This window comes from Coregonus lavaretus (genome assembly GCF_964263955.1).
Source record: "Coregonus lavaretus genome assembly, chromosome: 12".
NCBI classification, from domain to species: domain Eukaryota; kingdom Metazoa; phylum Chordata; class Actinopteri; order Salmoniformes; family Salmonidae; genus Coregonus; species Coregonus lavaretus.
Window position 1 is genome coordinate 13,836,682 of NC_139999.1, and position 141,692 is coordinate 13,978,373.

The following is a 141,692-nucleotide window of genomic DNA, read 5'->3' on the forward strand; positions in this document are numbered from 1 at the left end:
AATGGGAGACCCAGAGTTTTTATTTTATTTTATTTTTTTATTTAACCTTTATTTAACCAGGTAAGCCAGTTGAGAACAAGTTCTCATTTACAACTGCGACCTGGCCAAGATAAAGCAAAGCAGTGCGATAAAAACAACACAGAGTTACATATGGGGTAAAAAAACATAAAGTCAAAAATACAACAGAAAATATATATACAGTGTGTGCAAATGTAGCAAGTTATGGAGGTAAGGCAATAAATAGGCTATAGTGCAAAATAATTACAATAGTATTAACACTGGAATGCTAGATGTGCAAGAGATGATGTGCAAATAGAGATACTGGGGTGCAAAAGAGCAAAATAAATAACAATATAGGGATGAGGTAGTTGGGTGGGCTAATTTCAGATGGGCTGTGTACAGGTGCAGTGATCGGTAAGGTGCTCTGACAACTGATGCTTAAAGTTAGTGAGGGAGATAAGAGTCTCCAGCTTCAGAGATTTTTGCAATTCGTTCCAGTCATTGGCAGCAGAGAACTGGAAGGAATGGCGGCCAAAGGAGGTGTTGGCTTTGGGAATGACCAGTGAGATATACCTGCTGGAGCGCAGACTACGGGTGGGTGCTGCTATGGTGACCAATGAGCTAAGATAAGGCGGGGATTTGCCTAGCAGTGATTTATAGATGGCCTGGAGCCAGTGGGTTTGACGACGAACATGTAGTGAGGACCAGCCAACAAGAGCGTACAGGTCACAGTGGTGGGTAGCGTATGGGGCTTTGGAGACAAAACGGATGGCACTGTGATAGACTACATCCAATTTGCTGAGTAGAGTGTTGGAGGCTATTTTGTAAATGATATCGCCGAAGTCAAGGATCGGTAGGATAGTCAGTTTTACGAGGGCATGTTTGGCAGCATGAGTGAAGGAGGCTTTGTTGCGAAATAAGAAGCCGATTCTAGATTTAACTTTGGATTGGAGATTCTTTATGTGAGTCTGGAAGGAGAGTTTACAGTCTAACCAGACACCTAGGTATTTGTAGTTGTCCACATACTCTAGGTCAGACCCGTCAAGAGTGGTGATTCTAGTCGGGTGGGCGGGTGCCAGCAGCGTTCGATTGAAAAGCATGCATTTAGTTTTACTAGTGTTTAAGAGCAGTTGGAGGCTACTGAAGGAGTGTTGTATGGCTGCAGAGTTACCTCTGCTGCAGAGGATAAGTTCAATAGAGTAACCAGCCTCAGAAATTGCAGCCCAAATAAATGCTTTACAGAGATCTAGTAACAGACACATCTCAACATCAACTGTTCAGAGGGGTCTGTGTGAATCAGGCCTTCATGGTCGAATTACTGCAAAGAAACCACTACTAAAGGACACCAATAAGAAGAAGAGACCTGTTTGGGCCAAGAAACACAAACAATGGACATTAGACCGGTGGTCGAAATTTGAGATTTTTGGTTCCAACTGCTGTGTCTTTGTGAGACGCGGTGTGGGTGAACGGATGATCTCTGCATGTGTAGTTCCCACCGTAAAGCATGGAGGAGGAGGTGTTATGGTGTGGGGGTGCTTTGCTGGTGACACTGTCTGTGATTTATTTAGAATTCAATGCACACTTAACCAGCATGGCTATCACAGCATTCTGCAGCAATACGCCATCCCATCTGGTTTGCGCTTAGTGGGACTATCATTTGTTTTTCAACAGGATAATGACCCAACACACCTCCAGGCTGTGTAAGGGCTATTTTACCAAGAAGGAGAGTGATGGAGTGCTGCATCAAATGACCTGGCCTCCACAATCTCCTGACCTCAACCCAATTGAGATGGTTTGGGATGAGTCGGACCGCAGAGTGAAGGAAAAGCAGCCAAACAAGTGCTCAGCATATGTGGGAACTCCTTCAAGACTGTTGGAAAAGCAATCCAGGTGAAGCTGGTTGAGAGAATGACAAGAGTGTGCAAAGCTGTCATCAAGGCAAAGGGTGGCTATTTGAAGAATCTCAAATATAAAATATGTTATATAATATACATATAAACAACAGCCTAGATGTAGGATCATTTTGCTGGGGGGCAATGGGGAGATTTGGGATGGAGATGCAGGTGGGCAAACAGTGCAGTCTTTTTACTTCATGCTATCTTGACTGACCTCCTATGTCAAGCACCGGGAAACGGACTCCAACATCTCAGAAGAGGTAAGGTCTTGTCTTTTCGTTTAGCCAGCTGCTTGTAATTAGCTGGATGGCTATCGAGATCAGCCCTGAATCACTACAAGTGGTGTGGTGCAGACCAATTTATTGGATGCGTATGACATCTCCCCGAAGTGCAACCAGTATGAATGCGCTGACTTCTGCAGACGCCGCATCACAGTAAATGCTGTATGGCCAATGCAGATGACGGATTGACCGTGCAGAGCCTTTAACTTGATCAACTTTCCCCCAAAAAAACGTGAATCTTTGACATCAAGCTCCATATAAGGGCATATCATGACGTTTCAACATAGCAGGGTCTCCCCACGAGGGCGCACATGTGCAGTTGTTACCCATCTCCGCTGCTGTGGCAGTCGGCCACATAAAATAATGATGTTTTAGCTGGAAAAGTACACATTTCCTGACTCAAATAATAATAATATGTTTGACAAAAATAGCTCATTTGGCCAGGGGCTTTCAATTAAACAACAAATTTGACAACATGTCGCAGATTGCTGAATCATGAATTCACTGGCAATGGAGCAGAGCGAGGCCTGCATCGAGCAATGTCAAAAGTATTTATCCACTTATTGTAGGCACTAAACTATCTCCATATATACTTCCATTCATTTTTTTAAACTTTTACCTGGGACCTTCAGACAAGTCTTGTGAAGCTTGTGGGTGTCCTAGAGTAAAACGATGTTTGTGTTCCTGAGAGTCTCAGCTTTCCATAGAGGGTCATATTAGTGTGCAGCCCAAACGGTTTGGACACTGCAGACAGAAGTTGGCAGAAGAGGCTGTACCAACTTCAGACGAGTTCGGACACTACAAACGTTTTCATGAGAAGAACGATTTTCGGGATGTCTCATGGTCTGACAAACACCGCTCTAGCTCTGCCACTTTTCACCACAAATGCGGAGGGCGATATCGGTGGATGCGGTGGATTGAGATGCAGTCCATGCAAAAAAACAGATATCTCTAGTTTAAACAGACGGATTTTGATGGGGATTATTTCATTATGTTAATTAGATTTCCACGGGGGCGTGGACATTATAGGCTAAGGGTTAATGGGTGTGTTCGAGTGGATCACTTTTGTCAAGTCGGGGACAATCGTTGGGCACCGCCTTCCAAAGTGTGTTACATTATGGGGATACAAATTGTTCAACTTGTGCCTACATAATGACTACATTAACTTTACAAAAATCATGTGATCAAAGGTCATGAAGTTTTGATTGCAGTCAAATTCAAATTTCTGCAGTTGCTCTTCACCAACTTCATCCTTCAGCCAGGGCCGGATTAAGAAATCATACACCCTGGGGCTTTGTTTTTTTATAGCTCCCCCCTTCAGTAAACAAATCTGTGCACCAAGATGCAATTTGATGCGTTTACTGTTGAAGAAAAAGGCCCTTTATAATAAAGCCATAATAACATTTGCGATGTGATATAGGCTAAAGTTGAGCAGAGGCGTTTTTAGGATTTTTGGCACGGTCAGGAAAAAAATCTGCCTTTTAAAAATGCATTTCATGCAATGCTACCTCACTTACATGATAGAAGACATTAGGTGAATATTTGTAATACCACACAAATGACTGAAATGAGTGGCTACTCTGACGCTGACAAACTGAGATCAATCTGGTCTTGAATTCAAACAAACAATAGCCCAAGCCAATGAAGCGACACAACGATTGTACAATATTAGGAGGAAATATATATACATATTATAGTCTACAGTAAGCTACTAAATAAAATGTCCAGTGACACACTGACACACCTAATGATGAAGATGAAGCCATAGGCTACTCACGGTGATGGCCGATGCGCTCGTCGTGGCAATAGCCTATCTCAAGATGAGCTACTTTGAAAAACAGTGCTGCTGTTCACTAAAAATTGGGAGTTGTTGAGAAGAAAAAAAAATCAAATGGTTCTACAGACAGGTTAGTCTTCTTTTTTTCAGCAATAGGCATTTGCTTTCCAAACTGTATGTTTTTCCCATGATTGTACAGCATTTTGAAATCTGCAAAAGGCAAACCTACAGCCGCAACCAACCATAGAAATATGATCCATATATGGCAGTTCCCATTCAAGTCAGGACTGGCAGCCATTGAGTTTAACAGTCAAATTGCCAGAGTAAGAGGTTCCAAAACCTTACACAGTGCCGTGAAAAAGTATTTGCCCCTTTTCTGATTTTCTCTATTTTTGCATATTTTTTATACAGAATGTTATCAGATTTTCAACCAAAACGTAATATTAGATAAAGGGAACCTGAGTTTACAAATAACAAAAAGCATTTACACTTATTTCATTTATTTAATTAACAAAGTTAGAACTGCTGTAACTCAGCGACTTGTGGGTTTTCAAGCATGAACTGCTCGTTTCAAGTCCTGCCACAACATCTCAATTGGGATTAGGTCTGGACTTTGACTAGGCCATTTCTGTCACGATTGTTTACAGATGGGACGGACCAAGGCGCAGCGTGATATGCATACATGTTTATTAACGAATAAACACAACGACAAAACAATAAACAAACGATACGTGAAGTCCAAGGCAACACAACATACCTTAACACGGAACAAGATCCCACAACTAACTCGTGCCAATAGGCTGCCTAAGTATGGTCCCCAATCAGAGACAACGAGCTACAGCTGCCTCTGATTGGGAACCACCCCGGCCAACATAGAACTACACATACACAGAAAATACACACCCTGACTCAACAAATACGAGTCCCTTGAGTCAGGGCGTGACAGTACCCCCCCCAAAGGTGCGGACTCCGACCGCGCCACATAAACATAACAGGGTAGGGGCCGGGTGGGCATTCCACCTCGGAGGCGGATCCGGCTCCGGGCGGGACCACCACTTACTCTCCCATCCCTGTTGTGCCCCTGGTCTGGTCTGGACCTCGGCGCGCTGCTTCCCCTCTCCTTCCTCCCACGACGTACCAAGCCCTGTCTGGACCCTGGTGTGGGAGACCCCGAACCTGGAGAGGGGCTGACGTCTGGGTCTGGACTGGAACCGGAGCTGTACTAGACCCCGGTGGAGCGGATTGCTCTGGCTCCGGAGTGGATCCGCTGACCGGAGTTGGATCAGGCACCGGTGGAGAGGACTGCTCTGGCTCCGGAGTGGAGCCACTGACCGGAGCTGGACTAGACCCCGGTGGAGCGGATTGCTCTGGCTCCAGAGTGGATCCGCTGACCGGAGTTGGACCGGACCCCGGTGGAGCGGATTGCTCTGGCTCCGGAGTGGAGCCGCTGACCGGAGCTGGACTGGACCCCGGTGGAGCGGATTGCTCTGGCTCCGGAGTGGAGCAGCTGACCGGTGCCGGACCAGGCACCGGTGGAACAGGCACGGGCCGTGCCGGACTGGACACACGCACCACAGGCTTGGTGCGAGGAGTAGGAACAGGCCGGACCGGGCTGGCGACGCGCACCACTGGCTTGGTGCGAGGGACAGGAACAGGCCGGACCGGGCTGGCGATGCGCACCACTGGCTTGGTGCGAGGGTCAGGAACAGGCCGGACCGGGCTGGCGACGCGCACCACTGGCTTGGTGCGAGGGGCAGGAACAGGCCGGGCCGGGCTGGCGACGCGCACCACTGGCTTGGTGCGAGGGGCAGGAACAGGCCGGACCGGGCTGGCGACGCGCACCACTGGCTTGGTGCGAGGGGCAGGAACAGGCCGGGCCGGACCGGGCTGGCGACGCGCACCACTGGCTTGGTGTGAGGGGCAGGAACAGGCCGGGCCGGGCTAGCGACGCGCACCACTGGCTTGGTGCGAGGGGCAGGAACAGGCCGGGCCGGGCTGGCGACGTGCACCACTGGCTTGGTGCGAGGGGCAGGAACAGGCCGGACCGGGCTGGCGACGCGCACCACTGGCTTGATGCGAGGAGCAGGAACGGACCGAACCGTACTGGGAACACACACCAATGGCTTAGTGCGGGAAGCAGGAACGGGTCGGGCCGTACTGGGAACACGCACCACTGGCTTAGAGCGGGGAGCAGGAACGGGCCGGACTGGACTGGCGACACACACCACTTGCTTGGTGCGAGGAGCGGGACTGGGTTCCTTTATAAACCCCCGCTCCTTCTGCTGCCTAACCAGCTCCTGTCACGCCCTGGCTCTGGGGACTCTAGTATGTTGAGCCAGGGTGTGAGTTTTCATTTGTTTTTCGTTCTAGTTTTGTAGTTCTATGTTGGCCAGTGTGGTTCTCAATCAGAGGCAACGTGTATCAGCTGTTGCTTGTTGTCTCTGATTGGGAACCATACTTAAGCAGCCAGTTTTCCCACAGTGTTTGTGGGATCTTGTTCCGTGTTGGTTTGTGTTTTGCACCTGTGGACGTCACGTATCGATTTGTTGTTTTGTTCATGTATCATTTAATAAATAAGTATGTTCACCTTCCACGCTGCGCCTTGGTCCTCTATATCCGACGATCGTGACAGAAGATCCCACCAATACTGGACCAAGCAGCGTGTCCAGGAGCCAGCGCCGGAGGTATCGCTAAAGGACATCAACCTCGACTGGGCCTGGCCCACGGGGAGGAGAGACCCCCAGAAAAATTGTAGGGGGGGGCTCACGCCGTGGATGACGGGGCAGCAGGAGGCCGCGATAGAGCGGTCCAGCGGGTTTGCAGAGGAGGCCGCCAGGTTAAGGGGGCCACTGGTCACAGAGGAGAGGGAAAGTGTAGAGGCACGGCGAGAGGTACTGGGGTGTGTTACCAGTCCGGTCCGGCCCGTTCCTGATCCCTGCGTAGGGCCAGTGGTGTGTGTCCCTAGTACGGTCCGGCCTGTTCCTGTTCCTCGCATCGAGCCTGTGGTGCGCGTCGTCAGCCCAGCCCGGCCCGGCCTGTTCCTGCTCCACGCACCAAGCCTATGGTGCGCATCGTCAGCCCGGCCCGGCCTGTTCCTGCTCCACGCACCAAGCCTATGGTGCGCATCGTCAGCCCGGTTCGGCCTGTTCCTGCTCCCCACACCAAGCCAGTGGTGTGCGTCGTCAGTCCGGCACAGCCCGTGCCTGTTCCACCAGTGCCTGGTCCGGCACCGGTCAGCTGCTCCACGCCGGAGCTAGAGCAATCCGCTCCACCGGTGTTCAGTCCAGCTCCGGCCAGCAGGGTCAGACCAGACCAGGGGTACTTTGGGGGGTTGGAGAGGGAGTGGGAATCATGCCCGGAGCCGGATCCGCCGCCAAGGCGGAGTGCCCACCCGGTCCCTCCCCTGTGGTGTTTGGACTCCGGCCGCGCCTTTGGGGGGGGGTACTGTCACGCCCTGGCTCTGGGGACTCTAGTATGTTGAGCCAGGGTGTGAGTTTTCATTTGTTTTTCGTTCTAGTTTTGTAGTTCTATGTTGGCCAGTGTGGTTCTCAATCAGAGGCAACGTGTATCAGCTGTTGCTTGTTGTCTCTGATTGGGAACCATACTTAAGCAGCCAGTTTTCCCACAGTGTTTGTGGGATCTTGTTCTGTGTTGGTTTGTGTTTTGCACCTGTGGACGTCACGTATCGATTTGTTGTTTTGTTCATGTATCATTTAATAAATAAGTATGTTCACCTTCCACGCTGCGCCTTGGTCCTCTATATCCGACGATCGTGACAGCTCCTCTCGCCGTGCCTCTACACTCTCCTTCTCCCTTATAACCTCCTGTAGCGCCTCCCTCTGACCTAATAACTCCTGCTCCCTCTGAACCAACAGCCCCCGTAACCTGGTGGCCTCCTCTCCTAACCTGCAGATCCGCCCTTTAACGGCCTCCTGCTGCCTCGTCGTCCACACCGTGTGCCCCCCCAAAAATTTTTATTGGGGTTGCCTCTCGGGTCTCCGTCGTCGGCACGGTTGGCGCCGTTTCTCCTCTCCTACCTGGGCATCCTCCTTCATCGCCTTCCGGTAACGGACGGCCTCCTCCTCCGTAATTCTCCCCCAACCGAGGAGGACATCTACTAATGTAACCTCCTGTTTAATTCCCGGCGTCTGACTCAAGTTTGCCAAAAAAACACCTGGAAGCACCTGGATGATCATCAAGAATCTTGGAAGAATATTCTATGGACAGAGGATTCAAAAGTATACGTTTTTGGATGACATCCCAATTGAGATGTTGTGGCAGGACATGAAACGAGCAGTTCATGGTTGAAAACCCACAAATGTTGTTGAGTTACAGCAGTTCTGCATGGAAGAGTGGGCCAAAATTCCTCCACAGCGACATGAGAGACTGATCATCAACTACAGGAAGTGTTTGGTTGGAGTCATTGCAGCTAAAGGTGCCACAACCAGTTATTGAGTGTAAGGGGGCAATTACCAGTTGTCTTGAACTCACTGAAGTCAAGTTTTCGCAGTTCCTAAATGACAGAGTGAAAACAAATATACATCCTGTATGCAACATGGCACTAAAGTAATACTGTAAAACACGGCAAAGGAATATACTTTTTGCCCTAAATGCAAAGCCTTGTGTTTAGGGCAAATCCAACACAACACATCACTGAGTAACGACTCCTTATTTTCAAGCATGGTGGTGGCTGCATCATGGTATGGGTATGTTTGACATTGTCAGAGACTGGGGTGTTTTTCAGGATAAAAAGAAACAGGATAGAGCTAAGCACAGGCAAAGTCCTAGAGGAAAACCTGCTTCATTCTGCTTTCCACCAGACACTGGGAGAGGAATTCACCTTTCAGCAGGACACTAAGCTACAACACAAGGCTAAATCTACACTGGAGTTGCTTATCAAGAAGACAGTGAATGTTCCTGAGGGTCCAAGTTACAGTTCTGACATAAATCTAATAAAAAATCTCTGGCAAGACTTGAAAATTGCTTTCTAGCCATGATCCTTGACAGAGCTTGAAGAATTGTAAAAAGAATAATGGGCAAATATTGCACAATCCAGGTGTGCAAAGCTCTTAAAGACTTACCCAAGAAGACTCACAACTGTAATCGCTGCCAAAGGTGTTTCTAACATGTATTGACTCAGGGAGCTGAATACTTATGTAAAGTTTTATTTTTCATTAATACATGTTTTGGGGGGGAATGTTTCTTCCCCTGACATTACATAGTATTTTGTGTAGATCAATGACAAAAAAAACACTATTAAATTCATTTAAATCCCACTTTGTAACCCAAGAAAATGAGAAGAAATCAGAGGGGGGTGAATACTTATGATACCCACTGTACATAACCCGAAGCCTCGAGTGTTCCCTATAGGGTTGTCACATTCAAGGCCACTATAACACGATGACCTCTGTTTAGATGGCTGTTATCATTACCTTTGTGAGATCAACAAACATCTTGGGGTCAGAGACATATAGAGATATGTATATTATATGGCTCTACATGGGGTGTGTCAAGTTCAAAGCATGAAACGCTATGGATGTGGTTGGCCAGAGATTCCAGAATGTGGCCTGGTCTCTAATGGACCATTAAACAGCATGAAGGGAGAAGCTCCAGCCTCCAATTAATGTCTTTCTCCTGTTCCACTAACCAGTGATGCTCTGTCCTCCTCATCACGCCTCAAGTCCTGCCTGCCCATCGGCATTATGGATGATTTCCCCTATAGATGTCCTACGTTACTCTAACCCTAACCCTTATAGATGCCCCACATTACTCTTGTGGGCAAAGACCTAACTAATAGTGAATAAAGACATGTAGTATAGATAATAACCTCCTAGCGTATCACCAATAGACCATTAGATAATGCTAATATAACCTGCAACAACATGACAAATGTCAGCAGATAGACTTCAAAAGCTGCCGTTTGGGTCACAGCTAGGGACAAAAGGAATTGTATTTCAGTCAGTCAATACACTTCTAACTCGATGGTGTGTGTGTGACTGTGTGACTGTGTGTCAGTGTGTATTGTTTGTTATTGTGTTTGTGTGTGTGTGTGTGTGTGTGTGTGTGTGTGTGTGTGTGTGTGTGTGTGTGTGTGTGTGTGTGTGATGCAGCAAAATTGTCCATTTGCTGTATATCTGATGGACTCAGCAATGTCATTAGTCACAGCGTGCTCCCTCTCATTAAATGGCCCAGTCGCTATGGCAGCCTCACAAGGCCCAGCCCCTTCCCCAGCGCATGAAGAGTGACAGGCCAATTAGAGCAAGGCGCAGTGACATGCAGTCTGCTGTGATTACAGCTCTAAGGAGTGGAGAGCCACGCAGGGGAGAACCATACACCCTCTACAGATCCCTCCCTCCAAACAAGCACAGTGACTGTCGGTGAGCCGGCCAGACCCTGGAGGCTGGAAGTCATGTCTGCTGAGAGAGTAAGCAGGGGGCCCTCGTCGCTCCATTAACACTGCCAACCTGTCTGCTGCCATCAGGAGAGTTTAGATAGGTGGCCTGCAGAGAGCGGAGCAGTAATGAACTACATTACCCAAAAACCTCTGTGGCAGACACGAAACGCTGTGAAGCAGATTCTGTACAAATCTGATGAATTTTAGCAGATGTTGCCATTGGTTCTGTGTTTCACCTGTGAGGAGGCCATTTTGTGGTGCCCATGGAGACAGGCATGAGGAAGAAGAGAGCCCTCTAATCAAATCAACGAGGAGATGATTACAGAGAATATTTTACATTGTTTTTCATACACATGCTTTCACTGCAGATTCATCCTCTCACACACTGGACACTACAACACCCTAACACCGACCCACCTACACACTGACATGCCCAAGCATACTGGACACTACAACACTGACCCACCTACACACTGACACGCCCACGCCTACATACTGGACACTACAACACTGACCCACCTACACACTGACACGCCCACGCCTACATACTGGACACTACAACACCGACCCACCTACACAAATGATTTAAAAAAAAATGTATTTTATTTTATGTCACAGAAGAGAAAAGAGGAAAAAGAGAGAAGAAAATAACATTCTGTCTGGGTAGATGGAGCCACTGGTCTCTCTCTGCCTACATCTTTGTGTTTCTGAGTGAACGGTTCACTGCTTTTTTATAATAAAAACCACTGAAAAAAACACATCATTTTCCACCAGTCAATCTCTGCTCACGCTGACCGGCACATGAACAACAAGGCCGAACAAAAAGCTGGGAATTCTAAATCTATCTTACATTTGTACTGAGCGTTTCTTATGAATAAAGCAGCATAATTTTGCCAATTCTTCTCTGTTATTTATAAGTAACGAGGGGTATTATTTTCCCTTCATCCCGGAAGACATGGGGATGGAAGGAGGGAAGGAGGACATGGGGGACGGAGGACATGGGGGACGGAGGGAGGGAAGGAGGACATGGGGGACGGAGGACATGGGGGACGGAGGGAGGGAAGGAGGACATGGGGGACGGAGGACATGGGGGACGGAGGGAGGGAAGGAGGACATGGGGACGAAGGGAGGGAAGGAGGACATGGGGGACGGAGGACATGGGGGACGGAGGGAGGGAAGGAGGACATGGGGGACGGAGGGAGGGAAGGAGGACATGGGGGACGGAGGACATGGGGGACGAAGGGAGGGAAGGAGGACATGGGGGACGGAGGACATGGGGGACGGAGGGAGGGAAGGAGGACATGGGGGACAGAGGACATGGGGGACGGAGGGAGGGAAGGAGGTGGGATGGAGGGAGGGAGGGAAGGGTAGTAATAGAAGGCAGTAACAGAGGAAGGAGTTAATAGCTGGTAAATGATCGGAGTGGGGGAGAAAAGAAAGGTAAGGAAAGCTACAGGCTGTGTCTTTATATTCTGATAGTTATCTTTAGTCACACAACATTAAAGGTAATACACACACCCTTGCAAATACAAACACACAACCACACACACAAGTGAAAAAACATCACCATCAAATAATCTGATACCAGACACAATGGCACCTGTGTGCTGCTTGATGTAATTTCGGTCCCGACTTGAAAAAAACCACATCTCTCTTTAGTTAGGGGGCGAAGTTGGGAGTCTATGTGACAGTATTAAAGCCACAGGAGCAGCAGAGGAAAGCTGTTAGCGAGAGCGCACCGTCTCTTAATCGATTGTGAACAGTGCTACAGAGCACAACCAATCGCAAGGGCTCCCAGAGACTTTTCTGGGTTAGAGCACTTACACGCTGTCTGCTGCCCGATCAGAGAAAGTAGAGAAGGAGAAGAGAGTGAGAGAGAGACAGAAAAAACTAAGAGATGAAGAGAAAGTGAGAGGGGAGAGAAAGAGGGAGTTGGAGAAGATTCAGGTTCGTTCAGCTATTCTATTTGAGTGACCTTGACTTGAGAGAGCTGGTTTGGCTTCTTAGCTCAGACTGTGTGTGTGTGTGTGTGTGTGTGTGCATGCATTCGTTCAGTCTGTTTGTGTGTGGTTTTTGTCTAGTCAGCATAAGATTAGTCCAACTCAGAGATGCAGACACGACCTCTAGGAAACGTAATGTCACACTGTCTAAAACAGAAACGGTCTACGTCCTCAAGAAAGTTTTAAGCAAAACAATAATAAGATAACGGAATGATCTGAAACCTATTGAGGCTATAATTGGTTTGACAACCAATATACTACTAATGACAAGTGGCCTGGCTAGCAGCCAGACAGACAGCTATCCAACACACAGCTGTAGAGCAGCTCCATCAAAACAAAACCCCAATCTCATCCTGACACACGTCAATTACATTCCTCTCTTTCGTGCTCCTTTCTACACTGAATTAAAATAGAAACGCAACATGTAAAGTGTTGGTCCCATTTTCGTGAGCTGAAATAAAAGATCCCATAAATGTTCCATACACACAAAAAGCTTATTTCTCTCAAATGATGTGCACAAATTTGTTTACATCCCTGTTAGTGAGCATTTCCCAGTAACTCAGTAAAATCTTTGAAATTGTTGCATGTTGCGTTTATATTTTTGTTCAGTATAGTTGTTAAACTCAATATGGAGGTGGTTGTTCCTGACTGTGTAAAGTTGTGCTGCCTGTGACACTGGGGGGAAAATCCCATTAGTCTTGCTTGACTGGGTTCACCTGTTAGAACCATTGCAGAGTAATTAAGAGTGAGAATGAAATTATGGAGTACCAGATTAAGACATCAGGCTCTTGGTTGATATTAGGAGAGAAAGCAAAGAGAGAGAGAGAGAGAGAGAGAGAGAGAGAGAGAGAGAGAGAGAGAGAGAGAGAGAGAGAAAGAGCCGTTAAATTATATAACCACTTAAAAGGAAGCGATTCCCAAACCTTCCATAACAAAGCCATCACCTACAGAGAGATGAACTTAAGAGTCCCCTAAGGAAGCTTGTCCTGGGCCTATGTTCACAAACACAAACAGACCCCACACAGCCCCAGGACAACAACAACAACAACAACAACAACACAATTAGACCCAACCAAATCATGAGAAAACTAAAAGAGAATTACTTGACACATTGGAAAGAACAAACAAAAAAACAGAGCAAACTAGAATGCTATTTGGCCCTAAACAGAGAGTACACAGTGGCAGAATACCTGACCACTGTGACTGACCCAAACTTAAGGAAAGCTTTGACTATGTACAGACTCAGTGAGCATAGCCTTGCTATTGAGAAAGGCTGCCGTAGGCAGACCTGGCTCTCAAGAGAAGACAGGCTATGTGCACACTGCCCACAAAATGAGGTGGAAACTGAGCTGCACTTCCTAACCTCCTGCCAAATGTATGACCATATTAGAGACACATATTTCCCTCAGATTACAGCGATCCACAAAGAATTAGAAAACAAACCCAATTTTGATAAACTCCCCTATCTACTGGGTGAAAAACCACAGTGTGCCATCACAGCTGCAAGATTTGTGACCTGTTGCCACAAGAAAAGGGCAACCAGTGAAGAACAAACACCATTGTAAATACAACCCATATTTATGTTTATTTATTTTCCCATTTGTACTTTAACTATTTGCACATTGTTACAACACTGTATATATACATAATATGACATTTGATCTGAGTGTAATGTTTACTGTTAATATTTATTGTTTATTTCACTTTTGTTTACTATCTACTTCCCTTGCTTTGGCAATGTTAACACACGTTTCTCATGCCAATAAAGCCCTTAAATTGAAATTGAATTGAATTGAGAGAGAGAGAGAGAGAGAGAGAGAGCTCCATAGGGGGATAGAAGAGGGGCTGAATATCCCCCATTGGCAATGTGTATTGGTATGTGTATTGGTATGTGTATTGGTATGTGTATTGGTATAGTGTATTGGTATAGTGTCACACACACATAACTGAACATGATAGTGAATGTAGAACGCAATAGATCCACAATAAGTCTACCATTATGAAGCTCACTCTGACAACTTGAGATGACACAGGGTAAACCCTAACTCTTTGTTTTAGTGTGCAGGGTGTTTTGCATGGAATGCCATGCTACGCTGATCCTTCCACAAGTATCTGAAGTGCCATAAAAAAGGGTATAATCACAGCTTCAAGTGTGAGTGCGGTTCTGGTCAAGGGCATGCGGTCAATAAGCAGAACTGCCCCTTTAAACGGCAGTCGGTTGTCTAGGAAACAGGTGCAGAAATCAGGGATTTGAATTGTGCCTGAGTAGAGCAGCCTGGGAGGCAGCATTAATGCTGTCTGGGATCCTTGGGACGTCCCTACCCGAAACCCTAACCCTAACCTTAACCTTAGCCATTTTACATTTCAACTTCAATGGGTGATGTCAGAGTTCCCGGATAGTAAGGACCCATTTAACAGCAGCCCCTTAGAACAACAGCAAGGAGTCAGAATGTCACACAGTCACACACAGGAGCCACAACATAATGGTCTCTAGCAGAACCACTGCAGCAGTGATAGCAAAAACAGATAGTTATCGAGATGTTTATGGTCCACATGAGGAATAATATGAAAGGTTTCATACTTTAGTGAATCACCTGAGTACCTGAATTTCAAATGTGCAGTGGTATCTTTTGTTTTCAAGTTGTTGTGTAATATTGCATACTAGTGTGTTTAAAAATGTTTGATCTTTAAAAGTACATTGAAAATCAGATCTCCACTGGAATTATGAGGCTAACAGTTCTGGGCTAAAACATCTTTCTAGCACTTGATCAGGTATGTACTTCACAACATAATGGTAATGGTAACATCTGGGTGATGTTTGCGTCTTTTGGGCAAACTTTGTTTTTGCAGTGTGGGGGTGGGGTTCGATGCCAGCTGCCCAGCATAGGGCAACCTGTCATCAGCATTTATATTCTGTCTCTGTTTCCATTTAGTTAATGTAACATAGACGCAGGGAGTCAGGAAGCAGGTGCAGTTAGTGAGTTTAATAGCAACGAACATGGAACGATACAAAACAAGAGAAGCATCTGACATGGAAACAATAACAATACTATCTGATGACTGACAAAACAGAGGGCTAGATAAATGGTAAGTAATCAAGGTAGTAATGAAGTCCAGGTGTGAGTGATGATGGGGCGCAGGTGTGTGTAATGATGGTTGCCAGGTGTGCATAAAGATGGGTTGCCAGGACCGGTGGTTAGTAGACCGGTAACGTTGAGCGCCGGCGCGGGATTAGATGTAACAGTATCCCCAAAAACTGGAGACTTTTACAGGGCAGGCGGAGCGGAAGGTTCCTGGTGGACAGCCAATCGCGATCACCAGGATGGAACACGGGAGCCTCACTGCGGTGGCGATCCGCCTGCTCTTTCTGATGGAGGACGGCGTGCTGGAGTCGCACGTGGGCATCGTTCTATACCTCTTCTGCGCGCCTGAACCACTCGTCCACCGCAGGAGCTCCGTTCTGGCTCGGAGTCCACAGAGCCAGGGCTGGCTGATAACCCAGAACATACTGGAAGGGAGTCAGCCCGGTGGAGGAGTGTCGCAATTAATTCTGGGCGTATTCAGCCCAGGGAAGGAATCGGGCCCATTATCCCTGCCGGTTCTGGCAGTGGCTCCTCAGGAACCTCCCAAGCTCCTGGTTCATCCTCTTCACCTGCCCGTTAGACTGAGGCCGGTACCCGGAAGTGAGGCTGACTGTGACCACCCAGCTTCTCCATGAAGGCCTTCCATACACGTGATGTGAATTTGGGGCCACGGTCGGAGACGATGTCCTCCGGAATGCCATAGTGCCGGAAGACCTGCTGGAACAGTGCCTCAGCGACCTGGAGAGCGGTAAGGAGACCAGAGAGAGGGATGAAACGGCATGATTTAGAGAATCTGTCCACTGTCACAAAAAAATTTGTAAAACCATCAGAAGAGGGGAGACAATCAATGGACAGATGAGACCAGGGACGCTAAGGCACAGGAAGGGGAAGGAGTTTCCCTGCTGGAGCCTTCCGGGGGGGATTTGGATTAGGCACATACGGAACAGGAGTTGACATAACGAGTGACATCCTGCGCCAAGGTGGGCCACCAGTACATTCCAGAGATGGACTGAATGGTGTGGGTGATACCTGGATGTCTAGTGACGACAGCTGTGTGCACCCAGGTCAACAGCCGATCCCTTATCCCTGTGGGAATGTAGGTGCGCTCAGGAGGACAGGTAGCAGGTGCGGTTTCCCTCTCCAGGGCCTGGCGAATGCCCACATCTACGTCCCAGAGCACGGAGGCTACAACTCGAGAGGGCGGAATTATGGATCCACTCAAGACAGGAACCTCTCCTGAATCGTAGAGATGGGACAGGGTATCGGCTTTGATGTTTTCTTAACCTGGGCGATATGTCAGCGTGAAATCGAATCTGGTGAAGAAAAGGGCCCATCTGGCTTGGTGCGGGTTCAGTCGCCTCGCTGTCCGTATGCACTACAGGTTCTGATGGTCGGTGAGGATGAGAAATGGGTCTGGGCGCCCTCCAGCCAGTGTCTCCACTCCTCTAATGCCAACTTCACCGCCAGGAGCTCCCGATCGCAAACATCATAGTTCCTCTCTGCAGGAAACAGCTTTTTAGAATAATATGCACATGGATACAGTTTCTGTGGATTACCTTGATGTTGGGACAGGACAGCCCACACACCTACTTCTGAAGCATCCACCTCCACCACGAAGGGAAACATAGGATCTGGATGTTTGAGCAACGGGGCGGAGGTGAAACGTCCCTTCAGTAGGAGGAAGGCTTCGTCAGCAGCAGGATTCCACGCCAACTTCCAGGGACCACCCTTGAGGACAGAAGTGAGAGGAGAGGCAATCAAGCTAAAGTTCTTAATGAATTGGCGGTGGAAGTTGGCAAATCCGAAGAACCGTTGTAACCCCTTTATGGTGGTTGGGATTGGCCATGATCTGACAGCATCCACCTTCTTCTCATCCATCATGACTACTTGCGGGCCGATCTGGTAACCCAAAAAGGAGACATCCTCCTGATGGAATTAGCACTTCTCTTTGACATACAGGTGGTTGGCCAGGAGGTGTTCCAGGACTACTCAGACGTGAGCGATGTGATCCTCCAAAGTAGCCTGAGTAGACCAGGATGTCGTCGACCACCTGGTGTCCAAGCACATCCCGGAACACCTCGTTGACGAATGCCTGGAACACTGACGGAGCATTGGCTAATTCCAAAAGGCATCACCAAGTACTCGTAGTGACCTCTTGAATGCGGACCAAATTGGAGGCACTCCGCAGGTCCAACTTGGTAAAAAGCTGGGCCCCACGGAGTTGTTTGATCGCGGCCGGCACCAACAGGAGAGGGTAGTGGTACTTTGTGGTGATGGAATTCAGATTTCTGTAATCGATGCACAGGCGCAACCCTCCGCCCTTCTTGACCACGAAGAAGATGCCTGCCGACGGGGAGGTGGACGTGTGAATGAAACCCTGCTGGAGTGCCTCCTGGATGTATTCCTCCATAGCCTTAGTTACAGCCACCGACAGAGGGTAGATGTGGCCGTGCGGAGGCGCAGAGGCTGCAAGCAGGTCGATGGCACAGTCCCAGGGCCGATGAGGAGGGAGACATGTGGCGTGGGTCTTCGAAAAAACCTCCCGAAGATCCTGGTATACCTCCAGGATGTTGGGCTGTAGGGCAACCACAGGACTCTCAACCCGATGTGGAACCACAGGGAAAGGAAAAGCAGGTTTTCTGGCATTCGGGTGCCCAGTCGGGGATTTTCATCCTCGGCCATGAGATGGTGGGGTTATGACGTTGAAGCCATGGGAGGCCGAGGATGATCTTGTGTATGGGTGCACTGATGATGGGGAAGGGAAGGCTTTCTTGATGCATGGATTCCACGGTGAGGGTGAGTGGTGCTGTAATGTGTGTGATTGTCCCGGATCCTAGTGGTTGACTATCCAGCGCTTGAACCGGACAAGGAGAGGAGAGCGGGTATGAGGTGATGTTAAGAGGGCCTGGTCTTTCCCCGAAGCACCGGAGTCCACTAGAGCTGTAGAAGCAAAACATGAAGGACAGCCAGCCAGTGAAATTGATACTAGGAAAGGGTGGAAAGTGATGATGGTGAAATACTCACGCCAAACCCAGGAGACGGATGATCACGTGGCTGTCCCTCTGCTTTTGTGGACCCCCGGTTAGAATGTCCCAGACAATGTTGAAGCTGGTGCCCCTCCTGTCTGCAATAAGGACAGAGCCCCAGCTGTCTACAACAGCGTCGCTCAGCAGTGGAGAGACGTGTGGCCCCCATGGGTTCAGGCTCTGACTCAGAATTATCAACGGAGGAGGGAGAGAGGTGACTGGGGTACCGACGCTTCCAAAGCAGGTTATCCAGACGGATGGCCATCGCGATGAGGGTGTCCAACGATAGGTTGTCGTCTCAGCATGCCAACTTCGTCTGGACCTCTTCGCGCAATCCTCTTCTGAATAGGGTGAGAAGCGCCGGCTCATTCCATCCGCTGGATGCTGCCACTGTCCGAAAGGTGAGTGCGTACTCCGCCGTGGTCTGCCCATCCTGCCGTAGGAGTAGGCGCTCACTCCCCTCTCTACCCTCCGGTGGATGGTCGAAGACCCCCCTGAACAGAGCTATGAACTCCTCATAGGAACCCAGCTCCTCCTCTCCTCTCTCCCAGACGACCGTGGCCCACTCCAACACCCGTCCGGTCAGCAGAGAAATAACCGTGGCAACCTTGGACCTCTCGGTGGTGGGGGCTCCCATCTGATGAGCGAAATGGAGGGAGCACTGGAGTAGGAAGCCACGGCATTTCGATGGAGTTCTGTCATATTTGTCCGGGAGGGACAATCGGGTTTCGCTGACCAGGATGGACTGCTGGATGGGCTGGGTTACTGGCTCGCTGAGTCGACTTGTGGTAGAGAATCCTCCGCTGTTTGGAGATGACGCCCCTTGAGTTATGTCGACTCGTTGAAGAACGCGGAGGACCTCATCCATAGCCGTTCCCAAATGAGCCAGCTGGTTGTGGTGTTGACGAAGTAGGTGTCCCTGTTCACCGACCATAATTGCTGCTTCCATTTGTTGAGGTAGTATTCTGTAACGTAGATGCTGGGAGTCAGGAAGCAAGTGCAGTTAGTGAGATTAATAACAACAAACATGGAATGATACAAAACAAGAGAAGTGTCTGACATGGAAACAATAACAATACTACCTGATGACTGACAAAACAGAGGGCTAGATAAATGGTAAGTAATGAAGGTAGTAATGAAGTCCAGGTGTGACTGATGATAGGGCGCAGGTGTGCGTAATGATGGATAGCGGGAGTAGACGTAACAGTTAAGCATATACTCATTTAAACTAACACTTAGAAGAAGAGGAAGAATAGCCGGCCGTGACTGGGAGCCCCATAGGACAGTGCCATCCGGGGTAGGAGAGGGCTTGGCCAGGGGGCTTTCCTTGGCTCATCGCGCTCTAGCGACTTCGTGTGGCAAGGCCGGGTGCCTGCAAGCTGACCTATGTTGTCAGTCAAACGGTTGTTTCCTCTGAGACGTTGGTGTGGCTAACTTCCGGGTTAAGCGAGCAGTGCGATAAGAAGTAGCACGGCCAGGCGGGTCATGTTTCGGAGGAAGCATTACTCGATCTTCGCCTCTCCTGAGCCTATTGAGGAGTTGCCGCGATGAGCCACGGTCGTAGTTTGGTGAGAAAATTGGATAATTCGGTGAGAAGACGCCTGATCTCGTCTGATCTCGGTAGCTAAGCAGGGTCAGGCCTATTTAGTCCTTGGATGGGAGACCGCCTGGAATACCAGGTGCTGTAATCTATAAAAAAGAAGAGGAAGAATACTTCATTGTACATTTTCTTAGAAGTGCATAGAGGTTTTCAGAAGTGCTTTGATCGGTCTATGGTTGCAAATTTCCATTAACTTTCCTAAAATTCCCAGATTTTCCAGAAATCCTGGTTAAAAGATTCCCAGATTCAAGAGGTAAAAAGCAGGAAGTCCTGAATCCAACCAGGATTTCTGGAAAACCGGGGACTTTTGGGGAATTACCGACATTTTGCAACCATAGATCGGTCACATAGGAAACCTTTCCTGGAGGCCTTCTATTTTGGCTGGCATCCATTCTGACCCTTTCAACATGCTGACATAGCCAACATTTCAAAGTATTTGCTGCATTATCCACAATAAAAAAGAGACTCAAAAACATTGACTTACAGTAGTGAGTGCATACATTTTTCATTATTTTTTTGCATACTGGTCCCCCATGGAAATCGAACCCACAACGCTGGCATTGCAGTATGAAAAATGTATGCACTCACTAACTGTAAGTCGCTCTGGATAAGAGCGTCTGCTAAATGACTAAAATGTAAAATTGCAAGCGCCATGCTCTACGAACTGAGCCACACAGGCTCTTCATACATGGATGTGTAATGTCTCCATCTGATAACATATTGATGTATTGTGGGCTTTATTGGTATATGAAAGTTGAAGCGGTTAATATATCACACAGCCATGACTGTCAACCACAATGGCTGGGAAAATAAAAGTAGGGACCTCGCCCAGGCAGCACGACTGAGAGAGACTATACACATGCAGTAAAACATCAGCGCCAGTTTCACCTGTTGAGTTACATTAACTACTACTGCCCCCTAGTGTGCAAATGGGAGTGGACTGAGATGTATACCTGCTAGGATGGTGAACCTCAAGGAAGAATATGGACAGAGAATCCCCCATCCCTCCTCCATCCTCCCCAACCCCATCCCTCCTCTATCCTCCCCATCCTCCATCCTCCCCAACCTCCATCCTTCCCAACCCCATCCTCCTATATCCCCCCCATCCCCCCATCCTCCTCCATCCTCCCCCATCCCTCCAACCCCATCCCCCCCATCCTCCTCCATCCTCCCCAACCTCCATCCCTCCAACCCCATCCCTCCTCTGTCCTCCCCAATCCCTCCTCCCCCATCCTGATGCTGTGCGCGGAGAGACGCAGATACACTGGGACAGATTAGATCCTTGTAACCTTACACAGCGGTGTGTGGTGTGGACGGCCTGCCGTAGCGCTGGTGTTGCTGAACTGTGAAGGGGAGATAGCCCGCGGGCATGACTCCGACGGGGACCTTTCAAATCCAATCGCATCGCCGTGGTCCCCGTCCCAGCTCGGCCTCGCTAGCAGAGCAGATAACGTTCTCTAGTAAAGGTTACAAAATGTAACCGTGACATTTCTGTTGAGGCCGAACAACAGGCATTCCTGGGATTCCTGTACTAATACTGAATTTATATAAGGATGTGTATTCATGTGTATAGTGTGTGTGTGAGTGGGAGGAGAGAGGGTAGAGGTGGTGTGTGTGTGTGTGTGTGCGTTTAATTAAAGTGAATTTAATGGTACATTTTATATGATGCAAAATGTGTGTGTCAATGGTCAATGTACTCCATAACAGTCATAATTGCTATACAAAGTGTGTGGGGAATAGTTCATGAAACGTCTAAAGAGGCGTTCTTCTGCTATTACTGAGAAAAGTTGATTCTATGTTCTAAAAAGGAGTCATGTTTGGAGGGTCTTTAAGTTAATTAAACGTGCAAGGCAAGCTAACTCTCCAAGAATTAAATGAAAAACATTATAAGAAGACAGACATCATTTGATTGAATTGTGGATTTTTTAAAATACGGGTATAGAAATATGCAAATGAAATTATTCTAATCTCTCTCATCCTCTCGTTCCCTCTCCCTCACTGGTTAGAGCTGGATCAGCTTGAGGATTGAGATCAATGAGATCTTTAAAAGACATAGCATACGTATTATAGGAGGCAGTAGGGATGTTACAGAGCTGTCTGCTTTCTTAGACTAGGTTCTCAGGTCCCCAGGGCCTAGGCAAGGCCACTAAGTGTCAGGATTTAGTTCATTTGAAATCAGCTCCAAGCACGGTATGTGCTAAGGCCCTCCAACACACGGGATCGCTATTGCGCTAGCTGTTCTTAACCCAACATTTGTCAGGTTGATATTAATGTTCAGAGACTGTTTGAAAAAGGAACACAAAACACTTGGCAATGGCAGCAATCTTGGTTGGAAAGCGAGGAAGCTTCAGTGATCCCTTCCCTTTTGCAATGGCAGCGATCTTACAATCGTTTACATATGATTGTGTGCATACGATTGTATGAGATGAGTGGTATTTTAAGGTCTGTCCCTAGAGACTGATGATAAGATATCCACGTTATTTTGTAGCAAATTACAAGACATTATTCGTATTCTTCACTGGCTCCCATCTAGAATCCAATCAGCATTTCCCCATGGTGAGGTGACCAGCATGTCAGTCCTCTCCTCCATTGTACCACTACCGAGAGCCTCCTCTCATAACAAAAGCATTTCTCTTCTAAGATCCACTTCATTACCCAGACTAATATGGAGAAAGCATTTTATTCAAATGAGCTTAGATCAAAATTCAGTAAAATGAAAATGCTGAAATTGATTATCTGCTTACACAAATAAATCACATTTAAATGAATGTGATGACTTATCTGAAAAGTGCAGGTTTCCCTCATTGGCTGAAGGTCTATGGGGTTAACCTTGGTGTGTGTGTGTGTGTGTGTGTGTGTGTTTGTGTGTGGTGGTATTCACTGAGCTCTAATGGGGTCTGGCGGGGTGGAGGGGTTGAGAACAGAGCTGCACATCGGTGGATAAGTCACATGTGACAGTCTGTCAGGTCACCTCTCATCAGGACACATACTGCAGAGACAGCAAATCTTCAACTCACACACACACACACACACACACACACAGGTAGGCGCACAAACCCATGTGCACACACCTGCACACACAGAGATACACACTCCTCTCGTGTCATACCCCTGAGAAAGAGTTTATACAAGGTTATTCATTTATCTTCCATGAATAAAGAAAATGAATATCTTGAAACAGTCTGCATTCAGGCATTGCGTTGATATGACATGCACAACAGCCAGATAGGATCTGTCTGCCACTCAGAGGGAGAAATGGCCATTCAGTGAAGTGAGTGCAATCAGAGCCCCATCTCAGAGAAATAGGACATTGTGACCTCTATCATGACCCCCCCCCCCCCCCCCCCCCATGTCCTTTTCTTACATTTGATGGACATATTATTATTGAAGTGTGAGAGAACATTTTGTGTGACAGTCTCCACATTTTGTGAAAGAGTCACAAATAGTGCATTGACCTACTGTGCAAATATAATTTTGGATGACATTAGTAACAAATAATTGGAGCCAGTATGGTCACAATTGGTATACAACCACCTCATTGTACGGCGTACCATGTGTACCTCTGCATGTGACAAATAAACTTGACTTGATTCCCACTCCCATGGTGAAAATCAATGAACAAAAACATAGGCTTGCTCACGCATATAAGGGACAACACATCTTTGTAGAGATACAGAGGAACATCAAACCTCTATGGAGCCTGATCTGTCTTGACTCTTTTGAAGGAGACAGAGTGTGACGAACCACTTATTATACCAAGAGCCACCGAGACAATCTCTAGACCGAGCAGCAGGGGAGGGGAGGGGAGGGGGAGGGAAGATGGAGGCGTGACCACAGAGGGGTGACAGAGCGAGACACCAAAATCGTGGAGATGAGAGGATAGAGAGATGAAGAGCGAGGGTCCGGCTCACTGGAACTGACAGACAGGGGTTAGTCAGCGGGAGAGAGGGCCACTTGTTTGGAGAGTTGTGTTTCCAGCAGGAGCCAGATAACGCTCACAGTGGCCGCTCATTATAGCTTATCTACCTGAAGGCTACAGGTCAGCGCTATTCAGTCTTGGAGTCTTGGCAAGAGGAGAAAATATAACAGCTACACGTTGCATAAAAAGTATTATTATGACTGTTATAACATTAAGTTGTTCTCGTCTTTTTACTTATCATTGTGTAATTACACAATGTAATGTGTAATTAAAGTCAATGTTGTCCAAAACCACAGTTCTGATAATTCTAAAGGTTCCTAGTTCAGCACAGTATCCATACATGGGAATAAGATCGTGTGGAAACAGCAGCCTTTGGATATCTCTCTCCTACTTTGAAAAATATCTCCTATCTCTCCCTCATTTCCCCCCAATCCAGTCTGCTGTGATAAAGAGGGAAGTGGGAAACAGCAAGCCTTCTGGGAGTCTGTTCCTCCACTCCGCCCATCCTCCAGGGAGCAAGACAAATTACAGCCAACCACACCACATTGAAACAGCAGCTATCAGAAGAGACAGGGTCTTACATGCTGCGTAAAAATCAATCAAGGGCATCAGGGTCGCCACATGTTCCTAAGACGACACGGAGACTGGGGCTGTCAGTTCAATACAGTGGATAAGCACACGTATTTTGAGCACTTCAAAACTGAGGCATGAAATTATCCATACATTTTTGTGGGCCAATTATCTTTATTAAAGAGCCACGTAATCCACTCTGAGCTGTGGTGACCAGTAGTAGTTACATATACAGCCTTGGTTAAGCACTTGTTTCAGTTTGATTATTACATACCACCACCTGGTGGTCACAGACCTGAAGTAGAATACCCAGAGAATCCTGTCAGAGCTCAGCATGCTCGTCCTCTGTTAACAGCTCACATACATGAGTCTACAAATAACAATGTTTTTTCTAAATGAGAGTGTGGGTACAAGACATCCAAAATAGTTCCACTGTGGTGTGAGTTTGGGATATTACATGCAGCTGTGCTGAAATTGTTTTAGCCATTGTGATTTTAGTACAGATATGCCAGTGAAATGAAAACATACATCATTTATTTAATGTAAAATAAAAAATAAAAAAATCAGTTGAAGTATCTGGTAGACAATACATTCACCCATTCAGTATCAATCATGAGTGCATTGCATCACATTTCTAATGAGTCACGTATACACCTACAGGGTTCCGGTAAATTGCTGAGTACATTTGTGGTGCTCAAGAATCACTTTACAATTAGCTAACAGCTGAAATTGGCAAGCACCACTCCAGTTGGTGCGGATCTCCTTAGTTCTAATAGGTTTAAAAACGTAAAACCCCGAAATGAAGCATTATTTTAAAGCTAGAATCCTTAGTTGCTACATCCATTTTTGGACTTATGAATGATATACAGTACCAGTCAAAGGTTTGGACACACCTACTCATTTAAGGGTTTTTCTTTATTTTTTCTATTTCTACATTGTAGAATAATAGTGAAGACATCAAAACTATGGAATAACACACATGGAATCATGCTGGTGACACTGTCTGTGATTTATTTAGAATTCAAGGCACACTTAACCAGCATTGCTACCAGCAATACGCCATCCCATCTGGTTTGCGCTTAGTGGGACTATCATTTGTTTTTCAACAGGACAATGACTCAGAACACACCTCCAGACTGTGTAAGGGCTATTTGACCAAGAAGGAGAGTGATGGAGTGCTGCATCAGATGACCTGGCCTCCACAATCACCTGACCTCAACCCAATTGAGATGGTTTGGGATGAGTTGGACTGCAGAGTGAACGAAAAGCAGCCAACAAGTGCTCAGCATATGTGGGAACTCCTTCAAGACTGTTGGAAAAGCATTCCAGGTGAAGCTGGTTGAGAGAATGCCAAGAGTGTGCAAAGCTGTCATCAAGGCAAAGGGTGGCTACTTTGAAGAATCAAAAATATAACATATATTTTGATTAGTTTAACACTTTTTTGGTTACTACATGATTTCATATGTGTTATTTCATAGTTTCGATGTCTTCACTATTATTCTACAATGTAGAAAATAGTAAAAATAAAGAAAAACCCTTGAATGAGTAGGTGTGTCCAAACCTTTGACTGGTACTGTATACCCATTGATTCTTGAAGAATATAACTTATAAATGCCTCATGAGCTTAGTTCAACTCGCGTACCCCATCAGAACCCAAAACATAAGCTTGTTTTACTCCAATGTTTGTAAACAATGTAAATGTAAACACTGTATACCATCATAACATGGTTAAAACTATAATTTTGATATCATGGATGGTCAGTCCTTGCATCCATAGCTCTGTCTATGAATTTGAGAGTGGTTACATTTCTAAAAGGCCCATCCCTCAGCTTTTTACTGAAACAGAGGCGGAATGATCCCTTTTTTATTGTTTCAACTAAGGATTCAAGCTTTAAGCTTAACCACTGATTTTCTGTGACGTGTTTGAAACCAATAGGAATAATCCCAGGTCATAAACTGTAATTTAACGAGATGACATTTCTACTTTTGTAAAATGTCTGGAAACAATTTTCTAAACAGACATGCTGCTTAAATGTCAATGTCAACTATGGTTTATGCCTGGCTTTCTCAATGATGTACAAATAAACTGTTCACTAGTAAACTCATCCGACTGGTAACATGTAACCCGCCTATCTGGAGTGGTCAGAGGCAGATTGGTGTTGAGCAGGGGGAGTCTGAATGAGGGTCACGAATGCAACAACACTGGTTTAATTGTTTTACCGCTATACCTTATTGGCTCAGGACTGGGTATAATGAGTCCCATAAGAGGAAGTACAGTCATCAGAGTGGGCTAATGTAATGTAATGTAACCGATGCTCCTTTAAACACAAGGGGAATGTCTCGCTCAGAACTACAGGGGCTTGGAGCAGCGCTTACCTCCCCAGCCAGGATAGCATTGGCACTGGAAGTGGGTCTGTATGTACACAGCCTCACGTGGCTTCAGTTGGCCCTGCACCCTGTAGTGCTGCCCCCCCTCTGGCCTCTTCTCAGGCACCACAGTCCAGGCGCTGGGGTCCAGGTGGAGGTAGGCACGGGAGCCTTTGTCTCTCCTCTGGCATCGGCCCCGAGAGGAGCACACCGTCTTGCTACACTGAGTAGCTGCTGTGGTCACATTCACCAGGTAACGGCCCAGGGTTTTATCCAGGTAGTCTTTGACTGCCTCACAATTCGCCTGGAAAACAGGAAAACACAAATAATCATTATTTATGTATATTTGCATATGCAGGGAACGGACCAAATTCTAAGTTGTAATATACCTTAGATTTGGAGTAGGCATTGTCTCCCCACAGTACGATCCCTGCAGATCCTAAAGCAGCACTCTCTCCAATCGTGTGGACCAGGACCTCCTAACAAAGTAGCAATCAGGGATCAGTATGTATCACGTACTATAACAGTCTTAGACTCATACTATTGCACTGATAGACGATAGGGATTTGCAGTACAACACAGCACACTGAACCAGGGGGGCACCTGCCTGAGAGAGGAACTCCAGAGAGTAAGTGTAGACAATGCGGGCATATGGAAACACAAGGGGGGCCATGGGGGTCACCTGCGCGCCCACCCTCATGGCTTCCATGACACGGTGGTGTGTGTAGAGGAGGATGCTGTTGCCAAGACCACGCATCCCCAGATCCAGGTAGATATCTGGGTAGAGGGCAGAGGAGACATTCCACAGCCAGAACAGTGCATCATTCCTCTTCAACTCTATCTGAGGACACTCCCCTGTGTAGTTATATGTTGTGTTTTTGTAGTAGTTATAGCAGGAGGGGAAACCATAAAAGCCCCACATTCCCTTGGGCCTCTCCTGCTCCCCCAACCTTAGGGTGCCCTCCATGAACGCCCGCGCTGCCTCCTCAAACTCCTTGCGGGCCACCACCTCCACCTGAGCAGGGCTCCAGCCTGGGTGCTTGGCCCTCACTAGGGCCCTGGACCCCTCCCAGTAAACCCTCATGTCCTCCCAGTTGCGTTCCCACAGTGGCCTCCAGTTCTCCCAGTCCACCACAGCCAGCCCTGGGAAGTATCTATTGGGCATGTAGGTCCGGAGGTCCTCAGAGGTAACCCTCAGGTGCTCCAGCAGGCTGGCATTCTGTGGCACCCCGCCGTTAACTGCGTCTCCTTGGTTGTATCTTGGGTACAGACCCAGTTTTGTATTATAGAATATGGTGATGTTGTCACCCATGAAGCTCTGGTTCTGATTCCTCACTATGCTGAACACTCCCAGGTCCAGGTCCACCCCATAGCGGCTCTTACACTGGGCTGTAGGGGCATTCCACACAGTGAGGAAGGGCAGCTGGGCCAGTGTGGGGGATGCTCCTGCTTCATGCTCACTGCTAAGAACAATACTGGCCACATTCACACAAAGAATCAGTGCCCCAGGGAAAATGCACTTTACACCTGCAGAGAAAAAACACAACATTTTATATCATATTTTGCCACATTTAAATAAAAGCAATGTGCCTGATAGACACGGTCAGAACATACTTATTCAGGTTCTCCAGTCTACTTTTATTGTGAGGAAGTAGGTCACATGACTTTGAGTGTGCTAAGGGAATCTAATGCAAATATGCACTGCATAAACATTACTTAGCTAGGTCAAAATCACACAATAACAGCTTCTTATGAATCTACTTACCCATATCATCGGTTTCGTGGGCAAATAGTTGGTTTACAAGTCAATTGACCATGGAGAAAAGTGATTGCTGTCGCATTATCTGCTGATACCCAACTTCTCTTTTCAAAGGAAGAAAGAGGAAGGAAAACCGTCTGGAGAATGAAGTAGGTGCGCTAGATTTAGGTCGTCCGGGATGCCTGGGGTCGGACTTTGTTCTTTTGATTGCACAAAGTGCAAATTCGGATCACCATTTGCACCGCGCGAACTAAATCGAGTGCATCTTCAACAACCAGCGGAGGGGAGTTTCCAAACACCAATCAAAAGAGGACGAGGCAGAACGTTCTCTCATACAGTCAACATTTGTTAAAGATACAGGAACAAATGTATTTCGCTCTGAATCGCCTTTGTGAATCGAATTGCGATCTTGAAATGTCAAACCAAGGTATGCACAGTTTACTGTAGCCCAGTGGTTGTCAACCTGTGGTCCGCGGGGGTACTGCAGGTGGTTTGCGAAGTTCTTTAGATTTTTTTCTTTTTTTTCTTCCAGAAATAATAACAGCTGGGAGTATTAATGGCATTATAAGCAATTTTACATTACTTTTCACGATGCAGATTGTTTATAATAATAATATAGGCCTTTAACTTGTTACATTTACTGCTAAATTGGACTAAATCTGACCACCAAGATATTTTATGTTTAGAAAAACCACTGTAGCCTATTCATCTCGTGAATGGTTGGCGGTGTGGTGTATTATATACATTATTAGAAACTATTGCTCTCAGCATGGGCCTATAGAATGCACTGTCTTGAATGAATGAATTCATTAGATAATTAAAATAAAAAGGCTACGTGCATTTACGTTTTAACAGACCTGGCTATCTGCAATGTATCTAAACACATAGGCCTATAAAACTTTAGGAACTCTTGCTGAAGACTTCAAAGGACCAAAAATAATTTTGGCTAGAGGCAACCTGTAATTATGTTAGAGGAGGGCCGTTAAATCAAAGATGGTGTTGTGGCCTAGGCTACAGTAAGGCAATGATTAAGACAACGTTTTATTTGACCCCAACATCAGAGGGTAGCCTATAGCCCACCAATTTGGATGTAAAAACCCTAAACTGTTTTTCAAAAGATATATAGATCTGTGGAAACTTGCCCTCAGAATTCAGTCTTTCCATAATGTTCGGTAATGTGTCAGCTTCCTGGAAACGTGTATTGCTGAAAAGAGCTGGAAATAATTTTTGCCTGGCTCCACCAGACAATTATAGGGAGGAAGGGGTAGTGCTTTAAGTAACATGTTGTGCCAGACAAATCCACTCTCAAAAGTAGCCTGTATTATAGGTCTAGGCCTATAGCCCATATGTGTACATTGTGATTGTTGGATTCACCGGGGACAAAGGAGAGAGAGAGGCAGTTGTATAGGTAAGAGAAACACTAGTGATCAGCAAGAGTGATGCATCTGCAAGATTTGTATTGGATGTTGTTACAGCTTTGATTTATTTTGAGAGATTGAAACACAGTACACAATAAAAGAGACGCACAATTCTGGAGAGAAAATAGTAGTCTTGTTTTTTGTCGTAAAATAACAAAAGCTTCTTTTTTTTGTTGAAAATACATTCATATAAATATGAACTTTTACCTAAAGATAAAAATGTCAAAGGTCAGGCACTAAGTACTATTTTGTGCTATTCAAAAAATCAAGTGCATCTGTCCCATTTTGGCACACACACATAACACAAACCCATACATACATCATAAGCTGAAAACTACCACACAAAAGCATAAGCTTTGGGATCATGAGAAAATTACAACTTAAAAGGAAAGGGGGTTGTGGAAAGGAGAGGGAGGGGGGGGGGGGAGAGGGGGAGTGGTTGTGGGAAGGAGAGGCATGAGAGAGAGATATATTGTGGGGAGGAAACTGAGAAAGAGAGAGAGAGGGCAATGTAAACAAAGTTATTTCCAGCAAGCCCTCCAATGTATCAAGAAAATCAAAACACACAAACAACCATAACACTACGTATGTGTTCCACAGTGTTCCACCATCTAATCATAGATTCACCAACCTTTCAGCAACCTGGGCCGCAGTGAATACATTTGCATTTGCCCCAGTGTATGTTTATAATGTTTGTGCATTTGTGGAAGTGTGTAGATAATGTCATGTGTATACCAGTACACATTAAATCATTTTAATGTAGCTGTATGAACTGTGTATGTATGCAATCAGTCAGAGCAGGAGTGTGATGAGTAGCAGAAGCAGACAGTGCACCCATGTCCCCATGACTGAAGATGCGATACCTCTTTGCTGTAGGGGGTCTCTCTGGCCACAGCCCTCTCCCTGGTAGCCACTATAGCACTGGCACTGAAACTCTCTCTGAAAGCCCATTATCTCCTCTTCCCCAAGCTGACCTAGAGTTTGAACCTTGAATTTGCCTTTTTCCAGGCTGACTATGCTGTGGGTGAGGGGGCTGAGGTGCAGGTAGGCGTCAGTGTCAGGCTGCCTACGCAGGCAGCGTCCGTGGGAACCGCACAGCCTCTGGCTGCACAGCTCTGCTGCCGTGGAGACGTTGAGCAGGTACCGGCCCAGTGGACCCTGTAGGTACTCATTCAGACTGAAGCAACTGGTCTGGAGAGAGAAAGACACACACAGAGTTTATTTATTTATGTTTTGTGTATACTTTTAACCCTTTTTCGTGATATCCAATTGGTAGTTACAGTCTTGTCCCATCACTGCAACTCCCGTACGGACTCGGGAGAGGCGAAGGTCGAGAACCATGCGTCCTCCGAAACACGACCATGCCAAACCGCCCTGCTTCTTGACACACTGCTTGCTTAACCCGGAAGCCAGACGCACCAATGTGTCGGAGGAAACACCGTACAACTGGCGACCGAAGTCAGCTTGCAGGCGCCCGGCCCGCCACAAGGACTCGCAAGAGCGCGATGGGACAAGGAAATCCCGGCCGGCCAAACCCTCCCCTAACCTGGACGGCGCTGGGCCAATTGTGCGCCGCCTCATGGGTCTCCCGGTCACGGCCGTCTGTGCCACAGCCTCGGATCGAACCTGGAGCTGTAGTGACGCCTCAAGCACTGCGATGCAGTGCCTTAGACCGCTGCGCCACTCGGGAGGCCCTGACACACACAGAGTTTAAAGATAGATTTACATTGATGTTGTTCCTGTGTCTCCCCAATTTAAATGAAGCTTAAGATCCACTACAAACCCTTTCACATCATTATAACAAAAGGGATAGGAAGAGGGGCTGCTACAAAAACACAACTGATAATCAGCTGATAATCAAGTGTGTGACATGATTGACTATGATATTGTGACATGCAGTGAGGTCCTGTGAATTGGTCATTCAGTGATTCGTAGCGATTTCATTGTGTGGACACTTGCCTTACTGCCTGCATAAGCGTGGTCTCCCCAGAGGATGATGCCTGCGGCCCCAAGAGCCACACTCTCCCCGATGGTGGAGACCAGGTCCGTCTGCAGAAAGATGAAATAATTCAAAATCTTGCCTATAGGAGTACAGATTTATCCCAAAGCATACCGTGCACAGTCAGCACAAATCAGCCAGTGGAAATAGAACCAGAATTAACTACATGCACTCGGTATTGTTAAGGGTGAGAGGGGGCGAGAGGCCACTTAAGCAATAAGGCCCGAGGGGGTGTGGTATATGGCCAATATACCACGGCTAAGGGCTGTTCTTACGCATGCAACATTTTACATTTTAGTCATTTAGCAGACACTCTTATCCAGAGCGACTTACAAATTGGTGCATTCAACTTAGGATAGCCAGTGGGACAACCACCCTTTTTTTTATATATATATATATTTTTGTTTGAATAGGGGGTGGGGGAGGGGGGGGTAGAAGGATTACTGTTATACGCGGAGTTCCTGGACACAGCCCTCAGCCGTGGTATATTGGACATCCATCACAAACCCCCAAGGTGCCTTATTGCTATTATAAACTGGTTACCAACGTAATTAGAGCAGTAAAAATAAATGTTTTGTCATACCCATGGTATTCGGTCTGATATACCACGGCTTTCAGCCAATCAGCATTCAAGCCTCGAACCACCCAGTTTATAATGGACCATGTGACCACCTCTTATCTGCTCATGCCCCCTAAGGAAATGCACTATGGAGTGTTAGCAAGTAACGTGTCCAACACCCATCCTGCTCACACACATACACACATAAAAATGAGTGGTAGTATTGGAGTGTCTGCTGATAGTGCAGGAAAGGGCTGCGGCCACAGATAAGGACAGAGGGTCAGCGGTAGAGAGAAAGCTCTATCTGTGAATCAGGGTCAATCAAACCAGCACACACACGCACACAAACACAGACACACACAAAAGAGCAGTTCTAAATCACACCCATTGATAAAATAGATATTAAAATAGATATTAAAGAGGGAGTATTGCACTCCGATATGGAGCATAATTATACCGAAAAATTAAGATTAAATGGTTTGAAACTAAAACTCATAAACCTCAACATTAACTGAATCGCAATCATCATCATCATTTAAATCCTGGTGAAGATTCTATTAGTGTAGGTTTATAGCCTGTAGATATTGTTTAACATAAATTATTCTTCCAACTCCTTGATTTCTTTCTCACTGAATTGAGCTGGAATATGATATGCAGGATGGATTTCCTGTCTAATGGTAAACAGTCTTATCAAAAGTTCTAGGTAGGTGGCCTGGGGTGGTCTAGCCATCTAAGCCACAGCACATGTACGATGTTTTGCAGCCAGCATGAATTTGAATCCGTTCCACTGCTCTTTCATCAATCTCTCTCTCCTACCTTTCACCCCCACCTGTCTCTATCCAATAAACATACAAAGACTTGAAAAAATATATATTATTTAAAAGGTAGGATAAGTGCTTCTGGGTAGTACTATGTGACTGTCAGTGAAACGGCCCCTCACCTCTGTCAGCAGGTCCAATACGTTGGCGTAGGTGGGCCGGGCGTACACAAAGACAGGACGTGCCAGCCCGTCTCCCCCTGACGCCAGACGCATCCCCTCCTTCACCCGGTTCCGGACAAACTGGCGCCCAGAGGGTGAAGAGCGTAGCACTGTGCTCATGTAGACAGAAGGGAAGAGGGCTGTACTCTCAGTCCACAGCCATTTGAGCATTTCATTCCGTGCCACCTCCACGTCAGGACAGCGGCCTGTGTAGTTCTCCAGAGTGTTCCGGTAGTCATGGTTGTAGCAGTCTGGGAACAGGTAGAACCCCCACAGCTGGTTGGGCCGCAGGCTCTTGGCCAGCCTCAGTGTCTCCAGCATGAACTTCCGAGCCGACATCTCAAACTCCTGCTGGGCCACCTTAGCCACACGCTCTGCGGGCCAAGCTGGGTTCTTCTGGGCCACCAGCTGGCGTGACCGGCTGCGGTACACATCCTTGACGTCCCAGTTGCGGATCCACAGTGGTCTCCATTCCTCCCAGTCAATAACTGCAAGTCCCTTGGCCCCTGGTTCACGTATGTAATACTGAATGCCCTCCGGCATCTTCTCCAGGTGCTGAGTGAGACTGGCAACCTGCGGGAGCCCACCGTTCTTGGAAGTACCATCATGCTCATCATAGTAGGGGTACAACCCCAGGCGGTCCTTGTAAAAGATGGTGAGGTTCTGGCGAACAAAGCCCTCGTTGGGCGACGCCACAATCTGGAACTGCTCCAGCTGAAAGTGGATACCGTGCCGCGGGCCGCAGTCCTCCGTCGGGGCATTCCAGGCCAGGACCAGAGGCTTTTGGGGATACAGTGGCCATCTTGTGGGCTTCAGTTCCTCCGCACAGAAGCAGCAGTCCCATAGAAGAGTCACCAACAACAATACTTTCCAATCAGGCAGTACAGTCCAGTACAACATGACTTTTGTGGTGAATGAATATCTTTTCACTCTCTGCTCTCCTGTCCTGTAAAGATAATTGACATTAGCTTATCTAAAATGTAAATTGAAGTGAACATCACAAGTTATATTTGGATTTCTAATCAATAGATTCAGATTTGCCACCAACTGTAATTACTTGGGTGCCTCCATGCCCAGAAAAGTTTAAATAGAGGACTCACTTTCACCACAGGTTTAAGACATACACTAGGTTTATGGATAAAGTGAAAAATAAGGTGTGAACAGTTCAGCTGGTTTAATTCATTGCATACAGCGTGAAAGCCTCTATTAATAATGCATTAAGATCAAGCAGCCTACTGTATATGACAAGCCTGGAAACAATACCACTTCTCATGAAGATGATTAATTTAATATTTAGTGAAAGTTCTAGGTTACTGAAAGTAATCGTTTGGTGGACTTTAGCAGCAGTGGACTTGAAACAGCAGTAGACGCTTGTCTCAGCAAACACACCCTTACACTTTCGCTGTCTGTGTATAACACCCACCTTTTGCCCATGAGAAAGTTTTAATTAGTAGAAAACAAAATAGAAAAACATACCTTACCTTGTATAGCCGAACGAGGAAGCATTCCCAAAAGCTGGAGTCTTGCTATATTCCAAGCCACGTTTGTCTTTCCTCAAGATAAGTCGGAGAAAAGTGAATGAAACAAACTTTAAGTCATCCCTGCAACAATAGGTAAAAACACTGGTACTTCATTTATGTCACTGGCGTGTATTATTACTGTACTTTACAACTTGAACCGACAGTGAGTGTACCGTAATCCTTGTACTGTTGTCAGTTTTGTTGCACGCAACGCCGACCCTAGACTAGTGAGAGAGACTGTACCACTTCAGGATGTTCCATTCAGCATGAAAAGGGGGGAGTGGCGAACTAAACTGTACAATTATGATATTTGTACTGTAGGCGTTTCAAGTGGTTCTTAATATATTGTATTACACCAAAATCATTGAGCTAACCTAGGCTTCATATCTAAAACTGTTATTTCTTTCCAGTTTATAATTGAAAATAGTTCCTTTAATTTGTCAGTTGAACACTTCAGAATGAGTCAGTCCAACACGTTTCCTACTAGTCTTTGAAAACAGATGCAATACATGACCAAAAGTTTGTGGACACCTGCTCGTCGAACATCTAATTCCAAAATCATGGGCATTAATATAGAGTTGGTCCCCCCTTTGCTGCTATAACCGCCTCCACTCTTCTGGGAAGGTTGTCCACTAGATAGTGGAACATTGCTGCGGGGACTTGCTTCCATTCAGCCACAAGAGCATTAGTGAGGTCGGGCACTGATGTTGGCTAATTAGGCCTGGCTCGCAGTCGGTGTTCCAATTCATCCAAAAGGTGTTCGATTGGGTTGAGGTCAGGGCTCTGTGCAGGCCAGTCAAGTTCTTCCACACCGATCTCGATGGACCTCGTTTGTGTTGACCTCGTTTGTGTTTTGTGCATGGGCATCATCATGCTGAAACAGGAAAGGGCCTTCCCCAAACTGTTGCCACAAAGTTGCAAGCACAGAATCGTCTCAAATGTCATTGTATGCTGTAGTGTTAAGGTTTCCCTTCACTGGAACTAAGGGGCCTAGCCCGAACCATGAAAAACAGCCCCAGACCATTATTCCTCCTCCACCAAACTTTACAGTTGGCACTATGCATTGGGGCAGGTAGCGTTCTCCTGGCATCCGCCAAACCCAGATTCGTCCATCGGACTGCCAGATGGTGAAGCGTGATTTATCATTCCAGAGAATGCGTTTCCACTGCTCCAGAGTCCAATGGCGGCAAGCTTTACACCACTCCAGCCGACGCTTGGCATTGCGCATGGTTATCTTAGGCTTGTGTGCGGCTGCTCGGCCATGTAAACCCATTTATGAAGCTCCCGAAGAACAGTTATTGTGCTGACGTTGCTTCCAGAGGCAGTTTGGAATTTGGTAGTGAGTGTTGCAACTGAGGACAGACGATTTTTATGCGCTACGCACTTCAGCACTCGGCGGCCCCGTTCTGTGAGCTTGTGAGGCCTATGACTTTGCAGCTGAGCCGTTGTTGCTCCTAGATGTTTCCACTTCACAACAGCACTTACAGTTGACCCGGGCAGCTCTAGCAGGACAGAAATTTGATGAACTGACTTGTTGGAAAGCTGGCATCCTATGACGGTGCCACGTTGAAGTCACTGAGCTCTTCAGTACGTGCCATTCTACTGCCAATGTTTGTATATGGAGATTGCATGGCTGTGTGCTCGATTTTACACACCTGTCAGCAACGGGTGTGGCTGAAATAGCCAAATCCACTAATTTGAAGGGATGGCCACATAATTTTGTATATATAGTGTATATTGTTGCATTATCTTGATTAAGTAGCTGTTGACAGCATAGAACAGGGGTCCCCAATTACATTCAGCCATGAGCCGGTATTTCCTTGAGAGTTAATAATTTGTACTGCAAAGTGACCGCAAGAATCCCAAACAGATTATTTGACAAAAACAGAATCATTTCAAACCTTGATTACATTGGGATACGATCACATATGCCTCTCTATTTATGCGTGGTAATACTTGGTAACAGATGCCTAAATTAAAACCACTTTGAGCTGATTTCCCGGTTATTTTACAGTATTTTATGTCCAACAACAAAAATTATATTTAAAAAAATTAAACTATGGGGGAAAATATAATCACCCGCGGACCTATTGAGGCGAGCCTGGCATAGATCCTCCCAACATCAAATCAAATCAAATTGTATTGGCCACATGCGCCGAATACAACAGGTGCAGACATTACAGTGAAATGCTTACTTACAGCCCTTAACCAACAGTGCATTTATTTTTTATAAAAAAGTAAAATAAAACAACAACAAAAAAGTGTTGAGAAAAAAAGAGCAGAAGTAAAATAAAATAACAGTAGGGAGGCTATATATACAGGGGGTACCGGTGCAGAGTCAATGTGCGGGGGCACCGGCTAGTTGAGGTAGTTGAAGTACATGTGGGTAGAGTTAAAGTGACTGAGCATGCCATTCCCATCCTAAAGTTTAAGTTCTCAGTTTAATACATTTTAGTCATTTAACAGACTCTCTTATCCAGAGCGACTTACAGTAGTGAGTGCACACATATTTGTACTGGTCCCCCGTGGGAATCGAACCCACAACCCTGGCACTGCAAGAGCCATGCTCTACCAACTGAGCCACACAGGACCATTTGAGTTCATAAAGGCAGTTTTTGGCGAGCAGTTAAATGACAAGCACACAATTGCAACCAATGTGGTATACAAGTTCATTACATATTTATAAACTATCTATACACTTATAATTGACCGTTTAAACCCCTTAATAAATCATTGTAAGTAGGCTACACCATAACATAAAGTGTTACAGAGTAACCTATAGTTAATGTAAGTAAGTATGGTATATCTCTAGGACCAGTAGCATTAAAACTCTGTCCGGACACAGACATCTGGCATGCAGATGTCACCGCTTGAGGCAGATGTGATGACGGCCATTGGCAGTGGCTCAAATGAACCAACCAAGTACCACATGCTGTCATGTTGCCAAGGTCATGGATAGATTTAGAGCAGGCTGGGGTTGAAAGCTTTGAAATGAATAGTTAGAAGCAAAGCCCAACAAAACATATGCCTAAAGGGTGCATGTGACGTAGAGGATCTGAGGGCACATGATAGACAAAAAACCCTGGAAGTGAGGTGAGGCCTCATCCTTTGAGGGTCACTCAGTTGATGCTGTTTGTTCTCCAAGCTCTGCTGACTCACCTGTTTGTGTGCGTGTGTGTGTGAATGAGACAAAGAGGGAGCGAGGGAAGAGAAGGGATGGGCAGTTTCCCTCCATCCTGTGTGCTTCCCTTTGACCCTTGACTCCTGGACATTACATCATCAGCCTTCAGGCACCTCCAGGAAGTGATAACAATGTGGGGAACTGGAAACACACCCTGTCACCTTCATCATACACAAGCACTTAAAAAATCAGAGGGACCATAGGACTGTATAATAGCCTGGAACTCACACAGGCTACATTTTGAACTTTGTAGATCATGTGAGAAATTGCTTTATACAATTATTTTTAATCTCTGAGATGTATGAAAATCTATTTTTACACAAACAAACCCATTCATTCGCATATTTTACATAAACTGCCTATAGCACTCAAAAGTATGCCAGGTCGATGTCTCCCTTGGGAAAGCGGCCGACTGAACTCAATGGGACTTCCTGATTAAATAAAATGAAATGTCATGATGTAAAAGAAACGTAGAAATGTACACCCTCACACACCTTTTTCCATCACACCATGTACATTGTTTACAGTTTTCTATTTGGATGTATTACTTACCTTGCTTAATCCATCAGTATGGCTAAAACACTAAAATATGCTGTAGGCATTTATGGTCATAAACAAGCATTACCCATTCGAGAGTAACCCATCTTCAGAGGAAGTTGCTCAGCAGAACATCAAAGGAAGGAATGAAGGAGGAATTACGTCAATGTGTCTGACCCCTGGCCCTGAAACACACCCAACCACATTCCACACAATTACAGGGGCCAGAGATGGCCGTTATGCCCATAGCCTGCTGTATGCTAAACACTGAAACTGACCATATATCATGGTCATGGACCATTAGATACTGTACAAATTGATTAATATTAGAACATGTATCACTGAACCTTCAAAATGTCTATAAAGTACTTGACTTTATCATAAACAACTAGACATATAAGTCATGTCGTAATCATCCTAAATTATTCAAAGTCAATTGGCATAAAAGATGACTGGCCCAAAAACGTTACAGAATCAAACATATGATCAGACCCATCTGTACAAGAGCAATGCCCCCTGGTGCCTAAACTGAAGTACAGCAGAGAGAAAAAACATTCACCAACGACAGCTTCCCAGGATTATGAGAACTAGATAGAGAAGGACTAGTAAATTGAGCCAATCTGAGTCTTTAAATCACAGAACACAAAACCATCGATATTGTGACCACATTGTTATGGAACAAAACTCAGACTGTGAAACATATGTGCTTGATAAAAAAAAAGGGATTGCCTCAACACAGTCTTTTAGCCTGGTAAACCATTTATTCAAGTATTTCCAACTCACAGGTTTTTTTATTTGTATTTACATTAAAAGTTCACTAGTGCAGGTCTTGGCTCCAATCACAGAGGCAGACTTAGATATGATAATATTACAACATGAAAATGATCAACATATACTGTGGGAATTCATAAACCTTCCCTCATCTTGAGCTACCCTTCTCTTCTACACACACATATATGCGCATGCACACACACTTCTCTACATGTCACAGAAGGCAATACTTTTACTCTATCTCTATCTTTCACCAAAACATCTATTCCGCCTCCCCTTTCTCTCCGCAACATAGCTTTGGTGGTCTGTCCACAGCTGTAGTCAGACATCTCATCCATCTTCTCAGAGGAACACCAGCGTTCAAGATGGAGCAGTTGTAGTGTGGGGCAGCCGTTGACTGACAGGTGTCTTTTCCACATTAGACCAGCCCAGTGTTATTCACACCTCACAGAGGATGACAGGAAAATCTACATGGATCCGGGGGTGGTTTAGCTTCACAATTCCCTGCAAAAAGATAACAATACCCACACTAGTAATGATAACCAACAACCATGGGTAACTGGAAACCTTTCCAACACTCAGTCTGGGACTCTCAAGTGTTCATCCAATCAGCTCACCTGAGGGATGAGGTTCTTCTGAATCCTCTTCAGCTTGGACCTCTTCCGGCCATTTTTTGTCACCACAGTCTCTTCATAGAACTCATGAGCCAGGTCCCCATCCTCGTCATAGTAAAGCGAGCTATCAACACACACAAAAAATAGGGTATTGGAAAGCATTTCACTAAGGATCACATATGCTACATATTGCATTTAGCAGACATTATTACCTCCTTCTTGTGAAAATAAATGGGGTTGCTTTTCTGGTCCTTTTGAGTCGGGTCAAAGACTGGTCTTCTTGCCCCTCACTGACTGAATCACCTCCAGCTCCTGAACCAGCAAATGGCCAAGCACCTTTCATCTTGGACCCACTGCCTCCCATCTTCAGTGATGGGACATTATCCCTTGCGACAGAAAACTCCTAGGCAACGAGTATATGAGCTGTCCAGACAGTCAGTTGTCTAACGTCACTGGTTTGGATCTGAAAACAAGAACAGTCATGCCATATGTACTGTTGTTAAAACACAGACACACGCTGTTGCGTTAGCTAGCCTAATGGTACCGCACAGGCCAAACGTTGCAAACAATAGTTAGCTAGCAAGTTAAATAGCTAGGTTAGATTGCTAACTAGTTGACATTCAAACGGTAACTTAGCTAGTTAGCTAGCGAACGACGTTGGCCAGCTTGGCCAAGATGGCTAGCTAACGTAACACGGTTCAAATTGCAGCTGATAGCAAGCTAAGTATTGTATATATATATTGTATAGCTTAATATTGTAAATGAATTGAGCTTTTAAACTGCTAAACTGTATAAACCAAAGCTAACTAACTATCTCAACAGTTCCCTGGATGTTTGCTACGCTAGCCTAGTAACAGTTAGCTAGCTAAGGTTAGCTCTAGCTAAATGTGTATTATGGTGACAGCACTTACAGTAACATATTCATTATTTTCGCGTAGTGACTTCTATTCGTCCTTGGAGTAGGGTAGTGTTGATTAAATACACTGTTGTTGTTAAATAGCTAAGATGGCTGGCTAGATAGTACAGATCCCAAACAACAATCACACTGACGTGTGGTCTAAACGAACGGAAAAACCGCACGATTGGTCAGCTGAGCTTGCGCATGAGTGACAGAAACAATGTAACCACTAGCCAGTACAGAGGTAGATGTTTGCACAGCATCCTTTACACCATCACAAGGAAATAATAGTAACTTTCTCTGTGACATCTACTCCAACTAGCCATAACTGCCAAGTGGGGATAGCATTATTTAGCTAACGAATATCATCCCAATGGCATACCCCCACCACCAAGAATCACCACACTTTTGTGAAAGATAACTTGTTTAATGTGAACAGTGCAAATCTATTATTATTTTGTACAAAATATATTGACACTGGACATGTAACAGAATTTTTTTTTAATTGAATAAAGGACAGTCAAGGTATTATTTCAAGCGATATAGACGTGCTGATAATATGAATCAAATTCTCAACTCTATTATTCTGTTGTTTTAACAGAGGTTTAGAATCTCATGAAGAACACGAAAAAATATACACAATACAAACATAAAAAGTATCAGCTTCCAGTTCAAAGTGTTCCAAGTTTCAAGGACGAGATTCCCCTATCAATTAAATCGACCTGGGGATTGTCCTCTCAATTGACATTCAAGGTGCTCCCAACACATGGGGCACTCCCACTCAGCCTCATAAAGGGCCAGCAAAAAGAATAACATCCATCACAGTACAGATGTGCAGGAGGTATGTGGCAGACATTGGGGTCAAATGGAAACATGGGGCACCTACCTGGCCCATAATGTCCATCGCTTGTTATTCTGTCTAGCATTTGGGTCTGGGGATACTGAGGCAGACAGTACCTGAATATGTTCAACATTGTCTTTAAACAGGGCTTTTTGATATGGCTGACCCCACTCGGGTGTCTCAAAATTATATTTGATTGTTACCCAAAAGCTATAAATGATATAATCTATGGACCCTACTGCCAGCAAGAATAACAGGTGATGAACATTACGAGGCTGGTAGCTCACCCAGGATAGTGAAATGGCACCCCCATAATGAGAGGCAGTACTGGACAAAGCCAGTTTCTCATCAACCAGTTTCACATACTCTCTCTCAATTCTCATTCTCTCTCAGGCACAACAGACTCTCTCCAGGTGTACGGCACTTCTGATTTCTCTCACACTCACACGCGCTTGCCCTCTTGCGCCCTCTCGCTCTCATTCGGTCTTTCACTCTCCTCCTTTGAGGGAGGTGTCCACTTGTGTTCTCTGGGATCTTTGGATGCAGTGATGACTGGTCATCTTTTGATGGTTGTCAGTCAGAGGTGCAGGTTGTCCCGTAGGCGACGTGTTTCTCAGCCAGGGGTGGAACCACCAGGGGAGGAACCACTAGGGGTGGAAGCAGCAGATTGGGCCTCCTGCATCCTGGTGCGGGCCAGAGCGTAGCGCTGCACAATCTGCTTGACATGCTCCTCCTCCTCACGCTGTAGCATGCGGACAAAGTTCTTAAGCTCTGGCATAGAGAAGGCATCCCACTGGACAGAGAGAGGAGAGAGACAGAGGATTTTTGTATGCTGCACAATGTGAAATGGCCATGTTGGTTTGAGAATGAATGCCCAATGCATGCTCAATACTCACGTTGACCTCTCCAGTCTCATTCTCTTTCAACACCAAACTGAGGGCTTTCTCATTGGGTCCAGCACACAGACGCAGGTGGAGTGGACGCTCGTCATCAGACAGCTTACGCAGGTACACTGAGATAAATACAGGAGGAGGACAATGGAATTAATCAACTGTATGGCACTTCTTAGTATTTATCTATGTGATGTCAATGCAGAACAAAGACCAGTCATGTGCTGCCATGAAACCGGTCACAGAGGTAGGCTCACCTTGGTCATGACGCTCAGTGCGCTCAAACAGGGCAAACTTTCCAGGGTTGTCCACCACGGTGAACTTCTTCAGCAAGGCTTCGATGACCTCACGAGCGCGTGTGCGGGAGCTGATGTGTAGGTGTTTGGATGTATCCTTGGGCAGGTAGAAAGAGGTGCAACGTTTTACTCCCCCATTCTTCTTGCCCGCACCATCCTGTGTTGTAGTACCTTTTCTTGGTGGGGGAACTGACACGGGTCGTACCAGCTTGAACTGGACCTTTATGAAGCCAGTGTAGGAGCCATCTTTGTTCTGTTGAAGAGAATGAATAAATGTTGGTATACAACTTAACATTAACACAATCTATCAACATGTTATTGCATAGTAGACATTACATTTTTGGGGTAATTCTGCAGTATTGTAACTGAGCAATTACTGAATTACTGTATAAAAACATGGTAATTACTAGATTAATTACAATGTTACTACAATGGTATAACAGCAACTTGTTAGTACTCACCAGGTTCATAAAGAGGTTGCTGTTGATTTGAGCGTTGTACTCCTTCACCTTCTGCTGGATCTCTGTGCCTGACAGCTCCTGCTGCTTCCCACATTTGACCTGTTCATCCTGACCAGAGAGAGAGAAAAGGGAGTCAATATTTCAATAAGCCATTAATTGGCTACACTTCACTTTGTCGAAGCAGCCGTAAAACCCTCTTTCCATTTTGCTTACTCACTCATCTTCCTAAAGGCGAAAGACAAAAAAAGGGTGATCTTGGGAGGCTTTTGTGTTCTACCACTATGTGTCAACAGAGAGCCAAGGTTAAATGTGTTGCATGTAAAATTCTGCCTGTAAGAAATGTGTTATGTGGGCCTATAGGGGCAAACTAACGCCCCACAACATTTCATATTGAAAAAAACTCAAATAGATTAGCGGGACAGTTGAGGCATGACATATCGACCAATTCAACTAAACATTTAGTTAAGAAAGCTTGAGCTGAGACATCAGTCTAATTAAAATTCATAGAGGTGGACTAGATGGGTTTTGGCCCGCAGTAGCTGAGAGGAAGGAAGCACTAAACTGGTGTAAGTCAAAATGGTATTGAATGAGAAACATTGTTGCTTCTTCAGGACTTGTTGCTGCTGTATAATGGAGAGTTAGCAAATGTGCTAAATAGCAGCCTATGCTTCACAGTGCTAACTTCCTGTAAGCTCCACTCCTTCGTTCACAAATTATCCCCGGTTGCATCAGATTCCAAACTTCCTGTCAAGTGTCAACGTAGCCATAGCCTACGATAGGGAAGTAGTGGAGAACAATGATGTCAGCGCTGTCCAATCCTAGTTCCTGAACTCCTATCACTGAAGAGGGAGGCGCCATGGGGGAACGTGCAGCTGTTTGTAATGTATGCAAGTGCTTTGGGCTGCATTCCTTAATGCTGTGTTCATGTAAAAAATACCCCCCCCCCCGAGAGTCAGAAACAAAGCCTTCCTCTGTTTTACAGGCATATCCTGTGAAGTCAGCTGCCTCATCTTCCACAGAATCTCAGTCATCTTTCAGCAATGAACATTTAGCCTCCAGCATCTGCAAGACATTTAAATGTCTGGTATGGACACACAGTATCCACTTCCTGTGTCTAATGGTCCGTTCATGCTTCCTATGTGAGAATGTTATTCAGGACATATGATGCACAAAACTTAGAGGCATCAATTAGGGCAGTGTTTTCCAACCCTGGTCCTCGAGTACCCCCAACAGAATACATGTTTTATTGTAACTCTGGACAAGCACACCTGATTCAACTTGTCAACTAATCATCAAGTCCTCAATGAGTTGAATGAGGTGTGTTTGTCAAGGGCTACAACAAAACTGTGTACTGTTGGGGGCACTTGAGGACAAGGGTTGGGAAACAGTGCATTAGGGGACCAACTATAGCTGCTTTTCGTGGAGGGGGGGGGGGGGGGGGGGGGTAATCCATAGATCAATAGCCATAAATCCCCCTGGCTTGTGCTACCATCAGCACACAACATGAGCTCTCCTCTGGGACAAAGTCACAAGAAAAACAGCTAATTCAGTAGGAAAATCACAGGGACAAATAACTCTTCAATGGTGGCATTCAAAACTAGATTGCTCCTGTATTGTATATCCCACTAATCATGTTTCTAATAAGGAGAGTTAGCTGATGTTTACACTTTGTAGAAATGAATGGCCACAGCTGCCCATAATTCATGGAGCACCACAACTACATAAAGCAATGTCAAGCTGTGAAAAATACAGATCAATAAAACAGATCAATAACCTATATCCTAATGCAGATTGAAAAGCTGCAGAGTTAATGGTCCTGTGTAGCTCAGTTGGTAGAGCATGGCGCTTGCAATGCCAGGATTGTGGGTTCGATTCCCACGGGGGGCCAGTATGAAAACATTTTTTGTTTGCACTCACTAACTGTAAGTCGCTCTGGATAAGAGTGTCTGCTAAATGACTAAAATGTTTTTTAAAAAATGATGTCCTGCAGTTAACTACTAAATAGGCAATCACAAAATGAGAGCCGGTACAGTCTACTAAGGAGTCACTAATGTTCACGGTGCCATTATCATTTTGTACTGTACTCTGTATAATAACATTCAAGATGATGTGGAAATATTAGTTAATCAAACATGATCTTATTTTGCCATTACTCATTCAAACCCTGCAGAGATATGTGTGCAGGCTTGTACGCAGACTTGTGTGTGCAACCTTTGTTAGTGTAATGTTTGTTCAGATATGAGAGTAGAACACTGAACCGTAAGCTACATGACTAGTGTGTGTGTGTACAGAAACGTAATAAGAGGTAGAGTATCATGTGTAAAGTGTTGTTTTACACGTGTTTTAATTACATTTTAGTCATTTAGCAGACACTCTTATCCAGAGCAACTAGGGTTAAGTGCCTTGCTTAATTAAGGGCACATCGACAGATTTTTCACCTAGTCAGCTCGGGGATTAGAACCAGCGACCTTTCGGTTACTGGCACAATGCTCTTACCCACTAAGCTACCTGCCACCCTATCAGAGGTACAGCAGATCCCAATTAACATTTTAGAAAAAGGAACCATGGTAGAGTTACTAGGGCTACTACAGCAATCACTTCATAATGCTATGAGTGAATAATCATAAACTATAATGCAACTATAACGAAAGAAACAGTTACAGAAAGTTTCTAAATAGAAACAGTGTGGTAAGCATTTGACATAGTCCTGTTGGCTTGATAAAGTTATCATTCTCACCTTCTCTTTCTTGGGTTTGCAAATGAATGATGTGCGAGCTGTAAAGTACTGTTCGAACTCAGAATCCGAGTCCCCACTGCAGTATCCGCTACTGGTGGAGCTGCCCCACGTCTTCTCGAAGGATGGGCTCTTATCCGAACCACTGACCGCGTCTTCCATGATCAAAATGTTGCAATGTAACGTTAGACTCTGGAACGATGTCTAGACTCTGGAACGATGTATAGACTCTGGAACGATGTATAGACTCTGGAACGATGTTGCGATTAGAATTTTCTACAATTTGTCAGGTTGTATCTCATTCAGTTTTGATTGGAGCGCTAATAGGCGTCGTTTCCCGTTTAATAACACAATTTATATCAAAAATTATATCCCGCTATAATAAACATGAAGTAACTACAGAAACTTTAATTCACAGATAGGGTGTAGAGTAATCAGACTGCTAGTATTGTTAGTATCTCCCTGTAAACCTCAACAATGTTGTTCTAAAGCGCGTTTCTCTCGGTTTCCTCTTCAATCTGGCCACGTTTCCTCTTCTCACGACTAGCTGAGAACAGGATGCGGCACCAGCCCCCGCCTTTCCATCTCTCTCCCCCGCCCGCGGAGGCCCTACCCAGGCGGTTGAGATTAGAAAATACACAAAACCAGCGCAAAAAGCCATGATTGGGCGCTGAGGGGAAATTACAACTCCCATGACATCATACTCCTCCCTTTTCCTGTCTGCCAACAATAAAGACAACGCGAGAAGAGGAAAATCATGTGAGAGGATTCAGACAGCAGAGCATAGGGGATTCAAATGATAACATGACAAATGCATGAAATGCAAAAATATTTGAAGCTGGAGACACTTATCTCCCTCACTACCTTTAAGCATCAGTTGTCAGAGCACCTTACCGATCACTGCACCTGGACACAGACCATCTGAAATTAGCCCACCCAACTACCTCATCCCCATATTGTTATTTGGTCCTCTGTAGCTCAATTGGTAGAGCATGGCGTTTGTAACGCCAGGGTAGTGGGTTCGATCCCATATGTAAAAATATATGCACGCATGACTATAAGTCGCTTTGGATAAAAGCGTCTGCTAAATGGCATATTATTATTATTATTTATTTTGCTCATTTGCACCCCAGTTTCTCTATTTGCACATCATCTCTTGCACATCTATCATTCCAGTGTTAATACTAATTGTAATTATTTTGCACTATGGCCTATTTATTGCCTTACCTCCATAACTTGCTACATTTGCACACACTGTATATATATTTTCTGTTGTATTTTTGACTTTATGTTTTGGCTGAATAAGTTGACGACGGACTCGCTCAAGCTGTCGGGACTAACCCAGAACTTTACACAACGTTAGACACGGACACGAATGATCTGCTTGGCGTGTTGACAAACTGGTGGTTTGTTGTGGCCGAGTATTGGTGCTAAACCGTGTTGTTGGAGGCTGGCATGCTAATTGGCTGTGGCGTCATAGGATTCGGTGCCCTGGACGGTTTTCACGGAAGAATACTGTACCAAGTTAGCTAGCTGAATAAACTAAGTTAGTCTATTCCTAGAAAACATTGAACCACTGTAGTTTACAACAATTATAGTTTCTGAGGTGGAAGTTGGGAGAGTTATATTTGGGTGTTTCAGTGAAACGTAAGTGAGGGAGGCCCCGCTCTCTCGCTTTCCCAGATGTTTAGTTCATTTCATTCCGATCTCCTTTGCATTATTGTAGCCATTTTCTGTAGCCTGTCAACTATGTGTCTGTCTATCCCTGTTCTCTCCTCTCCGCACAGGCTATACAAACGCCTCACACCGCGTGGCTGCTGCCACTCTAACCTGGTGGTCACTGCACGCACGACCCACGTGGAGTTCCAGGTCTCCGGCAGCCTCTGGAACTGCCGTTCTGCGGCCAACAAGGCAGAGTTCATCTCAGCCTATGCTACTCTCCAGTCCCTCGACTTCTTGGCGCTGACGGAAACATGGATTACCACAGAAAACACTGCTACTCCTACTGCTCTCTCCTCGTCTGACCATGTGTTCTCGCATACCCCGAGAGCATCTGGTCAGTGGGGTGGTGGCACAGGAATCCTCATCTCTCCCAAGTGGACATTCTCTCTTTCTTTCATTACATTACATTTACGTCATTTAGCAGACGCTCTTATCCAGAGCGACTTACAAATTGGTGCATTCACCCTATAGTCAGTGGGATAACCACTTTACTGTCTATCTCCTCATTTGAATTCCATGCTGTCACAGTCACTAGCCCATTCAAGCTTAACATCCTTATCATTTATCGCCCTCCAGGTTCCCTTGGAGAGTTCATCAATGAGCTTGACGCCTTGATAAGTTCCTTTCCTGAGGATGGCTCACCCCTCACAGTTCTGGGTGACTTTAACCTCCCTACGTCTACCTTTGACTCATTTCTCTCTGCCTCCTTCTTTCCACTCCTCTCCTCTTTTGACCTCACCCTCTCACCGCCCCCCCCTACTAACAAGGCAGGCAATACGCTTGACCTCATCTTTACTAGATGCTGTTCTTCTACTAATCTCACTGCAACTCCCCTCCATGTCTCCGACCACTACTTTGTATCCTTTTCTCTCTCGCTCTCCTCCAACACTACTCACTCTGCCCCTACTCAGATGGTAATGCGCCGTCGCAACCTTCGCTCTCTCTCTCCCGCTACTCTCTCCTCTTCCATCCTATCATCTCTTCCCTCTGCTCAATCCTTCTCCCTCCAATCTCCTGATTCTGCCTCCTCAACCCTCCTCTCCTCCCTTTCTGCATCCTTTGACTCTCTATGTCCCCTATCCTCCTGGCCGGCTCGGTCCTCCCCTCCTGCTCCGTAGCTCGATAACTCATTGCGAGCTAACAGAACAGGGCTCCGGGCAGCCGAGCGGAAATGGAGGAAAACTAGACTCCCTGCGGACCTGGCATCTTTTCACTCCCTCCTCTCTACATTTTCTTCCTCTGTTTCTGCTGCTAAAGCCACTTTCTACCACTCTAAATTCCAAGCATCTGCCTCTAACCCTAGGAAGCTCTTTGCCACCTTCTCCTCCCTGCTGAATCCCCCCTCCTCCCTCTCTGTGGATGACTTCGTCAACCATTTTGAAAAGAAGGTTGACGACATCCGATCCTCGTTTGTTAAGTCAAATGACACCGCTGGTCCTGCTCACACTGCCCTACCCTATGCGTTGACTTCTTTCTCCCCTCTCTCTCCAGATGAAATCTTGCGACTTGTGACGGCCGGCCGCCCAACAACCTGCCCGCTTGACCCTATCCCCTCCTCTCTTCTCCAGACCATTTCCGGAGACCTTCTCCCTTACCTCACCTCGCTCATCAACTCATCCTTGACCGCTGGCTATGTCCCTTCCGTCTTCAAGAGAGCGAGAGTTGCACCCCTTCTCAAAAAACCTACACTCGATCCCTCCGATGTCAACAACTACAGACCAGTATCCCTTCTTTATTTTCTCTCCAAAACTCTTGAGCGTGCCATCTTTAGCCAACTCTCTAGCTATCTCTCTCAGAATGACCTTCTTGATCCAAACCAGTCAGGTTTCAAGACTGGTCATTCAACAGACTGCTCTTCTCTGTGTCACGGAGGCTCTCCGCACTGCTAAAGCTAACTCTCTCTCCTCTGCTCTCGTCCTTCTAGACCCATCTGCTGCCTTTGATACTGTGAACCATCAGATCCTCCTCTCCACCCTCTCCGAGTTGGGCATCTCCGGCGCGGCTCACTCTTGGATTGCTTCCTACCTGACAGGTCGCTCCTACCAGGTGGCGTGGTGAGAATCTGTCTCCGCACCACGTGCTCTCACCACTGGTGTCCCCCAGGGCTCAGTTCTAGGCCCTCTCCTATTCTCGCTATACACCAAGTCACTTGGCTCTGTCATATCTTCACATGGCCTCTCCTATCATTGCTACGCAGACGACACACAATTAATCTTCTCCTTTCCCCCTTCTGATAACCAGGTGGCGAATCGCAACTCTGCATGTCTGGCAGACATATCAGTGTGGATGACGGATCACCACCTCAAGCTGAACCTCGGCAAGACGGAGCTGCTCTTCCTCCCGGGGAAGGACTGCCCGTTCCATGATCTCGCCATCACGGTTGACAACTCCGTTGTGTCCTCCTCCCAGAGTGCAAAGAGCGTTGGCGTGACCCTGGACAACACCCTGTCATTCTCCGCTAACATCAAGGCGGTGACCCGATCCTGTAGGTTCATGCTCTACAACATTCGCCTTACACAGGAAGCAGCACAGGGCCTAATCCAGGCACTTGTCATCTCCCGTCTGGATTACTGCAACTCACTGTTGGCTGGGCTCCCTGCCTGTGCCATTAAACCCTTACAACTCATCCAGAACGCCGCAGCCCGTCTGGTGTTCAACCTTCCCATGTTCTCTCACGTCACCCCGCTCCTCCACACACTCCACTGGCTTCCAGTTGAAGCTTGCATCTGCTACAAGACCATGGTGCTTGCCTACGGAGCTGTGAAGGGAACGGCACCTCCGTACCTTCAGGCTCTGATCAGTCCCTACACCCAAACGAGGGCATTGCGTTCATCCACCTCTGGCCTGCTGGCTCCCCTACCTCTGCGGAAGCACAGTTCCCGCTCAGCCCAGTCAAAACTGTTCGCTGCTCTGGCACCCCAATGGTGGAACAAGCTCCCTCACGACGCCAGGACAGCGTAGTCATTCACCACCTTCCGGAGTCACTTGAAACCCCACCTCTTTAAGGAATACCTGGGATAGGATAAAGTAATCCTTCTACCCCCCCTTACCCCACCCCCCAAAATAAAAATAAAAAAACAATTGTAAAGTGGTTGTCCCACTGGCTATCATAAGGTGAATGCACCAATTTGTAAGTCGCTCTGGATAAGAGCGTCTGCTAAATGACGAAAATGTAAAATGTAAATGTTTTACCCCATATGTAACTCTGTGTTGTTGTTTTTATCGCACTGCTTTGCTTTATCTTGGCCAGGTCGCAGTTGTAAATGAGAACTTGTTCTCAACTGGCTTACCTGGTTAAATAAAGGTTAAATAAATATATAAAAATATAGACATGTAGGCTTGGGGGTCTACAGAGAACAGCACCACTTCAGAGAAAAAGAAATAGATCAGATAAGAAACCCTATAAGTGATTGATGCCCCTACAGTGCACTCGGAAAGTATTCAGACCCCTAGACTTCTTCCACATTAAAATTACAGCCTTATTTTAAAATGGATTAAATATCTACAATGGATTAAATATCTACACACAATACCCCATAATGACAAAGCAAAAAACGGGTTATTAGAAATACATTATTTAAATACTGTACGAGTCAAAAGTTTGGACACACCTACTCATTCCAGGGTTTTTCTTTATTTTTACTATTTTCTACATTGTATAATAATAGTGAAGACATCAAAACTATGAAATAACACATATGAAATCATGTAGTAACCAAAAAAGTATTAAACAAATCAAAACATTTGAGATTCTTCAAAGTAGCCACCCTTTTCCTTGATGACAGCTTTGCACACTCTTGGCATTCTCTCAACCACCTTCATGAGGAATGCTTTTCCAATAGTCTTGAAGGAGTTCCCACATATGCTGAGCACTTGTTTGCTGCTTTTCCTTCACTCTGCGGTCCAACTCATCCCAAACCATCTCAATTGGGTTGAGGTCGGGTGATTGTGGAGGCCAGGTCATCTGATGCAGCACTCCATCACTCCTTCTTGGTCAAATAGCCCTTACACAGCCTGGAGGTGTGTTTTGGGTCGTTGTCATGTTGAAAAACAAATGATAGTCCCACTAAGCGCAAACCAGATGGGATGGCATATCGCTGCAGAATGCTGTGGTAGCCATGCTGGTTAAGTGTGCCTTGAATTCTAAAAAATCACAGACAGTGTCACCTGCAAAGCACTCCCACACCATCAAACCTCCTTCTCCATGCTTCACGGTGGGAACCACACATGCAGAGATCATTTTTCACCTACTCCGTGTCTCAAAAAGACATGGCGGTTGGAACCAAAAATCTCAAATTTGGACTCATCAGACAAAAGGACAGATTTCCACCGGTCTAATGTCCATTGCTCATGTTTCTTGGCCCAAGCAAGTCTCTTATTTTTATTGGTGTCCTTTAGTAGTGGTTTCCTTGCAGCAATTTGACCATGAAGGCCTGATTCACGCAGTCTCCTCTGAACAGTTGAAGGTCAATCAACCCGGAAAATTTGAAGAACTTTGAAAGTTTCTTCAAGTGCAGTTGCAAAAACCATCAAGCGCTATGATGAAACTGGCTCTCATGAGGACCGCCACAGGAAAGGAAGACCCAGAGTTACCTCTGCTGCAGAGGATAAATTCATTTGAGTTAACTGCACCTCAGATTGCAGCCCAAATAAATGCTTCACAGAGTTCAGCCCAAATAAATGCTTCACAGAGAACATCTCAACATCATGTCTTAAAGTAATGATACTTTCAGAATGCACTGTATATAGGCTACCATAGCCAAAGGAAATGGTGAGAGAGAGGATCTGAACTGAAAAACCTGACACAGGGGGATCATGTAATAGAAAGAAAAATGAATAGAAAGAAAAGAAGAATAGCGTGACTGAATACAGAGAGTGTGCAGACATCAAGTCACCACAAAGAGTATGGTCTGAATAGTGGATAGGTAGTGGTCATGACACATGATGTGGCCGGTGAATATGAGGTTAAGTAGAGAAAACACATGAAATGACACGCATACATCAGATCATGAGATTCTTACCACATTTGTATCAGTCTCTATGGTGTGTTCTACAGCACATGTTTGTTCAACTATGGAGCCGCGATCCAAACTGCAATCTAATTGGATGAGAGGTCGACATCGATAGTGACATGTGAATCCGCAATCTGTGAGAAAAGAGAAGTGATTAATTAAAAACAGGATATGATCAGATCACGGTTGTAATCAATGTTGTGCCTTCTCCACAGATGTAAGGAAATGTTGGCTATGAAAAAAAGTGGTGCGCACTGGCACAGAAACTTCCATTTGATAATTTTAGGACATCCCTTCCGTTCCCTCCCTCCAGTTTTGGGACATTTTGGGATTCTAATTTATCTGCTCTCCTCCACTGGCCACAGGGAGTCATTACACATTTGACAGAGAAAACCAGTCACAGACTAATTTGACTTCAATTTGGTCACTAACTAATCAAACAGGACATGATCAGACAAGTATTGCTAGACAGTAGATGGATTCTTTGACAAATAAACAGGTGTATTCATGAGATTTTACCAGCATATTCCCAATAAACTTCAGACATAGGCTACACTTCAGACAATTATCTCTCCCCACATGTAATGGCCACACATAACAATACAAAGGGCAGGTTTCAGCCAGAGGAAAGGAAGTTCATAGTGTAAACTTTGAAGATTATGCAAGAGGAAAGTGGTGCAGGATACCAACCAACCGACAGCATGTACCAACAAAGACACAAAAAAACACTAGATCAATCTTAAAGCCCTCATGAATAGACTGCCGCCAACAGCTGACTGAATTTGGGAGTTTTGTTTTGACAAGTACTCCAGAGCTAAAACAGGGTCTGGGATTTACAGGCGAGCGGTTCAGTTCTCAGCTGGTTCTTTGCTGCTGGGAATGGTAATGTCCCTCTTTGCAGAAACTCCTCATTAAAGCCTATTCAGGCCTAATGAATACTGAGTCCTGTGAATAGAGCCAGTCTCACAAAAAGCCCAGTTAGTCCAGCTGAGGAACAATGACCTAAAGCTATACGGCCTGGCATATACATAAACAAACACACATACAGTATATCCTATGCACACACAAACAGGCTATATAATACTGTTGCGACCCTGGTCTATAAGTGCGGATATCGACTCTGCCACTTGACCATGCTTTCGAATTCCGCGGGGCACGGACCAGAAGGTCGAGGGTTCGCGCCACACTCCCTGCCTGTTTCATTACATTGGTGTAGACTACCTTGAAACACATTCTCATAGGCTAGCCATAGTTAAACCCAATAACACTCATGCACATAGGCCTACATATCACAGGATGCTGCTGAGGGCAGGACGGCTCATAATAATGGCTGGAATGGAATGAATGGAATGGTATCAACCACATACCATGTATGTTTGATACAATTCCATTAATGCCGTTCCAGCCCTTACTATGAGCCCGTCCTCCCCAATTAAGGTGCCACTGGCCGCCTGTGACATACATGTATGCAGACATGCAATCTTAATCATAATCATGCAAGTAAATCCTGTGCAGCAGCTGGAGGCAGACTCACTGGCACAGCGCAGGCTCTGTTTGTACAGTCCCCAGATGAAGTCTCCACACAGGTCACACCAGGTGGGCTGGGCATGGCTGCAGGGCTGGAAGTCATGTCCCTCTCCCCTCTCATCTGTGAGCCGTGGGTCCAGGCTGTCCCCCAGCAGTCGGATGATGCCCACCCGTCTGAGCAGCTCTGGGACCTTCCCTGGGCTGATCCGCAGGGCATTGGCCCGCTCTAGGCGAGGTGGTGAGCGAGGCACCTCGCAGCTGGTCAGCTCTATCTGGTCATTGTCATGCAGCCTCAACTCACGGAGCTCAATGAACTCACCCCAAGACATTCTGTCAGTCACAGCTTCAGTCACAGCTTCAGTTCCTTCTTCACTCAGAGGCAATCATCACACCTGTGACTAAAATAATAATACACAACCTCAATCCAGGATCACCAATCATGAAGCACCAACTCAAGGACAGGACATTGGCCTACAGTAGTACATTGTTGCTAGCCTTCAATTGTGGGGAGAACTTCCCATACAGCTATGCATCCCTTACTATAGAAACCATGGCTAAATACTGTAGCCTATTCTTTAGCCTAATGAGTATGAATGAAGTCTTTGTTTCTCGACATAAAATGGTTAGTGTTAGTACTTAAATATAATTTGCCATTTGCTGCATCAATAAAGTGGTCTAATCGGCTATTTTAAAAAAGGATAAGAGTTTAAGGCTATCTTAAAAGTGTCCAGTGTGTTTTATTGTTTTAATAACGGAGCACGTTGCCGTCTATTGTTAAATGCCAAGATAACTAGTTAAATTCATTTGCATCCCATCAAATGTCAGATTATATAATCGAATAGATCACCAACATTCTGCTTCAAACACGTCGTGAATAATAATTCTCAACTAGGCCTATATGCAGCTGTGTAGCATCACAGATGAAGATTTATAATGGGGGAGAGGGACGGAGGGTAGCCTAGAAACACGAGAAGCAAGGGACCGACTCGAGCCTATTTCACATAATTCATAAAATGTGCTATAGGCTTGTTTTGAAAGTTTAACAATTTACCAAAACAGGGATCCATCCCGGCAGCGGCCGATGCCTCGTCCCCGACGTTCTTCTATCGTACCAAGTTTCCATAGAAGTTATTACGAATAACGGAGCAGAGGTGTGCAGTTTCTCGTCTGGGCTGGAAACAATGTATTATCGGCTATATAACAGAAAAACACAAATTCCAAAAATCGAGATGATCAGCAGCACGTTAACTTTATAACGACCCCATCACCCTATTCCCCAACATGTGATGCAATAACAAGACAAGCAAAGGAGAGAAAGACGAGAAAGTGAAGAGCAGACAACTGTTCTTGACATCCGGACTGTTTTCACATAGGGGGTGCTTCTGAGTCTTGAACAGTAGAGCGGGCGCGGTAGGTGTGTTTGTGTAAATCCCCCACCCCTCCATCGCGGTTGAACACTGTGTATCTTTACGCTATTTGACTAAACAGTGACATTCAATTAAAAACTACCATAAGCATAATACTTTGCCTAATCATCCATTGACAGTATATGTAATTATATGTTTGTGAGTTAACTTGTGAACTTCTATGAGTCAAAGACACCACAGGCACACCTTTTTTTTACAAGTTCAAGGCGTGCAGAGTCTAAACAATCAAGTGGGTAAAGTTACTTTGAAATACAACCCGTGAAATGGATACCTTGCAGTTACCTGAACAATAGGCAGATTCTGATCACAGGATCACTGACCATGATGATGAGTCAAAACACATGCAGCCACAAACTTTTCTTGTAAAACATTTTTCTATTTCACATCTATAACAGAAGCATAGGCCTATTTAATTGTTAGAATGGTCTAAAAAGTACCAAACAACTTGTAAAATGACAAGCTAATGAGGAGCCCATTATTACAATTTAATTAGCAAGTCTTGAGTTCTGCTCCTTCCCAGGTTCAACCTGTGAGTTCCACTCAGTGTCAGGTCTGAGATCAAAGGGATATACACTCTGCTTGATAATGAAGGCTTAGCAGTTCATTACCTTAAAGGGATACTTGGGGATTTTGGCAATGAGGCCCTTTATCTACTTCCCCAGAGTCAGATGAACTTGTGGTTACCACACAGACACACACAAATGGTATCCACGAGTTTATCTGACTCTGGGGAAGTAGATAAAGGGCCTCATTGCTGAAATCCCAAAGTATCCCATTAACCCTTCCTATAATGAGTTAGATTATCATTGTAATGGAATAAAGCCATCAACGTTTGCATTAGTACAATCAAGAAGTTGGAATTGAATTGAGCCAGACAAACCTCAAAGGTTAACATTAACAGTCCAAAACCATAACAACTGCATTCGAATCCCATCCCAAATGGCATGTAGGTGCATATCTGTCCATTCACTTGTCACTACGTAAGACCTCTGTTCTCTCTCCCATCATTCAGTTCAATATGTTGCTGATGTCCACCTTTCTCTCTTCAGGAGTTATGATCAAGTCCTTCTGGAGCTTCTCTGTGGCTTCAGCCATCAGTTGGCAGGCCACCTTGTGTTTGGCCCAGTGCTTCATCTGGCATTCCCTACAAATACAGAGCAGCAACACTTACAACTGGGGTGTCAAACATATGGCCCACAATCCGGCCTGCAAGTGGTCTGAGTAAAACAAAAAAACAACTCAATATACTTTAAAATGACTAAAACCAAATCCAAACTGTGTAGAAATGTAATGGACTTACATTTATACAGTCTTGACCGAAATTAAAGCTAGACAGTCAGGGAGTACCGAAAATTACAAAAACGCTGGATAGAGGGACTATCTTTTGCTAATTTTGACGGCAAGGAAATACAACCAATTTTCAGTGTGGCCCTCCAGACCTTGTTGTAGTTGAGTTTGACACCCCGACATAGAATCTAATTCAGCTGCTGTGGGCTACACACTAGAACCTCCTGAGCACATGGGGTGTAATGGTTTTTTCATGGTCTTTTGAGTACAATCTCTTGTAATACATCAACACGTTCTTTGCAAGACTAGTAACAGATTTAGCAAAAAAAAAGTTGCAGCACCATTCTCTTGATATTTATTTATTGAAGGAGAAAAATTTCCCTGTAGTGCTACAGTGTGAACAGTCTTACCTCTGGCAGTACCATTCTCCCTGGCAGCGGGAGCATCACTTAGAAGCCTCGGCCCCACACGCTCCACACTTGGGCTTCTCAGGGATCAAACTCTCCATCACATCCAGGTTATGGGTCTGGGCCAACCTAGCAGAGATTATTCATATGCAAGCAGAGAATAGATTGTAACAGAGATGCACAATAGCAGGTCTTGAATCCGCTCCAAGGTTTCATTCTCCCTTATGGATTTTGGTCTCATTCAGTCTCTTTACTAATGTCACCAGACTCAGTATTACCTGAGTGCTTGTTGTCTCAGGTCCTTCTCAGAGGGGTTGAACGTTCCCTTCACTTGATACTTGGCAATGGCCTTCCATTTCCCCATATTGTCCCGCATAATGTTGTTCTACATCTCTGGAATCTAAAAGTAAGAGGAAGATATTTAATTGTAAGACAGCAATTCATTGTGTGTGTGTGTGTGTGTGTGACACTCTGGCTCTATGGACATTTATATTGAGCCAGGGTTGTTCATTTTCATGTGTTTGGGTGTATTTCATTTGGTGGTGTTGGGGATGGGTGAGTTTCATTTTGTTTGTGTCATGTGGTGATTGGTCGATGACTCCCAATCGGAGGTAACGAGTGTCAGCTGTCGGCTCGTTATCTCTGATTGGGAGCCATATATATTCTGTATGTTTTCTCCTTTGTGTTGTGGGTTATTGTTTCTTTGTTGCTGTTAGTCGTATTTCAGTTTAGAACTTCACGTATCGTCATTTGTTGTTTTCTTCGTGGTTGCTTTAAGTTAATAAAGTCATCATGTTCACTCGCAACGCTGCGCATTGGTCTCCTCCTTCAGACGATCGTGACAGAATAACCCACCACAAGAGGACCAAGCGGCGTAACAAGCGGCAACAGGACCTACCTACGCAGGATTTATGGAAGCCTCCTAAGGACTTTTGGACATGGGAGGAGATTCGGGCTGGAAAGGGTCCTTGGGCACAACCGGAGGAATATCACCGCCCTCGTGAAGAGCTGGAGGCAGCTGCAGCCGAGAGGAGGTGGTATGAGGAGGAATATCACCGCCCTCGTGAAGAGCTGGAGGCAGCTGCAGCCGAGAGGAGGTGGTATGAAGAGGAAGCGCGGAGTCGAGGCTGGAAGCCCGTGGTTACTCCCCAAAAATTTTTTTGGGGGGGGCACATGGCTTGGGCGCCTGGGCAGCAGGAGGCTGCCACAGGTAGAGCTGGAGAGAAGGCTATCGGATTACGGGAGCCATTGGCGAGTAGAGGGAGGGAAGTTGTTGTGGCACGGCATGAGAGACTGAAGTGTGTTCCCAGTCTGGTCCGGTCCGTTCTTGATCCCCAGTTAAGGCCAGTGGTGGGTGTTCCCGGTACGGACCGGTCTGTTCCTACTCCACGCACCAGGTCCACGATGTGCGTCGCCAGCCCGGCCCGGCCTGTTCCGGCCACTCGCACCAGGGATAAGGTGCGCGTCGCCAGCCCAGCCCGGCCTGTTCCTGCTCCACGCACGAATCCTACGGGGTGCGTCACCAGTCGGCCAGAGTCTGCCGTCTGCCCAACGGCGCCTGAACTGGCCGTCTGCCCAACGGCGCCTGAACTGCCTGTCGGCCCTATGGCGTCTGAACTGCCCGTCTGTCAAGCGCTGCATAAGCCGCCCGTCTGTACTGAGCCTGCAAAGCCGCCCGTCTGCCATGAGCCTTCAGAGCCGTCCGCCAGATCGGAGCCGCTAGAGCCTTCCGCCAGACAGAATCATACACCTGCTATGGAATCAGCAGGAGCCGACGCAGCCCATATCAGACTGGAAGCTCAGGTTCGGAACCAGAAAGAGCAGCTCCTGCAGATGGGAGCCGCCCTGCTGGAGGTGATGACTGCAATCCGAGGCTGGGGTCCGCCTCCACCGCCAGCCTCCCAGCCAGCACCATCAGCCAGCCATGAGCAGCCAGATCTGTCAACCAGCCATGAGCAGCCAGACCCGTCAGCCAGCCATGAGCAGCCAGACCCGTCAGCCAGCCATGAGCAGCCAGATCCGTCAGCCAGCCATGAGCAGCCAGACCCGTCAGCCAGCCATGAGCAGCCAGATCCGTCAGCCAGCCATGAGCAGCCAGACCCGTCAGCCAGCCATGAGCAGCCAGACCCGTCAGCCAGCCATGAGCAGCCAGACCCGTCAGCCAGCCATGAGCAGCCAGAACCGTCAGCCAGCCATGAGCAGCCAGATCCGTCAGCCAGCCATGAGCAGCCAGATCCGTCAGCCTGCCAGGATCCGCCAGATCCGTCAGCCAGCCATGAGCAGCCAGATCCGTCAGCCTGCCAGGATCCGCCAGAGCCGTCCAGCCAGGATCCGCCAGAGCTGTCCAGCCAGGATCCGCCAGAACCGTCTAGCCAGGATCCACCAGAGCCGTCCAGCCAGGATCCGCCAGAGCCGTCCAGCCAGGATCCGCCAGAGCCGTCCAGCCAGGATCTGCCAGAGCCGTCCAGCCAGGATCCGCCAGAGCCGTCCAGCCAGGATCCGCCAGAGCCGTCCAGCCAGGATCCGCCAGAGCCGTCCAGCCAGGATCCGCCAGAGCCGTCCAGCCAGGATCCGCCAGAGCCGTCCAGCCAGGATCCGCCAGAGCCGTCCCGCCAGGATCCGCCAGAGCCGTCCCGCCTGGATCCGCCAGAGCCGTCCCGCCAGGATCCGCCAGAGCCGTCTCGCCAGGATCCGCCAGAGCCGTCCCGCCAGGATCCGCCAGAGCCAGCCAGCCAGGATCCGCCATCTAGTCAGGTACTGCCCCTTAGCCCGGTGCTGCCCCTTAGTCCGGTGCTGCCCTTTAGCCCGGTGCTGCCCCTTAGTCCGGTGCTGCCCCTGAGTCCGGTACTGCCCCTTAGCCCGGTGCTGCCCCTTAGTCCTGTACTGCCCTTTAGTCCGGTACTGCCCCGTAGTCCGGTGCTGCCCCTTAGCCCGGTGCTGCCCCTTAGCCCGGTGCTGCCCCTTATCCCGGTGCTGCCCCTTATCCCGGTGCTGCCCCTTAGGCCGATGCTGCCCCTTAGTCCGGGGTTGCCCCTTAGTCCAGGTGGGGTTAGGTGGAGGGTGGTCATTAGGAGGAGGCTACCGAAGCAGGTTGTGACTGTGGTGGGGTGGGGATCACGACCGGGGCCAGAGCCGCCACCATGGACAGACGCCCACCCAGACCCTCCCCTAGTCCTGATGTTGGTGCGCCCGGAGTTCGCACCTTTAGGGGGGGGTACTGTGACACTCTGGCTCTATGGACATTTATATTGAGCCAGGGTTGTTCATTTTCATGTGTTTGGGTGTATTTCATTTGGTGGTGTTGGGGATGGGTGAGTTTCATTTTGTTTGTGTCATGTGGTGATTGGTCGATGACTCCCAATCGGAGGTAACGAGTGTCAGCTGTCGGCTCGTTATCTCTGATTGGGAGCCATATATATTCTGTATGTTTTCTCCTTTGTGTTGTGGGTTATTGTTTCTTTGTTGCTGTTAGTCGTATTTCAGTTTAGAACTTCACGTATCGTCATTTGTTGTTTTCTTCGTGGTTGCTTTAAGTTAATAAAGTCATCATGTTCACTCGCAACGCTGCGCATTGGTCTCCTCCTTCAGACGATCGTGACAGTGTGTGTGTGTGTGTGTGCCTGCACCAGGATTTCTGTTAGAAAAATTTGACCTGTAAGATTTTAATTTATCGGACATTTGAGAAATTCTACCCGTCATCCATATGCATTGGGTGCGTAACCCATTAGGGCTTCCACCCACGCAGCCAGCACCATAGATAAAAGAGGGATATTGGCAAAATGAGCCAAATTTAAGTGTCCTTAGTAACAGCCTATAAGAAATTACAAAAACACTATTCCTTGTGGTTCGATGTGTAGCTTAGGCAAAACTTTATAGCCTATTGTTTTATTGGTTTTTACTTTCCTAAAACAATAATTGTCCACCTCATAGTGCTGAGCGATTAACTGAAATGTCGGTTATTTTTCATTTTCTTAACAACTAATTGAGTAAGTCGGTTAAATTATTTGAATTTCATTTTGTTAATTTTTTTTCTGTGAGCTCAATGTGCACATTGCACAGTTTCTCAAGGGATAAATCAGATCCAAACCTAAACTGTGCGATGTAGTAGGGAGTTGTAGTTTCCAACAGGCCAATATTCTACATAGTTTAGAGCATAAAATGTGGTAATTAACTACAATGACCATAATCCATTGCGCATCTACTTGTCCGGTCTGTGTTTCTTTTAGGCCTGCTACAGAAGAGACAGAAGAATGCTTGATCATGAGGTGATATGGAGAGCAGCTGTTGCTTCACAAGGTATCTCTACCTGAAAATACATGATCTAAGTGATTGATAGTTGGTTTTCAGCAGTCATAAAAGTATGTCTTATTAACTTTGAAGAACTACAAAATAGTGATTTTGTCAGACAGCGTAGGCAGCAGCGCTATAAAGATGAGATGATGACTTGGAATGAAATTATGACATTGGAATTAAATAATAAAGTCATCAAATAAAACAAACGTAATATACACAACAACTTAAATATTTTATTAAAGTAAAGTATTGTGAATAAATGATGGTTAATAAGTGATAAGAAGTAATGGCCAGTCACTACCATCATGGGACTTTTATTAAATGTTTTATTCTGTGTTGTTACAGCATTCAACCCACATAATGCATAGTGCATTTAATGTTTAAAAAAAATATTGAAACTGAAAACTGTGATATTTTTTAATAATCTAACCAAAACGACCTCAAAAAAGCACTAATAGCTCAGCACTACCACCTCACGGTTCAGCTGTCGGAGATTTGAGCACTAAATGCATCAGGCCATTGCATAGGCCTATAGGCTTAGGCGTCCACTGTATTATATTAATAATATAGAGAAAAGAAATACAGTATCTCGCAAAAGTGAGTACACCCCTCACATTTCTGTAAATATTTCAGTATATCTTTTCATGTGACAACACTGAAGAAATTACACTTTGCTATACAATGTAAAGTAGTGAGTGTACAGCTTGTATAACAGTGTAAATTTGCTGTCCCCTCAAAATTACAACACACAGCCATTAATGTCTAAACCGCTGGCAACAAAAGTGAGTACACCCCTAAGTGAAAATGTCCAAATTGGGCCCAAAGTGTCAATATTTTGTGTGGCCACCATCATTTTCCAGCACTGCCTTAACCCTCTTGGGCATGGAGTTCACCAGAGCTTCACAGGTTGCCACTGGAGTCGTCTTCCACTCCTCCATGACGACATCACGGAGCTGGTGGATGTTAGAGACCTTGCACTCCTCCACCTTCCGTTTGAGGATGCCCCACAGATGCTCAATAGGGTTTAGGTCTGGAGACATGCTTGGCCAGTCCATCACCTTTACCCTCAGCTTCTTTAGCAAGGCAGTGGTCGTCTTGGAGGTGTGTTTGGGGTCGTTATCATGTTGGAATACTGCCCTGCGGCCCAGTCTCCGAAGGGAGGGGATCATGCTCTGCTTCAGTATGTCACAGTACATGTTGACATTCATGGTTCCCTCAATGAACTGTAGCTCCCCAGTGCCGGCAGCACTCATGCAGCCCCAGACCATGACACTCCCACCACCACGCTTGACTGTAGGCAAGACAATTGTCTTTGTACTCCTTACCGCCACACACGCTTGTCACCATCTGAACCAAATAAGTTTATCTTGGTCTCATCAGACCACAGGACATGGTTCCAGTAATCCATGTCCTTAATCTGCTTGTCTTCAGCAAAACTGTTTGCAGGCTTTCTTGTGCATCATCTTTAGAAGAGGCTTCCTTCTGGGACGACAGCCATGCAGACCAATGATACTTAAGTATATTTAAAACCAAATACTTTTAGAATTTTACTCAAGTATTATTTTACTGGGTGACTTTCACTTTTACTTGAGTCATTTTCTATTAAGGTATCTTTACTTTTACTCAAGTATGACAATTGCGTACTTTTTCCACCACTGCTCAATTCTTTATTTTATGATTGGAAATGCCCCGCTGCCAAATATGCTTGGTTTGGCCCAGTCCTCAAAGGCTGTGTGGTTTGTGAAGGGAAAAAAGTTGAGCAAGGCTTGTAAGGAGAATGAAGCAATCGCTCCTCCCTTCTTCTCTCTCTTCTTAACAAAACCCTTAATTCTGTGAGCTAACTTCTGTGAGCTAACTTATACAGTCACATTTAACATGATATATTAATGAGCACGAATAAGAATTATGTAGAAAATTATATTTTTCAAATGGAGGTTTCTATTGCGAAGTGACAAGACACGCATCTCAGGAGTGAGCTCAAAAAACAAGTGATAATTGGTAATAGTTATGTTGGGCTCAATTTTATGAGTTCAAAGACAACTTTGGTAGTATTATTAACTTCGGAACAACTGGTTTCTAGTAGGCTACAGAATTAGAGAAGGGCTGTTTCTCTGAACCTCAGGCAGTAGGTTCAAGCAAGCCTGTTTCTCTCCCCAGTCAGAGGCAGCCTGCCTGTCTGACAAACTCTGACCAGCAGCAGTAACCTATCTTCCTTATTTATGTTAAGAAAACTAATGTGAAGATACAGCACTCATCATGTTTATGCAACCTAATAATCACCCTACGAATACTTCCAGAACTACCTTTATACACTAAGCAAAAATATAAATGCAACATGTAAAGTGTTTCATGAGCTGAAATATAAGATCCCCGAAATTTTCCATACGCACAAAAAAGCTTATTTCTCTCAAATGTTGTGCACAAATATGTTTGCATCCCTGTTAGTGAGCATTTCTCCTTTGCCAAGATAATCCATCCACCTGACAGGTGTGGCATATCAAGAATGTATTTATTTGTATTTTACCTTTATTTAACTAGGCAAGTCAGTTAAGAACAAATTCTTATTTACAATGACAGCCTACACCGGCCAAACCCGGACGACGCTGGGCCAATTGTGCGCCGCCCTATGGGACTCCCAATCACGGCCGGTTGTGATACAGCCTGGAATCGAACCAGGGGGTCTGTAGTGACGCCTCAAGCACTGAGATGCAGTGCCTTAGACCGCTGCGCCACTCGGGAGCAAGAAGCCGATTAAACAGCATGATCATTACACAGGTGCACCTTGTGCTGGGGACAATAAAAGGCCTATCTAAAATGTGCAGTTTTGTCACACAACACAATGTCACAGATGTCTCAAGTTGAGGGGATGTGCAACTGGCATGCTGACTGCAGAAATGTCCACCAGAGCTGTTGCCAGAGATTTGAATGTTCATTTCTCTATCACATCATTTTAGAGAATTTGGCAGTACGTCCAACTGGCCAACGCAGGAGTGGCTTCGGGACAAGTCACTGAATGTCCTTGAGTGGCCCAGCCAGAGCCCGGACTTGAACCCGATCGAACATCTCTGGAGAGACCTGAAAATAGCTCTGCAGCGACGGTCCCCATCCAACCAGACAGAGCTTGAGAGAATCTGCAGAGAAGAATGGGAGAAAATCCCCAAATACAGTGGGGGAAAAAAGTATTTAGTCAGCCACCAATTGTGCAAGTTCTCCCACTTAAAAAGATGAGAGAGGCCTGTAATTTTCATCATAGGTAAACGTCAACTATGACAGACAAAATAGGAGAAAAAAATCCAGAAAATCACATTGTAGGATTTTTAATGAATTTATTTGCAAATTATGGTGGAAAATAAGTATTTGGTCAATAACAAAAGTTTCTCAATACTTTGTTATATACCCTTTGTTGGCAATGACACAGGTCAAACATTTTCTGTAAGTCTTCACAAGGTTTTCACACACTGTTGCTGGTATTTTGGCCCATTCCTCCATGCAGATCTCCTCTAGAGCAGTGATGTTTTGGGGCTGTCGCTGGGCAACACGGACTTTCAACTCCCTCCAAAGATTTTCTATGGGGTTGAGATCTGGAGACTGGCTAGGCCACTCCAGGACCTTGAAATGCTTCTTACGAAGCCACTCCTTCGTTGCCCGGGCGGTGTGTTTGGGATCATTGTCATGCTGAAAGACCCAGCCATGTTTAATCTTCAATGCCCTTGCTGATGGAAGGAGGTTTTCACTCAAAATCTCACGATACATGGCCCCATTCATTCTTTCCTTTACACGGATCAGTCGTACTGGTCCCTTTGCAGAAAAACAGCCCCAAAGCATGATGTTTCCACCCCCATGCTTCACAGTAGGTATGGTGTTCTTTGGATGCAACTCAGCATTCTTTGTCCTCCAAACACGACGAGTTGAGTTTTTACCAAAAAGTTCTATTTTCGTTTCATCTGACCATATGACATTCTCCCAATCCTCTTCTGGATCATCCAAATGCACTCTAGCAAACTTCAGACAGGCCTGGACATGTACTGGCTTAAGCAGGGGGACACGTCTGGCACTGCAGGATTTGAGTCCCTGGCGGCGTAGTGTGTTACTGATGGTAGGCTTTGTTACTTTGGTCCCAGCTCTCTGCAGGTCATTCACTAGGTCCCCCCGTGTGGTTCTGGGATTTTTGCTCACCATTCTTGTGATCATTTTGCCCCCACGGGGTGAGATCTTGCGTGGAGCCCCAGATCGAGGGAGATTATCAGTGGTCTTGTATGTCTTCCATTTCCTAATAATTGCTCCCACAGTTGATTTCTTCAAACCAAGCTGCTTACCTATTGCAGATTCAGTCTTCCCAGCCTGGTGCAGGTCTACAATTTTGTTTCTGGTGTCCTTTGACAGCTCTTTGGTCTTGGCCATAGTGGAGTATGGAGTGTGACTGTTTGAGGTTGTGGACAGGTGTCTTTTATACTGATAACAAGTTCAAACAGGTGCCATTAATACAGGTAACGAGTGGAGGACAGAGGAGCCTCTTAAAGAAGAAGTTACAGATCTGTGAGAGCCAGAAATCTTGCTTGTTTGTAGGTGACCAAATACTTATTTTCCACCATAATTTGCAAAGAAATAAATAAAAAATCCTACAATGTGATTTCTGTCATAGTTGACGTGTACCTATGATGAAAATTACAGGCCTCTCTTATCTTTTTAAGTGGTGGCTGACTAAATACTCCCCCCCCCACCCCCCCCCACCCCACTGTATACAATGGGGAGAACAAGTATTTGATACACTGCCGATTTTGCAGGTTTTCCTACTTACAAAGCATGTAGAGGTCTGTAATTTTTATCATAGGTACACTTCAACTGTGAGGGACGGAATCTAAAACAGCAATCCAGAAAATCACATTGTATGATTTTTAAGTAATTCATTTGCATTTTATTGCATGACATAAGTATTTGATCACCTACCAACCAGTAAGAATTCCGGCTCTCACAGACCTGTTAGTTTTTCTTTAAGAAGCGCTCCTGTTCTCCACTCATTACCTGTATTAACTGCACCTGTTTGAACTCGTTACCTGTATAAAAAACACCTGTCCACACACTCAATCAAACAGACTCCAACCTCTCCACAATGGCCAAGACCAGAGAGCTGTGTAAGGACATCAGGGATAAAATTGTAGACCTGCACAAGGCTGGGATGGGCTACAGGACAATAGGCAAGCAGCTTGGTGAGAAGGCAACAACTGTTGGCGCAATTATTAGAAAATGGAAGAAGTTCAAGATGACGGTCAATCACCCATGGTCTGGGGCTCCATGCAAGATCTCACCTCGTGGGGCATCAATGATCATGAGGAAGGGCTGTAATCACTGCCAAAGGTGCTTCAACAAAGTACTGAGTAAAGGGTCTGAATACTTATGTAAATGTGATATTTCAGTTGTTTATTTTGAATAAATTAACAAACATTTCTAAAAACTTGTTTTTGCTTTGTCATTATGGGGTATTGTGTGTAGATTGATGATGAAAAAAAAACAATATAATCAATTTTAGAATAAGGCTGTAGCGTATCAAAATGTGGAAAAAGTCAAGGGGTCTGAATACTTTCAGAAGGCACTATATAGCCTATAGGCTATGAATCATTTGATTGAGACCACACCAAATAGCCAATAGGCGCACTTGATATTGCACACCCAGCAGAGATGAGGGGCAGCATCGGGCACACATCAATACAGTATACAGTGCATTCGGAAAGTATTAAGACCCATTCATTTTTTCCACATTTTGTTACGTTACACCCTTATTCTAAAATATATATATATATTTTATTCCCATCAATCTACACACAATACCCCATAATGACAAAGCGAAAACAGGTTTGTAGAAATGTTTTCACATTTATTAAAGATAAAAAACAGAAATACCTTACATAAGTATTCAGACCCTTTGCTATAAGACTCTAAATTGAGCTCAGGTGCATCCTGTTTCCATTGATCATCCTTGAGATGTTTCTACAACTTGATTGGAGTCCACCTGTGGTAAATTAAATTGATTGGACATGATTTTTAAAAAGGCACACACCTGTCCATATAAGGTCCCACAGTTGACAGTGCATGTCAGAGCAAAAACCAAGCCATGAGGTCGAAGGAATTGTCCGTAGAGCGCAGAGACAGGATTGTGTTGAGTCACAGATCTGGGGATGGGTACCAAGAAATGTCTGCAGCCTTGAAGGTCCCCAAGATCACAGTGGCCTCCATCATTATTGAATGGAAGAAGTTTGGAACCTCCAAGACTCTTCCTAGAGCTGGCTGTCCCGCCAAATTGAGCAAAAGGGGGAGAAGGGCCTTGGTCAGGGAGGTGACCAAGAACCCGATGGTCACTCTTGACAGAGCTCCAGAGTTCCTCTGTGGAGATGGGAGAGCCTTCCAGAAGGACAACCATCTCTGCAGCACTCCACCAATCAGGCCTTTATGGTAGAGTGGCCAGACGGAAGCTACTGCTCAGTAAAAGGCACATGACAGCCCGCTTGGAGTTTGCCAGAATGCACCTAAAGGACTCTCAGACCATGAGAAACAAGATTCTCTGGTCTGATGAAACCAAGATTGAACTCTTTGGCCTGAATGTCAAGCGTCAAGTCTGGAGGAAACCTGGCACCATCCCTACGGTGAAGCATCGTGGTGGCAGCATCATGCTGTGGGGATGTTTTCAGCAGCAGGTACTGGGAGACTAGTCAGGATCGAGGAAAAGATGAACGGAGCACAGTACAGAGATCCTTGATGAAAACCTGCTCCAGAGCGCTCAGGACCTTAGACTGGGGCAAAGCTTCGGGACAAGTCTCTGAATGTCCTTGAGTGGCCAAGCCAGAGCCCAACTTGAACCCGATCAAACATCTCTGGAGAGACCTGAAAATAAATGTGCAGCGACACTCCCCATCCAACCTGACAGAGCTTGAGAGGATCTGCAGAGAAGAATGGGAGAAACTCCCCAAATACAGGTGTGCCAAGCTTGTAGTGTTATACCCAAGAAGACTTGAGGCTGTAATCGCTTGCAAGGTGCTTCAACAAATTACTGAGTAAAGGGTCTGAATACTTATGTAAATGTGAAAACCTGTTTTTGCTTTGTCATTATGGGGTATTGTGTGTAGATTGACGAGGGGAAAAAAACAGTTCAATCAATTTTAGAATGAGTGGAAAATGTGGAAAAAGGGAAGGGGTCTGAATACTTTCCGAATGCACTGTATAGCCTAATAAGCTACTCATTCTAAAACAGAGAAATATTGAAATTTCATCAATTACTAATTAAATTACCCTAGATTTTAAAAATACTAAACCCTGCCCTTGACTGAAATTGTAAAAGTATGACCCTCCCCCATTTCCTCCAGGTAACCATTCTGTACATTTCGATCCATCCCTAACATAGTAGCATGATGAAAGGGGGGCATGACTGAAAATGTTTGGGAAGCACTGATCTAGCTAATGATTAGCACAAATAAAAATGGGCATGATTCAGACTATTTATTTATAGCCAGTTGGGCTACAGGTGATAATGCACTAACACTTCATTTGGATAGTCCATCTGTAAATGATCTACAGACTATCAGTAACATTTCAACTAACCAGTGTTGGGGAGTAGTGAACTACATGTAGTTCAACTAGTAACTACAGTTTGCAGTAGCTTGGTGGTAGTTGAACTAAATTCAAATGTAGGTAGTGTTTTCTGGACTGAATACTTTTTTTTTTGCCATGAAGCGGTGTAGCTCACCATTGGAACTACACACCCCTTTCTAATTCTCACTTGAAACAGTTTTTGTGTTTAATATGCTAAATTACACATTCTGTTAAGATCTTACTCCAGAGTGATCTGTTCTTGCAATTTGTAGTCTATGACATTTCAGATTTAGATATGATAATTTATCACAAAGTAGTTTGGATGGAGTGAACTACTTTAGTGTAACTTAACTTCTTCCAGTGTGAAGTAATTGGTAGCTTGGTAAACTATATTCTCAGAGTAGCTTCCCCAACACTACTAACCCTAACCCTAACCTTAACCCGTATCCAAACCCTAAACTTAACCTTTACACTCGCCCTAACCTTAACCCTTACTCTAAACCTAACCCTAAACTTAGCAAGCAGTTGCTTATCAACAGATCGTTTGTTTATAGTATGACTATACAAATAAAGTGTGACCGATAATGCTTATTGCTGAATAACACACCAGCCTGATAATATGGACCAATATGTTGTTAGGCACATTTTTGGTGGGGTAAATTATATTTTAATGGGGTCACCATAATTCTATTTTCATTAATTTTGGAGTAGAAAAGTCACCAGGGCTGCGTTCAGTACGAAAAGAAAAATGTAATGCAATGTTCAATTAAACAGAAACGATGCTGTTCTGAACGACCTGTTGAAAAACGGGGAGGGCCACACCCACCAAACGTAGGCTATCTCAAAGTCTGTTCAAGAACGTTGAAGAAAGTATTGGGGAAACGTTTGTTCAGTACAAGCCGTTACGCAACGTAGCAAACGTTCAGAGTCTGGAGACGCCGTGGAGAACGTTCTGCTGCCTGCAACATCCTCCAGCATGACCGGTTTGGCGGTGGGTCAGTCATGGTGTGGGGTGGCATTTCTTTGGGGGGCCGCACAGCCCTCCATGTGCTCGCCAGAGGTAGCCTGACTGCCATTAGGTACCGAGATGAGATCCTCAGACCCCTTGTGAGACCATATGCTGGTGCGGTTGGCCCTGGGTTCCTCCTAATGCAAGACAATGCTAGACCTCATGTGGCTGGAGTGTGTCAGCAGTTCCTGCAAGAGGAAGGCATTGATGCTATGGACCGCCCATTCCCCAGACCTGAATCCAATTGAGCACATCTGGGACATCATGTCTCGCTCCATCCACCAACGCCACGTTGCATCACAGACTGTCCAGGAGTTGGCAGATGCTTTAGTCCAGGTCTGGGAGGAGATCCCTCAGGAGACCATCCGCCACCTCATCAGGAGCATGCCCAGGCGTTGTAGGGAGGTCATACAGGCACGTGGAGGCCACACACACTACTGAGCCTCATTTTGACTTGTTTTAAGGACATTACATCAAAGTTGGATCAGCCTGTAGTGTGGTTTTCTACTTTAATTTTGAGGGTGACTCCAAATCCAGACCTCCATGGGTTGATAACTTTTGATTTCCATTGATAATTTTTGTGTCATTTTGTTGTCAGCACATTCAACTATGTAAAGAAAAAAGTATTTAATAAGATTATTTCATTCATTCAGATCTAGGATGTGTTATTTTAGTGTTCCCTTTATTTTTTTGAGCAGTGTATTTATTTTACAACAGGCCTACTTATAACCTATCTTAAACTAAATACGGAGCTCACATATAAAAAGACAGATCAAACTTAATTTAGCCAACGGAAATGTATCAACAGAATAAAACGAAACACATTTTGCATATTTAAAACTGGTTTAGATTAATAAATAGGCCTACAATAATAACAATGATGTACAGCAGTGGTCACCAAACGGTCGATCGCGATGCGATTCGAGTTTGCCATTAGCTGAAAGACGGTCCCTTTTTGGTCTGTGTCAGCGGAGGAAAGGGAGTGTGGCGTTGAGAGGTGGACCCTCAGTCTGCTGCCCTCTCCCTCCACCGAGACTGACCATCAGATGCAGGCTCCATCACCCCAGTAAATAAAAAAAGCTAATTATTATTATTATTATTATTATTATTATTATTATTATTATTATTATTATTATTATGCTCTTTCAGCTGTGCTTCACAAGTAATACAACAACGGATCTATTACCAGTGTGATTATATAGCCTACCTCAAATGTTGAAATATACTTTTTTTTAAATGGTCTGAGAAGAACAAAAATGCATTGGCAGGGCAATTCAAGCAAAGCCAATATGCGGTGCTTATGTTTTTTTGCCCTATAGCCTACTGCACAAACCTACTACAGTACTACAAAGTACTACAGTACTGTTTTAATAGGTTAATGTTGCATGGGCTTACGTTTTTTAAGTAATGTTGAAATCAAATCTGAACGGTAGATCTCGGCTTGCATTTTGACTCAGAAAGCGATCTCGATTCAAAAAAGGTTGGTGACCACCGATATACAGTAATAATAATGATAATACAAATTATTATAAATACACACGACAACTAAAAAGTTGCACAGTAGCCTGCATTTGGCCGTGCCAACGTTCTTCTCATCTTTGTCCACTACAATATTAAAAGTTGTCTATACAGGAGGACATTCCCCTTCTAGGCTTTTCACTATAGGCATACTCTCTAACTTTTGTTTTACTCTCGCTCCTCTCTCGCTCTCTCTCCTCAGCAGCAGGCGCATGCACGTAAGGCAGCGCACAAGGAGTGAGAGAATGGTGCTGAAGTGTGAAATCGTGATGTATAATATGCAGCCCCCACCCACGGCTACAATTTCATTTACCGGCTTTTCATTTATTTTATCGGCAAAAGCCGGCTAACGGAAACCCTGGCGCGCGTGTGCATGTTCCTGTGTGTGTTCCTCACCTGTTCCAAGATGAGGTCTTTCTTTGGAGGGGCAGGGTCTCTGAAGCGCTGGAGCTCCACCAGGTTGGGCAGCTGGTCAATTAACACCTCCGTCAGGAAACCTCGTAGCTACACACAAAATATATAGGGTGATTTTCAGACATTTCATGGTTTAAGTTTCAGTTTGAGTTAGACTTTTATTGTACTGCGGTCTGCATTGTGGTCTGTCTGATAGACCACCTATGCATCCTGCAAAGTTCCCAGAGCTCATAATTCTATCCTCACGTACGTTCAGTAAGGAGAGTCAATCATGGAAATAATAGTAAGAGAAAACACCAGTCAAAACAGTAACTGGATACTTCATCTGTCTTCTAATTGGAGGGGAGATAAGAAAAGATTTTGAAGGACAATGCACATACATATTATTCTTCCTGAGCTATAGTTTTGACAGTTAGGGTTCAGAGGCCACTCTTGTCAGAAGCGCCAGTACTGGCTGAGGCTACTGTACCTTTAAGATATGGTTCTTGTTGAAGTTGTTGAAGTCATATTTCCTTTGGCAGTCTTCCTTTAGCAGCAGGTTGTACAGAGCAATCCAGACCCCAATTAGTCATCTTCAGACAGTCTTCAGATGGAACCTTTTGCCACTTTCCATTCATGTACTTCTCTATCTCTCCTGTAGAGGGAGACAAAGGACAGGTAGTGATATGTGGGTCTTCTACACTGTAACAACCAGGCCAGGGTCCCCAACTGGCGGCCCATGGCCCAAATGGTTTTATTTGCCCCCCCCCACGCTCCCAAGAAAAAAAATGGAGAAAAAAACTATTTCGATTTTTCATTGTTGAACATAAAAGACTGTAAAAACACCAGGAAATCAGCTCTAAGTCATTTTAATTTTGGAAATCTGTTCCCAAGTATTCCCACGCATGTTTTTGTCAAATATTATATCTGTTTGGGCTTCTTGCCGTCAATTTGCAGTCTACAAATTATTTGTAATTATGTTCCGGCCCCCTGAACATCCGCTAGTTGATGATCCCTTCACAAAGTATGCACACCCATTGACTTTTTCCACATTTTGTATTTTAAATGGAATAAATTGAGGGTTTTTTGTCACTGGCCTACACATGTCCCTTATGTCAAAGTGGAATTATGTTTTTCAACATTTTTACAAATTAATACAAAAAGAAAAGCTGAAATATCTTTAGTCAATAAGTATTCAACCCCTTTGTTATGGCTAGCCTAAATAAGTTCAGGAGTAAAAATTTGCTTAACAAGTCACATAATGTGTCCTCTGTAGCTCAGCTGGTAGAGCACGGCGCTTGTAACGCCAAGGTAGTGGGTTCGATCCCCGGGACCACCCATACACAAAAATGTATGCACGCATGACTGTAAGTCGCTTTGGATAAAAGCGTCTGCTAAATGGCATATTATTATTATTATTATAATAAGTTGCATGGACTGAATAATAGTGTTTAACATGATTTTTGAATTACTACCTCATCTCTGTACCCCACAGATACAATTATCTGTAAGGTCCTTCAGTCGAGCAGTGAACAGATTCAACCACAAAGACCAGGGAGGTTTTCCAATGCCTCGCAAAGAAGGGCACCTATTGATAGATTGGTCAAATAAAAAAAGCAGACATTGAATTTTCCTTTGAGCATGGTGAAGTTATTAATTACACTTTGGATGGTGTATCAATACACCCAGTCACTACAAAGATACAGGCGTCCTTCCTAACTCAGTTGCCAGAGAGGAGGGAAACCGCTCAGGGATTTCACCATGAGGCCAATAGTGACTTTAAAACCGTTACAAAGTTTAATGGCTGTGATAGGAGAAAACTGAGGATGGATCAACAACATTGAAGTTACTCCACAATACTAACCTAATTGACAAAGTGAAAAGAAGGAAGCCTGTACAGAATACAAATATTCCAAAACATGCATCCTGTTTGCAACAAGGCATTAAAGTAATACAGCAAAAATGTGGCAAAGCAGTTAACTATTTGTCCTGAATACAAAGTGTTATGTGTGGGGCAAATCCAATACAACACATTACTGAGTACCGCTCTCCATATTTTCAAGCATAGTGGTGGCTTCTTGTAAAATCCTAGAGGAAAACCTGGTTCAGTCTGCTTTCCACCAGACACTGGGAGATGAATTCACCATTCAGCAGGACAATAACCTAAAACACAAGGCCACTGGAGTTGCTTACCAAGAAGACAGTGAATGTTCCTGAGTAGCCGAGTTACAGTTTTGACTTAAATCTAATTGAAAGTCAAGGGGTTTGAATACTTTCTGAAGACAATGTACTTGAAAATCTATGGCAAGACCTGAAAATAATTATCTAGCAATGATCAACAATCAATTTGACAGAGCTTGAAGAATTTTGAAAATAATAATGGGCAACTGTTACACAATCCAGGTGTGGAAAGCTCTTATAAACTTACCCAGAAAGACCCACAGTTGTCATCGCTGCCAAAGGTGCTTCTACAAAGTATTGACTCAGGTGAGTAACTTAGTGGTTAAGAGCATTGTGCCAGTAACCGAAAGGTCGCTGGTTCTAATCCCCGAGTCGACTAGGTGAAAAATCTGCCGATGTGCCCTTGAGCAAGGCATTTAACCCTAATTGCTCCTGTAAATCGCTCTGGATAAGAGCGTCAGCTAAATGACTAAAATGTAAATGTACAGTGAGGGAAAAAAGTATTTGATCCCCTGCTGATTTTGTACGTTTGCCCACTGACAAAGACATGATCAGTCTATAATTTTAATGGTAGGTTTATTTGAACAGTGAGAGACAGAATAACAACAACAAAAATCCAGAAAAACACATGTCAAAAATGTTATAAATTGATTTGCATTTTAATGAGGGAAATAAGTATTTGACCCCTCTGCAAAACATTACTTAGTACTTGGTGGCAAAACCCTTGTTGACAATCACAGAGGTCAGATGTTTCTTGTAGTTGGCCACCAGGTTTGCACACATCTCAGGAGGGATTTTGTTCCACTCCTCTTTGCAGATCTTTTCCAAGTCATTAAGGTTTCGAGGCTGACGTTTGGCAACTCGAACCTTCAGCTCCCTCCACAGATTTTCTATGGGATTAAGGTCTGGAGACTGGCTAGGCCACTCCAGGACCTTAATGTGCTTCTTCTTGAGCCACTCCTTTGTTGCCTTGGCCGTGTGTTTTGGGTCATTGTCATGCTGGAATACCCATCCACGACCCATTTTCAATGCCCTGGCTGAGGGAAGGAGGTTCTCACCCAAGATTTGACGGTACATGTCCCCGTCCATCGTCCCTTTGATGCGGTGAAGTTGTCCTGTCCCCTTAGCAGAAAAACACCCCCAAAGCATAATGTTTCCACCTCCATGTTTGACAGTGGGGATGGTGTTCTTGGGGTCATCGGCAGCATTCCTCCTCCTCCAAACATGGCAAGTTGAGTTGATGCCAAAGAGCTCGATTTTGGTCTCATCTGACCACAACACTTTCACCCAGTTCTCCTCTAAATCATTCAGATGTTCATTGGCAAACTTCAGACGGCCCTGTATATGTGCTTTCTTGAGCAGGGGGACCTTGCGGGCGCTGCAGGATTTCAGTCCTTCACGACGTAGTGTGTTACCAATTGTTTTCTTGGTGACTATGGTCCCAGCTGCCTTGAGATCATTGACAAGATCCTCCCGTGTAGTTCTGCGCTGATTCCTCACCGTTCTCATGATCATTGCAACTCCTTGAGGTGAGATCTTGCATGGAGCCCCAGGCCGAGGGAGATTGACAGTTCTTTTGTGTTTCTTCCATTTGCGAATAATCGTACCAACTGTTGTCACCTTCTCACCAAGCTGCTTGGCGATGGTCTTGTAGCCCATTCCAGCCTTGTGTAGGTCTACATTCTTGTCCCTGACATCCTTGGAGAGCTCTTTGGTCTTGGCCATGGTGGAGAGTTTGGAATCTGATTGATTGATTGCTTCTGTGGACAGGTGTCTTTTATACAGGTAACAAGCTGAGATTAGGAGCACTCCCTTTAAGAGTGTGCTCCTAATCTCAGCTCGTTACCTGTATAAAAGACACCTGGGAGCCAGAAATCTTTCTGATTGAGAGGGGGTCAAATACTTATTTCCCTCATTAAAATGCAAATCAATTTATAACATTTTTGACATGCGTTTTTCTGGATTATTTTTATGTTATTCTGTCTCTCACTGTTCAAATAAACCTACCATTAAAATGATAGACTGATAATTTCTTTGTCAGTGGGCAAATGCACAAAATCAGCAGGGGATCAAATACTTTTTCCCCCTCACTGTAAATAATTATGTAAATGAGATATTTCTGTATTTCATTTTCAATAAATTTGCTAAAAACATGTTTTCACTTTGTCAAAATGAGGCATTCTGTGTAGATGGATGAGATGTTCTTTTTTGTATTATTCTGGCTGTAACACAACAAAATGTAGATAAGTCAAGGGGTATGAATACTTTCTGAAGGCATTGTAGATAAAAAGACACCCATTGTTTTGACATAATAATAATATGCCATTTAGCAGACGCTTTTATCCAAAGCGACTTACAATCATGCGTGCATACATTATTTTATTTTTTAAATGTATGGGTGGTCCCGGGGATCGAACCCACTACCTTGGCGTTACAAGCGCCGTGCTCTACCAGCTGAGCTACAGAGGACCACATTTCAGGATAATTGTATTATCCCATAGATGGTCCTCTGTAGCTCAGTTGGTAGAGCTTGGCGCTTGCGACGCCAGGATAGTGGGTTCGATTTCCACAACCAGCCATATATAAAAAAAAGTATGCATGTATGACTGTAACTCGCTTTGGACAAAAGTGACTGCTAAATGGCATATGTTGTATATAATGTATGTAGATGGGGGTATGTGGAAATTGTATGATTTGTCCATTTGCAAGAATACTCCAGCAGGTATATCTCACTGGTCATCCCCAAAGCCAACACCTCCTTTGGCCGCAATTCCTTCCAGTTCTCTGCTGCCAATGACTGGAACAAATTGCAAAAATCTCTGAAGCTGGAGACACTTATCTCCCTCACTAACTTTAAGCATCAGTTGTCAGAGCACCTTACCGATCACTGCACCTGTACACAGCCCATCTGAAATTAGCCCGCCCAACTACCTCATCCCTATATTGTTATTTATTTTGCTCATTTGTACCCCAGTATCTCTATTTGCACATCATCTCTTGCACATCTATCATTCCAGTGTTAATACTAATTGTAATTATTTTGCACTATAGCCTATTTATTGCCTTACCTCCATAACTTGCTACATTTGCACACACTGTATATATATGTATTTCTGTTGTATTTTTGACTTTGTTTTGTTTTACCCCATATGTAACTCTGTGTTGTTGTTTTTATCGCACTGCTTTGCTTTATCTTGGCCAGGTCGCAGTTGTAAATGAGAACTTGTTCTCAACTGGTTTACCTGGTTAAATAAAGGTTAAATAAAAAAAATAAAATAAAAAAAACCTGCAGAGTAGCGACTCCAGGGGCTGTGCTCTACCAGCTGTACCAACACACAGGGCAGGTTATGGGTGCACAGCATCCTCTTGATCACACTTATACTGAGCGTGAGAGAAAGCACAAACAAGCCTTTTCACCACGACAACTGGAAAAAAAGTATCTAACAGTATCACTCTTCTATTCTGATAGTATGTAAAGTATCTGAAAAATGATACAGATGTAAGATCTTAATTTGAGCCAGTTTGCTACAACAGGAAATGTGAATTATTTTGTGGATTAGAATTCATGGAAATTTTTGTAGGAGTTCAGAAGCTTTTTTTAAACCTCAAATACACTACAAGTTTTACATTTCCCACATTGCAAGAAAGTTATCCTGCAACAGGGTGACCAAATTAAGATCTTACATGTGACTCTCCCACCTGTCAGTATGATCAGTGATGTAACGCAGGACAGACAGAGCCTTGAGGGAAATTTCAAACTCTAGTGCCGCATTCTGCCCCTGCAAATCCTGCATCAGACACACAGCACAACAGAACATTTACAATCCACACCACCGACCAAAGCAACTACACTATCCTGACTTGCAATGGCCTGCCTATGTTGTAGTAACTGGAACCCAGACAGCTCCTGTAAAGAGGAATCCATCCTGTACCTGTACAGAGGATGAGTCCCCACTCTATGTGTGACTGAGTCTGCCCTGGGTTGGAGTGTCATCCCTGGATGCTCTGCTGGCCGGGAGGGTAGGTTTGCGGTGGCAGTAGTCCACCATGTCCAGGACTGAGTCGTCTGCTGCCTCACAGGAGTCCTGTAACCAACACACATAGTCAAAAACTGTATTCAGGCCCTAACTATATGAGGACAGACCGGACCTCGGTAAATGTTTCTCATAAAAACATTTAAAAGATTTTGTACACAATAAACAAAATCAATTACGGGTCAGCATCTTAATATTGCTCCCAGCGTTGATCAAAGCTCAGAACGCTTATATTATTGATCTGACTGAGTTCGAATCGTGCCTTCCTCTTTGCAAACCAGTGGAATCATGAACAGCGGTTTGTTCGTTATGTTCGCCTGCGTCCCCCAGATTAGCCTTTTAAACAGCACATTCACCACTCTCTCAAACGGCTAACTCCGCCCTCTCACGGCACAGGCTGAGGGCCTGAGACGTAAAACAAACTACCCCAGCTCGCTGTTGGCAACTAGAGACACTGCTGACAGTGTGTTTGCGAGATACCGGACAAAATGTTATTTTAAAACTGTCCTGTGACTCCTGCCGTGTCTACAGACATCCCCAAACAAACAAAAACCGACTCTCTGAGAATGACTGCACAACTGGTAAATAGTCGCTTATAGATATGTCAGTCAGTCAGGTGGCTAGCTTGCAGTAACGTTGAAGGGCTCTGGCAGGTATTACTTAGCAAGCTAGAAGGATGAAGTAAGAAGCTAAAGTTAAACAGTCCTTGCTATCCGAGATCCTTAGGATGTCCCCGCCCCATTGAAGTTGACATTTTAAATGGTTAAGGTAAGAGTTATGGTTAGGTTAGGGGTAAAGGTTTATGGTAGGGATGTCCCAAGGATTCCGGATAGCACGGACCAACGTTAAACGGAGCCTACCTCAGCAGAAGCAAAAAATAGGCTACTAAATTCTGATAATAACTTTTCTTTACAGAGAGTAGGCTACTGAGACAGACAGTGATGTGACCCTCAGTGGTGAGGCTGGCAGGCTGCAATGCATGCAGGAGCAAGCAGAGGAGACAGAGAGAGGTTAGTACAGTGGTGAGGCTGGCAGGCTGCAATGCATGCAGGAGCAAGCAGAGGAGACAGAGAGAGAGGTTAGTACAGTGGTGAGGCTGGCAGGCTGCAATGCATGCAGGAGCAAGCAGAGGAGACAGAGAGAGAGGTTAGTACAGTGGTGAGGCTGGCAGGCTGCAATGCATGCAGGAGCAAGCAGAGGAGACAGAGAGAGAGGTTAGTACAGTGGTTCCCAAACTTGGGGTCGGGTCCCCTGAGAAAATCTGTATTAATCTTAGCAAACAAGTTAGTAAAAAAAAAAAGTTTCAATATGAACATCTTCCCTATAGGCCTACATTGAAATGCAATCAAAATGCAAACAATACAGTTAAAAATATTTGTATACGTTTTTGTTTAAATAGGTGGTTGTTCGTCTTATCTCGATCGCCCACTGGAGTTTATAGTTTACCCATTGCCCACTTTTTTTTAACCATTACATCACTGATATTAATACAGAATCGTAAGTAACATTCTAATAATTCATGTGATAATACGATCATTTGTGTGCTCAATTGATGTCTGTTTGTGCGGAGCTTGATTAGTGATGCCCTAGGAATACAAATTTGAATGCTATGTAATTTGAGAAAATAAATATATGTAAAGAGTTGATGATTTTATGCCATTCATCATTACGACTTACTGAACAGTCGCTGATGCTACGTGTCAGTGTGAATCATTTCTCATATTTCCCCCCTTTCAGGGGTATAACATTACAATTGTATAGCTAATAGGCTATGTGTTTGTAGATCGACTGAGGTGATAATGGTTGGGGCATTTTTGCTTGTTTTTGCTGTTCTCCAAATAGTATTTTAAAAAGTGTTTTAATTGTATAGAAATGCAGTAAATTAGCTTAAACTTTTAAGAAATGTCCTTCTGGACCTCACTAACTCAAACCCTGGTTACGCCGTTGACTGTAGGACAAACTGTAGCCTATGTGATGTCTGAGACAGACACTGCAAACAGATTAATGGTGCTGGTACTGAGGCAAGGGTACAAATACGTTCTCACCTTGTACGTTCTCACCTTGTGAAACATAATTGTCTCAAGCAGGTTTATGATTGTAGCCTCATGGTGAATCTGCAGATGAGAGGCGGAGATTAGATGGAAACTTCTAGGGAGTACAGGTACAACAAGCACTGCAGTATATCACCAGTTGAAATGTAACATTGTTGCCAATTATGCACTCATCACCATGTACAGAGGAAAGGTGCTCTTCGGGTTGAAGTCCTGGAGCTGACAGAGAACAGGAAACACCTTCTGTTTCCAAAGCTCCACCAGAATCATCTCATGGACCAGGGTGGGGATCTAGGGTGAAGAAAACGGACAATGAATTACCTGTTTACATGTGCAGTAGCCTGCCCTGTATCTTTTTGGTCTACAAAAAAACAGAGCATGTAACAGTAACATACCTATACAGGTGACTTCACAGATACGTCATAAGACACTGTTATTACCTTTCCCAGTGACACAAGGAGCTCCTTGATAAACTCTTCCTGAGTGGCTGAAGCGTTCATTATCGCCTGCATGTTGAGTTTCTCTATGTCAGGGTTCTTCAATTCCGGTCCTGGAGGGCCGAAACACCTCTGTTTTTCATCCTCTCCTTCTAATCAGGGGCTAATTCAGACCTGGGACACCAGGTGAGTGCAATTAACTACCAGGCAGAAATAAAAAACAGAAGTGTTTCGGCCCTCCAGGACCGGAATTGAAGAACCCTGCTCTATGTAGTCATGTTGTCTGAACCACCTGTCAATCAAATAAGAAGCAACGAATGGAACACTGCAGCCACGAATCTGCTGTAGCGCGAGCTAGCTTGCAACTTTTGGCTAGCTCAGAGGATATTTGTTACCATGGTTAGCTACCTAGCTACAGTAAGTTAGCTAGCTAACGTAAGCTCCTAGACAGACATACCTTGGAGGGCCAATGTTCCTGAGTGAGAATGTTTCCAGATTTTGGACATATCCTTCAGCCTCTCCAGGAAAAATAACAGAGGTTTCCATATCCACGACAATCAATGTTTGTACCAAAAAAACACTGAGTTGAGAGAAACTGTGGAGACTGAGGCACAGTTTGAGGTGCTCACTCACTTTACAAACTGTTACAGAGTGGCGCAGTGGTCTAAGGCACTGCATCGCAGTGCTAGCTGTGCCACTAGAGATCCTGGTTCAAATCCAGGCTCTGTCGTAGCCGGCCGCGGCCGGGAGACCCATGCGACGGCGCACAATTGGCCCAGGGTAGGGGAGGGAATGGCCGGCAGGGATGTAGCTCAGTTGGTAGAGTATGGCGTTTGCAACGCCAGGGTTGTGGGTTCGATTCCCACGGGGGGCCAGTATGAAAAAAAATAAAATCATAATAATAATGAATGCACTCACTAACTGTAAGTCGCTCTGGATAAGAGCATCTGCTAAATGACTAAAATGTAAAATGTAAATGTTACCCGCGGTTGGCATGGTTACTGGATACACACGCATGCGCATTATAGGCAGCATGATCTACGGCACAGAGTGTTGCCAACTAATTTTCAGGGGAAGTTGCTAGAGGCAGGTCAATTTGTTGCTAAACGTCATTGCGTGATGACGTCAATGTGTAATAATGTAAAACTGCGTCATTACGTAGAATATGCATTAACGTTACTGAAATTGACTGGCCATCTCGGCGACAAATATGATTTGACATTTGTTAGTTTAGATTTGTTTGTTTATTATCACATATTTTTATTTGTAAAGTAATATAAACACAACACATTTTATATGATCAGATATATATTTTTTAAACACAACACATTTAATTATTGAACAATTACACATTACACATTATTGAACAATTACATTTTATTTATTGTCTTATTAACTAGTAAACCTACACATTCTGAACAATTATAGTTTTAAGCAGTGTATTGGTAGTTAGTTAACATGCTACCTAACTGATCAACAATTATAGGTACAAGCTAATAACAAGGTATATATGATATCTCCTCCCGAGTGGCGCAGTGATCTAAGGCACTGCATTGCAGTGCTAGCTGTGCCACTAGAGATCCTGGTTTGAATCCAGGCTCTGTCGTAGCCGGCCGTGACCGGGAGACCCATGGGGCGGCGCACAATTGGCCCAGCGTCGTCCAGGGTAGGGGAGGGAATGGCCGGCAGGGATGTAGCTCAGTTGGTAGAGCATGGCGTTTTCAACGCCAGGGTTGTGGGTTCGATTCCCACGGGGGGGACAGTATAAAAAATAATGTATGCACTCACTAACTGTAAGTCGCTCTGGATAAGAGCGTCTGCTAAATGACTTAAATGTAAATGTAATATCTTATTGAACAAGCAACTTAACTGAAATAATGATGTGTGCGCTAGTCAGCTCTCTAGGTTGTTGTGCTGCTTGGCTGGCCTGCTGGTGCACGAGCTGAGCGCCTGCTGCTGACATCACTCACAATGCACTTTTGCAGCCAGGTACATGTGTTGTGAATGAGTGTGTGACGGAGAAAATCGTTTTAGTGTCATTTAGAGGGAAGATGCGTGCATTGTAGCGTTTTAGTCACTTTTCAAAAGTTGCTAAAAGTTCCAAATACATTTTTAAAAGTAGCTAAATCTGTTGCTAGGTGCTGTTTGAAAGGAAAGTTGCCAGGGTAGTCTGAAAAGTTGCTAAATCTAGCAACAAAATTGCTAAATTGGCATCACTGGGCAGTGGCGGCTCCTGAAAAAATTCTCAGGAGGGGCAATTTTTCTGATGATTTAGGTGACCTACACACATTTTAAAAAAGATATGTCCAGCAACAACATGAAGACAGGGGCAGCATATAAGTCAATACCAGAAGCATTTATTGACTGATCTGGGGAGATGGATTCCAGTTTCTGTGACAGATTATAAATAATCTCTGATGCCTTTGTTATATTAGCTTTTGGTTGAATGTACTGTCATAGTAAATATATAATGTTATAGCTTGGTCTGACTAAAATCTTGTGCATGACCCATTTTGTGTTGGGCCTTTGTATTCAATACAATGAACAAGAGTCCTATCTTGTCAGCCTTGTCAGCAGGTGGCTAAGGATAACACCCACGTCATAGGCGTGACCCTGGACAACACCCTGTCGTTCTCCGCCAACATCAAGGCGGTGACCCGATCCTGCAGGTTCATGCTCTACAACATTCGGAGAGTACGACCCTGCCTTACACAGGAAGCGGCACAGGTCCTAATCCAGGCACTTGTCATCTCCCGTCTGGACTATTGCAACTCGCTGTTGGCTGGCCTCCCTGCCTGTGCCATTAAACCCCTACAACTCATCCAGAATGCCGCAGCCCGTCTGGTGTTCAACCTTCCCAAGTTCTCTCACGTCACCCCCCTCCTCCGCACACTCCACTGGCTTCCAGTTGAAGCTCGCATCCGCTACAAGACCATGGTGCTTGCCTATGGAGCAGTGAGGGGAACGGCACCTCTGTACCTTCAGGCTCTGATCAGTCCCTACACCCAAACGAGGGCATTGCGTTCATCCACCTCTGGCCTGCTGGCTCCCCTTCCTCTGCGGAAGCATAGTTCCCGCTCAGCCCAGGCAAAACTGTTCGCTGCTCTGGCACCCCAATGGTGGAACAAGCTCCCTCACGACGCCAGGACAGCGGAGTCACTCACCACCTTCCGGAGACATTTGAAACCCCACCTCTTTAAGGAATACCTGGGATAGGATAAAGTAATCCTTCTAACCCCCCCCCCAAATTGTAAAGTGGTTATCCCACTGGCTATAGGGTAAACGCACCAATTTGTGAGTCGCTCTGGCTAAGAGCGTCTGCTAAATGACGTTAATGTGCCCTTGAGCAAGGCACTTAACCCTAATTGCTCCTGTAAGTCGCTCTGGATAAGAGCGTCTGCTAAATGACTAAAATGTAAATGTAAATGTATAGGTCTCTCAGTTCTTCCAACTCACGAGTTCTTGCCCTGAGGACACACACACACACACCCACACACACACACACACACACACACACACACATCATCACTGATAAACACACACACACACACACACACATCATCACTGATAACAAACACACACACACACACACACACACACACTGATAACAAACACACACACACACACACAAATCCTCTTCTCTTAGGCTGAACATCTGAAGACAGAGAACCCGACTCAGAGCCAATGCAACAGTGACACTAGCCTGGAGGTGACCTCGCCCAACTCATCAGGACCAATCAGAAGATCATAACTACTAGATTCAACCTACTTCATTTTATTGTATAAAATGTCAGCACACAATGTTTAGGGGCTCTTCTGATAAACTCCCTACGAGTTTGACGAACGGGTCCGTGCACGCGATTCCAGATATCTTTACCTCTGAATAAACTGCCTTATATTATACAATTATCCACCTTGTCCAAAAGTCTCTACTTGGTCTCCGTTCTCCAGTAAACTTGTTTTATCAACAATAGTAAGGTTCAATGACACAGAAAGCAGTTCAATGTCGGGGTACAGAGTCGCTCTCTTACCAGGATCGCGGTCCGCTCTGACCAGGGTGAAGCCGGCCGGCTCCACCTCTCTGTCCGGGACTCTGTCATCCAGCCAAGTCTCCCAGCTGTATTGGGATTCCGCTGCCAGCAGCGTTTTCATTATTTAGTCCGTTCGTAGCGGGTATGTACACGATCAACAAGATCAGTCCAAAACCGAAGATCAGTCCAAAGCAGAATGTTTGCAGAATGTTTGTAAACTAAGTCTACAAATTAAAAACATAAAATAACGCCACACTGCAGGTCGCAACATAGACGCTGTTAGCCGCCATTGTCTTAGTTACGTTCAACGTTACGTCACGTATGACGAAAGCGCGTAAGTGCATGCCCACAGACACCCATAGAGAATGTATTGAAAGCTTTGAAATGTGAAAAAAATAGATTTTACATGACAGGCTATGAGAGACTTCTGGGCGATTTTCAACCTGACTGAAATCGCCCAAAAAACGGGCGGGGCCATTTGAAGCACGACTTTAGCCTGATTTGACATTTAGTGGCTGGCAGATCAGACGTGAACACTGATAACTGCTGTTGCCGTGATATAATTGATTAGAAAAAAAATCCCTTCCTTTTCCCGTTTGGCAGTGCGTCGCCCATATCGCCCTATTGAACAAGCCGTCCCTGTCACTGGGTACAAAGACCCCTGTGGTAATCCTCCAGTGCATTCAGAAAGTATTCACACCCCTCGACCTTTTCCACATTTTGTTGTGTTAGTCTGAATTTAAATGTTTGTCACTGGCCTAAACACAATACCCTATAATGTAAAAGTGAAATTATGTTTTTCAAAATGTTTACAAATTAATAAAAAATGAAATGCTGAAATGTCTTGAGTCAATAAGTATTCAACCCCTTTGTTTTGGCAAGCCTAAATAAGTTCAGGAGTAAAAATGTGCTTAAGAAGTCACATAATAAGTTGCATGGACTATGTGTGCAATAATAGTGTTTAAAATGATTTTTTGAATGACTACCTCAGCTGTACCCCACACATACAATTTAATTATCTGTAAGGTCCCTCAGTCGAGCAGTGAATTTCAAACACAGATTCAACCACAAAGACCAGGGAGGTTGTCCAATGCCTTGCAAAGAAGGGCACTTATTGGTAGATGGGTAATAAATAAATAAAAAAGCTGACATTGAATATCCCTTTGAACATGGTGAAGTTATTAATTATAGAGGCGAAAGAAACGCACACCTATTTAGGCGAGGTGCTGGCTAACGGAGTAAAACACTTGAAAAAGAAAAGGAAAGCCGCACACTCTAGGAGCTCAGATGCAATAATTTTATATCCTAATAACTAACGTTTCGACAGACTAGCTGTCTTCATCAGGGTATAATGACAAACACTGCGGGTCACTAGTTTATATAGTGTCAAAGGACACACACATGTGTCTATAATCATGGCTGGGTGTAGCCTAACAGCATTGGTTAATTCACAGATAAATAGAGCATACAAAAAACATGGATAGCATATGATCATATATACAACTTGGCTACATAGGCCCACAAACATTTACAATGAATAGCAAAATCACAATAATGGCTTCAAATCAAAGTCTAAGTTGAGACCGAAGGGAGGAAGGGTCTTTAAATTAAAGATCCAGGCAGCCTCTCGTTTTAACAATAAGTTGTCGAGGTCATTAATTACACTTTGGATGGTGTATCAATACACCCAGTCACTACAAAGATACAGGCTTTCTTCCTAACTCAGTTGCCAGAGAGGAAAGAAACTGCTTAGGGATTTTACCATGGGGCCAAAGGCGACATTAAAACAGTTACAGAGTTTAATGGCTGTGATAAGAGAAAACTGAGGATGGATCAACAAAATTGTAGTTACTCCACAATACTAACCTAAATGACAGAGTGAAAAGAAGGAAGCCTGTACAGAATAAAACATATTACAGGCACAAAAGTAAAACTGCAAAGAATGTGGCAAAGAAATTAACTTTATGTCTTGAATACAAAGTGTTACGTTTGGGGCAAATCCATCACAACACATCACTGAGTACCCCCTTCATATTTTCAAGCATGGTGGTAGCTGCATAATGTTATGAGTATACTTATCATCGGCAAGGACTAGGGAGTTTTTTAGTATAAAAAGAAACGGGATAGAGCTAAGCACAGGCAAAATCCTAGAGGAAAACCTGGTTGTCTGCTTTCCAACAGACACTGGGAGACAAATTCACCTTTCCGCAGAACAATAACATAAAACACAAGGAGTTGCTTACCAAGACAACATTGAATGTTCCTGAGTGGCCTAGTTAGTTTTGACTTAAATCTGCTTGAAAATCTATGGCAAGACTTGAAAATGGCTGTTTAGCAATGATCAACAACCAACTTGACAGAGCTTGAAGAATTTAAAAAAGAATGTGCAAATATTGTACAATCCAGTCTTAGAGACTTACCCAGAAAGAATCACAGCTGTAATCACTGCCAAAGGTGATTCTAACATGTATTGACTCAGGGGTGTGAATACTTCTGTAAATGAGATACTGTATTTCTGCATTTCAATGTCAATAAATTAGCTAACATTTCCAAAAACATGTTTTCACTCACATTACAGGGTTAAGAGCAGTCTTACCGGATAATGTGAGTGAAAACATGTTTTGGGAAATGTTAGCAAATGTATTTGAAAAACACAGACAGTGTGTAGATGGGTGAGAAACAAAATCAATTCAATCCATTATGAATTCAGACTGTAATATAACAAAATGTGGAATAAGTCAAGGGGTATGAATACTTTCTGAAGGCACTGTAGGTGAAGTGAGCAAGATACACAGTCAGACAGTGGGTCATTCAAATCGACACAGCATCTTTATTATTGCAAGTTGGAGTTGGTATTAATATAATTTTTTGCACATTAATAAGCACATTTGAGTCATTTAGCAGACGCTCTTATCCAGAGCGACTTACAAGAGCAATTAGGGTTAGGTACCTTGCTCAAGGGCACATCGGCAGATGTTTTACCTAGTCTGCACGAGGGTTTGAACTAGCGACCTTTCGGTTACTGGCCCAATGCTCTTAACCACTAGGCTACCTGCCACTTTCCTTGTTTTTGTGGTCTTTATGAATTCCTCCATTCATTGTTCTGAATGAAACTATTACACAATGATTGATTCAAAGTCTGGATGGAAAACCTGAGGAAGATAACAGGTGACATTGGTGACATACTAGTAGTATAGAAATTCCTACATGTCTCAGCCTTTGAATACACAGATAATTTCCAGAACATTTCAGATGAAGTCCACAGACAACAATAGAGATAGGAAGAAGTCAGTTTAAGGCATCTTTGGCCGGGGTTGATCCACATTGTCTCTCCTGGACATCAGGCTGTTGTGTGGGTCAGATGAGACGAGCAGGAGGCCTCTGTTTCAGTACAATGGGAACCTCATGTGTCTCTGTCTGTCTTTGTTAGAGAGATGGCTTGCTCTGCATCAAAGTCAGTGTGGTTGCTGATTAAGCCAGGGTATCACTTCCAGCACACAATTATGTTGGGGTCATTGTCCAAGCGCTCGTCCAGCTCTTTGTAGCTCATTCCTGCAAAGACAGGGAAGGGCGCTGCCGTGAGGGATCACAGAGTATAGAATGATTTCTCAAAATACTTATCCAGCCCTCTGTAATTTTTAATCTTCCTAGACACATTCGTCATCACTATAAAACCAGTAATGTGTCTGGCCATCATAAACGCCTTGAAACCTACCCGTCTTGCAGCAGATTTCGTCATAACTATGGCAACCAGTGTAAAGGCGTGGTGGGCGGCTCCTCTCGTCTCGGGTCACCTTAACAGGATACTTCTGCAGACGGCGAATGAGAGCCTTCATCAGTCCATACTGGATCAGCCTCCTGTTGAGCATCACATGATATCAACAACAACAACACTATTCTCTAGACTTCTCCGCGTAGATGAAGATTAGCTATCTAGCTAAATCTGGTGCAATGGCATATTGTATATGGTCCCTGACAAATAAACAAATAAAGAAATAGATATGCACTTTGAGGTCCATGCCAACCACAAACATCATGAGTCAACATGGAGGATTGGTGACTCACCTCTCATCCACCCTCTGCAGCTGCTGTGAGTAGCGGGAGCAAAGATCTCGAACGGTGGTGCCTGGAGTCAGACCGCAGTAAAGCTGGAACACATCCCTTAAACAGGCTCTCTTCTGTCCTGAAACACACAGACCGCAGAACTTATCATTCACTGACTGTAACAAATTCAAACTTTCTGACTACAACTTTCCAAACTGACTTTTACCTTGCTTGGTGACATAGCTGAGACACTCCTCCTGAATGGACCTGTCATCTATCAGGCTCTGGACTGTAGGGGTTGTGCAGTACACATTGGAGTACTGGAGAGATACAACATACAGTGTGTAAACAGGACTGTACACACACACACCACATTTCAGATGAAGATTACATTTTGTAAAGAAGGTATTGTTACTGAGGGTGTCATTACCTGAAATATTGATACCAAGGTTACAACACCGTAATACCTGTGAAAAATAATGTTCTCTTAGAATCTATTCCATGGTTTCATAGGGCAATGTTACATCATAAAGAATGTTCTCTTAGAATATATTCCATGGTTTCATAGGGCAATGTTACATCATAAAGAATGTTCTCTTAGAATATATTCCATGGTCTCATAGGGCAATGTTACATCATAAAGAATGTTCTCTTAGAATATATTCCATGGTTTCATAGGGCAATGTTACATCATAAAGAATGTTCTCTTAGAATCTATTCCATGGTTTCATAGGGCAATGTTACATCATAAAGAATGTTCTCTTAGAATATATTCCATTGTTTCATAGGGCAATGTTACATCATAAAGAATGTTCTCTTAGAATATATTCCATGGTTTCATAGGGCAATGTTACATCATAAAGAATGTTCTCTTAGAATATATTCCATGGTTTCATAGGGCAATGTTACATCATAAAGAATATTCTCTTAGAATCTATTCCATGGTTTCATAGGGCAATGTGGCATCATAAAGCATGTTCTCTTAGTATCTATTCCATGGTTTCATAGGGAAATGTTTCATTATCTGTTGCATCATATTACCAGTTTCAAAGTACTCACAGTAAATTCTGTACGGCGATCCGGACTAGATTAAGTTCAACATCCGCTTCTGCAGATATCTTCTGGATATGCCTGAACCCATCAATGTAGGCCAGGATCTACAACAGAATTCAACACATTTCTAACATCATTTTCATCAGCGCTTTAATCTGAGACAGGTGCATGATGACATTGCACTAAGTATAGACAAATCATTGTTTCTCTGAAACCCTTGATGGGATGTCAGCCACACTGTAGGTATGCTTCCGGTATGGATGAGCCGTGGGTCTATCTGTGTGAGCCACTGTCGGTGTGGTGGAAGGCCTACCTGTTGAGTGGTGAGATCCCACTGGGATTTGATGAAGTGGTCCTTGCACTGAGTGAAGACAGGGACGTCGTACTCCTGCACGATTAGAGGGTCCCTGCGCTGCTCAATCAGCTTAAGGTTGATTGTATTGGACTCATCTAAATAAGAGGGAGGGAGCAAATGGTGTATGAGAGAAAAATAAAAGAGTCTGACACATTGCTGAGTGCAAATGCACACATACCGATGGGTAAGGTGCAGGCTCCAGTAGCATTGAGCTCCTCTAACAATGTGGACATTATAGGTAGCAGTTTCTGTTTGCTCTCCTCGTTCGATATGAACCCACTCTCCAGCTGCAAAATAAAGAGAAATATGAACACTTTGACCTATATATCCCATAAGACATTCAGATCTTGTGATGTTTTGATAAAGAGCACTAGCCTCAAGGGAGATCCTTTTACCTCCAGCGTTGTGAGGTACCCAGACAGCTTCTTGACAATCGGTTCAAGGGCACAGGTCTTGGTCCGTGCATCGCATACAAGGCCCAGGTTAAAGAGCAGAGCATTACGGCTGTACTTCTTGTGCTCGATGCACACCGGACAACCAATTAACTTCTTCCCCATGGCCGTTCTACATCAATCAAAGAGGAGAGAGAAAAATACCCTGTTCTTAAACTTGTCCATGAATAAGGATATCCTAATGTAAATGCCCAAGTGTACGTACACAGTTATGAGTTTGTTCTGCAGTTCTGGTTTGGTAATGATGTACACCTGTACTGTGTCAAAGAGCTCCCGGGATATGTACTCCTCTGGAACCTGGAGAGGATAGAACACAGCACAAAGATGGGAAAAGATAGAACACAGCCCCAACAGATCCACAGATGACGCAATCTCTATTGCACTCCACACTGCCCTCTCCCACCTGAATGCTGTTCATTGACAACAGCTCAGCGTTCAACACCATTGTGCCCTCAAAGCTCATCACTAAGCTAAGGAGTCTGAAACTGAACACCTCCCTATGAAACTGGATCCTGGACTTCCAGATAACCCGCCCCCAGGTGGTGAGGGTAGGCAATAACACATCAGCCACGCTGACCCGCAACACGGGGGCACCTCAGAGGTGCGTGCTTAGTCCTCTCCTGTACTCCCTGTTCACCCACGACTGCATGGCCACGCACAACTCCAACATCATCACTAAGTTTGCCGACGACCCAACGGTGGTAGGCCTGATCACCGACGACAATGAGACAGCTTATAGGGAGGTCAGAGACCTGGCAGTGTGGTTCCAGGAAAACAACCTCTCCCTCAATGTCAGCAAGACAAAGGAGCTGATTGTGGGCTACAGGAAACGGAGGGGCGAGCACGCTCCCATCCACAGGGCTGTAGTGGAGTAGGTTGAGAGCTTCAAGTTCCTCAGTGTCCACATCACTAAGGATCTATCATGGTCCAGACACACCAACACAGTTGTGAAGAGGGCACGACATCGCCTCTTCCCCCTCAGGAGGCTGAAATGATTTGACATAGGCCCTCAGATCCTCAAAAAGTTATACAGCTGCACCATCGAGAGCATCTTGACTGGTTGCATCACCAGTATGGTAACTGCTTGACATCCGACCACAAGGCGCTATAGTACTGTGCAGAGCTTCGTGCCATCCAGGACCTCTATACCAGGCGGTGTCAGAGGAAGGCCCAAAAAACTGTCAAAGCCTCCAGGCACCCAAGCCACAGACTGTTCTAGCTGCTACCGCACAGCAAGCGGTACGAATGCACCAAGTCTGGAACCAACAGGACCATGAACAGCTTCTACCCCCAAGCCATAAGACTTCTAATCAAATGGCTACCCAGATTACCTGCATTGACCTTTTTTGGCACAAACTCTTTTGCAGTGACTCATTGCACACACACTGGACTCTACCCACACACACTTACTGACACCCCCGACACACACACGCAAACTGACGCCACGCACACACACACTTTCATACTCACCACATAGGCTGCTGCTAGTCACTTCACCCCTACCTATACAGTGCATTCGGAAAGTATTCAGACCCCTTGACTTTTTCCACATTTGTTACGTTACAGCCTTATTCTAAAATTGATTCAATTCAATGTTTTCCTCAATCTACACAAAATACCCCATAACGACAAAGTGAAAACAGGTTTTTAGAAATGTTTTCAAATGTATTAAAACTAAAAAAACAGAAATACCTTATTTACATAAGTATTCAGACCCTTTGCTATGAGGCTCGAAATTGAGCTCAGGTGCATCCTGTTTCCATTGATCATCCTTGACATGTTTCTACAACTTGATTGGAGTCCACCTGTAGTAAATGTCAGAGCAAAAACCAAGCCATGAGGTTGAAGGAATTGTCTGTAGGGCTACGAGACAGGATTTTGTCGAGGCACAGATCTGGGGAAGGGTACCAAAAGATTTCTGCAGCTTTAAAGGTCCCCAAGAACACAGTGGCCTCCATCTTTCTTAAATGGAAGAAGTTTGGAACAACCAAGACTCTCCCTAGAGCTGGCCGCCCGGCCAAACTGAGCAATCGGGGGAGAAGGGCCTTGGTCAGGGAGGTGACCAAGAACCCAATAGTCACTCTGACAGAGCTCCAGAGTTCCTCTTTGGGGATGGGAGAAACTTCCAGAAGGACAACCATCTCTGCAGCACTACACCAATCAGGACTTAATTGTAGAGTGCCCAGACGGAAGCCACTCCTCAGTAAAAGGCATATGACAGCCCGCATGGAGTTTGCCAAAAGGCACCTAAAGGACTCACAGACCATGAGAAACAAGATTCTCTGGTCTGATGAAACCAAGATTGAACTCTTTGGCCTGAATGCCAAGCGTCACGTCTTGAGGAAAACTGGCACCATCCCTAAGGTGAAGCATGGTGGTGGCAGCATCATGCTGTGGGGATGTTTTTCAGCGGCAGGGACTGGGAGACTAGTCAGGATTGAGGGAAAGATGAACGGAGCAAAGTACAGAGAGATCCTTGACGAAAACCTGCTCCAGAGCGCTCAGGACCTCAGACCGGAGCTACATTTCACCTTCCAACAGGACAACGAACCTAAGCACACAGCCAAGACAACGCAGGAGTGGCTTCGGGACAAGTCTCTGAATGTCCTTGAGTGGCCCAGCCAGAACCCGACTTGAACCAGATTGAATATCACTAGAGACCTGAAAATAGCTGTGCAGCAACGCTCCCCATCCAACCTGACAGAGCTTGAGAGGATCTGCAGAGAAGAATGGGAGAAACTCCTGTGCCAAGCTTGTAGCGTCATACCCAAGAAGACTCAAGGCTGTAATCGCTGCCAAAGGTGCTTCAATGTGATATTTTAGTTATTTCTATTTTGATAAATTTGCACCAAAAAATCTAAAAACCTGTTTTTACTTTGTCATTATGGGGTATTTAATGTAGATTGATGAGGGTAAAAAACAATGTAATCCATTTTAGAATAAGGCTGTAACGTAACAAAATGTTGAAAAAGTCAAGGGGTCTGAATACTTTCCGAATGCACAGTACAGTACATACCTACCTCAATTACCTCGTGACCCTGCACATTGATTCGGTACTGGTACTCCCTGTATAAGCCATGTTATTTTCTACCCTCTATATATAGCCATGTTATATTTCCTCGTTATTCACTGTGTCACTATTTCTATTTTTTATCTTATCTTTAACTCTGCATTGTTGGAAAAGGACCCCTAAGTAAGCAGTTCACTGTTGGTCTAATAAAATGCTATTTGATTAGGAAGTTAGCTTGGCACTCGTTGCAAAAACGGTCAAAAAATATACTGTACTGTACACCTACCTGGTAGGTAATCTTTGGTCCCAGTGTGGGGTGAAACTCACTAAAGAATATACACTCTATTCGACTCATCCCCATGACGTTGTAAAAGGACTTTAAAGAAAGAAAGCAACTCCAACTGCGTCAATCTCTCACCCAGTTCCCAGAAAATGTGAATGCTCAATTGAAGATCAGTATTTTTGAAGACCTGCAGTAGCTATGTTATCTAGTAGTTGTCACTCTGTTGTTACTGTAACTAGCTAGTAGCTATATGATGACTCCCAATTCCTGACAGAGCAGGGAAGGGAAGGGTTGTTGTTGACGACAGTCTACTCTAGCTAGCTAGTCCTGCTATATCTAGCTAACTTAGCTCTCTGGCTAATGTGTAAGGCTACAACTGGATTCTCTTGTATTTCCTTGCAAATGACGACCTATCTGTTTAAATGTCATGCAAAAAAATATACCACCGCGTAGAGCGTAAACACAATTGAACAAGTTGTATGCTAGCTAGCTATGTGGCGAACAACAACCTTGCGCTATCGATGAAACATGGTGGTGTTCCCGAACATCATATCTTCTTCTTCTTCAGTGGGGTTTATTGGTGATTACCGCCACCTACTGTACTGGAGTGTGGGCCAGCGAAAGGGAGAAACAAAATCCTACCTGCTAGCCCCGTTTCTCTTAAAAAGATAACAACATATTTGAGACTATATCTAATGACGTTCTACTCAATATACTCTTTAAACTAATTTACTGTATCCCCTTCTCCCTCATTCTAGATATCATCCTCTCTCTTTCCCTCTGATACTTCCCACACTGTAGCAATACATGCTCCACGGTCTCTGTTTCCTGACAATAATCACATTTTCCTTGGATGCTTTCCTATCACATTTAATGTGTTTTTCAACTGGCTGTGTCCCACCCTTAATCTTGTAAAAAAAATAGCCTCCTCTCTTGTCCCTTCCTGCCGTCATCCCCTCCCCGACTTTCATTTTACATTTACATTTTAGTCATTTAGCAGACGCTCTTATCCAGAGCGACACAGTTAGTGAGTGTATACATTTTTCATACAGGCCCCACGTGGGAAACGAACTCACAACCCTGGCGTTGCATGCGCCATGCTCTACCAACTCAGCTACACTTTCCTCTGTACTTGAAATAAATGCCTTCCCTTATTATCTCTATTCCAATGCTACTGCCATCTCTGCACCATCACTGTATATATCAGTCTTTTTGCATCTGCCTTGCTCATTGAAACTTCAACATCAACATCCCCACTACTAATTCTTGTTTAGCCTGTTTAGCCGTATATACAGCCAGATGATCTGTAATACGTTTCCTGACTTCTACCCCACAATCCTGCACTACAAATGCTGACCCAGTACGTCCTGTACTTAGATGTTTTGAACCATCTGTGTAAATGGCCACAAAATCCTGATACACAGTTTCCAGACGTCTCTTAAAGAAATCAGCTAGATCAACACCCTCCCTATCTTTCTGTAGTCTCTCCAACACTTCTAAATCAACTACTGAAGGCGGGAGTAGCCATGGTGGATTTACAGGAATAACAACCAAGGGGACTAAACTCCCTTCCATACAGTCCCATCTCCTTCGCCCCGATCATCATTTACCCGTGCTGCGCATTACTAATAAGTACGTTCCAGGACACGCCAAACAAGTTGATGGAGGTCAGATTTGGGAAATTAAATCTTTATAGTAAATGTTAAATATATGTAGATGCAGTATGAATTAATCTGATGCATGTGATGCAATTTGCTTCTTAAATGAATTTAACGTCATTCTTATTTTATGGATCGACATAATATAGTTAACTTTTATTCTGGAAAGATTTATGAATTAATCTGATGCACTTTTATTCTGAAAAAGTGAACGATGCCCGGAAGTGAATACCCGGAAGTGAATACCCCTAACGAATGATTGAAATTGTTTTTTTATTTTGTATTTAATAGTTAGTACAGTCAATTTACTTAAACCACATTAAGCTGGTTTTACATAATATTCATTAATATAGAGAAAAGATTATACCGGAGTTTCACATTAGCTACAATCTTTTTTTTTTGTACCTTCTTTATGTCAACTGCTGCAAGTGTTGGTATTGTGTCAAGAGAAAGTGGAATATCATGTGGAAAAGATTACGAAGACCATTGAATGAGGTTTATAACTGCTTTAAACCACTTAAAGACCGATTTATTGGACACAAGGTAAATGAAGATGACCTTTCCTAGAAAGTGTTGCACGTGGATTGCAGGGAAAGGACGTCGTTTACAGTATAACCACAACTGGAATGATTTATTGAATGAAGGATAGTAGCCTCGTAATATTCTCTGTCTCTCCCTCCCTTCCTCCAGTGGCTGTGCACGTCTCCGGGTTTGGCTGAATGCCTCCCAGCCTTACCTACAGCTAGCAGACTCACGGTGCAGCAAGCGGTCAAGTTATGGACAGGCCATTTCCAGCAGAGAGGTGTCTCAGAGCCACATCTCTCCAGCCAGTACATAATTGCACATTTGCTTGGTGCTAAAACAGTGAGTTTCTGAACCCAAAAAGGTTCACCTTTCCACCTTTTATCCTTCTCAGTGTATCGGTCTCGCGCAGAAGGAATTGTTGCCCTTCATCTAACCTTCAACCTCTTCCCCTCCCAGTTAGAGGGCATTGGACAGGACAGGCTGGCTGAATTCCTGACACAAGAACAGACAGAGCAGACATGGGAGCTCTGTTCCAGACGTCTCACCAGGTACATACAGGCTTAGTCTTAACGTGCTACAGTCAGTGATGGTGCACTTGACCTATTCTTCTGTCTCTGTGAAACGCCAAGAATTCCATTGGAAAGTGTAGCCTACATTGCATTAACATGTGAAATGTGATGTGTGTTCAGAATGCCAGTGCAGTATGTGATTGAAGAGTGGGACTTTAGAGATCTGACGCTGAAGATGAGACCTCCCGTGTTTATCCCTCGGCCTGAAACTGAGGTACGGGAGAGTACACACACATACACTTACACACGCATGCATGCACACACACACACACACACACACATGTTATTTCACAGTTTTGATGTCTTCACTATTATTCTACAATGTAGAAAATACTAAAAATAAAGAAAAACCCTTGAATGAGTAGGTGTTCTAAAACTTATGACTGGTAGTCCCCTGTAGCTCAGTTGGTAGATAGAGCATGGCGCTTGCAACGCCAGGGTTGTGGGTTTGTTTCCCACGGGGGGCCAGTATGAAAACGTATGCACTAACTAACTGTAAGTCGCTCTGGATAAGAGCGTCTGCTAAATGACTAAAATATTGTGTACTATAAAACAAGTTGTTTGAAATACAAGGGACCATAATATCTTGTAATAATAAGAGTGCATTTGAATATCTTTCATTCTGTGACTGTCATCAGAATTTCCATTGCAGAGACATGACCTTGTATCAAGCTGTGGTTGCACGTCTGTCTGTGCAGGAGCTGGTTGGCCTAGTGCTTACAGATCTCCAGATGATGCAGGGGACTGGATCAAGTGAGGAGACCAGCTTCAGGTGCCTGGAAGTGGGCTGTGGCTCTGGTGCCATCTCCCTCAGTCTACTCAAGAGCCTGCCGCAAGTGAGCTCTCTTACTCTTTTACTTTCTCCCTTTCTTTCATATCATGTTCCTTGATCTCTGAGCCCCTTCACTCAAACAACACTAACATTTTAGTTTCTCTCGCTCTCTCACTCTCTCTCTCAGCTCAGAGCGATTGCTTTTGATAAAAACAAGGATGCTGTGAATCTGACAAGAGAAAACTCACACAGGTAATCATGAAAACACAGGATATCAATTTAACTTTGATTAGCTGACTTTGATTAGCAACATTAATTTAGATGTTATGTTTTGTGAATATGTGTGCAAACCTGATTGGCTGTATGTTACAGTTTGGGGCTCCAGGACAGACTTGAGGTTCACCATATGGATGTGATGAGAGGTAAGGTCAATAGGAACAGTGGGGGGAGGGATATTATACAGTCGGTAAAGAAAGATAAACCATACAGATATTACATTCATATTGGCCAATTTCAAGGGTGTGATTTCATGTTATGTTCTAGATGCAGACATGATTGTGAGCATGTGCAGTCCAGTCTCAGTTTTGGTCAGCAACCCACCGTACCTGTTCTCAGAGGATATGACATCACTTGAACCTGAAATCCTCAGGTGAGACGAGCAGTCGCACGCACACACACAAACGCACACACTTTGTTCCTCTATTTTCTTAAGTCTCAGAGTTCAAACGGAGGTATATGAACTAAAGTGTTCTATGTTGACATCCTCAGGTTTGAGGACCATGCTGCTCTGGATGGGGGGAAAGATGGCATGCAGGTGATGAGGCACATTCTGACTCTGGCTCCAAAGCTCTTATCAAACCATGGGTAAGGCACTGCGTGTATTGTCTGCATCTAGAACATAATATAAAATCACACCCTTGAAATTGGCCAATATGAATGTAATATTGCTATCTGTATAATATCCCTCCCCCCATTTTTCCTGTTGACCTTACCTCTCATCACATCCATATGGTGAACCTCAAGTCGGTCCTGGATCCCTAAACTATATTGTGTGTGTTTATGCAGGCCACAGTGTGTTTTTAAGGGAACAGTCACAGTAGGCCTATATTATTTTAGATGGACCATTTTATGGCACACACTAAGAAGGTTTCTGTCTAGTCACTCTGGTGGATCTATTGTAAAGCAGGTCTCACCACTTCAATCTCTGTTTTACAATGGTTTGAGAAGTCTCACTTTACTATGTTTTCGTTTTTTTCCTGTCTTGCAGTCGCATATACTTGGAAGTAGACCCACGTCATCCACATCTCATCCAGCAGTGGGTAGAGGGAAGTGTAGAAGGGTTACAATACTTGCACACGCATCGTGACATCACTGACAGGTCAGGAGTAAATCAGACTGCTATATCTTTGTTAGATAACTCCATTTACAAAATCTTTGATCAAGGAATGTATTAACATTGAACGCCCAATTCATATTCTCTCTGTCCCTTATAGGCCTCGTTTCTGCATCCTTCAAAAAAGGGAGTGCGGCACAGATCAAGACCAGGACCAGCGTTGAGAGACTGTGTGAGATATGGAGCCTGTTTCACTGGCTTCAGGCCAGCCTGCTACAGCCCTAACACCCCCATCCATCTGCCACGTACTGTACACACTACTGATCTCGAATAATGTATACATTCACAAACGCGCACAAATACATATCGTAGATAGGCTACATTTATACCTGAGGACATTGTAGGCGCTAATGTGTGTTTGTGTGGCAATAAGGGAGGGTGAGTGTGATAGTGACAGAGCGAGCAGTAGGCTGAAGGTAATTACTGAGAGGCTTTTCTTAGAACCCTCCCTCTCAGAATTTCACCCTCCCAGAAGGCATTCAGTAGTTCTACGAATCAAGGGATTCGCCCTCCCCTCCCTGCTGACTCAGATTCACTCTTACACAAAAACACATTTAATCCAGCCTCTACTGCCTTGTCGATTCTGCTGTGTACACACTTATACCTGAGGGGGAGGGGGTTTAGTCGCTTTGTTATAAAGAGAACTTCAGATAACAACCGAGATTAGGCACACTGCCCACACAACCCTTTTTTTTTTCTGTGGATGTAGGCTATAAAGCTCTTTGTGGCATTTGACCCACCAAAAGACAACGGGACATTGAAGACAGAAGCAGTACGACTCATGTTGAATATTAAAGACAGAAGCAGTACGACTCATGTTGAATATTGAAGACAGAAGCAGTACGACTCATGTTGAATATTGTTTTAATAGAAAAAGGGATATGTACAGAGTTGGGGGGTAAAAAATGACAATGTTGACTAAACAAAAAAAGTAAACATTGAAAATACATCTGACTGAAAAACAATTCACTGCTCAGAAACAGAAAAAAAACCAGTATCCCTCATAGCACGAGGATACACTACAGTTAGCACCACATTGTGTTTTCCAGTGAATCACCTCTGCGAAGTGGGGTGGTACGCAGAATTCCACTTCCCTCTGAGAAATCCAAAACCAGGCACCATTTTCTGGAAGGTTCTTTCCCAAACATGGTCTCATGACCAACCATATGTCTGATGTGGCTCCATTAGTGGCCAGTGCAGTGATGTGGTTTCCAGCTGCCAGGGACCTCTTTCTGACAGCGCTGCTCAAGGTTTAGTTGAACTGTTTCGTTTAATTCAGCTCTGCCTTCCATGGGAGTGTAGACCAGAGGACGCTCACACATGGTAGGGGTAGTCCTGCAGGTAGCGCACCAGTGGGCGTGGTAGTGGCAACTGGTCGGGACAGCATGTGCTGCAGTTGATGGTGAGGCGTGTGAGGTGCTGGAGGGAGGGGAAGGCCTGGGGCTTGTGCACAGCCCGCTTGAGCTTCAGCACTACTGTGCTCTCCTGAACTGTCCTCTGGGCAGGCTGGGCGCCATGAGTCTCCTCCATCTTGCCCTGCTGCACCTTACTCGTTGTTCCCACGTAGTACTGCACCATGCTAGGCACGTCAGGAAAGGACAAAAGGCTGGGTCGGGCTGGCGAGCTGGAGTCTAGCAGAAACCGGGCTCCACTATACTGGATGCGTATGCTGGTGGGGCCACGGGCAGTCCTAACAGACAGGGTCAGCATGTACAGGGGATGGCTGCTGTCTCGAATCAGAAAGGCCCCTTCTGACGCTGCCTGGAGAACTGCATGGGCCTGACCTGCTGTGATGGCTCCCCAGTACCAGCCTGCAGAGAGAGATAGATCAAAGGTTATTAATTTATTCAATGGTTTAGATTTGAGTAATAATCCTGTAGTAAACAGTCAGCTGGAGGAATTGAAACGCAAGTAGCTCTTGTTTTACGAAAAACATTAAAACAAGAAACAATGACAGGGTTTCAGGGAGCCTGTTGGACTGAGTTCACAGTTTGAATATTCCATTTGCATTACCTGAGGTATCAAGGTAGAAGAAGTTGTTGGCGATGGTGCGCAGGTCTTTCGTGGGGTCCCACTGTGGAGGGGTGCTGTGAAGGCAGTGAGGGGAGGAGATGCTCCCTGTCCGCATGCCCAGGGGGCCCTCTGTGGGGCTGCCAGACAGCAGTGGTCTGGGGCTGTAAACAAGAGACTACAACAATGAGTACAGGAGAAGTGTAGGAGACCGTATGGAACAACCAGGTGAACCTTTCATTACATTACAGACTATTGTGTTAAAGGATAAGTCCTAACACTGTCATAGGCCAATTAATCAGGGGCGGACTGGGACCAGAAATCGGCCCTGGCATGGCTAACACACCGGCCCATTTTTTCCCCCCACGCCCCCACACCAGCCCATTATTTCCTGGAGGTCCCCACTATTAGCCAAATAATTGTCTGAAATGTCAGATGGCCAGTCCACCCTTGGCCTTAATGTTTTGTTGGGGGGAAAAGTTTTTGCAGGAACAAAGCTCATAATTTGGGAGTGGTGGCTTTACAAGACCTCAAGTCTCAACATTAAATCTCGGATGGCTCCCTTCCTTGAACATTGGCCAGACAAAGAGCCCTGACATCAAGCAGTGTCACTGACTGTTAGTGTGAATTGATTCAGATGCTCAGTAACGGGTTAGACTGTCACAATTGGAAGTATTACAATATGAGTTCACATCAGGGTTGGGGTCGATTCCAATTTAATTTGAAATTCCAATTTAATTATTGAATTCACGCATGAAGTGGAGAATCTGTTGAATTCAATTAGAATTTAAACAATCTTCAAGTTATGGATTTAGAATTTAATTGGAATTGTGAAAACATTTCATCTTTGGAATTTAATTGGAATTAAATATTTGTACATTTCCCAGTTGGGAATTTAATTGGAATTAATTAACCTAGTAACAAATGTATTGCAGGATTTGTTTTAAATCATTTCAACTCCCAGTATAGCTAGGCTATCTGCACAGCAGAATTTGTGGCATTGTTTTTTTTGTGTGTGTGTGTCTTATCCAGAGCGACTTACAGGAGCAATTAGGGTTAAGTGCCTTGCTCAAGGGCACATCAACAGATTGTTCACCTAGTCAGCTCGGGGATTAGAACCAGCGACCTTTCGGTTACTGGCACAACGCTCTTAACCATTAAGCTACCTGCCGCCCCTGTTAGTGATAATATTGAATTGGGAATTGAGTTCTTGGAATGTACCTAACATTGGAATTGACAGAAATAGAATTATCTCTGAATTCAAATAATGACCTGGAATTTTAATTGAATTAAATTGAATTTACAGGGAGAGGGGATTGAATTGCATTTGTGGAATTAACCCCAACCCTGATTCACATAAGTACATAAAACAACTTCCTATGACAACATCACAAATAGCCACCCACACGTATCATATGGTTGATATTCTACAGTATTGTAAAATTAATTATTTTAGGTCACTAAGATAAAACACTACTTTTGTCTTTTCCATTTGGTTTTAAATATCAGGATCAAAGCATGATGAACTGTTACATCAAACAGGGACAAAAGAATGTGAACTTACCCTTGAACACAAAGAATCATGATGGCGAGTCTTCAATATCTCTAGAATAATTCCACAGCGGTTTTTGCGAAAATATAGCCGGTCGATACGAAGGAATGTTCTTATTTTATTCCAATTAATGTCCCACGCAACTGTTCAGTGAATAGAGACGCATCCGAATATCCCCTATGTTAATAAACTAATAATCTCATTCAAAAGCACAAAAATAAATGTGAAATGTAGAAAAAGAGGATACAGAGCAGCAGATGAGTGTTGTCTCTAAAAATGGGTTCATAGCATGTGCGGGAGGGTGTGTGGGTTCGGCTTTTAAAATGAACCAATTCCAAGAATTCTACTCTGATTCCATTCTAAGAACTGTTCAGTACACCAGAGCTTCTGACGTCATGCGCACCGCCACCGAGCCTGTCCACATTTTATTATTTGAAATCTGTTACTGTGAATGCCAGTGTAAAAAAACAACTAATTGCTCATTCCTGGTGAGTCTAAATTAATCATAGTAATTCAGTCTTGCTGCTCTGCCAGGAATCAGACCGTACCACTATACCTTCCCCCTAGTCACTTGGCACGAATTCTGATGCGATTATCTCCGCCCACTAGACCTGCAGCCAGCTCTCTACACATTCTGGGAATTGAGTCACTAGAATAATGGGTATGCGGAACGAATAGGGTTTTTCCAAATAATCTTCGTCAGCTGAAAATACTTATGAAAGTGGATTTAATTTCTTACCGCTACGGGACATCCAAGTGCGCGCACGCATTTTTTGAATACTACAAAAAATACAGGGTAGCCTACTCTGCTGACACTGACAAACAGATCAATAAAAACGATGTTGTCTGATCCATATATAATTGGCCTACGAAAAGGGGAGACACAAATACAATATGACGTCCATCTAACCTGGAGGAGGAAATTATTGTCCAAAAACAAACAAAAGTGGCACTGACCCAATGACAAAGTAATTAGGCATACACTAGCCTGAATTTATGCATCCACGGTTGTCCACGCGCGCCTCGGTCTCGGCCACTCATCTCTGCCTTGGCAACATGTAAGTGTTCTCCTCAAACCACAACTCAATTTGGAGCGTATACCACCTGGTATTCCAGTCAATTCGCTAATTTTTCATGCGGTGACACGAAGTAATGTTAAATAATGGTGTAAAAGCCTATAGTGTTTTGGGCATGTTGTATTAATTGTGATAGGCTCACGTTTTACAGGTATGGCGTACCCCACTATGTATTTTGCCGGGACGTCGTACCGGACTATACTGCCTTACGTTCACCCCTGATTATAAACAAATGTGATGTTAGGTGTGGTGTGTGGTAGCCTAACATTCATTTGCCACAGTAAAATGGCTCGTTATTTGTATGACAGACTCGTTCGGTAGAGTAAGGCAAGCTTTCAAACAAACTGTTGAAAAGGTTATTGAATTCGTCTTCCAGCTGGTCTGACCTGGATGGGAACCAACTGGTGTAGAGGCTTTTGTCCCTGACCAGCACTAATACACCTGTTTCAATTAATCAAGGGCTTGATGATTGAATCAGGCCAGTAGCAGTACTAAACTGGAACTGTGTGTCCCAATGGGACCAGCATTAAATTACAATACACTGTTGAAGAAGTGTCATGTGCAATATGTCATCATGTGATATGGCTTTTTGGGGTGCCTTTACCTTATGTTAGTCTAAACGTGTAAACAGTGTCTGTCATCAGATGTTTTAATGAACCTGCTCTCAAAGGCATGTGGGCTAATAGGCTACTCACTAATTCAATTAAGAAGGAATTCCTTGCAGATCTTAATTAACAGGGACTCAGCTCTGTTGTAATTATGCATGGCTGCCTGCGCATGTTGACAATCTGTGCTTACAGTATGTTAAAAGATGGCCATTTGCTCCCTCAACAGGCCAGTCAGTGCTGCAGCCTTCATGAGTCTAGTCAGAAGTGTCCTCCCTGTCCCCTCTGTGTGTCCTTCAATAGCTGCCACAGGAGACTTTCTCTTGTAATGATGCATCATCGGTCCCATGCAGTTTGTGCTGTTTTCTTTAACTTATAATTTCAGTGATAAGAAAAAGACACAACATACACAAAAAAAACTACATTTTATTTGGAATTCCTCTCGTTAGTATCATCTGTTTTTACAAACATGTTTGATACAAAACATTTAGTGGCAACAGGCAAGATATGGACAACTAGGGTAGCAAAATTCCGGTAACATTCCCCAAATTTCTTGGATTTCCAGAAAAACTGGTTGGAAGATTCCTAGAGTTACAAGGGAATAAGCAGGAAATCCTCTAACCAGGATTTCTGGAAAAACTGAATTTGGGGAAAGTTACTTGAATTTTGCAACCCTATGACAACACATCAGATGGACAGGCTTCTTCTGTATGCCAATGTGACATTAGCAATAGAGAAGTTTGGCTGAGGTATCTGTAAGACCACCCATTGGTCTTTCATTTTTGTCAGTCCATCTGTGTGTGTATGAGAGCGTCTGCTAAATGACTAAAATGTAAATGTATGTTTAATGTTTTTAAGAGAGAGAATGAGAGAAACACATGGATTTCCTTCATTTTATCCTATAGTTGATGTTCATGAATAGCATGTACAGTAATGACACTTTGTTAAAACACAAGCAAAGGGGGGTGAAAATAAAAATGCCAGGAGAAATCCATGTTCTTCTCCTTTTCCTTCCTCGTGGCCAAACAAGCTGCCAGATGCCATGGCAACAGGAGGAGGAGGTTTGAGGGCAGGGCTGGGGCAGGCTGGGGATGGCTTGGGCTGGGGTGACGACAAAGCTCTTTCCCTCTCTATTTCTCCGGCCTGCCCTCCCCATCCGCTGGGCTCTTGATGAGGAGCATACTGCCTCTCTTCCCTGCTGGTCCACGAGGCTTGGCGAAGGCCTACTGCAAGGCATGCTGTTTAGGATGAACCTCATCATACACAAACTCCTCTGTCAACTCATCCCCATTGTCAATTTCCATCTGCACACAGACACAATAACACAGAGTAATATCACAGAGTAGATACAACACACAGAGAAGATACACTACACAGAGTAAATACAATAACACAGATTAATAATACAGAGTAAATACAATAACACAGAGTAAATACAGTCATACAGAGTAATAATACAGAGTAAATACAACAACACAGTAAATACAATAACAGAGTAAAATAAGAGAGTAAATACAATAACACAGAGTAAAATAAGAGAGTAAATACAATAACACAGAGTAAATACAACACACAGTAAATGCAATAACACAGAGTAAATACAATAACACAGAGTACATACAATAACACAGAGTAAATACAATACACATAGTAAATACAACAATACAGAGTAAATACAATTACACATAGTAATAACACAGTGTAAATACAATAACACACAGTAAAAACAATACACAGAGTAAATATAATAACACAGTAAACACAATAACACAGAGTAACAGAGTTTTGGAGGTGCTCAGTCCGATTTGGAGGTGGAGGGTCCGTCATGGTCTGGGGCGGTGTGTCACAGCATCATCGGACTGAGCTTGTTGTCATTGTAGGCAATCTCAACGCTGTGCGTTACAGGGAAGACATCCTCCTCCCTCATGTGGTACCCTTCCTGCAGGCTCATCCTGACATGACCCTCCAGCATGACAATGCCACCAGCCATACTGCTCGTTCTGTGTGTGATTTCCTGCAAGACAGGAATGTCAGTGTTCTGCCATGGCCAGCGAAGAGCCCGGATCTGGGACCTGTTGGATCGGAGGGTGAGGGCTAGGGCCATTCCCCCCAGAAATGTCTGGGAACTTGCAGGTGCCTTGGTGGAAGAGTGCGGTAACATCTCACAGCAAGAACTGGCAAATCTGGTGCAGTCCATGAGGAGGAGATGCACTGCAGTACTTAATGCAGCTGGTGGCCACACCAGATAACCCCCCCCCCCTTTTTGTTCAGGGACACATTATTCAATTTCTGTTAGTCACATGTCTGTGGAACTTGTTCAGTTTATGTTTCAGTTGTTGAATGTTGTTAGGTTCATACAAATATTTACACATGTTAAGTTTGCTGAAAATAAACGCAGTTGACAGTGAGAGGACGTTTCTTTTTATGCTGAGTTTACAATAACACAGAGTAAATGTGCACTTCCACTCAGGCACAGAGCAATATTGTAAAAACACAAAGACCATATTGTGTATGCAATACTGTATCTGAATTTCAGTGGATTACCTTCTTGGCAACTTCCAGATCTTTCTCCACCTCATCCAGCAGGCGACTCTTACAACTGGAGTACAGCATCCGCTCTTTAATGCTACAGCTGTACCCGGGCATGGAGTAGATGAACACTGAGAGGAAGAGAAAGAGAGGGGGTTGGACCTGCTGCTCTTTGGTCAGTATTTATAACATTATAATAGTGCACCATTGTATTTTAATGTAATTGAATGAAGGGAGAGAGAGAGTAGAATGATTAGGGCAGAAAATCAATGACTGAGACTGACCCACAGATTCCAAGTAGTCCCCTTCATGGGAGTGTTTATAGAGGAAGAAGTTGTATCTGGGCGTATCCGTGGGAACCCTGCAAGGCATCTCATGGGCCTATGTCGGGTCGGAATGGACCAGCTCTATCGTCTCTCGCTCTGTGTCCAACTTCTGCAACACACAAATATTACACACTAACCACTGATATGACTGTGTATGGCTCAGTCAGTGTGCTTTGGGTCAGAATACATTGGTCAGTCATGGCTATTATCTCTGAGATTGTGGCCGCTAGAGATATCAATCATTTTTATTTGGCTAATGGCATTTCTATATGGCTCACCAGGTGTATGTAGTTGATGTGTTTCTGTGCAAGTTGTTGTAGAACCCGTTTGGCGTCCTCCTGCAGTGGGAAAGCAAGGCCCTGCAGTGCTTGGCGCTTACTCGCTACGCTGGTCTCTGTTTTCACCTGCATGGGGCAGCATATACACAGACACAATATGACACACACATTATTACTTAAAGGGATACTACAGGATTTAGGCAATGATGCCCTTTATCTACTTCCCCAGAGTCAGATGAACTCTTGGATACCATTTTTATGTATCTGTGTCCAGTAGGAAGGATGTTAGAAGTAGTTTCATGAGCCAATGCTAACTAGCAATTTAGCTAGCGCTAGTTAGCAACTTCCTTCAAAATGCACGCAGAGACATAAAAATGGTATCCACGAGTTCATCTGACTCTGGGGAAGTAGATAAAGGGCTTCATTGCCAAAATACGAAGTAACCATTTAAAAGAAAATGCAGAAGGGTGACTGACCAGGGTCAGACACAGAATAAAATAAAATGAAAATGTGTATATGGTAGTGTTCACACAGGTACATACAGTGAGGGAAAAAAGTATTTGATCCCCTGCTGATTTTGTACGTTTGCCCACTGACAAAGACATGATCAGTCTATAATTTTAATGGTAGGTTTATTTGAACAGTGAAAGACAGAATAACAACAAAAAAATCCAGAAAAACGCATGTCAAAAATGTTATAAATTGATTTGCATTTTAATGAGGGAAATAAGTATTTGACCCCCTCTCAATCAGAAAGATTTCTGGCTCCCAGGTGTCTTTTATACAGGTAACGAGCTGAGATTAGGAGCACACTCTTAAAGGGAGTGCTCTTAATCTCAGTTTGTTACCTGTATAAAAGACACCTGTCCAGAGAAGCAATCAATCAATCAGATTCCAAACTCTCCACCATGGCCAAGACCAAAGAGCTCTCCAAGGGAGTCAGGGACAAGATTGTAGACCTACACAAGGCTGGAATGGGCTACAAGACCATCGCCAAGCAGCTTGGTGAGAAGGTGACAACAGTTGGTGCGATATTTCGCAAATGGAAGAAACACAAAAGAACTGTCAATCTCCCTCGGCCTGGGGCTCCATCCAAGATCTCACCTCATGGAGTTGCAATGATCATGAGAACGGTGAGGAATCAGCCCAGAACTACACGGGAGGATCTTGTCAATGACCTCAAGGCAGCTGGGACCATAGTCACCAAGAAAACAATTGGTAACACACTACGCCGTGAAGGACTGAAATCCTGCAGCGCCCGCAAGGTCCCCCTGCTCAAGAAAGCACATATACAGGGCCGTCTAAAGTTTGCCAATGAACATCTGAATGATTCAGAGGAGAACTGGGTGAAAGTGTTGTGGTCAGATGAGACCAAAATCGAGCTCTTTGGCATCAACTCAACTCGCCGAGTTTGGAGGAGGAGGAATGCTGCCTATGACCCCAAGAACACCATCCCCACCATCAAACATGGAGGTAGAAACATTATGCTTTAGGGGTGTTTTTCTGCTAAGGGGACAGGACAACTTCACCGCATCAAAGGGACGATGGACGGGGCCATGTACCGTCAAATCTTGGGTGAGAACCTCCTTCCCTCAGCCAGAGCATTGAAAATGGGTCGTGGATGGTATTCCTGCATGACAATGACCAAAAACACACGGCCAAGGCAACAAAGGAGTGGCTCAAGAAGAAGCACATTAAGGTCCTGGAGTGGCCTAGCCAGTCTCCAGACCTTAATCCCATAGAAAATCTGTGGAGGGAGCTGAAGGTTCGAGTTGCCAAACGTCAGCCTCGAAACCTTAATGACTTGGAGAAGATCTGCAAAGAGGAGTGGAACAAAATCCCTCCTGAGATGTGTGCAAACCTGGTGGCCAACTACAAGAAACGGCTGACCTCTGTGATGGCCAAAAAGGGTTTTGCCACCAAGTACTAAGTCATGTTTTGCAGAGGGGTCAAATACTTATTTCCCTCATTAAAATGCAAATCAATTTATAACATTTTTGACATGCGTTTTTCTGGATTTTTGTTGTTGTTATTCTGTCTCGCACTGTTCAAATAAACCTACCATAAAAATTATAGACTGATCATGTCTTTGTCAGTGGGCAAACGTACAAAATCAGCAGGGGATCAAATACTTTTTTCCCTCACTGTACACCACACACAGGTGTGCAGTGTGCACAGACACATTTATGCACATTTTCTATGCTCTCTCACTTACACTCTCTCTCTAGACAGTGCAAGTGACTGCGGTTCAAAGAGGAGAGTTATTAATTCCCCTCGAATAATGAATAAAAAGCATGGTCATTATTTGAGGTAAATGTGTGAGCCTCCTTATCTTAGTTGATGAGGGATTCCACCATTCTGTCATCCGTATGTGAAAACACACATACACGATAATAATTAACCTGCTTAACCCTGCCCTGGAAAGGCGGCAACAACAAAGTTATAAACTGAAACTGCACAAAAACACTGAGACATTGGGTGAATAATGTACACATACGCAGCAATAATCCCTTTAGTCGATGCTTGTCCTCTCACCTTTTGATTTTGATTCTCCGCAACTCCTGTTCAGCAGCTGTGAGTGGGGCAGGGCAGGAGCTGGAGGACACATGGCGCTGGTACCCTTCCAGACAGATGTCCTCCTAGTGAGAGAAAACAAGAGGTCAGCCATTTAGGGAAGGCTGAGAACCAATAGGTCTAGCCCCATCATTAGTCAGGTGAGAGAATAACCAGAGTACGTCAGAGGGGTTTAAATGGCTTCTACTGTACCTCCACTGTGCCAAACATCTCGTCCTTCACATGACCACCACCAAACTCCTTCTTCACTGTGGCTCGGGTGGCAGAGTACAGCATCTTCTGTCTCACCTGTAGTGAACATGAATGGGTGAATGAGACATGGATCTGAGTAAAATGTGTTTGCTGTGAACATGAGAGTATGTGTGTGTTGCACACAAGGTCATTATAGTTTTGTGATTTAATATTAGTTTTTATTTCTATTAGTTTATAGATTTTTATTTGAAATTCTGTTTAGTTTGTTAGTTTTCAGACTTTATTTGCTAGTTTTTATTTAGTTTCAGTTTGATAAAAACATTTCTATTTTGTTTTTATATTATTTAGTTTTAGTTTTAGTGTTAGGGACAGGAAGTAGCCTATGCGTGGGACAGGAAGTAGCCTATGTGTGGGAGCCTATTATGCATTGTAGGTGTATAGTTATTTTTTGGGGAATGTCCCTTCTTGCCACTGGGGGGTAGTAATACATGGGCCAGGACCATAGACTTGGATAGACATAACATCTCTGTATCTGTGTCATGATGGCGTCTTTGAAAGCATGGGCAGCACCATTGAGGCCATCTCCATCTTGAAATAGTCCATTTTCTTCTTCACAAGTAAAATTCATCGGCTGATCCCTCCTAATGACCCAGCTACAGTATCATGACTCCAACCGGGTCATCAGGTCATGCCAACTGGGTCATCAGGAGGGATCAGCCAATGAAGTTGGAAGTCCCGCCCAGTTGACTAAATCAAAATGGCGAGTCCTCAATGGCGCTGCCCATGCTAACACAGGTTTTTGGCCACTAGAGGCCTCCATACAACTCCATGGCCAGGACATAGGTTTGGTTAAGTTTAAATTATAAATCAATCCTAATTTGACTTGGATTTAAAGGATAAGCGCCTAGACTGGTACAAGAAATATGGTGGAAGGAAACTCTCTTGTCCATCTTTATACCAATCCAATGCTTTTTTATCTTTAGTAAAAGTACCTTTATCTGACAGAAAGAGATAGGAAAAAACAAAAAATGAAGTCATGGCACATTTGACATGTTATGTTTATGTAGCTCGCCCCCATCCACATCGATGGGGCTGTAGCGGAGTGGGTTAGAGTGGGTCGTGTTTACCCATGACTGCGTGGCTTTGCACGACTCCAACATAATCATTAAGTTTGCCGATGACACGACGGTGGTAGGACTGATCACCGACGACAATGGAGGTCAGAGACCTGGCAGTGTGGTTCCAGGACAACAACCTCTTCCTCAACGTCAGCAAGACAAAGGAGTTGATCGTGGACTACAGGAAACGGAAGGCCAAGCACACCCCCATTCATATCGACAGGGCTGTAGTGGAGCGGGTCGAGAGCTTCAAGTTCCTCGGTGTCCACATCACTAAGGAATTATCATGGTCCACACACACCAACACACAGTGTGCAAAGCTGTCATCAAGGCAAAGGGTGGATACTTCAAAAATATATTTTGATTTGTTTAACACTTTTTTGGTTACTACATGATTCCATATGTGTTAGTTTTGATGTCTTCACTATTATTCTACAATGTAGAAAATAGTAAAAATAAAGAAAAACCCTGGAATGGTAGGTGTGTCCAAACGTTTGACTGGTACTGTATATCACTGACTAACCCTTTCAAATAGGGTTAATGAAAACAGCTGCAACAGCAAAAACATAAGCAATACAACATTTCTTCACAAATCTATCAGTTCACAGCCAGCCAGCTTGTGTGTGTGTGTGTGTTTGTGTTTTTGTTCAACCAAACAAGATTTTCTGGTTTATCTTCAAGAAGACTCTGCGTTCCAGAGAGGTGGTCGTTCGGTTTCTCAAGCCTGATGACAGTTGTCCACAGACAGAGAATATTGTCTCAATGAACGCTTGGGATGCAGGGGTAGAAACCAGATCCAGTGCCACAGGGCACAGCTTTGGATAAACAGCTATCCTGCCAGAACTGGTACTGTCCCCCCTTTACCTCTTCCAGGTATTTCTGCAGCTCACACGGGGCACTTAATGCCCAGCCAGGTTGACCCGCAGGCTGGACAGTGACCTCAGACACAATCTTCGATGTGAGAAAGCTATTGTTCTGAAGCACTGTGGTCGAGATGCTTGCAGGATTCATCGTGCTGGCATCTTCCTGGGGCCCTGCTGCTTCACGGCTGTACTATCTGATTTGCTGATGTACAAAAAACTCTGCTTCCCTCATCAGTGGCTACATCTCTGTTGAGCGAAGTGCCAGAGACACACTTGGGTCCATCAGGCAAGCTGCTGCAGGGGTTGTATCATAGTTGGCTGCCAGATAATTCAGTATTTTTTTACATTTTTACATTTTAGTCATTTAGCAGACGCTCTTATCCAGAGCGACTTACAGGAGCAATTAGGGTTAAGTGCCTTGCTTAAGGGCACATCGACAGATTTTTCACCTAGTCAGCTTGGGGATTAGAACCAGCGACCATTCGGTTACTGGCACAACGCTCTTACCCACTAAGCTACCTGCCGCCCTGTATGTATGCATGCGAAGCTTTCACGCAGTGACTTCAGGAGGACCTGTGCCAACTGTTTTGCAACAGAAGTTGACTGCAATTGTGCCTCAAGGTTGAGAAGGCACGGCACCACATCAGACAGCGACTGGCTGTCAGATTGAAGTTGGTCGGTGTGGATTACGAACGGGTCCAGCAACTTCAGAAGCTGTTCTAGCTTGGCCCAGTCATGCTCCATGCTCACCCTTGGATTTCTTCCCTGTTAGCTAGTGATAGTGATGCACAAGCAAGGCCCATTTGAAACATTGGCATCTACTGGCAGCATTTACCCGCCAGATTATTATTATTATTATTATTTATTATTATTATTAGATTCAGAAGCTCAAAAACTCAATTAGAAAAAAAAAGCTTGAAAACACCATTCGATTTTTGCCCAAAGTTTAGAAGAAAAAAAACTACAACTAAACATAATTTATGATGGTTTTTATTTTATTTTAGTTAGTTTTGCTTTCAAAGATAATTGTTTCAGTATAGTCTTATTTTTTATTTTTAAATTTTTTATTTTATCTTTTGGGGGGAATGGATCAGCTTAATATTGCAGATAGATTGTATCTTCTATCAATGTAATTGTCTGCATCACTTCCAATCCCCCATGTTTTTTTTATTTTATTTTTATATATATATACTCCCCTTTATTACTTTTCAACCCCACCATCCTTTCCCTACTTGGAGTAAATTAGTGAACAACAATGCCCAGGCCTCTACTTCCGGTCTATACTTACTATCTACACCTTATGGACACAGTTAATTTTACAATAATTCTATTATATATATATATATATATTTTATATTTTATTTATTTTTTGCTCCTGAACTTCTTCTACTCTCAACCTCTCCGATCATTTTCATGATGTCCATCCGGTTTGCTTCTATATGCCATATCTTTCTAACTGTGCTCTTTCCCAAAAGCTCCCAACATACAACCTATATACTTATTATGGACACAGTATGCTTACATTATTAGCTATCTTTGTTATTATTTGTTGTTATTTGTTATTAGTCCCATCCTTCAACACTATTCAATACCTCCCTAGTTTTTTGTTTTAATTTTTATTTCAGTTTACTAAATTGTTTTTCAATTATTTTTCTGTTTCAGTTTTCATGTACTATAATAACCTTGGTTGCACAGTTACAACTTGCACATACTGAAGATTGGTCAGGAGACCAGGAGATGAAGATCCACTCGTATCCCTGTGCATTCTGGGAGTCGAGTCAAACTGGCCGTGGTGGAGTCGAGAAGGCCCACAAGATGTCCCAAACAAGATGTAAACATCCCAGATGTACTTCATTAAATATCTGCATAACCTCACAGGCCAACCTGTTGTCTCATGGACTGTTTCACACATGCATAGTTTGACACATAGAGGAAGATAAATCATGATATCTAATGAATGTTAGACTTATTTTGTGTGACACCTCAGCTCATGGATGGACCTATGAACATTACAGTGTGTGATAGTTCTGGCCATTTGAGTGTTATGCCTGAGCCTGATTCCCGAGACACCTGGATGAACTCTCCGCAGTGGTTTAATGCATGTAGCTGGCTGGTTATTGTTGTGGTAATCTAAGTGTGTCTTATATTGAAAAGCTACCCTGAAAGGATTATCAGAAAATAAGAAGCCCCCTTGTATCTAATCATGTTATGTTAACTGACTGTAAGGTGAGTTTCTGCTACAGGTGCTGTCAGCGACTCATAAGGCGCAATCAACAGTCAGGTTTTGTCATGATGAGTATCATTAGACAGTGAGTCCAGTGAGAGCTCAGATGATATTTTCCACTAACCCTTCTGAATGGGAGTTTAATGTAACTTGATATCTCGACTGGATCATATACAGTGCCTTGCAAAAGTATTCAGACCCCTTGGATTTCTTCACATTTTGTGTTACAAAGTGCTATTAAAATGGATTTAATTGACATTTTATGTCAACAATCTACACAAAATACTCTGTAATGTCAAAGTGAAAGAAAAAGTTTTATTTTTTATAAAAACTATTCTGAACTAAAATAGTCGTTGCATAAGTATTCAGTCCCTTTGTATACGCAAGCCTAAATTAGTTCAGTAGTAAAATTTGGTTTAGAAAATCACATAAATTACATGGACTGACTGTGTGAAATAATAGGGGTTGACATGATTTTTGAATGACTAACCCTTCCTCTGTCCCCCATACATACAACATCTGTAAGGTCCCCCAGTCAAGTATTGAATTTCACGCACAGATTCAACTACAAAGACCAGGGTGCTTTTTGAAAGCCTCAAAAAGAAGGGCAGTGATTGGTAGATGGGTAACAATAACAAATCAGACATTTAATATCTCTTTAAGCATGGTCAAAATTAATTATTATGCTGTGGATTATGTATTAAACCACCCGGACACAAAGATACAGTCATCCTTCTGAACTGAGCTGCAGGACAGGAATGAAACGGCATTAAAACAGCTACAGAGTTCAATGGCTGTGATGGTAGAAAACTGAGGATGGATCAACAACACTGTAGTGACTCACAATAATGACCTAAATGAGAGAGTGAAAATAATACAAATATACAGAATAAAACATGCCTCTTTTATGCGACAAGGCACTAAAGTAATACTGCAAAATACATCATAGGAATACACTTTTTGGCCTAAATGTGAAGCTTTATGTTTGGGGCAAATCCAACACAACACATCACTGAGTAACTGCCTTCCTTATTTTCAAGCATGATGGTGGCTGCATCATGGTATGGGTATACTTGACATTGGCATATACTGGGGAGTTTTTCAGGATGAAAAGAAACGGGATGGCGCTACTGTAAGCTCTGGCAAAATCCTAGAGGAAAACCTGCTTTACACCAGAGACTGGGAGAGGAATTAACCTTTCAGCAGGACAATAACTTACAACACAAAGACAAATCTACACTGGAGTTGCTTACCAAGAAGACAGTGAATGTTCCTGAGTGGCCAAGTTACAGTTTTGACTTAAATCTGCTTGATCATCTATGGCAAGTTTTGAAAATTGCTGTCCAGCCATGATCCCCAACATCTTGACAGAGATTGAAGAATTTTGAAATGAATAATGGGCAAATATTCCACAATCCAGGTGTGCAAAGCTCTTAGAGACTTATCCAAGAAGACTCACAGCTGTAATCGATGCCAAAGGTGTTTTATTTATTTATTTCACCTTTATTTAACCAGGTAAGCCAGTTGAGAACAAGTTCTCATTTCTAACATGTATTGACTCAGGGAGCTGAATACTTATGCAATGACTATATTTTAGTTATTACATTTTTATTAATCTTTTTTTTAAAGTATATGTTTTCTTCCACTTTGACAGTAGAGTATTTTGTGTTGATTGTTGACAAAAAATTACAATTAAATCCATTTTAATCTCACTTTGTAACACAATAAAATGTCTGAATACTTTTGCAAGGCACTGTAAACCTTGACAACTTGCCCACCATCACAAAGTTGAGTAAAGCAGTCAGTCTCTCTTGCAATCCCTTTCAACAGACTGAATGCATCATCTGACCAAACATTGTGAAATGTTTGTTTTTATTCAACTCAATGACATCTCCACCAGCAATCAAGTGACTGTACAGCAGAACAACAAACATGGATAACTCACATCATCATACAAAACACACAGTTTGATCAGTTTAATCACTTAACACTGGAGATTCAGGAGAAATCATTCAAGACATCAAATTAATATAAATCTTATGTCGCGCTGCCTTACCAAGACCCCTCCCGTCCTAGATCCCTCCACCGCTGTCCCCTGGGTCACTCACTGTCCTGGATCCGCACCTGGATGAGGCGAACAGCTCCATCCCTTGCCCTGTCCAAGAACTCTCTTAGTTCCGGCGTCACGATGAGAACTAGAAACATGTCGGTTCAGCACAAAGTCTGTTCCGCCTGCCGTGTGCTGTAGGGGGTTGGGGGAGGGGGTTGAGAGACAGGGACGGTAGAGCCAAGCCAAGTCCCAGAGCAGACGGTGGAGATTCAGCCCAGCCAAAAAAGAGACACTATGGGGTAACCTGCAGCAATAACTGCACTGATAAAGCCTGTGTGACTAAGCACTGGTCTGAGAGTGACAGTATGAGAGGGGGACACAGCTCGGGTAACTCAGGCAGGATCATGTGTGTTCAGAGGGAACCTGATCCCCTCTCTCCCAAATGTAGCTGCTACTGACTGTCCAGCCTTGGGTATCTTCCTCCCCACCCCCAGCCCACCAGGGTCTGCTTGAGAGATTAATTAGTGACCGGAAAACCTTATAAACACACTCACCTGAGCCTCTGACCCAGTCACATTTCTGTTAAACTGTTTTCAACAGTGTTTGATTGTAATTTGGTGCACTGTTCAGTGGTGGAGATAAGTAAATGGAGGACTGAAGACTATTGACAAAGACATGTGTTTAATGGACGTGTATGGCACACGGTCTGTCACAAGGGAACATTTGTGTAAATGCACAGTTACCAACAATGAAGAATAACAATGGTCCAAGTATTGAACCTAGCAGCATCAGCTGATTGAACTTAATACCCTCTTTTGTAACACTGATTTCTATTATTATCCAGAAAACCAATTCCAAGGTCTTTGTGCAAACCCAAGCATTTTAGTTTATCTAAGAGAATGAGAGGGTCAATTAGATCAAAGGCCTTGGTAAAAAAAATCAATATGGCCCCTGTGACATAAACAGTTTAGCTGAGTTCAGCTGTGGCAGGCCATTCCCTGGTGCGTGTTTGTCTGATACCGAAAGGAATTCAGATCAAACAACAATCCCATGCTTCTTGCACAATGAGTATTAACTGCATTCAATCCCAGTTTACTTGCTACTAATGTATGTCCAGGGGACAGTTTTTAAATATGTTTAATCCAGATCAAAACGACCACGTGTTGAGTGAAATCCTGTTCATCAATTGGATTCTGTTTCCCCATAATTGTAAACTTTACGACATACTTTTTTTCTGGACATATTGTGCGTGCTATTAGGATTTAACTAGACATCCTCTACTAGTCTAGCAAATTCGCACACGCACATCTCTTGAACGAGCCAGGAAGGATTTTGTTTTTGAATGACCGTTTCTTTTGTGTTGGCATCAAACAGAAGTCAAGTAGTTGTAATATGACCTACTGTAGGCTGACAGATTTTGATGACAGTATATTTTCTTAGGAACATTGAGATCATGTACTTCATGGACTACTTTTTTGATTTGAATAGAAGTAATTAGTTTTTATAAATTAGGAAGAATATAGATATTTTTGTGAAAGTAACAACTTGGCTGTAGTGACCTATTGTTGTCAAAATCTAATTAGGGACACAGTAATAAACACAACACTGGAACATTTTCATCCTAATCCAATGTTCTGAGAAACTGTCCCACAGTTAAATCTATTTCAAGAACGCTATGTTTGAATTCCCTGAAATGCCTCAGACTACCATTACTCCTAATGCAATTCCAGAATTAGGAACCAAGCGCCTTTTTGTGTTCCTTGTAAATGGTAATTTCTCTTTCCAAGAATTGCATGACTGCTTCAATCACGGACCTCTTCCTAGTTTGTTGCAGCTAACAACTAACTAATTTCCTCATCTGTGACTTCAAGCAGCAGGTTTCAGAGTATTGCTGCCAATTGACCTTGTTCAGAGGTAGACATGCTCCTTTCCAAGAAGACAGTGGTAATGCAGTCTAAAGTAAATATTTTGGTTTTATCACCACTGGAAAGGTTGAATTTTACTGTGGACACGTGCTTACTTGTTGAATCGGACCTCTGGCCTAGTAGCCTTGCTTCAGGGGCTTTCAGTAGATGTTTATGACATATTTCCATCTTCATTAAATGCATGTTAACCTTTATTTAGACAGGGAGTCCCATTGAGACCAATGTCTCTTTTGCAAGGGATCCCTGCATGACTTGGTTGGTCAATCATTCCCATGTTGCTGCTTGCCTTGTCATAATTCTTCCATAACTTCAGTAATGTGCACTGTCCTTTGAGTGGCTGGGCAAGTATTAAGGGAGGGGGTCGGGAGAGCTACTGAATGTCAAGAGGAAAAGGGTATACTCCAAAATCTTTCCACGAAAGTAAGACCACTAAGTGAGGAATTTTTGTATGGAAGTCAACGAGTGTCGAATTTGGTCAACAAAAAATGTAATTGCTCATTTGCTACGTGAGGCTTATTGAATATACGTTTCATAATAATGGTCAGGTTGTTACGAATGCACAGATATAAATTGGATGCACGTGGCATTTCGGCAAAAAAAATTAACTTCTCTCTGCCCTTTCATTGGCTAGAATGGTCCCACCTGATCTCGCATCCTCCTGCCTGCCTTCCATTTTTGAGGACGTGTATTTCCATTGTTAGAGCGGTCACGCGACCATCTTGTCAATATAATAGATCATATTTGATGATGTGTAACCCTAAGATTTTTAACCCACAGGTCAGGTAGAAATTGATGTGTGCCAGAGGTTAGGCATACATACACAGATAACACTTCACCAGCTGAACACACCCTCCTGTTGATATTAACCCATCAGTTGAGACGAGTCTACAAATTTCCCATTAGGAATGCACTGTGGTAGTACATTATAAAATCACCAGGGGTGTATTCACTAGGAACCAAACTATTCAAACAGAACATTTTTACATTTACATTTTTTGTCATTTAGCAGACGCTCTTATCCAGAGCGACTTACATTATTTGTATTTATTTATTTATTTTATGTTTCATACTGGCCCCCCGTGGGAATCGAACCCACAACCCTGGCATTGCAAACGCCATGCTCTACCAACTAAGCTACATCCCGAAATAAGTAGGGACCTACCTGAATTTGTCCAATTGAAACTCTGGTTTTTGTTGCAAAAACAATTTCAGTTTGGAGTAAAAAGTCTCAGTTGCGAAACGTTTTGCTATGGTCTTGGTCTGAATAAATACACCCCAGCTGTCCCAGAATAGGCTAGACTAGCCTGCTAGTGCTAATGATGCTGTGTGGTTCACTGACTGGGTGTAGGTAAACAACCTCTGATTAGGAATAGACACACATATCAACACTCACACATAGAAGTCCAACACTTGTTAGAAAATGAAAACATTTAATGTTACAAAAATCTGACAATGTATATTCCTGAAGTCCTACATATTTACAATCAACTTGAATTGGCCACACACACACAGAGCTGGATGTGCCTACACCTGCTGGTTTTAAATGGGATCTCACGTTGCCAGTGGCCTCCATAGCATCTCTCTCTCTCAATCAATCATCAATAGTGGGGAGCCAGAATGCCTGCAGAGGACAAAATACTTACTGAGCATTCATGTACTGTATGTGAGATTGCGTGTGTGTTCAACACAACTAATCTTACCATGTTTGAACAGGCACTAGAAAAAGTCATGAATTTGGGGTTGAACTGAAGGCAGGTGACGGGACCCGTGTGCTTCCCATCCAGAACCGCCACCTTCATCCCACCCTCTGCATTCCACACATGGATCTTCCCATCCTCAGAGCCTGAGAGACAACCACCCGTCAGACCACGGGAAAATGAGAGGGAGCTGAACTACTGTTTTAGTGTGTAATGTTTCCAGGTTAGGTTTAATTTGCAGTTTCAAATTATTACTACCAAATTATTCTGTGGTAGAATGGGAAGACAATTGGAACTGTCCTGTCTTACTTTACAGAACATAGAGCCTGTTACCTCACCTTCCCAGTCTCTGTGGACTTACCGATCATAATAAACTGAGAATCAGGAGTGAAGGAGGCCTCCAGCGTCACAGCTTTGCTGTTGTTGTAGCCCTGTAGGATAAAGTAGAGTGTCTATAAGTATAGGCCTATCATTTCACTTATTGTGCAACTTGCTCGTTGTGAAATGTATGTCAGTTCAAGAGTCTTTGCATTAAGTATCAAGAGTATTCAACAGTGTCCGTCTAGGTTTTAAGTGTCTGCATGAATGTGTATGATCTCTCACCCCAAAGGAATGCATCACAGCTCCCTTGAAAGCATCGAGGAGGCGGAGAGCACCCCCATTGGTTGAGACAAGGATGAGCTTCCCATCGTTGCTGAACTTGAGTCCTGTCCACTCACACGTACGGTCGTACTGTAGCTTGAAGGTAGCAAAAGGACCCTAAAGAGAACCCAACAAGAAAAGTTAATCTGAAGACAACCATCTACCACTGACCCGCATTCACAGCTCTCAATACACATGCAACTATAATACAGAAAGCAGAGAAAACACTACAATCTGTACCACATCCTACATCCTTTCCTGAAAAGTCCAAAGTCAGCCCTGAAAATTACTGTTACCTTGTCAAAGGATCGCAGGTCATACAGTTTGACCATCTCGGAGTTCACTCCAGCAGCAAAGATCAGACCCTCAGGATCAAAGGAGCAAACTGGCTTCCCCTGGAGGTGCATCAGGCCCTGGTAGTGACAGAGACAGTCACAGACAGAGCAAAGGCACATCTAGAACAGGGACGCGAACTGGCAAGGGTCCAAAATGATGACTTTTTTTGTGTGTGCATATAATTTGCATATTTTCTGAGAATGTTCAAATATGTATTATTTATTTGTTAATCTCAATACTCTGGAAACATGTATATGGTGGGCTGGCATTGCTTAAATTATTACGTGGGTCAAATTTAATCCACAGAAGTGTATTGTGCCATATCATAACGTGTTGCTGTACTCATGAGCGGCATGATTTTCCATGTCTGAAGCAGGCCTTTAGGCCTATTTGTTTGGCAAGACAGCTGTGCATGGCTGCATCTCACTGTAGTAGGCTGTGTTTTGGTTATCTGGATCTCCATTCACCTTTTGTTTACAGCGTTTGTTTAACATTAATGCAACTAGCCTAAATATAGATGGTGTCATGCCTTTATCGATGGGATATTTTGTTTACTAGGCCTACTTGGTACCGCTGTTTTGTTCTGTTTGCATTCGCAGTTGTCAGTATTCTATGCCAAACTGCTATCCATTGGAAGAGAAAGCCAGAGGTCCCGCCCATCTGACCTTATCCTCCAATGGGTTTTGAGAAGGAGGCGAGGAGAGAGGACGTGAGCAGTATGCAATTGAGATTCTCCCAGGGAAAATATTTTTTTGCACCTCTTTTATAGCTCAATGGGTGATACACTGTGTCTGTGCACTGTCAACCCACCCCCTCCATTTTTTTTTTTTACGGATCTACAAGATTCACATGGATTACCTATTTTGAGATCAAAAAGGCAAATATCACGGAAAGTGGCAAGCGTGCATCCCTGATCTAGAGTCAATTGATCATCAATGTCAAGGAGAAGTAAAGGTAGACAGCAATATGACGTAGATGCAGAAAGTAAACAGCATAGTGGGTACATTTCCGCATTAACTAAGAGCGTTGAAGCACAAGGCTAAAATTGTCCGCTGTTTTGGTCCCGTGGCTACCACATTGTTAAAGCGTGAAGCGAACCCATGCACATGTGCAGATACTGTGTGTGACTGTGTGAAAGCAAAGTTGTGCATCTCGTCCATCGCAATATCTGCAGTGCTACTCGTGGCAGCATCATTTTGCTGAGTCAACCTTTAACAAGACCTAGTGAGTGAAGGGAACCCACCTGGCAGTTTGGAGACCGCAGGTCCCATAGCCGAATTGTCTTGTCTAAAGATCCTGAGATAAACGTGTCATCCACAGGGGACATGGAGAGAGCCGTCACTCTGAAACATTAATGTTAAAGGTATAAAAACATCTACCTTGATGAGAGACAATACTCAAGTAATAGTACATTAATGTAGCCTAAACTACCCCTCAGCCAATTGTGTTTCTCTGACTCAGTCCTCACCTTTTGTTGTGTCCGGGGAAGTACCGGATGTACTTGTTGTCATGGAGGGAGAGGTACCGGATAGTGTCTGCAATTATCATAAAGGCATGGGGTTATGGGCAGAAGACAGCATGGCATTCCCATTCATCACCGCATCAGACAACTAGAGAGCAAGTAGAGCTTCCGATCCAGGAGGCGATGGGCACTGGGCAGGTCGGATGAGTAGACCCCACCCTAGGCAAGGCAGTGGCTTGTACAGTTAGCTCCTGTATCGGGCAGAATCACGGACCCTCAAACTGTACAAACAACTACCTCAGACCAGAGTGAGCATGGTCGACCGCCCCAGGCTGAGGTTAACGCATTCAGACTGTCAGGAAATCCCTATGAACAATCTGAAAGGTGCCAGGCAAGAGTTACATGGACAACTACTTATTGGCAGGTATAGGCCTACTGATTACAAATCGCCTCTTTGCCTTTAAGCACTAACATACCATCAATTTTGTTGGAGCTGTAGACCACGGTGTTGGCTGCATGTGTGTACCTGATCAGATCCACTCCATACTTCTTACTGTAGAGGGTCCGCTTGGGTCTGGACCAGCACAGGATGGGGGAAAAAAATTAAGCAACCATGTTAGATTGCTGGCACAGAAACTTCTAGCAAAGCCAACTGCCTCTGAACTCTCAACAACGTAATCATAATCAGGACGGTTATAGCAGCCACATATAGGGCTAACCTAGACTAGCACATACAATTGTTATATATTGTTATTTATTTTACCTCCACAATACACTAACTACACCCTTGTGGGAAATTAGATGAAATACAAGTTATAGTTTTGTTATCCAACTAACAAGCCAGACCTGCATCCGCTCAAACTCCGCTAGTGTCTTAACTCGAGACCGAGGATTTTGCATACCGCAGTAGGCCTCACTAGTACTACTAACGGAGAAGATGCTAGTTACAGCGCGGGGGTCGGCCTACCCTAATAGCATGCAGTGCGGAAAAAACAGTCGATTAATATTAATTGAATGTATGTCTTACTTTCCCTCCTGGCAGTCGTATAAAACCAGGGAGTCATCGTCGCTGCTAGAAATTATGGTTTCGCCGTTTGAACTGAAATCAAAACAGTTGATTTTGTCTGAATTTTCTCGGAAAACCTTTGCAACCCTGAAGCTCCGCAGCACATTGTCCGTCAGCTTCATGATGGGCTCTTTGAGGGGGCGCAGACCCTCGTTTTCTACTTGAATTTATTATATGATAATCTATTTCTGTGCTTTTTAAAATAGGAGCTTTACTACTTTGTAAAAATATAACTTTGTGTTTCAAAAACTGTAAAGAAAGCCCGCCTGGGATACTTCTTATTCGAGTCATGTAAAACCACTGCCTTCGATACATCCGCTACCCACAAGTTCCACAGACACGCGCATTAACTCTCGCGATACATACAACAACTATCGCGGTACAGTCAGTTAATGTTTTACGCACAACCATCAGAGCACAGAATAAAAACAAGGAAGACGCATTTATAACGCTTTTGGATACATACAAAAAGGGAGCAGAGCAACCTTTTTCAATCCGCACGTTTACAATAATTGTAACTACTTATCAGACATACAATAACACGTGCTCTGACTGTCAAGAAAGAATAACCGAAGTAGCAATGCAGGTGAGTTTGCAGTCATTGGTTTCTATAAATCGACCCCTAGCCCTGGGGTGTATTCATTACGCCAATTGTTGCAAAACGTTTCGTCTGTTGCAACCGCTTACTCTAAACGCTGAGTTCTGTTTTGTTAAACGGAAGTTGTAGTTCAGCCATGTCTCTCTTTAAAAAAATAAGTGTCTGAAAGTAGTTGGAAGGAACCCCGGGAACTTCACTCCACTTTAGAGCAGGGAAGCATTTTGCAACAGATGAAACAATTGCAACCGAATCGGCGTAATGAATACACCCCAGGGCAAAATCCACCTATCCAATCAGAGGGCAGGGTGGGGTGATTACCATAATATCTATCCAATCAGTACCTATACATTTTTTGTTTTTTAGTGGTGGTAGTTGTCACTCAGAAAGAGAGACATTTACCTTTCCATCACATTACCAGCTTGCAGGTTATAGCCTACCCATGGACAGATGATGAGCACATGGAAAAAATGAGTGTGCTTCCCATCTTACATTTACGTCATTTAGCAGACGCTCTTATCCAGAGCGACTTACAGTTTGTGAGTGCATACATTCCTTTTACATACTGGCCCCCCGTGGGAATCAAACCTACAACCCTGGCATTGCAAACACCATGCTCTACCAACTGAGCTACATCCCTGCCGGCCATTCCCTCCCCTACCCTGGACGACGCTGGGCCAATTGTGCGCCGCCCCATGGGTCTCCCGGTCGCGGCCGGCTACGACAGAGCCTGGATTCGAACCAGGATCTCTAGTGGCACAGCTAGCACTGCGATGCAGTGCCTTAGACCACTGCGCCACTCGGGAGACACCCGCAGGGCTTGGAGCACGAGCACAGGGGCTGGACACTGATGTCTTCCTCGTCAACAATGATTCCTTCACCTTCTTTTCACGCCTGTCTGGTGGGCAGCGGCTGCTCCTAATCTTGACGTTAGCAATGTACAAGTAACTGCCAAAATAAATGAAACACTTGAGTAAATGATGGATACAAACTATATTGAAAGCAGGTGCTTCCACACAGGTGTGGCTCCCATGAGTTCATTAAGCAATTAACATCATCATGCTTAGGGCCATGTATAAAAATGCCCAGTTGCCCATTATTTTGGTTTCCATGGTTGAATAAACTTAACTTGAAGAAGTGATCTCATTTACTTTAAAAGAGTGGTCTCAAATGAACAAATGGGGTTTAGAGGGTGGGTGTGTGTCTCAAGTCACCAGATCTCAACCCAATTGAACACTTATGTGAGATTCTGGAGCGGCGCCAAGACAGCGTTTTCCACCACCATCAACAAAACACCAAATTATGGAATTTCTCATGGAAGAATGGTGTCGCATCCCTCCAATAGTTCTAGACACTTGTAGAATCTATGCCAAGGCACCTTGAAGCTGTTCTGGCAGCTCGTGGTGGCCCAACACCCTATTAAGAAACGTTATGTTGGTGTTTCCTTTATTTTGGCATTTAGCTGTATGTGAGTGAGAGAGGTTTGAATATTCAGCACTCATCCATCCACCCTGCCACAAGGTGGATCTGTCCTCATTCCAGTCAATATGTTTTATACCTATTCGCTCAAATTGAATATTACTGTGTGTTTTGACCCTGGGTAGTAGCTGATTGTACATCTGAAGACACAAACACGCAGACTGCTCACTTTTCCTGCCCTATGGTCAAGCTTGAGTCAATCATTACACAGAGGGTACACATTCAACTTGAGTTGAGCTCTGTCCAGATTTTGCCACACTGCCTTAGCGCTGATCCTGACTCTGCAAGTACACAGCTCTCACACGGAGCACGGAGGAAATCCAGAGGTTCCCCATACCCTGTGTACAGGTAGGCAACCTCTGTAGGATTCAGTCATAATGACTTGTCAACTAAATGCAGAAAGACTATGGGTTTATCCGATGTGTTGTGTGGGCATCTCAAGGCAAGTGACAGAAGGTCAACTAGTAGGCCCCTTTCTATCTGGATTATCTTGGGTGTGTCCCTTTTGGTAAATAACCAGTAAAATCAGAACAGCAGAAACGTCAAAGGGGGTGGTCGTAATTGACAGGACATCCTGTGATCCATAAACATGGCCTTTCTCCTTGCCCCAGGTGCTCCCTGTAAGGACAGCCTGATGGCTCGTGTTGTGTCCCTGTTCCGGCCTTTATCTTTACTGGCCCCTGTGGGGGTGAGGCGAGCCACAGTTTGCAGAATGTCACTTGACATGCGAGCACGGGAGGTGTTTTCTACAGCTATCGAAGCTGTGCAACCAGACATTGTGGTGCGGCAGGGTCTGGAGCGTACAGGAGACGCCCTCCTAGTGAATGGACACAGCTTCACGCTAAAAAACAACCTTCACCTGGTAGGCTTTGGCAAAGCTGTGCTGGGCATGGCTGCCGAGGCAGAGAGGATTGTGGGGGACCACTTGGTGAGAGGAGTGATCAGTGTGCCACACGGCATTCAGGAGACACTACGGCAGCATGGAAAAGAGTAAGCAACTAGAACCAAATTGTTTGTGGGTGGGATCGGGTTGGTGGGTTGGTTGGTGGGTTGGTAAATTAATTGCTCAATTCCTCCTCAGCCAGATGTTGTTGAAGGATGGAAGTCACATCACAGTGATGGAGGGCGCTAAACACAACCTGCCAGATGCTGATGCCCAGAGGGCAGCTGACTGTATCAAGGAGCTGGCCAGCACACTGACAGAGAATGACCTGTTGCTTGTACTCATCTCAGGTAAACTGATACCTAACTACTAAATCATGTAATTATGTCAATCAAACTAGGTTGTCCGTAAATATTTACATACTTATTCGGTGTGTGTATAGGAGGAGGATCTGCACTCTTGCCTGCACCAGTCCCACCAATCTCTCTTCAGGAGAAACAGGATGTTACACGCAGACTGGCTGGTGCTGGTGCCACCATTCAGGAGCTTAACTCTGTACGCCGTGCCCTGTCGTTATTGAAAGGAGGAGGACTTGCACACTGTGCTCACCCTGCTCAGGTAAGAACACAACTGTACTAGCTCATTATAGAGTTTTCACCCAAAGACCTGAACTTCTTGCACATTAGCTTTACATTCTGGTCGTATTTGGTAAAATAAAATGTTCCTGTTTACATTTTCTAACAGGTGGTGGCCCTGGTTCTGTCTGATGTAATCGGAGATCCCCTGGACTTGATAGCCAGTGGCCCCACAGTGTGGACTGAGGTGTGGCCTGAGGAGATTTGGTCGGTCCTAGAACGTTACGGGCTGTCCTCCTCTCTCCCTGTCTCAGTGAAAGAGGTCCTTGGACGCTCAGCTCCACGATGGGAGGAGGCTGGAGAGCAGTCAGACAGGGCGGCACATGTTCTCAATGCTGTGATTGGCTCCAATAGCATTGCTCTGGAATGTGCAGGGAGACGTGCGCGGGAGCTCGGATTCCGTCCAGTTGTGCTGTCGCCAGGGGTGTGTGGAGACGTACAGTCTGTCGCCCGCCTTTATGGTCTACTTGCTCGCTTTGCCTGCTCCCGTGATGAGCCCCCTCCTGAGTTGCCTGCTGAGATTCTGAAGCTGGGGCCAGAGACAGGCGTGGAAAGCTGGGACTTGTGCCGTGCAATGCAAGTGCTTGGTGAGGGACGTGGGGAGGGCTGGGGAGCCACCTGTCTGCTGGCTGGGGGAGAGCCCACTGTGCAGTTGACAGGCAAGGGGCGTGGTGGGCGGAACCAGGAGCTGGCCCTGCGAGTAGGGCTTGAGCTGGGAGGCATGGAGCTCCCTCCGAAGGGTCCCCTGTTCCTGAGTGGTGGGACCGATGGTCAGGACGGGCCAACTGTGGCAGCAGGGGCGGTAACAGACGCAGGGCTTGGAGAAGAAGCACGAGCACAGGGGCTGGACACTGATGTCTTCCTCGTCAACAATGATTCCTTCACCTTCTTTTCACGCCTGTCTGGTGGGCAGCGGCTGCTCCTACCAGGGTTAACGGGGACCAATGTGATGGATGTGCACATCCTGCTCATCCCACCAATCCCCATAGTCGTATCTGGTCGTTGATGAAGACGAGGGCATGAAAGCCGTTAATTACACATTTCAGTATGAATCCATACAGAGTAGCCCATGAGTATATTCATAGAGCTGCTTTTCAAAGCTGACCATGCCCATGATACCCTTTCCATCAAGCCCTTCTGGAAATCCATGTTTAATTTAAAAAGCAGCAGTCAGTTATGTCTATAATAAATAATACAGTAAATGGTTTACTTTTGTGTTATTTGTGAAGAGATTGTTTCTGTACAGAGCAGTTAGAGTCCAGCGGATAAGAACCATATATACCCAAGATCGTTCCACTTTATGATACAAGTATCAAACATAGTACACTAATACTAGATACCTTAAGGAACATTTTTGAAGATTGGATGCAGTCTGGGAAGCATGTAAGTCAACCATTCGGATTTCCTGTTAGAAGAAAATAGGGTAAAATCATTCCAAACAATATCAAAATGACTTTGTAACGTTATCTACCCACTAAATAAACCCCACAGATAATATACAGATAATATAGACGACAAAATACTCTTAAGACCTTCAAGGGGGTCATATTGAGGTCATTTTGACCATAGTCCAATGACTACGGGAAAACGTTTTGGACTTTTTGATAGAGCCACAAAATTTCACACAGCTGGGGCATGTCTAAAGAAGTATTCTTGGCTATAGTGCCATCACAGATTTGGTCCACTACCCCCCTGGCTACCATTTCCCATATGACCACCAACCAGCTGCATGGGGCCATATTGGACAGGATTCACTTGGCCATATCGCCATAAATAAGTGGTACTTACAGCCCAATGATAACTTAAAATGTTTGAGGGGGTCTGGAAAACAAATTGGCCCACAAACGCCATATATACTTATCCTTTAAACTTGTAGCAGAAAAGTGGTGAAAACGTGTGCCAAATGAATGTTTTCATGACTAGTTCCAATAGTTTTACATGTAAACACTCTAAAAAGTAATATGGGTGTTCCCTGAAGTCTACTGACTGCAATGATATATAATATGACATTCTGTTTTGTGTCAATTTTAAAAAGAAAAATGACAGGAAACCTGCCCTGTACACGTCACTTTAGGTAAAACCCCATAGGAATGCATTATGTCCAGCAGAGAGACAGGTAACCCATTATGATGAGACCTTTCAGTTTTTACACAAAGTGAGTAAAAGTCTACACAAAGACGTCTAGCTATTTTGCCATTGCAGATTTAACCTATTATACTCAGTGGTGTAGTGATATATTTTGAGGTGCCGGAGGCCCCCCCAAAAAATTACATAGTAATTTCTCAATCAACATTTGCACCATAGCCTGTTAAATAATATCCATTTATATGCATAAAACACACCATCATTTTACATTTGACATTTTAGTAATTTAGCAGACGTTTTTTCATACTGGCCCCCCGTGGGATTCGAACCCACAACCCTGGCGTTGCAAGCCCCATGCTCTACCAACTGAGCTACAGGAGGCCATCCAAACACAACGTCATCCTATGCCTACACACATTGACTTCAATAAATGTTTGTATTTTTAATACTCTCAAACAGCAAATTATGCCTACCTCATTTCAAAATAGGCCATCACTCTCAATCATGAATTCTTCTTCTTCTCAATTGACGGGTGAAATGTACAAGCTGCATCTGAATGCCAACCATAACCATTTGATCTCACTCTGTTTCATGCGAATATCCATTTAGATCTTCTTGATGTGAGTAAATAGTCTTTGGGTGGATTTCAGAGCAGATGATATTAACAAGCTACAGACTAGCCTACCTGTACTGTTTTCATCAGAGCACATTTATCCTATGGCGCGCTGTTTAGTTTTGGTCGCATCATGAGAAAAAAAGTGATCATTCAGCACAATCATCCTTAAATCTCATAAGAAATTACGTGGGGTTTTTGGTCTAACAGTAACTTTATAGTATGTTATTGTATTCAGGCTGTTATGCAGAATACTAATTAATCATTAATTAAGTGATCTTGCGAGACATCGATTAGTCGCTACAGCAGCACTACACCCCTGATTATACTCAGTTTTCCAAAATGACCACCAACCAGCTCCATATTGGACAGGATTCACATGGTCATATCTCCATAATTAATTGGTACATACAGCCCAATGGTGGCTTAAAATGTTTGAGTGGGTCTGGAAAACACAATAAAATGGTCCAAGTATGCCATATAGTGTATATGTACCCATTAAGTATTTTTCACCAAAACCTACCTAAATTACTGATTCTTGAACATACTTTCATCCTCATTTTCAGTATTTTACATTTAAAAACACTTAAAACTGTAAAATGGGTGTTCCCTAAAGTCTACTAATTACAATGATGTAAACTATGATATTCTGTATTTTGTCCATTTCAAGAAATGTGTCAAGAAACCTTCCCTGTATTTACTTCCCTGTACTACCTGAAAATGGAAGCCATTCCAATAGAAGTCTACCTTTTTTAATGGGATGTAAAGACTACTATTACTTATTATGCAAGCACTGTTTTGGTACATGTTATATATCATTCTAATACCACACAATATTTTTGAAATAATTAGGAGCATGACGAAATTTGAAAAATGTTGGTTCTATTTTCAAAAACATATATATTTTTTAACCATATACATGATCCATTTGATTGTATTTTCCATGCTACCTTGAACATTTTAAGCAATCATTAGGCGTACTATACCACTTACTAATAAAGTTATGGACAATTATAATTACAGAACAGTAATTTTAGGGGACATTTCCACCACATTTCTGCATAAGGTTTAAAAGGCACATAAATAAGGCATCCTTGGGTCATTTTATTGTGTTCTCCACACCACCTCAAACATTTTAAGCCATCGTTGAGCTGTATGTACCTGGAGATATGGCCATGTGAATCCTGTCCAATTAGAACCAATGTAGCTGGTTGGCGGTCATTTTGGAAAACTGGTATTTTAGAGTATAATAGGTTATGAAATCTGCAATGGCACTGTAGCTAGACATGTGTATGTAGTAGTTGACTCACTTTGTGTAAACACTGAAAGGTCTCATCATAATGGTTTACCTGTCTCTGCTGTAAACTGTAAAGTGGCACACATTTTCTATTAACATTTGAAAGGATACATATATATGGCATCTTTGGGCCATTGTGTTTACCAGACCCCCTCAAACATTTTAAGCCATTATTGGGCTGTATGTACCAATTATTTATGAAGATATGGCCATGTGAATCATGTCCAATACGGCCCCATGCAGTTGGTTGGCAGCTGTACAAAAGCCCTCTGTGGAGCAGCTTACTGCCACAGATTATCCATTATATTGACCAGATACTCAAGTGGCTGCTCTAACAATGAAAATAAATGTCTTCAAAAATGTAAGGCAGTCGGCAGGAGGCAAGATCAGGTGTGACCATTCTAGCCAATGAGAGGGCAGATACGCGCATGAACAACAGGCACAACTCTGATATAAAGTGGTATTTCTCAAAGTTGCTAGGATGTCATGTGTCCTACCTATATCAGCACACTCGTAACAACCTAAGCATTACGAAACTTCTATTTGATCAAATAAGCCTCACGTAGCAAATGAGCCATTGTTATCCTGGCCGTGTGGTGCCAGGATAACAACCTCTCCCTCAACGTGATCAAGACAAAGGAGATGATTGTGGACTACAGGAAAGAAAAGAGGACTGAGCACGCCCCCATTCTCATTGACGTGGCTGTAGTGGAACAGGTTGAGCGATTAAAGTTCCTTGGTGTCCACATCACCAACAAACTATCATGGTCCAAACACTCCAAGACAGTTGTGAAGAGGGCACCACAAAGCCTATTCCCCCTCAGAAGACTGAAAAGATTTAGCATGGGTCCTCAGATCCTCAAAAAGTTATACAGATGCACCAACGAGAGCATCCTGACTGGTTGCATCACCGCCTGGTATGGCAACTGCTCGGCCTCCGACCGCAAGTCACTACAGAGGGTAGTGTGTACGGCCCAGTACATCACTGGGGCCAAGCTTCCTGCCATCCAGGACCTCTATACCAGGCGGTGTCAGAGGAAGGCCCTAAAAATGATCAAAGACTCCAGCCACCCTAGTCATAGACTGTTCTCTCTGATACCGCACGGCAAGCGGTACCGGAGCACCAAGTCTAGGTCCAAAAGGCTTCTTAACAGTTTCTACCCCCAAGCCATAAGACTCCTGAACAGCTAATCATGGCTACCCAGACTATTTACATTGCCCCCCCACCCCACCCCCCTCTTTTACGCTGCTGCTACTCTGTTTATTATTTATGCATAGTCACTTTAACTCTACCCACATGTACATATTACCTCAATTACCTCGACTAACCGGTGCCCCCGCACATTGACTCTGTACCGGTACACCCTGTATATATAGCCTCCCTACTGTTATTTTATTTTACTGCTGCTCTATTTTTTTACTTAACACTTTTTAAAAATGTTTTCTTAAAAACTGCATTGTTGATTAAGGGCTTGTAAGTAAGCATTTCACTGTAATGTCTACACCTGTTGTATTCGGCGCATGTAGCAAATACAACTTGATTTGAAGCCATTCATTTTTTTGTTGACCAAATTCTACACTCTCATTGACCTCCATACAAAAATTCCTTGCTTGGTGAGAGAAACAATATAAAAACGCCTGCACTTTGGATCTTCTTCCTCTCTGATACTACTGAGATGAATTTAATCAACCAAGTTAATTTTCACCTGTTGACTCTCTCTCTCTCAATGCCACACACTTGTCACTAATTCTCAGGACTGCCCTGATAGGATTTAAATACAAACTGAAGGTGTGAATGTGCCTGTCAAGCCATTCCTCAGTTTCTTTCCAGTAGTGTGTTAAAAGTACGATTCCCATTTCCATGTATATTTTAGTTAAGTAATAATTTTCCTTATTTGAGATATATTGGTTTAATATATTCGTCCTTATCACCTTTAATGTTATGCAACCTGCTTATTGTTCATAGAATGTCTAAGCAAACAGCTGGAGGCAGGGCTTTCTCCTATAGAGCTTCATTTTTATGGAATGGTCTGCCGATCCATGTGAGAGATGCAGACTTGGTCTCAACCTTTAAGAACTGACGATTCATCTCTTCAGTAGGTTCTATGATGGAGTGTAGTCTGCCCCAAGGGTGCGAACGGCAAGGTACTGGAGTGACAAACCACCGTTGCCATCTCTGCCTGGCCGGCTCCCCTATCTCCACTGGGATTATGTGCCTCTGACCCTATTACGGGGGCTGAGTCACTGGCTTGCTCACACTCTTCCATCCTTCCGGTCCTCGAGCTCGTGCGGTAGGGTGATCTTTGTGGGCTATACTCGGCCTTGTCTCAGGGTAGTAAGTTAGTGGCCCGTTGATGTCCCTTTAGTGGTGTGGGGTTTGTGCTTTGCCAAAGTGGGTAGGGTTATATCCTGCCTGGTTTCCCCTGTCCGGGAGTAACTTTGGACAGGGCCACAGTGTCCCCCGATCCCCCTGTCTGTCTCCTGTATCTATGCTGCAATAGTCTATGTGCCGAGGGGCTAGGGTCAGTCATTTATATCTGGTGTAATTCTCCTGTATTAACTGGTGTCCTGTGTGATCTTAGATATGCTCCCATCTCTCGCTTTCCCCTCCCGGAGGACCTGAGCCCTAGGACCATGCCTCAGGACTACATGGCCTGACTACTCCGGTCTGTCCCTGTCCGACCCTGCTGGCTTCTATCAATGTTTGAACATCTTGAAGAACGATCTGGCCTTAATGGCCACATACTCTTATAATCCCCACCCGGCACAGCCAGAAGAGGACTGGCCACCCCTCAGAGCCTGGTTCCTCTCTTGGTTTCTTCCTAGGTTCCTGCCTTTCTAGGGAGTTTTTCCTAGCCACCGTGCCTCTACATCTGCATTGTTTGCTCTCTGGGGTTTTAGGCTCGGTTTCTGTATAAGCACTTTGTGACAAAAGGGCTGTATAAATACATTTGATTGATTGATACCCCTGGTGACATCTATCCAACCAGTTACCTATCTTCGGTTTCTTAGCCTATTTTTCAGCGGCCATATTGGAAATTACCGCCAGGGGTGTGTAATTTACTAAATCTGCGTTGGCACTATAGCCAAAATTACTTATTTAGACATGCCGTAGCTGTGTGTGAAATTTGGTGGCTCTATCACACATTTTTTCACGTAGCCTCTGGACTATGGTCAAAATGACCCCTATTAAGGCCATACAAGTACTTTATGATCAGAATTATTGTCTATGGAGTAATATAGTGGGTAGATATCAATTACAAAGTCATTTTTTTATATTATTTGGAATGATTTTACCCTATTTTCTTCTAACAGGTAATCCAGATGGCAGCCATTTTATTAAAATGGCCACCCTAGTTGACTGACAGACTCCCCAGACTGCCTAAACTTAAAAATGCTCCTTAAGGTATATACTTGTATCATAAAATGGAACAATTATTTCATCTATCTGCTGGACTAAGTTGTGTGCTAGACATCGTTTTAGACAATGGAAAAAAAATACATTAGGAAATAAGTACCAATCAATTGCACAAGACCCTAACTTAAATGTACAACCAATTTGCCTACTCCATTGGACTGCTACAGGTACTAACATGTACCTGAGACAATAAAAAGCGTTATTGGACTTCACTGTTTAATATTTTCACAGCAATCAGAAGACAGGGCTGCGTGCAGTGCAAAACAAACATACTCCAATGTTCAAATAAATGGAAATGGTGCTGTTCTGAACGACCTGTTCAAAAACGGGGAGGGGTTGTGGAAGGCTGTCAGCATGGCCGCTTCCCTTAAAATACGTCACTCACTTGCTTCAAGCCTCACCCCGTCACACCCACCAAACCTACCTCAACGTCTGTCCAAGAAAGTTGAAGAATGTTTTGGGGAAACGTGTCGTTCAGCACAGATACACAATGTAGCAAACATTAAATCAAACTGAACGCACCCCAGTCTTCACTGTTTTACATTTTCATAACAATCAAAAGATGGTCATAGAGGGCTCAGGCTGTCAAGAATAAGAAATATAAGTTTGAGGAAAGCTGCTGTTTGATGTAAGGCCTCTATCTCTGACCATTCTCTCCACAGTAGCCTTGCTCCAGCGCAATCTTCATGGATTACTATGTAGCCTTGCACCAGCGGAAATAAAAACAGAAACCATCTCCTTTCTGAACAGCTCCTTATTCATACAATGTTTTTAACATAACTGCAGTCACAACCACCCACAACTCTCAGAGCATACAGTTGTTGAGTCTCTCCAGATTCTGTCTCCAGATTAGAATAACATTTCATTTCAATCTACATCCAATCAGTGGATTTGGAGCCAGACGTATATTTTAATGTCTCACCAATCAAAGGAGCTAAAAATTAACATGAGCCAGAGGAGCTAAATTAAAAAATATATGATATTTAAAAAGATATGGCATATGAGAGAATATCTTAGCATATCACATGGTGTTTATGTGTGGACGCAAACTGAGCCTAATAACGTTATATTGTCATGAAAACCGACCAGGAGAAACGTCTTCTTCAGCTCTGAGTAAGGAAGCCTCCACAGGCCCACATCATCAATGAACTCCAGTCCATTTGAAAAGGCACAACATTAGCAAGTCTGTATCCACTCAGCAACCCTGTCTGATAAGACAGAGAGCAAGTCCTATGTAGTCCAACTTGTTATGTCCTGTCTGTCACTCACGATGTGTCTTGAGGTTGTCTCCTGCCGCACTCTCCCTGACAGATAGAAAACATTATCACAACCACTCACTGATGAGACAAGGAAAGGTTCACACCTACAGTTTATTTAAGTGATAATACCCAATAAGCCTGTGAATACCGGCTTCGAGGGCATTATCACTTTTATACAACGGGTTACCAACATATTCAAATAATGATTGGCATATTTTCATTAAAAACTTTATTTTGATTAATTTTTTTGTACTATTTCTTCCTTCCACAAGATATAGTACCGACACAAATCTAGGGTTGCTAGAGACGCCACCCAGTCGTTCGTTTTTTTTGTTCTGTATCTATGGACGCGAGCTACCCAGTCGTTCGTTCTAAATGTTCCATTGCCATACTGGCTGGCAACATTCTTATCTCTTGCTTGCTAGCTAGCCAACTACGGCTAATTTACAGTCACGTCAAAAAGTTTCGCCAGGATAACAGCAAAGAAGCCGCATTTAAATTTGTTTAAGCTGTTTTCTAGTGACATTTATTTGGATACATCCATAACAATGAGCTACTGAGGCGCGATTTCGCCTGGCATAGAGAATGTGCTTACTCGTCAGGACACTGTTGTTCAGAGGAGCTAGCCAACAACACAGCTACAGTAACACAATCACTTCAAACGGAAGCTGGAAAGACTGCAGATTAGCTGCGTTTCGTTTGACCTTTTTTCAATAGACTTTAAAATTGTTTTTTTTATATATCCATAAAAATGATGCCAACTGTTTAATGATTTCGACCGGCTGAGATACGCTGCCTGCCTTTCTGTCTCGTCCCTTCTCCCGACACGTTCAATACTATGGGACAGCAGGAGATCGAATTTGAATAATGAAACAATGTTGCAAATGTCGGAGACAGACAGCAAAGTTTAAACAAATCTCCCATGTTGAAAACTAATGTTAGTCTAAAAGAAATGTGAGATAATGTCTAGATGCTTTTTATAGTGGAGATCAAGTTTATAAAGTGCCTGACTGGGCTGATGAGACAGTGCATTGCGCAGTCAGATGGAGCAGTGTAAATAGGCATTTTAACGTCATAGATTTAGCTGGCGGTAACTCGTGGAATAGACACCGGCTGGAATGCGGTTTTAACCAATCAGCATTCAGGATTAGACCCACCCGTTGTATAAAACAGTAGGAAGCACACATAACGATTAACCAACCATATTCAGAATGGACAAATAAAATATATGTCCAATCCAGTTAGCTAAAGAAAACGAGACTGTATAGTGACTGGGGAGAATAACAGTCAGTATTTCGGGGTACCTGGAGGGAGACACAAGGATGCTTGGACACCTACCATCCGCTCCGGTGAGGTGCAGTGTCAGGTGTGCCTCCATTCTTTCCACCAGTACCTTAAACGTTAGAGGACAACAATACAAGTTAGCTAGCTAGTACTTCATGGCAGCATGCCTTTCAGACATAGCTAGCTAACGTTATAGAAATAAACGTGATGATGAATAACTAGCTAGTTTAACACTCACCTTGTCGGTAATACATATCGTTCACAGTGTTTCCGTAAATTTTCCAAGCGAAATGGATGGCAATGAGACTGACAACGAGCCAGCTAAACAATATCTTGAATATTGACACTCTCATATCATTAGCCAGCCAGTCATCAACAAATTCGGAAAGAAACGACACAAACCCGTCCACAATGCGGGATAAAAACTCGAAATCCCAGGGCTCTTCCATTTTATAAAACAACACCCAAAGTGTATGCTTTGTCAAAAAACATATTTTTTCTAAACCAGCTAGTTAACGTTAGGTAATATGATCAAGGCTGAGTAACTGTCTAAACCACGGAGGTTTACTATAGCTAGCTAACGTAAATGAACTGCGGCTAAACGCGTAGCAGCTAGCCAACGGGTGATGCGCTGACTTTTTCAATTCACCCCATTCGTCAAACAGACTGAGGAGGAAACTTTCATAGTCACAGATGAAATAATCTTTGCTTTTGTGTTATGTCATGAAATACTTTTCAATTAAAATAACCATACTATTATAATGACACTAACCTTATCTCATATAGCTAGCTCTTGGTGCAGTTAGCTACCTATTTTTGGGGAATAGAATCCTCCGTGTCAAATCTGAAAGTATATTTTTTGGTCTAGGTTTTAGGGAATCGTGTCTGTATATGATTGCGCATTGACAGCAACCAGCACGACTCGTAAAATAAATAAAAAGAACGCTAAAAACGCGCCCTGGAACGTACCCTGTGTGTGGGGGAGGGAGTTTCTCCCCTCATTGGTTTATTACTTGCTCCATCTAAATTACTATTGGACACCATTGGGATTCTGGATGCGCTGTTGTGAGTGAAAAAAACATGTTTACCAGTTAGTTATATGGCCTAAATTTACGTTATACCTTTCCCCCGATGATTTAACAACGGAATATCCAAACGTAAGGTTTGTTTTTTTGTACATTATTTTAAGTTGTCTCAGTGTTGTAGCTACATTGATAAAGTTAGCTATTTGCTAAAGCGACTATAGTTAGCTGGCTGCTTTATTGTGTGCAGCAAAACTGGGGGTTGTGGAGTACTGGAATGGATTTAGCTGGATGTTATGTAGTGAGGGTAGCCTGCAATAAAAAACAAGAAAAGCTAAATCAACTAGCTAGTTAGCTAATTTTATTTGTTCGCTAGATAGGTAACGTTAACTCATTAGCCAGCTAATCGGATTAATCCAGTTAGCTAGATAAAGGCGTTTTAATTTATTATATTATTATTTATTAATGTAGAGCTAACGTTAGCTGTGATGTGTTCTGTATAGCGATGCATATTGGCTTCAGTTGTTTTAGGAAATTAACTTAGCTAGTTAAGTTGAAGTTCAAAGCGTAGTAAATAAAGCTAACGTTGCCAGTAACAAACGGCTACTTAAATATGTTCTTACTGATTAAGATGCCGGTCAGTGAGTGTTTGCTACCAAAGCTAAAGCCACATACACTGAGTGTACAAAAAAATGACGTAGACTGACCAAAGCTATGATCCCTTATTGATGTCACCTGTTAAATCCACTTCAATCAGCGTAGATGAAGGGGAGGAGGCAGGTTAAAGAAAGATACATGGATTGTGTATATGTGCTATTCAGAGGGTGAATGGGCAAGACAAAATATTTAAGTGACTTTGAACGGGGTATGATAGTAGGTGCCAGGCGCACTGATTTGAGTGTGTCAAGAACTGCAACTCTCAATTGTAAAAAAATAAATAAAAAAGAACTACAACGCTGCTGGGTTTTTTACGCTCAACAGTTTCCTGTGTGTATCAAGAATGGTCCATCACCCAAAGGACGTCCAGTCAACTTGACACAACTGTGGGAAGCATTGGAGTCAACATGGGCCAGCATCCCGGTGAAACGCTTTTGACACCTTGTAGAGTCCATGCCCCGACTAATTGAGGCTGTTCTGAGGGCAAATTGGGTGCGCAACTCAATATTAGGAAGGTATTCCTAATGTTTTGTTCACTCTGTATATCCTCTGACACTCTCCATAATGACCCATTTTAGGCTTGTCATCTATCTAGGGCGTTAGCTACTTGCATTACATGTTTGTGGCTAGCTGCGTAGCTCGATCTCTAGTGGTGTGCTGTTGTATGATAACTGTTACTGTTAACTGAATATCAAATGAATTACTAGTATGTCAATGAATGCTTACTTTTTCTGTGATTTCCAGTGTCTGTGATGTCAACATGGAGAGAGATGACGATCAAGAAAAGGGAGAGATGGAGATAAAGAGTTGTGAGATTCCATCCTCTGACTGCACGCTGTCAACTGGTAATGAAATGCCTTTCTAATGGCGTGATATCTAATCTATAATGAAAGTTAGGTCATCTTTAATGACATCCAACTGATCTTGACATGCCTTCACTCAGTAAAGTACAGGGATCTGCAGTGTTTGTGATCCTGAGTTAATTTCTGCTGATCTCACTCCTGCTCTGCCCTCTGAAAATCACACAGTTCCTGGGCCTGCTGGGCCAGTGGGAGGAGACAACGACACCAATGTGACTTTAGAGGAGCCTAAGAATCCACCTCCATCAGATACTATGGGCGAGGAGGAGACCCTGGAACTAGAAGCGGCCCCTGACCAGGAACTAGACCTGGCCCCTGTCCAGGTAAAAGAGGAAGAGACTGATGAGTGCAGTACGACGGAATTTCAGAACAGTTCAGGTAGTCAACCAGAGACTGTGCCAGAAGAGGCTTCAGCTTCAGCTGAGAATGGGCAGGATGACTCAGGGGAGTTTGTGGTCACTATGTTGGCCAGAGGTAAACTGGAGGAACAAGGTGTGGGAGTGAAGGGGAAGTCCTCTCCACTGTCAGAGACTGGCACCCCAGAGGCCCCCCCATCCCACCGTGAGGAAGACGTGACAGCTGAGAGCTGGAGGCAGCACAGGAAGCATGTGTTTGTCCTGAGTGAAGCAGGGAAACCCATCTACTCCCGCTATGGCAGTGAAGAGGCCCTGTCGTCCACCATGGGAGTCATGATGGCACTGGTGTCCTTTGTCCAGAGTAGTGACAACATGATCCGCTCTGTCTACTCAGGTGAGAATTTCTAGAATTTCCTTACATTCTTGACCATGACAATAAGTTACTATAGATGTTTTTGCATCATACTTTGCTCCCTCTGTACAGCTTTACATCATGTTGTTTCACTGTGTGTCTACTCTCTACCTCTCCTCTCCCTCAGATGGGCACACGGTGGTGTTCATGCAGAAGGGTCCTCTGGTGCTGGTGTCTGTGTCGAGCAGCCGTCAGTCAGAGCAGCAGCTGCGTGGTGAGCTACTCTACGTCTACTACCAGATCATCAGCATGCTCACCCAGGCCAGCATCGCACGCATATTCGAACACAAGAAGAACTATGACCTGCGGCGACTGCTGGCCGGCTCCGAGAAGATCCTGGACGGCCTCCTCAACCTGGTGGACACAGACCCCAGCTTCCTGCTGGGAGCGGTGCACTGCCTGCCCCTTACTTCCTCTCTCAGGGACTCCCTCAGCCAGATCCTACAGAAGGCCATCACCCCCAACCTGGTCTTCTCCATCCTCATCGCCAAGAACCAGCTGCTCACCATCGTCCAGGAGAAGACTGTGATTGAGGACGCCAGGCTGGAGCCTGCTGACGTCCACCTGCTACTCAACCTCATTGGGGCCTCCTCTGCCTTCCAGGCCGGAGAGATCTGGACTCCCATCTGCCTGCCTCTCTTTAACCCTGACTGTTACTTCTATGCCTACATCTCCTACCTGGACCCTCCAGAATGCACTGTGTGTCTGCTGCTGCTCTCCACGGATAAGGAGGCCTTTTATGCGGTGGCAGAGTGTAAGAGGAGGATAGAGGAGGCCATGCTGGCTCAGAGCTCCCTGAGCCTCATAGCCAAGGCCCACTCCTACAGCGTGAGCCAGGTGGGTGTCTCAGACCTCAGGCACTTCATGTACAAGCCCTTTGATGTCCCAGACAACCACAAGCAGCTCACCCAGTTCACCA

General features: G+C 44.3%; 10 protein-coding genes and 2 pseudogenes across 17 annotated transcripts in view; 3 read left to right on the top strand and 9 right to left on the bottom strand.

Annotated features, from left to right (window-relative positions):
• Positions 1-26,813: 26,813 nt before the first annotated feature.
• On the bottom strand, positions 26,814-35,190 carry LOC311138331 (uncharacterized protein). Its single transcript, XM_084173009.1, has 8 exons — positions 35,108-35,190; positions 33,588-34,572; positions 32,049-32,138; positions 30,889-31,280; positions 30,721-30,731; positions 27,520-28,439; positions 27,302-27,391; positions 26,814-27,216 (listed from the first exon to the last, which is right to left on the bottom strand). The coding sequence occupies exons 2-8, from the start codon at positions 34,524-34,526 to the stop codon at positions 26,896-26,898; spliced, it is 2,763 nt and encodes a 920-aa protein (XP_084029135.1). The 5' UTR covers positions 34,527-34,572; positions 35,108-35,190; the 3' UTR covers positions 26,814-26,895.
• A 4,426-nt stretch (positions 35,191-39,616) lies between these two features.
• On the bottom strand, positions 39,617-41,329 carry LOC311138425 (tumor suppressor candidate 2-like). Its single transcript, XM_084173107.1, has 4 exons — positions 41,161-41,329; positions 40,462-40,712; positions 40,253-40,373; positions 39,617-40,139 (listed from the first exon to the last, which is right to left on the bottom strand). The coding sequence occupies exons 2-4, from the start codon at positions 40,611-40,613 to the stop codon at positions 40,074-40,076; spliced, it is 339 nt and encodes a 112-aa protein (XP_084029233.1). The 5' UTR covers positions 40,614-40,712; positions 41,161-41,329; the 3' UTR covers positions 39,617-40,073.
• Positions 41,330-41,557: 228 nt separating this feature from the next.
• LOC311138457 (ras association domain-containing protein 1-like) lies at positions 41,558-55,006 on the bottom strand. 2 transcript variants are annotated; one of them, XM_084173139.1, is made up of 6 exons: positions 54,638-55,006; positions 53,113-53,237; positions 43,636-43,743; positions 43,136-43,427; positions 42,885-43,000; positions 41,558-42,781 (listed from the first exon to the last, which is right to left on the bottom strand). In XM_084173139.1, exons 1-6 carry the CDS (start codon positions 54,957-54,959, stop codon positions 42,602-42,604), a joined length of 1,143 nt encoding a protein of 380 aa, XP_084029265.1. In that variant the 5' UTR covers positions 54,960-55,006; the 3' UTR covers positions 41,558-42,601. The 2 variants fall into 2 exon arrangements, with proteins under 2 accessions (XP_084029265.1, XP_084029266.1); XM_084173140.1 differs by lacking the exons at positions 53,113-53,237; positions 54,638-55,006 and adding an exon at positions 46,373-46,893.
• A 2,059-nt stretch (positions 55,007-57,065) lies between these two features.
• LOC311138332 (zinc finger MYND domain-containing protein 10-like) lies at positions 57,066-81,794 on the bottom strand (annotated as a pseudogene). Its single transcript has 13 exons — positions 81,706-81,794; positions 81,509-81,540; positions 81,252-81,334; positions 80,989-81,102; positions 80,821-80,874; positions 78,659-78,811; positions 78,426-78,514; positions 78,013-78,107; positions 73,036-73,200; positions 72,549-72,656; positions 58,030-58,151; positions 57,755-57,880; positions 57,066-57,201 (listed from the first exon to the last, which is right to left on the bottom strand). The product of its transcript is annotated as a zinc finger MYND domain-containing protein 10-like (transcript).
• A 6,292-nt stretch (positions 81,795-88,086) lies between these two features.
• nprl2 (NPR2 like, GATOR1 complex subunit) lies at positions 88,087-96,080 on the bottom strand. 2 transcript variants are annotated; one of them, XM_084172787.1, is made up of 11 exons: positions 94,480-96,080; positions 91,389-91,480; positions 91,127-91,295; positions 90,910-91,018; positions 90,690-90,826; positions 90,383-90,480; positions 89,754-89,790; positions 89,550-89,643; positions 89,345-89,462; positions 88,995-89,137; positions 88,087-88,831 (listed from the first exon to the last, which is right to left on the bottom strand). In XM_084172787.1, exons 1-11 carry the CDS (start codon positions 94,552-94,554, stop codon positions 88,764-88,766), a joined length of 1,140 nt encoding a protein of 379 aa, XP_084028913.1. In that variant the 5' UTR covers positions 94,555-96,080; the 3' UTR covers positions 88,087-88,763. The 2 variants fall into 2 exon arrangements, with proteins under 2 accessions (XP_084028913.1, XP_084028914.1); XM_084172788.1 differs by having other exon boundaries at positions 94,612-95,009.
• Positions 96,081-96,371: 291 nt separating this feature from the next.
• On the top strand, positions 96,372-100,313 carry hemk1 (HemK methyltransferase family member 1). The gene is made up of 11 exons (XM_084172918.1): positions 96,372-96,677; positions 96,825-96,998; positions 97,116-97,207; positions 97,349-97,442; positions 97,927-98,064; positions 98,188-98,252; positions 98,373-98,422; positions 98,544-98,649; positions 98,769-98,864; positions 99,268-99,378; positions 99,494-100,313. Exons 1-11 carry the CDS (start codon positions 96,597-96,599, stop codon positions 99,555-99,557), a joined length of 1,071 nt encoding a protein of 356 aa, XP_084029044.1. The 5' UTR covers positions 96,372-96,596; the 3' UTR covers positions 99,558-100,313.
• Positions 100,241-103,597, bottom strand: LOC311138243 (cytokine-inducible SH2-containing protein-like). Its single transcript, XM_084172919.1, has 3 exons — positions 102,968-103,597; positions 101,407-101,567; positions 100,241-101,204 (listed from the first exon to the last, which is right to left on the bottom strand). Exons 1-3 carry the CDS (start codon positions 102,985-102,987, stop codon positions 100,708-100,710), a joined length of 678 nt encoding a protein of 225 aa, XP_084029045.1. The 5' UTR covers positions 102,988-103,597; the 3' UTR covers positions 100,241-100,707.
• A 1,445-nt stretch (positions 103,598-105,042) lies between these two features.
• On the bottom strand, positions 105,043-116,945 carry LOC311138333 (twinfilin-2-like; annotated as a pseudogene). Its single transcript, XR_014615467.1, has 8 exons — positions 116,849-116,945; positions 114,229-114,293; positions 110,536-110,631; positions 110,305-110,408; positions 107,770-107,895; positions 107,450-107,600; positions 107,181-107,296; positions 105,043-105,940 (listed from the first exon to the last, which is right to left on the bottom strand). The product of XR_014615467.1 is annotated as a twinfilin-2-like (transcript).
• Positions 116,946-120,123: 3,178 nt separating this feature from the next.
• On the bottom strand, positions 120,124-124,341 carry LOC311139007 (WD repeat-containing protein 82-like). Its single transcript, XM_084173832.1, has 9 exons — positions 123,880-124,341; positions 123,329-123,426; positions 122,859-122,925; positions 122,634-122,733; positions 121,351-121,467; positions 121,016-121,171; positions 120,774-120,843; positions 120,416-120,558; positions 120,124-120,336 (listed from the first exon to the last, which is right to left on the bottom strand). The coding sequence occupies exons 1-9, from the start codon at positions 124,038-124,040 to the stop codon at positions 120,307-120,309; spliced, it is 942 nt and encodes a 313-aa protein (XP_084029958.1). The 5' UTR covers positions 124,041-124,341; the 3' UTR covers positions 120,124-120,306.
• Positions 124,331-128,717, top strand: glyctk (glycerate kinase). Its single transcript, XM_084173831.1, has 6 exons — positions 124,331-124,504; positions 126,118-126,340; positions 126,604-126,982; positions 127,074-127,225; positions 127,318-127,493; positions 127,620-128,717. The coding sequence occupies exons 3-6, from the start codon at positions 126,627-126,629 to the stop codon at positions 128,514-128,516; spliced, it is 1,581 nt and encodes a 526-aa protein (XP_084029957.1). The 5' UTR covers positions 124,331-124,504; positions 126,118-126,340; positions 126,604-126,626; the 3' UTR covers positions 128,517-128,717.
• Positions 128,718-135,659: 6,942 nt separating this feature from the next.
• Positions 135,660-138,332, bottom strand: LOC311138074 (T-cell leukemia translocation-altered gene protein homolog). The gene is made up of 3 exons (XM_084172730.1): positions 137,705-138,332; positions 137,521-137,575; positions 135,660-136,227 (listed from the first exon to the last, which is right to left on the bottom strand). Exons 1-3 carry the CDS (start codon positions 137,913-137,915, stop codon positions 136,185-136,187), a joined length of 309 nt encoding a protein of 102 aa, XP_084028856.1. The 5' UTR covers positions 137,916-138,332; the 3' UTR covers positions 135,660-136,184.
• LOC311138072 (vacuolar fusion protein MON1 homolog B-like) overlaps positions 137,364-141,692 on the top strand; it is a 7,135-nt gene continuing 2,806 nt past the window's right edge. The window contains exons 1-5 of one of the 4 annotated variants that reach the window (XM_084172723.1): positions 138,529-138,628; positions 139,470-139,660; positions 139,890-139,990; positions 140,174-140,755; positions 140,901-141,692. The exon at positions 140,901-141,692 is cut by the window's right edge and continues 1 nt beyond it. In XM_084172723.1, the coding sequence (XP_084028849.1) occupies positions 139,599-139,660; positions 139,890-139,990; positions 140,174-140,755; positions 140,901-141,692 (1,537 nt within the window). In that variant the 5' untranslated portion in view covers positions 138,529-138,628; positions 139,470-139,598. Of the gene's footprint in view, positions 137,549-138,501; positions 138,629-139,469; positions 139,661-139,889; positions 139,991-140,173; positions 140,756-140,900 lie in introns of those variants that run through there. The other 3 variants (XM_084172724.1, XM_084172725.1, XM_084172726.1) reach the window with 3 other exon arrangements.

Coding starts and splice junctions, on each gene's coding strand:
- LOC311138331 (XM_084173009.1), bottom strand. CDS start 34,526: ATGTTGTACTGGACTGTACTGCCTGATTGGAAAGTATTGTTGTTGGTG. Junction 32,139..33,587: donor TATTGGACCTGCTGACAGAG/GTGAGGGGCCGT, acceptor ATCTTTCTGCAG/ACGGACCTGGTCTCCACCAT. Junction 31,281..32,048: donor ACGCTTATGCAGGCAGTAAG/GCAAGTGTCCAC, acceptor TTCTCTCTCCAG/ACCAGTTGCTTCAGTCTGAA.
- LOC311138425 (XM_084173107.1), bottom strand. CDS start 40,613: ATGGGAGGCAGTGGGTCCAAGATGAAAGGTGCTTGGCCATTTGCTGGT. Junction 40,374..40,461: donor TTTATTTTCACAAGAAGGAG/GTAATAATGTCT, acceptor GTGTGTTGATAG/CTCGCTTTACTATGACGAGG. Junction 40,140..40,252: donor AGAAGAACCTCATCCCTCAG/GTGAGCTGATTG, acceptor ATCTTTTTGCAG/GGAATTGTGAAGCTAAACCA.
- LOC311138457 (XM_084173139.1), bottom strand. CDS start 54,959: ATGTCTTGGGGTGAGTTCATTGAGCTCCGTGAGTTGAGGCTGCATGAC. Junction 43,744..53,112: donor TAGAGACTGATACAAATGTG/GTAAGAATCTCA, acceptor CTCTCTGGTCAG/GATGAACAGGTCAAATGTGG. Junction 43,001..43,135: donor CACTGAGCGTCATGACCAAG/GTGAGCCTACCT, acceptor TATTTATCTCAG/TGTACCTGCGTAAGCTGTCT.
- nprl2 (XM_084172787.1), bottom strand. CDS start 94,554: ATGGGGATGAGTCGAATAGAGTGTATATTCTTTAGTGAGTTTCACCCC. Junction 91,296..91,388: donor CAGAACAAACTCATAACTGT/GTACGTACACTT, acceptor TGATTGATGTAG/AACGGCCATGGGGAAGAAGT. Junction 89,138..89,344: donor CTGCAGAGGGTGGATGAGAG/GTGAGTCACCAA, acceptor GATGCTCAACAG/GAGGCTGATCCAGTATGGAC.
- hemk1 (XM_084172918.1), top strand. CDS start 96,597: ATGTGGAAAAGATTACGAAGACCATTGAATGAGGTTTATAACTGCTTT. Junction 96,999..97,115: donor ATTTGCTTGGTGCTAAAACA/GTGAGTTTCTGA, acceptor TTCCCCTCCCAG/TTAGAGGGCATTGGACAGGA. Junction 98,253..98,372: donor ACAAGAGAAAACTCACACAG/GTAATCATGAAA, acceptor TGTATGTTACAG/TTTGGGGCTCCAGGACAGAC.
- LOC311138243 (XM_084172919.1), bottom strand. CDS start 102,987: ATGATTCTTTGTGTTCAAGG. Junction 101,568..102,967: donor ATGATTCTTTGTGTTCAAGG/GTAAGTTCACAT, acceptor TCTTGTTTACAG/CCCCAGACCACTGCTGTCTG. Junction 101,205..101,406: donor CTTCTACCTTGATACCTCAG/GTAATGCAAATG, acceptor CTCTCTCTGCAG/GCTGGTACTGGGGAGCCATC.
- LOC311139007 (XM_084173832.1), bottom strand. CDS start 124,040: ATGAAGCTGACGGACAATGTGCTGCGGAGCTTCAGGGTTGCAAAGGTT. Junction 122,734..122,858: donor TTCCCCGGACACAACAAAAG/GTGAGGACTGAG, acceptor TTAATGTTTCAG/AGTGACGGCTCTCTCCATGT. Junction 120,337..120,415: donor CTAGTGCCTGTTCAAACATG/GTAAGATTAGTT, acceptor TGTCCTCTGCAG/GCATTCTGGCTCCCCACTAT.
- glyctk (XM_084173831.1), top strand. CDS start 126,627: ATGGCTCGTGTTGTGTCCCTGTTCCGGCCTTTATCTTTACTGGCCCCT. Junction 127,226..127,317: donor GTTGCTTGTACTCATCTCAG/GTAAACTGATAC, acceptor GTGTGTGTATAG/GAGGAGGATCTGCACTCTTG. Junction 127,494..127,619: donor ACTGTGCTCACCCTGCTCAG/GTAAGAACACAA, acceptor ATTTTCTAACAG/GTGGTGGCCCTGGTTCTGTC.
- LOC311138074 (XM_084172730.1), bottom strand. CDS start 137,915: ATGGAAGAGCCCTGGGATTTCGAGTTTTTATCCCGCATTGTGGACGGG. Junction 137,576..137,704: donor CGATATGTATTACCGACAAG/GTGAGTGTTAAA, acceptor CTAACGTTTAAG/GTACTGGTGGAAAGAATGGA. Junction 136,228..137,520: donor GCACCTCACCGGAGCGGATG/GTAGGTGTCCAA, acceptor TCTATCTGTCAG/GGAGAGTGCGGCAGGAGACA.